The sequence below is a fragment of the Mastigoproctus giganteus genome, chromosome 4 (assembly GCF_048544385.1).
Source record: "Mastigoproctus giganteus isolate SK-2022 chromosome 4, ASM4854438v1, whole genome shotgun sequence".
Lineage (NCBI taxonomy): Eukaryota > Metazoa > Arthropoda > Arachnida > Uropygi > Thelyphonidae > Mastigoproctus > Mastigoproctus giganteus.
Window position 1 is genome coordinate 241,931,511 of NC_143578.1, and position 121,896 is coordinate 242,053,406.

The following is a 121,896-nucleotide window of genomic DNA, read 5'->3' on the forward strand; positions in this document are numbered from 1 at the left end:
CTTATCCATTCAATGCCTCCTGTGGTCTTCCATCAAAAGGATGTCAGGATTTTGACGAATCTTGATGCTAAGGAAGCTCCAGGTCCTGATGTCATTTCTCCACTTGTTCTCAACCTGTGCTCTTGAACTGACTGCTGTTCTTTGCTGCCTTTTTTGACTTTCTTATTCCAAAGGTGTTTTTCTTTCTGCTTGGAAATTTGCTCATATCCAGCCATTTTCTAAAAAGGGTGACAAATCCCTCCCATCCAATTACTTCTACTTTCTAAAGTAATGGAGAAATCAATTAACTGCCAACTCTTAAACTACCTAGAAACCTTCTGTCTGATCAACGATTGCCAATATGGATTCCGTCACTGTCGATCCACTGGTGATATTCTGGCTTACGTTACCCATTTATGTTTCACCAAATTCATTGGAAAAGTTTGGTGAAACACAAGCAGTTGTGGTTTTGATCGTGTTTGGCATAAAGGTCTTCTAAACAAACTTCCATCTTATGGTTTGCCAACTGTTTTTTGTAATTGGTTATCCAGTTTTCTCTCTGTCTTCTAAATTCTCCACTAATGCTGGTATACCCCAAGGTTCAGTTCTTTCCCCCACTTATTTCCTCTTGTCTATTAATGACCTTCTATTGACTGGAAATCCTATCCACAGTTTTGCCGATACTAGCACATTGCATTTCACTTTCCATTTTGAGAAACCTTGCCTTGCTCAATCAGCTTCAACTTCTTGAATATCTGCTACCAATTCCTTAAATGCCAATCTCCAGGTAATTGTCTCGTGGGGCAAAGAGAAAGTTGATTTCATCATCATCATGAACTTGGTCTGGCTTAGGTCTTTTAAGACCTGTTCCGTCGTAACTCTTGGAGGTGGTCTTGATCTCGCCATCGTTGTCTTGGTCGACCAACATCTCTCTTGTTTGTAGTTAAAGGCTAATTTTGGGATACGGTCTGGATTCATTCTTTCCATGTGGCTGATCCATTTTTCCTGATACAGTTTTATGTCATTTACTCTGTTATTTGCTTTTAATTTCTTGCAGATATCTAAATTTCTTTGGTGGTCTAGTGTTGTAAAGCCTAATAATGGTCTTAAAAATCTCATTTGTGCTGCTTCTAATTTGTGTGCATATTTCTTATTTATGACCCAAGTCTCGCAGCTGTAGAAGAGGGCTGGTTTTGAAGTGATGTTGTGATTTCAATCCTTCTAAAATTCAGTCTTGTATTATATCTCACAAAAAGGATTCTTCTGCTCCTGTGCTTATCTTTGGTGACACTCCGATTTCTAGGCAAGATGATATCTCTTTTGTTAATTACCCTGACTTAATATTGCTTCCTCTGCATCTAAAAAACTTGGTTTTCTCTTTCGCTCTCGGCATTACTTTTCTTCCAAACAGCTGTTCACTCTTTACAAATCACAAATCTGCCCTACCATGGAATATTGTTCCCACATCTGGGGTGCTGCCCCCAAAACCTCTCTCAGACTTCTAGATTCCATTGAGTAGAGGGCAATTAGGTTAATTAATGACTCCTCTAACAGGGTCTCTCCACTTGCTGTCTCATAGACATACTGTTTCTGCTGCATGCCTTTTCTACAGATACTTCCATGGGCACTGTTCTTCTGAATTGGCTTCTTATAATTCCCGCTGTCTCTTAAAACAGTCCTAACACGTGCCACTAACATCCATTTACTGTCCAACTTTAAACTCACAGAACCAACTTTTCATCTTCCTCATTTATTCATTCAACTGCAGTTTTCTGGAACCTTCATACATATTTCCTGAAAATTAGTCTACAGAAGTTCACGTCTAATGTCAACAAATATCTTTCGTCTTCTCAACCTCCAACCAATGCATGGTTCTATAGGTTCTAATACCTCTCGTGTTTGGGATTTTCGTAAAAAAAAAACCCTGGGTTTTCAGTTTTTCTGTCTGACCATTCACTGCGGGTGATGTTAGATGCCTTTGGTCTTTAGTGGGAGCAAAAATTTCCCCTGATCCAAAACACATGCAGTAAATCTTATGATTTTTTTTTTTTTGATTTTTCCAATGCCATTTACCTAGTGTATTGTATATTAATTTTCACTGGCTTTCCAATTCTTTGCATTTGTTTCTGGTAAAAAGCTCCATAGTAATATTGTTTGTCCATTTCCTATTTGTATTTGTCACCCTTCAAAAACAACTAAAAATAAAATTGTATGCAATTTTACGTAGTATATGTCCTTCATCTAGTTAGTGTGTGGTTAATGGAGAAGTCAGTTTGTGGCCCACAATTTGGAGAATGGTCTTCTTAGGTTGACATAAGATTTACTGAACAATTTTTAGATTATGCTATTTACAAACAACATTGGCAAAGCACCTTTTACCTGTTTATTTGATCAAAAAAACAAAAATATCAGTTTAAGCATTTTACTGCAAGACTAACATTCTTTCAAACAGTGGACCAAGCCTGAAGCAACTTATACCATCAGCCCACCTTGACACACTCGTGGCAACACTATACACTCTGATAGGAAAGTTGCTCCAGCCAATCTCTGCACTAAAAGATGTGCATGTTAACTTCACTTCAAAAGGTCAAGTTAACCACACACTGAAATGTGTTTTTTTGTATGCCAGAGAAACTAATGAAGGCAACAGGTAAAGTAAAGCAGAATCATCTGAAATAGATCTATAAGGCAATGGGCTGGGAAAGTGTAAGTCATTTCCTGACTAATTTCATTGGCTATTATTAAGTTACCGCAAAAGAATTGAATGCAAAGAATAACTATGAGTTCAGAAAATCTTTTGATAGTGTATCACTTCAACAGTTGTATACATTGGAGCACAGTCATTAGGGGAAGTTAATACTATAAATAAAGAGTGGAGGGTGACATTAATTATTGGTGGCCACTGCTCTTCATATATACACTGACATTGAGTGGTGTCCCTGGGTTCAGTAATAAAGAGACAGATTGTCTGTCTCTCTTTATTTCCATAAAGATGTATGTCAGTGTCTATTTCAATAAATGAAAAACACTGAGCTATATAATAGCTATAAGTTGGTATGTGAGTGAATTGTAGAAATGATGGGAGTGTGCAAGACTCACTATAAACTAGGCAAGGGCAAAGAAATGGGGACAAGGAGTTTTACATTTAAATACAAAAAAGATGAGCTGGGTGGTCTGCCATTGCATAATGGTTGCAGGAATCGGTGACATTCAACTGATGTATAAAACAGGTACTCTGCACTGATCTTTACTAATGAAATTCTCTTCCCCTGCAGAAAGGCTGTAAAAGCAACAACATGGAAATTAGCTGCACACAGACAGCCATTTATTGTAAAGCAAACTGTGAAGGAATACATTAAACCAGTAAGGTTAATTAAGAGGGCTTTATTAGACCCTGACTTAATGCCCTTGGAGAGTGGAAAGATGCCATTTTATCATCACAGATTCATAAAGGTGGTTCAGAGAGTGGGGCAGGTAAATACACTCTGGTCAGGTCTGACTTTGGTGGTAGGGAAGGTTATAGAAGCAGTGATTAAGAATGCAATATAGGTTAATGTGGAAGGATTTGTGGTTCTGTAAAGGGACAAACTTGTTTATTATAAGTGTTGCTCATGATATAGGTGCAGAAATCAAATAAATTAAAAGATGGGTAAAAGAAGCTGCATAAAGCTTGATTCATTTGCCAATACTCATGTCCCCATGCCATATATTTAAATTACAGCACAAACATGCAATTCTAAAACTGTTGTTCACTGCTTTCTATCCTTCACCTCTGCATTTATTTGGGGGGGGGGGATAATATTTAGAGCTGGCCCACTCAGATGCCAAATTACTGGAATCTTACTGTATATTTAGGGCACTGCAAGTGTACTGGAACATGGTTAAATTTAAAAAATTACATTTCTTTCTTGTTTCATAAGACATCAAAATATTCTACAATAACATGTAAGGGTAAAATTTAACTAAATGAGTTTTCCTATTGTCATTGCACCATAAACTACGGTTAGAAATTCTAACATGATTTGAAACGACGGTCTGAAAAGCTCAAAAGGGGATTGCAAAATTAATGAAAGTGAAATTTTCACTGTTATATATAATTCCAGAACTAGGGGCCATAAATTCAAATTATGAGGGGGTGGGGGTGGACTAGATAGCAGGTTATTAATTTTTGGAATAAGTTACTTCCATGGTATAGGAGCTTAGGGAAATTTAGAAGCTACAATTCAGATACCTACATAAGGAATAACATACAGTAGTATGCTGTTGTTGTTATTTGGTTTTTAGGAGCATTAGCAACTAAGGCCATATTGCTCCGGCGATATGCGGTGGTCATTCCCTGACCTTTCCGTATTTGGTGGTCACGGGCTCGAACCTCTGTCTAATCAAGAAGCGTGTGCTACAACTCAGCCACATTGTGAAACAGGCCTATAAAAATTCCTCGCATCATTGATGCAACTCAATTGGAAGTCGATAGTACCGTGTGATATTTTAGTGTTGCATATAATTTACAGCCCGGTTTTGCTACTATTTTCGTTTCTGTACCTCTAAGAAGGTTGTTAATTTGTCTATACCAGTGTTCAACATATGGAATTGAAATAAAATATTTTTTATTAATCCTGTCATTGTTTGTTATTGATCATATTGTTATTATTATTGGCCGTAAATCATATACAACACTAAAAATTACACGGTAGACGAGGTTGTCTACCACATTTCATATAAGGATTGTGATTCTTCTTCTTACATTGGATCTACCAGATGTATTTTAAACTCGAGGGCTAAGCAACATGAAGCATCATTTTGTGCATCACGTGCGAATACATCAGAACTAGCATTCCTTGTGAAAAATGAAAACCACACATTCCTGTTTAATGAAGCCAAAATTTTAAATATTCAACCTATTTTTATACTAAATTACTGATTGCCTAAACTGTAGAAATGAAATTACAAAAAAACTTAACATTCGACGTCCATTTCTCTTATCTCATTTGTGGTCATTCAAATGCATGCTTACCAAAGATTAATCTCCTATTTATAAGATTCCGAACACACATGGTTTGTTAGTTTCATTCCACCCTGTGAACATGACACTTGTCAAAAAGTTTTAGTCCGCTTAAGGGAGGAATTTTTAGTGCATTTTAAATTCATTGTTTTGTCATACTTTTTTTTATCTCATTTTAATAGTATTTCTTTCATATTTCAAATTTGCATTTATGACAAAATGTCTTCCTTCACTAAAGGTTGCATGGGGGTTTTGATATTTCTGGGGTCGGGTTGGGGTTCACCACTGTGATCCTGGAGTATTGGACTGCCCGTGTGTCGATAGTGAGGAACACTAGTTTAAAATTTGTAATCTGATTTTAACGTATCATTTCGTAATTTATTTGCATAAGGAGAATTTGGTAAAGAAGAAATCCTACTGACTGAATAAAAGGTAATTCCTTATTTCTAAAATAATAGAACATGGGAAAAATTGAGCTTATGTAACAGTATGTAAAGGAAAATTGAGAAAGATGGACTGCACAACAGAACCTAAAATTATTCAATCCTTAATTCAAATTGGTTTCATGATCCAGAACTGCCAAAAATTTGTCACAAAGTGGTGGAATGTAATCCAAATAGAGTGAAACAACTTATTATATATCAGATCATCTTATTTCACTTTACCAGATATGTTATTTATTCATTTTCTTGCAATTATGTGGAATTTTATGCTAATTTGAGTAGATGGTCATCCCTCTAATGCCAATTTTAACCTACTACCCCCCCAAGACATTAAAATACAAGCCAGAACACACAAATTTAAGTGAGGGAATAATGTAAATGAAGCCCAAAACACTAAAGCATTGTGGTGAATGTGGTGAAGAAGCTCTAAATAGAGGGAACACAAGCAGTATTCCAGACATTCAAATTGGTGGCTTGACCAATGAAGTGCAATAAAGATAGACACACTTATGATGATCATCCATCATTAACTACACTTCAAGGGCCCACCCTCACATTGCCAATACTAACATGATTTATGTGATGATCCCATGAGTCCTAGCATTAGTTGAAATTATTGTTCTTTGTACTTTTACTTTGTATCATATTTATCTGTTTATGTACGTTCCCAATGCAAACAGTTTTTAAATAACAAAAAATGTGCAAAATGTAAACAATCAATTAATGCAGAATTCAATGTCTCAGACATGGCACCCAAACTAAAATTGAAAACGTCCATTTTTCAAACTGGATCCTATTGTTTTAGTTATGGAAACACAAAATAAAGAAAACAAATAAAGCTGCATGCTTTTTTATTCCATTATATAAACTTAATATAATTATAAAGCAAAGTTTTCTCACAATTTTGCTTGTAAAATCTTGCTACAATGACTGGGTGCATTGACACAGAAGGCAGATTTTAATTCATCTTAGTGAAATGAATAAAAAATAACTTTAAGTAAAAATAATGATTACAGAAATTTTTGGCAGCCATTCACATACACACACATTTATATATACATAAATTTTGCTCTTCAGGACGGATTAATATGGCAAATTGTGTTCGAGCATTAGGACCATTCTGTTCTCATTCGTATTAGTTGCAGAGAACAGTTTGCCAAAGCACTAGAAATCTAAGTGTACATCAGACAGGAAAAAACCGGCATAACAACATGGCATTATAGCCATTTTTTTTTTTTTTTAGGTACTGTTTTGTAAAGTCAAGACAAACTCTTATTTTTTTTAGTAAAATACATACAAATCATACAGAAACTACAAAATGTACCACATAGAAATTCAGATATACTTTGTTCCTCCCAATATTTTTTAATCCTTTGAACTGGAATTGTATAAGTACATAGAGAGGGTATAAAAATGAGATTCTAAAGACAAGTGCTAAGTGTCTGGATGGTTCTGGTTGTGAGGCACGGTGTTCCACTGGATCAGCGGAAATAGGCACATGTTACCATGGCACAAATAAAGACTGTAAGTTATGCATTCGTACGTGCATGTACGTGCACCACACACAAACATACACTGTGACCTTGGGAAGCTTTACACCTGGCATAAAATTCAATCCTAGCATGTAAACATTATTCAAAACAGGCGACATCCTTTAAACACTGATCTCTTCCCACTTTTTGTACGTTTCTGTTTGTGCAATGAAATGGCCCCATTGGTATTATTAGAAGTGGAGAAGGATTTCTGAACTAGTCCATGCTGTGGAGGGTTATCAATGATATCTATGGGAGGATAAAGAATACAGTGTAATATCATTCTTACTATATTTAAATAAAAGTAAATATCTCACATAAAATTTACATTAACAAAACCACAAAAAAACTAAGGAAGCACTTGAATACCTGTTAAAAGTAATAAATTAAAAAATGCGTGAAAATCGGAAGAATATACGTAATAATCGGAATAATTAATACGTACTGTAATATGGACATACAAACTAGTTGACATTTCTGTTCACTGACAGTTGTGGGTAGGGGGTGTTAAAATTTAAAACAGTAAAAAGATAAGCAATCAATAACAAAGAACATGGCACACACAAATTGCAAGTAACAATACACGCAAGTGAGAACGGAGTAACGAGTTACAAAGCTTTAAAAATAGGAATGAAGAGAAGATCTGAAAATTAATTTTTTTATATGATTGAAGATTTCATGGAAGTGTAAACACATTTCATCATAATAACCCACTTTTTTTTTTTTTTGTGGTAGTTGTTGGCGCATCGGCTTCTGTGGCCATAATGCACCTCCCAAGGTTTTTGCAGTACTTTGATCCAAGCCCGAGGCGGGATTCGAACCAGCGACCTTTGGGTTGCCAAGCAGGCACTTTACCAACCTGGCTAGCCCGGTCGGCAAAAAATAACCCACAGAATTCTAGCTGTCGGTATTATCACAAATTCAATAAGATCAAGTTTATTGTCTGTTTATGATAGATTTCACTAACAGAAAAGCCCAATAAACAGGTGACTGCTAATTGTTTTTATTATTTTATGGTTGTGACTTCCAGAATTTCGACCGAACCACGTGGTACCGTCGGAGACAATCATAGGGTAATCTCCAGTGCTGCGGTCTCCTGCTCCGATTAAATGGCATGTTGTCCCAATTAAGCGAAGTAAACCCTGGCTATTTTCTCGATTGGTTTCTGTTTTTTAAGATTTTCCCCAAATAAACGGCTGCCCCGATTAACCGGCGGCCAAATAACCGGAATCCACTGTATTAGGATTTTTTTCTCTGTGGATTTTCGGACACATCAAGTGATTATAGCTGCTTTAAGAACAATACTGCTTCAGACTTCTTCCCCCTCTGCAGAAATGTTGAGTCAAAGTTCTGTTTAAAAACGATGGCTGTGCAGTTTAGACTTGGCTGCAAGCACATTTCCAAAACTTTATGAGGTCTGAACTCAGTTTCTTTTATCACCTGGCTGATTATGCTCTCACAGTCAGCAATTTCTATGAGGTTGTTGATGTATGGTTTCATCAGTGCCAATGTCTCTACCACTGTCTGTATAGTCATGGGCTGATTTGCATGTTTGCAGGCTGAAAAAAACCCAAAATGGGGTTTGTTTGTTTTTTTTGTAGCCTGCAAAATGTGTGTGGGGGGAATACTCCTCCCAGCTGAGATTGGCTAGTAACCCCAATTGGTTAGCTTTGTGCACTACTTCTCAGTTCTCCAACCAAATGCTACATAAATTCTTTCTACTTTCGTAATAGCTAATGGTAGGTTCTCCCACCAAAACTGACAGAAATGATACTGCAAAACATTATTTATCTTCAATGCTATTGAGAAGTAGTAGAAATAAATCTGTCTACAAAAAATTCCAAATTTGAAAATGATTCACTGCCAACTGATGAAATATTTGTACCTTGGAATTTATAAACACATCATTTTTCAATGGGGACTTGTAACCATGTAGTTTTATATAAAATACTTCTGCACTGAACAAAAGAACAGAATCTTCTCTTGTTTTAGGCTCTCCACAAACTTCACAGCAGAAATGCCCATGACTAAATCAATATCATCCTTATTCAGTCTACTCTGGTAATCTAATTCCAAAATGGAGGTGGAAGATTTAACACCTGTTAGTATAACAAATCTGCGCATAAAAATTCTTCAACATAAATGAGTAATGAACTAGAAGTAACAAATACACTGGTTATAAGGCACTTGGAATTGAAGAGCCATGTTCAGGTTTTCAAATGTTTACACATCATTTAATAGAAACAAGCAAATTGCAGGTTACAGTCTATATGTTACATTCTATATATATCTGACAACACTGCATATTATTTACTTATTTACATGCTATTTATACTCTACAGATAGAGCCCTGCATCAGGTCAGGTTCCTGTGGATCACCCACACTGCAGGTCAAGTTTTCAAAAATTTTGCAGTTCTGGTTGGATGTGGTTCCAGTTTTTGAATATCAAACATTAATATATTAAATTAATGTTTTATTATTATTTTTTTCTATATAAATCATTGTATTTTTATTGTATAAGCTGAATTAAACACAACACTACTCTACTACCAAAATCATTATAAATTGTGTACATCTGCCTAAAAGGTACAATTAGTTTTCTAGATTTAAGACTTATTTTAACTCTCCCCTCTGAATACGGCATTGCTAGACATGAAAAGAAGAGGGGGGGAGGACTTTTTTCAATTTCCAAATAGTCTCTTAGTATGATGCTATCATTATTATTCTACAGCACATTAGTACCACTGCCCAATTAGAAATTGAATTGACACTAAAAAATTGAATTGCAACTTAAAATAATGATAACTTCTTTTAGGCTTCATTTGTTGTGAGAAATTCGAAATTACTGTATAATTTAAGTAGCTTATGGTCATACATACAAAATCTTCTGCATTTTCATATTTTACTTGTTTATTAAAAGTATTTTTATACGAAGTATATATTCATATTCAGACCTCCTTTCAAGAAAACAAGGATATAAAGATTTCATTTGATTTGAATCTTTATGGTGCATAAGCTTAGGCCATGATGCACCAAGCTGAAAGATATAAAAAGTGAGGTCTATAAAATAATACAGTATATTATTAAGAGAGGGAAAAAAAAAGTACTGAGTTTGAAATAGGGGCTGAAAATTGAGGGTAGAGATAGAGTTAAAAATAAAATTATTTTTTTACAAAATTCATGTTTATATCCAAACCTCCTTCAAGGTAACAAGCATATAAAGATTTCATTTTAGTTGAATTTTTATGGTGCACAAGAAACAGGAAATTATCACTAAGTCGAAAGATATAAAAAAGTAGGAATATAAAATAATACACTATACAGTTATGAAAAAAAGTATTTAGAATCTGAAATAGGAGCTGGAAATTGAGGGTAGAGATATGGGTGGGCATCCCCCCCCCCTACTATGAACAGCAATTATAGTTTTGGCCAATTAAGTGATTTGCGCGAATTGCATTGGATCAACACACATGTAACATTTCAGGGTATACAGTTCCGTGTGGTCTTTGACAAGTACATTTCGCCTCTTTGCAGAATGAGAGGGGTTTAATTCTTGCCACTCCTGCCAACAGTGCAGCAAGTAAAAGTTTTCTGCATTGGGATTTCTAATCCAAGGGAGAAGAGTACAGCTGAACTCAAAAACGATGTCTTGTTTCTGAACAGCAACTTTCTAAACATTTGTAAATTGTATTTATATTTTTCAATTCTTTTTTTTTTTTTATATATATACTATATATAATAAGATATTAATATTCTGATTTAATTTAATTCAAAGCTACCTACTGTTTTACTATTGAAGTATAGAAAATACAAGTTTTCTTAATACATTTAAATTTTTTTTTTTTTTTTTTTGTGGGTAGTGGTTACACACTGTGTGGGTCAGGTTTGGGTGCAGGTCTAATAAGGTAGACCTGCACAGGACTATCTACAGTTCCATGTTGGTAATTGGATCATTTATGGATGAAAATTATCCAATGTAGAAGTACTAATAACGGAAACATGTGATGCAAGTATGTGATCACCACATGTAGCAACAGCAAAAAAAAAAACTCCAATATCACACACCCATTCACTCTGAATGTTTGTCCAGTACCTCCTCGAATACTTCCGCAACTACAGATGGAAGTTTGTTCCAGCAATTAACCACCCGATGGCTAAAGGCAAATTTCCGCAAATCTATTCTACAACTGTCTTCAGTTTGAATTTATCCCCCTCAGGTTTGTAATCTGAGCAAGCAAAAGAATCCCATCGGAATTCAGCATACTCAACCCATTCAAGGCCTTATACACTGCAATCAGATCACCTTGCAGGTGCCTACTCTCGAGGTGCTGCAGTTTTCAGAACTTAAGCCTTTCCTGGTAAGAGGACCCGTTTGTTCCCCTCACCAATCTTGTTGCCCTTCTCTGTACATGCAAAAGCAACTCTACATCGTTCCTAAAATGAGGCCTCCAGACCTATATGCAGTACTCAAGGCGTGGCCTCACCATTGCCTTATACAAAAGGTTAATCACCTCCTTTTCCCTACTAGCAAAATTCCTGTATATCATTGACAATACCCAATAACCTGCTCTGACAGCCTGTCCGCATTGCTCAGAAAACTTCTTATCTGACTACACAATTATTCCCAGATCTTTTTTCATTTTCTACCACACTAAGTGAAGTCCACACAGTTGGTACGTTCCTGTGGGGTTATTTCTACCCATATGCAGTACTTTGCATTTGTCAATGTTAAATTTCATTGCCACTTCTCAGCCCATATGCTCAAATTTTCTAGATCCTGTTGTAGTAGCTGTTGTTATTTGGTTTTTAGGAGCATTAGCAACTAAAGCCATATTGCTCCTGGGATATGCGGTGGTCATTCCCTGACCTTTCCGCATCCTCCGTATTTGGTGGTCACAGGCTCGAACCCCGGTCTAATAGTAGTAGTCGTAGTAGTGGCAAGAAAGCAAGTGTATGAGCTTATGCAGCATCAGCCAAAAAAAAAAAAAAAAAAAAATCACACCATTCCCTCCAAATGCCTGTCCAGTTCTTCCTTACATTTATTTAACCTGTCAACTTCCACAACGAAAGATGGAAGTTTGTTCCAGCAATTAACCACCCGCTGGCTAAAGGCAAATTTCCGCACATCTATTCTACAACTGTCTTTTCTTAATTTGAATTTGTGCCCCCTTAGGTTCGTAATCTGAACAAGTGGAAGGATCCCATCAGAATTCAGCGTAATCAATAAGCGTGTTATGCATTGCTGCTCCTGCCCACCTGGCTACAGAGATGCCCCTGTTGCAGTAGCACACTGCAATTACTACCATTAATAACCCAGCCAATCTTTGTATCATCTGCAAACTTCGACACTAAGCCTCATATACCCTCATCAATATCATTGATAAATACACAAAACAGTGAGCCCAACACCTAACCCTGTGGGACTCCACTAATATTAGTCCATGAAGAGCAGCGACCACTCTGTCTTCTCACACTCAACCATCCTTTTATCCATTGTAGCAACTTACCCTTTATACTATTCTGCTGCAATTTGTAAATAGCCTTACATGCACAGCAGTGTCAAAAGCTTTCCTGAAATCCAAGTATATGATATCAAAATTATTTTTTGCATTCAGTTCCCTTGTAACCACATCATAGTATCCAATCAAATTTGTCAGACAAAACTTTCCCTTAACAAACCCATGCCTGTGGTTGAACTATTGCTGCAGTCTTGTCTAGATGATCCTGCAATGCATCTTTAACCAGTGACTTCATAATTTTCCCGGAACGGAAGTTAAACAAACTGGTCTGCAATTACTTGCATCACTCCTAAATCCCTGTTTGTGAATACATTTGCACATCTGCAGTCTGTGGGAACTTCCCCTGAGTCCAAAGATGCTCTCTCATATTTATGGCTAAGGGTTTGCATACTTCCTTTGCTGCCTCCTTTAATATAACTGGGTAGATCCCATCCAACCCAAGTCCTTTCTTATGTTTAACTTCAGCAATTTCTCCTCCACTCTGTTCAGTTATTACAAAATCATTAAGCACCCTGTTAGTTTGATAAACTTCCGGCATTTTCCTCCCTTAACTCCTCGTGTGAATGTGGATGCAAAATACTCATTCAGATTATCAGCTATCTGAGCAGGATCATCAACAGTGGAACTATCAATATCCAGTGGACCAATCTGATCCATCTGCTTCCTTCTAGAATTTATATAAGTAAAGAAGTCTTTGGCTGTTTTTCTTAGCATTCTTTGCCAAAGATTTCTCATAATCTGCCTTCGCTTCCCTAATCTCTTTTGTGACTTGATTACAGACTAGCTTATATCTGCCATAGGCTTCTTTGTCATCTGATAATTTATATGCATCCTATGCATTTTTTTTCTCTGCCACAAGTCTCATTAGTTCATCTGACATCCATTTAGGCTTGTACCCTGAACAGTATTTCTTAATCAGTATGAAAAGCCTAGTAGCTTCCACGATTAGTTCCTTGAATGCTTCCCACTTAGAATTTGCTGTTGGTAGTATCATCAGTTGCTCCTGCTGTACAGAATTTAAAAACTGCCTGAGACCACCGTAGTCACCTTTACGGAAACAAAAACCCTTCCCTTTACCCCTGATGGTTGTTACGTCTCTAAGTAAATCCCACATCAGTACAATCTGATCACTGCCACTTAGTGGTTCTTTTATCTGCAAATTCTTAATGCATGAATAATCACTGCTGATAACCAGATCAAGAGTATTACAACTCTGGTTGCCTTTTGGACATGCTGCTGCAGAAAACAATTCATCCAATAAATCCACAAAACCTTGCTAGTGTGTGAGTGACCAACCACAAATTCCAGTCAATATCTGTGAAGTTCAAATCCCCCATTATAACAATCTGATTTACTGGCCCATTCTATTTCACTGTGCAGTTATTCATTATACTCGTTAGAGTCACTAGGCCTATAGCACACTCCTACCCTCATTTTTCCTTTTCCAGCGCTTATGTTGCATCAAACCGACTCAACATTGCACTCTCCATCCATGTTAACTGGATGCACTTCCTTAGAGTTTATGTTTTTCTTAATTAACAGCATATCCTCCTCCCTTCCTATTGTCTATCCTTTCTGTACACACTGTACTCCTCAAATTCCAATTCTGCACTGCTTATATATCTGTGTGACACCATGTCTCTGATATCCCAACAATATCTGCCTTTGATGTCTTGATCAGCACTTCAAATTCATTAAATTTATTTACTATATTTCTAGCATTGGTGTACATGTAAATATACATGCATCTATTCTTATTCTTAGTTACCCTAACACAGTCCATATAATTTATTTGTTTCATGATTACGCCCACCAGTCCCTAAAACTCCCAACACCCTGCCCTCCAGGCCATGCAGTTACTATTAATCTTTTAGGCTGTGAATCCCCCAAAGCTAGCAGTTTTCCCACCTAACACTGCCTCAACAACATCAGCAAACACTTTGTACCCCTTCTAATTAAGGGTATCCCATCCCTGTAGCAGTCTCTCCTGTTGTAGAAATTTTGTTGTTTCAGAGTCTTTTGATGTGTGAGAGAGCAGTGTTTTTCTTTTGTAGCCTGCATCTAAGTATTCATCAGAGTAAACTGATTTCTTATTTAAGTTTCTCCATATATTAAACTTGCTTCTGGGAGTCTTGACTTTCTTGATACTATACATTTTAGATGGGGAAACTTGTCACTTTCTGACTTCAGACAGTGAAACTTGAAGCTGGTTGTTATTTTAATAACTTCTCCTTTGTATGTGTATATAAACCATCCTCCTATAACATGCCATCTTACAATTTATGTTTCAAGTTATGCACATTGTTATTTTACACATATGGGTACAAAAATTCAGTTCTTTCACAAAACTCACATACTGCTAAATTACACTTTTATTCACTAGCATCATTTCAGTTCATGGCTTTCCACTTGCTGGAGTTGCATATTTTGATTTGTTATATATTTTGCATGTAAAAATGTATATTCTTAATACCCATACTGTAAACAATATCAGCGGAAGAAAGATGACAGCATTTCAATAAAATGGAAATATTAAATATTGAAACGAAAATGAAGGTTTTAAAGTTTTTGTTAAAATGGTTTCCAGCATGGATTCAGACATTGAAATAACCTAACCTGCTCATTCAAAAGAAAATTGAATGAGAAGTCCCAGATTTATTTGAGAAAAGAAAAACTTATTCATTCTTCAAAAGGAAAAAAAAACAACACAACAACAACAAGACTCTCACCCTTTCTCCAACTGAAAAATTAGTCATCAAAAACGAAACAATATTGCTCATGTGCCTGGTGCATCAAATTATTTCAATAAATTTTAATTTAATAATCTTTAAGTTTTAAATATTATTTACCAATAATAGCATAAAACACAAAAACATATCACTGACTCTTACATGAGAATATTCATACTATAGCTGACAAACTGAATGAGTATTTTGCATCTACATTCGCACATGAGAAAGTGTGTAGTGGAGGTCAGAAACTTTTCAAATTCTGACAGGAAGCTAAATGATTTTATAACAACTGAGAGCAAAGTGGAGGAGAAATTTTTAAGGTTTAGGTCTAAATGGATGTCAGATGAACTAATGAGACATGTGACAGAGAAGAAAAATGCATGGGATACATATAAATTAACAGGCGACACGGAAGCCTATGATAGATATAAGCTGGTCTGTAACCAGTGGTGTATTCGGACCAATATGCACTGGAATGACGTTCCGGTACTTTTTGTAAATGTCATAATAGAAAGTCATTAAATTTATACACCTAATATTATGAAACAATGGCACAATCAAAGAGGAGGGAGAAATATCTATTTTACCCATTGCTACAAAAAATATATATTAATAGTAAGTAATCTTTAAAATTAATAGATTTCTTTAAAAATTTATTTAAAAACAAGAATATAATTTTCACAATGAAACTTGAACATTTCTTACTGAAGTACAATGTGTTAGATAAAGAGATCCAACGAATGAGATACACTGTCATGCGTGCAAATGCTGCATTTTGATTTTCCAGGAGCTGAACACTAGAACTGGTTGTTCTATGTACCGTGAGTCTGAAGTCTGATTCAGTTACTGTACAGTCGACGTGGCGTTATCATATAGTCTTCTGGAGAAGAAGTGTTCCGGTACTATTTTTTTTACAAAGAGCGTTCCGGTACTGTTTTTTTTAGCAATACACTTTTGTCTGTAACCAAGTCAAAAAGGAGGTTAGGCAGGCAAAAGCAGATTATGGGAAATCTTTAACAAAGGATGCAAAGAAAAACAGCAAAGAGTTCTTTACTTATGTAAACTCAAAAAGAAAGGAAGGGGATGAATCAGATTTGTCCAATTGATATTGATGGTCAACTGTTCATGACCTGCTGAGGTAGCTGACAAACAATGAGTATTTTGCATCTACATTCACACATGAGGAAGTTTGTAGAGAGGCAGAGGCCAGAAGCTTATCAAACTCTGGCAGGGAGCTAAATGATTTTGTAATAAATGAAGCAAGTGAAGTAGAAATTGTTGAAACTGAACATAAGAAAGGCACCTAGGGTGGATGGGATCTATTCATTTATATTAGAAGGAAGTAAACAAATCCTTAGCCATAATTATGAAAGCTTCCTTGGACTCAGGGGAGGTCCCCATGGATTGGAGATGTGCAAATGTGTCCCCAATTCACAAAGGGGATCAAAGGGTGATACAAGTAATTACAGACCAGTTAGTTTAACTTCTGTTCCAGGAAACTTAATGGAGTCACTGGTTAAAGAAGCAATGCAGGATCATCTAGACAAGACTGCAGTTATAGTTCAGACACAGAATGGGTTTGGAAAGGGAACGTCTTGTCTGGCAAATCTGATTGGATACTATGGTATGGTCACAACGGAATTGGATGCAAAATATAATTTTGTTATCATATACTTGGATTTTAGGAAAGCTTTTGATACTGTTGCACAATGGAAGACTATTGTACAAATTGTAGAAGTGGCATTAAGGGCAAGGCAGAGTGGTAATAAATGGAGACTGCTCGTCGTGGATTAATGTTATTAGTCTATCAGAGTTCGGTGTTGGGCCTATTGTTGTTTTCTGTATTTATCAATAATGGTATATCAGGCTTAATGTCCAAGTTTGCGGATGATACGAAGTTTGATAGGGTTGTTAATGACAATAAGGATGGTACACTTCTGAAATAGGATCTGCAAAAGTTGAACAGATGGGCTGAGAGGTGGCAACTGAAGTTTAACATTGACAAATGCAAAGAACTGCATATGGGTTGCAGTAACCCCAGAATAGTGTACCAACTGGGTGGTACTACCTCTGGGTAGTGGAGAATGAAAAGAACCTTGGGCAACTGTGTAGTCAGATATGAAGTTTTCTGAGCAGTGCAGACAGGCTGCAAGAGTAGCTCATGGTATATCGTCAATGATATACAGGAATTTTCCTAGCAGAGATAAGGAGGTAATTGTCTTCTTGTATAAGGCAATGATCAGGCCATGCCTTCGGTACTGCATACAGGTCTGAAGGCCTCATTATAGGAAGGATGTAGAGCTGCTGGAACGAGTACAAATAAGGGCAACGAGACAAGAGAATGGAACAAAGGGTTGCTCTTTTGAAGAAGAGCGTAAGTTTTGCAGACTGCAGTGTTTGGAGACTAGGCACCTGCGAAGTGATCTAATTGAGGTTTATAAGGCCTTGAATGGGTTGAGCAGATTCAATGGTGATGAGATTCTTCCTTTTTTTTTTTTTTTTTTTTTTTTTTTTTATGTAGACCCCAAACACGAGAGGTATTAGAACCTGTAGTATTTAGTACCGTGCTTGGGTTGGAGGTTGGGAAGACGAAAGAAGATATTTGTTGACATTGGACTTGAACTTCTGTAGACTGTAATTTTCAGGAAATACGTATGAAGGAAGGACTCTAATGCATTAAGGGCTTATGCCTCAAGCTGCAAAAGAGTTAGACTATGTATATTTTAGTGCACTTGCATCATTTTAGTTACATCTCATATTGTGAATACCTTCACGACGAGTTGCCATGACATTGCACTACTTTGAATAAGTAGACTGTTGTTACGTCCTCTCAGTGGATACCACCACCCAGACCTACTTACCCACCGAAGAAGGGCCAAATAGCCCTGAAACGGTGTCGTCTGGGTGGTGGTATCCACTGAGAATAAGTAACAACAGACTTCTCCTTCGGGTGAACCATTGCTTATTCGAAGTAGTGCAATTGATTTTTGCACTGCTTCTATTGAAATGAGCAGAAGCCTGAAAAACAAGATGCAGGATATTTCAGAGACTGCTGGGAGTCATTACGGTACAAGTAAACATATGGGTTATGTTAGGGTAGCTAAGAACAGAAGCAGATGCATGCATACTTGCATGTACACAAATGCTAGGAGTTTGGTAAATAAATTTGATGAATTTGAGGTATTGCTCAAAACATCAAAGGCAGATATTGTTGGGATATCAGAGACGTGGTGTCACACAGATATAAGGAATGCGGAACTGGAATTTGGGGAATACAATGTGTATAGAAAGGATAGACAGGACAGGAGGGGAGGAGGGGTTATGCTATTAGTTAAGAAACACATAAAATCCAAGGAAGTGAAGCCAGTCGACATCGTTGGACAGGGCAGTGTTGAGTCAGTTTGGTGTGACATAAGCATAGGGAAATCAAAATTGAGAGTAGGAGTGTGCTATAGGCCTAATGACTCTGATGAGTATAATAAGATATTGTACAGGGAAATGGAGTGGGCCAGTAAATCAGAGAGTCTTATAATGGGGGATTTTAATTTCCCAGATACTGACTGGTTGTTGTTGTTATTTGGTTTTTAGGAGCATTGGCAACCAAGGCTATATTGCTCCGGGGTTATGCGGTGGTCATTTGCTGGCCTTTCCGCATCCTCCGTATTTGGTCGTGACGGGCTCGAATCCCGGTCTAATCAAGAAGCGTGTGCTACGCACTGCTGCTCCTTCCCACCTGGCTACGGAGGCGCCATATTGACTGGAATTTGTGAGTTGGTCACTCACACACTAGCCAGCCTTTTGTGGATTTATTGGATGATTGTTTTCTACATCAGCATGTTCGTGAGGAAACAAGAGGGAGCAATACTCTTGATCTGATTATCAGTAGTGATTCTTCATGCATTAAGAATCTGCAGATAAATGAACCACTAGGTGGCAGTGATCAGTGTGTTGAAGTGGGATTTACTCAAGGAGGTAACTACCATCAGAGGTAAAGGGAAGGGTTTTTGTTTTCGTAAAGACGACTATGATGGTCTGAGACAGTATTTAAATTCTATACAGTGGGACCAACTGATGATGTTACCAACAGCAAACTCAAAATGGGAAGCATTCAAGGAACTAATCTTGGAAGCTACCAGGCTTTACATACCAACTAAGAAATATTGTTCAAGGTTTAGGCCTAAATGGTTGTCAGATGAACTAATGAGACATGTGGCAGAGAAGAAAAATGCATGGAATACATACAAATTAATGGGCGACATGGAAGCCTATGATAGATATAAGTTGGTCTGCAACCAAGTCACAAAGGAGATTAGGCAGGCAAAGTCAGACTATGAAAAATCTTTAGCAAAGGATGCAAAGAAAAACAGAAAAGAGTTCTTTACCTATTTAAACTCAAGAAGGAAAGGGATGAATCAGATTGGTCCACTGGATATTGATGGTTCAACAGTTGAGGATCCTGTTCAGGTGGCTAACAATCTAAACGAGTATTTTGCATCTACATTCACGCACGAGGAGTTATTCAGGAAGGAGAATGACGTAGGTAAAGTAGACATTGGCAGTGAGCTAGATGATTTTGTAATAACTGATAGGAAAGTGGAGGAGAGATTGTTGAGGATAAACATAAAAAAGGCACCTGGGGTGGATGGGATCTATCCAGTTATATTAAAGGAGGCAGCAAAGGAAGTAAGCAAACCCCTAGCCATAATTATGAGAGCTTCCTTGGACTCAGGGGAGGTACCCACAGACTGGAGATGTGCAAATGTGACCCCAATTCACAAAGGAGGATCAAAGGCTGACACAAGTAATTATAGACCTGTTAGTTTAACTTCTGTTCCAGGAAAATTAATGGAAGCACTGGTTAAAGAAGCACTGCAGGATCATCTAGACAAGAATTCAGTTATAGCTCAGACGCAGCATGGTTTTGTTAAGGGCAAGTCTTGCCTGACCAATTTGATTGGATACTATGATGTAGTCACAAAAGAACTGGATGCAGGGAATAACTTTGATATTATATATTTGGATCTTAGAAAGGCTTTTGATACTGTTGCACATGGAAGACTGCTGCACAAATTGGAGCAGTGTGGCATTGGAGGCAAATTGCTACTATGGATAAGGGGATGGTTGAGTGGCAGAAGAGAGAGAGAGTGGTAATCAATGGACACTGCTCAACGTGGACTAATGTTATTAGTGGAGCTCCTCAGGGTTCAGTGTTGGGTCCGTTGTTGTTTTCGGTGTTTATGAATGATATTGATGATGGTATATCAAGTTTAATGTCCAAGTTTGCAGATGATACAAAGGTTGGCAGGGTTGTTAAGGACACTACTGACGCTATGCTGCTGCAACAGGATCTGGAAAGGTTGAACAGATGGGCTGAGAGGTCGCCGCAAATGAAGTTTAACATTGGCAAATGTAAAGTACTACATATGGGAAACAGTAACCCCACAGCAACGTATCAACTCTGCGGTACTAAACTGGAGAATGAAAAGGACCTGGGGGTAATTGTGCAGGCAGATATGAAGTTCTCTGAGCAGTGCAGACGAGCTGCAAGAGTAGCTCATGGTGTCTTGTCAATGATATACAGGAATTTTTCTAGCAGGGATAAGGAGGTGATTATTCCCTTGTATAAGGCAATGGTTAGGCCACATCTTGAGTACTGTATACAGGTCTGGAAGCCTCATTTCAAGAAGGATGTAGAGCTGCTGGAACGGGTACAGAGAAGGGGAACAAGATTGGTGAATGGAACAAGAGTCCAAATGGATTAACTACTAATGAAATCGACTTCATCCTCACTAATAGGAGATATATTGTGAATGATGTCACCGTCCTGAATAAGGTAAATGTTGGAAGTGATCACAGAATGGTAAGATGTACACTTGATATAGATGTAGGAAAGGAAAGGAAAAAACTGACTCGAGTAAATAATACAAAGGTCTTTGAGATAACAGAAGAGGAGAAAAAGCAGTATGTACTGGAACTTAAGAACAGGTATGAGCTTCTGCAGACTGCTGAGGACCAAGATATCGACGAGGAATATTACAACTTTTTGAAAGTGATAAAGCCCAAGAAACCTATAGGGAAAAAGAAATCCAAAGAAGAAAAAATTAGTCAAGAAACACTTGTCATGATGAACCGAAGACGACAAATGAAAAGCAAGAAAAACACTGACAGGGAGAAAATTGAGTATACTGAGTTATGCAAAGCCATTAGAAAGAGACTCAGAGAGGACATAAGAAGATTTAACACAAGAAAAGTAGAACAAGCATTAAGGGAAAACAAAGGATTTAAATCAGCAGCCATGAGCAGTAATACAGAAAGACAAATGATACTGAAACTGAAGAATAGCGATGGTGTACTTATAAACAGCAGAGAAGGCATAATTCAAATAGCAGAAGACTACTATAGAGAATTATACAAGGAGCAGGGGAATGATGCCAGCAGTGGGGAAGATGGATTGCAAAGTAGCAACACATACGACATACCCGATATTCTTCCTGATGAGGTAGAACATGCATTGAAGAAAATGAAGAATCAGAAAGCCCCGGGGGAAGATGAAGTTACTGTAGAGTTGTTAAAATTGGGAGGAAGAGACATAACACAAAAACTGGCAAGGCTCTTCACAAAGTGCATTAGAAAAGGTGTGACGCCTAAGCAGTGGAATAATGCAATCATAGTTTTGCCGCATAAGAAAGGAGATAAATCAGAAATTGAAAATTATAGACCAATTAGCTTGTTATCCCACATCTACAAGTTGTTCACAAGGGTCATTACTAACAGATTAGAAAGAATACTGGATGAGAATCAACCGAAAGAGCAAGCTGGCTTTAGGACAGGATTCTCAACTATGGATCACCTTCATGTAATATCACAGCTAATGGAGAAAGCAAATGAATATAAAACACCATTATGCCTGGCATTTGTGGATTATGAAAAGGCATTTGACTCCATACAGCATAAGGCAATGTTTCGGGCACTGGAAAGACAAGGCATTGATACCCCATATATTATGATTTTGAAGAAAATATACGAGAGTGCTACCTCCTTTATTAGACTAGACAAAGACAGTAGGAAATTTAAAATTGAGAAAGGAGTTCGACAAGGAGACACAATATCTCCTAAGCTGTTTACTGCTGCCCTTGAGGAAGCTTTCAGAAGATTAGACTGGTCGCAGAAAGGAGTCAATGTGAACAGAGAGTACCTAAACCATTTGCGATTTGCAGATGACATTGTGGTCATAAGCCATGATCCCAAAGAATTAGAGGAAAATCTTAATCAGTTATGCACAGCTAGTAAGGATTTTGGACTAAAGATGAATATGTCTAAAACAAAAGTAATGATGAACAAGTATGCCACAGAAAGGGAAATAATGATTGAAGGAGCAGTAATTGAAAAGGTGGAATCATATACATATCTGGGACAAGTTATTAGCTGTAATAATGATAAATGGCTGGAAGTCAAGAGAAGAATAAATTTTGGATGGATAGCATTCAGGAAATATAGTCACATATTGAAGAGCAATATCCCAGTTTGTCTGAAACGTAAAATAATGGACCAATGTATACTCCCCACCATGACTTATGGAAGTGAAACTTGGGCACTCACCAAAAGAATGGAAGAGAAGCTGAGAACCACACAGCGAAGAATGGAACGAATCATATTGGGAATCAGACTGTTAGATAAGAAGAGAAACACATGGATTAGGCAGCAAACTCAAGTAAAGGACATTCTTATCAAAACTAAAGAACTAAAATGGTCCTGGGCAGGACACATAGCTCGAAGACATGATGACAGATGGACTAAGAAAATAACAGAATGGTACCCAAGAGGAGCTAGAAGAAAACCTGGAAGACAAAGGCGGAGATGGATAGATGAAATTCATGAGTTTTTGAGTAGTAAATGGATGGCCAGTGCTCAAAACAGAAGGAGCTGGAAAGTTGCTGGAGAGGCCTTCATCCTGCAGTGGATTGAAAATGGCTGATGATGATGATGATGATGATGATGAATGGAACAAAGGGTTGCTCTTACGAAGAAAGGCTTAAGTTTTGCAAATTACAGAGTCTGGAGACTAGGCACCGGCGAGGTGATCTGATAGAGGTGTATAAGGCTTTGAATGGTTTGAGCATGCTCAATGCCAATGGGATTCTTCCTCTTGCGCAGAATCACCTCAGAGGGCATAAATTCAAATTGAGGAAGGACGGATGTCGGATAGATGTGCGGAAATTTGCCTTTGGCCAGCGGGTGGTTGATTGGTGGCATCATATGCCTCTACTAATGCTAATGTCATGGCAACTCGTCGTGGAGGTATTGACAATATGAGATGTAACTAAAACGATGCCGCTATTGCAAATTTGCTAATCTATAATTGGCTGTGTATAAATGATGCAAGTGCACTAAAATATACATAGTATGAAAGGTTGTTCCAAAAAAAGCAGTTGAATGAATAAATGAAGAAGATGAAAAGTTGGTTGTATGAGTTTGAAGTTGGACAGTAAATGGATGTTGGCTGGTGGCAGCACATGTTCGGACTGTTTTGAAGGAGAGAACAGGAATTATAGAAGCCAATTCAGAAGAACAGTGCCTTTGGAAATATCTGCAGAAGAGGCATGCAGCAGAAACAGTATGTCTATGGGACAGCAAGTGCAGAGACTCTGTTAGAGATGAATAATTAACTAACGTAACTGCCCACTTCTGAATGGAATCAAGAAGTCTGAGAGACGTTTTCGAGGCACCACCCCAGATGTGGGAACAATATTCCATGATAGGGCGGATTTGCGATTTGTACAGAGTGAGCAGCTATTTGGAAGAAAAGTAACGCCGAGAGCGAAAGATAAAACCAAGTTTTTTAGATGCAGAGGAAGCAATACTGGTGCCAAGAGAGATTAGAAGTCAGGGCAATCCCCAAAAGAAATATATCATTTTGCCTAGAAATTGGAGTGATACCAAAGATAAGCATAGGAGCAGAAGAATCCTTTTGCGAGATATAAGACAAGACTGAGTTTTAGAAGGATTAAAAACAAATAAGTTGTCTTTGCCCCACTGGAGAATTACCTGAAGATCAGCATTTAAGAAATTGGTAGCAGCGTTTCAAGAAGTTGAAGGTGATTGAGAAGGGCTAGGTTGCTCAAAATGGAAAGTGGAATGCAAAGTGCTATCATCGGCAAAACTATGAATAGGATTTCCAGTCAATGGAAGAAGGTCATTAATATACAAGAGGAAAAGAGTGGGGGAAAGAACTGAACCTTGGGGTACACCGGCATTAGTGGAGAAGTTAGAAGACAGAGAGCCATCTACCATCACCCTCAGTGAGCGATCAGAGAGAAAACTGGATAACCAATTACAAAAAACAGTCGGCAAACCATAAGATGGAAGTTTGTTTAGAAGACCTTTATGCCAAACACAATCGAAAGCTTTGAGATGTCTAGAGCAACTACTTGTGTTTCACTGAACTTTTCCATTGAATTAGTCCATAAATGGGTAACATAAGTCAGAATATCACCAGTGGATCGACACTGACGGAATCCATACTGGTGATCGTTGATCAGACAGAATGTTTTTAGGTAGTTTTAGAGTTAGCAGTTAATTGATTTCTCCATTACTTTAGAAAGAGTAGAAGTAATTGCAATGGGACGTTAATTGGATGGGAGGGATTTGTCACCCTTTTAAGGAACTGGCTGGATATAAGCAAATTTCCAAGCAGAAGGAAAAACACCTTTGGAATAAGAAAGTCAAAAAAAGGCAGCAAAGAACAGGAGCACAGGTTTTGAGAACAAGTGGAGAAATACCATCGTGACCTGGAGCTTTCTTAGCATCAAGATTCGTAAAAATCCTTCTGATATCCTTTTGACGGAAGACCACAGGAGGCATTGAATGGAGCGTGTTGAGAATGTTGGGAGGTTTTTACCAAGATCATTAATACAGGAGTTGGAAGAGAAATGGGATGCTAGCAGGTCAGCTTTATCCTTGGCTAAAATGACAACAGAACCATCTGATATGGACAGAGGTAGGAGCAGAGATGGGCAAAAGTTGCGGCCAATAGCTTTGGCAAGAGACCAGAATGCTCGCTTACCATTAGGGCAAGAAGCAAGTTTTCTACTCTTAGCCTGTTCAAACTCTAGTTTGAACTGATTAATAACTGCTTTACAATTGTTGCGAGCTTTGGTGTAGGCAGAAAATGAAACTGAAGAATTAGAAACTAGCCAATTAAAATATGCAACGTTCTTCTCTTGAACAGCCTTAGCACATTTATTGTAAAACCAAGGTTTAGATGAGGGACGAGATTTTAAAGTGATAAAATCACTTTAAAATCTCGGGGGGGATAAAGGATTGCATTCCGGCAAGAATAATTTCACTGACATGATCTGAGCAAACGTTGACATCAGAAGTTTTGAAACAGTAATCCGACCAAGGAAAAGAAGAAAGGAAATCTCGCAGGTCATCCCATTTTGCATTCTTGTAATGCCAAACAATACGAGTTTGGAAATAGCCATGAGATAAAGGCTCCATTGAAGAAGAGACAATCACCAAGTTGCGATCTGAGGTGCCTAAAGGACCTCTCACTTTGATCGTGTACTTAGAAGGGTTGTTTGTGAGAAAAAGATCGAGCGTGTTGGCTATATGGTTAGGATTGTCTGGTATTCTTGTAGGTAAATGAACAATCTGTACAAGGTCATTAGTAATTGCAAACCATCAGCATCTTGACCAGCTGGGTCGGTGTGACTAGAAAACGGAAGCCAGCTGGAATTGTGAACATTAAAGTCACGAAGGAAAATTACCTCACTGTTAGGAAAGTTGGACTGGAGAAAGTCAAATTGCAAAGAGAGGAAGTCAAAGAGCTCCAAGTGATTAGTGAAGTTGGGAGAACGGTAGAGACAACAGATGAATTTGACAAAATGAGGTAGAGATTTTAAGCCAGAGAAGATCAAAAAGAGGAGATTCCAAATTACCAAGTCTCTGACAGGGAATATCAGAATGGACATATGCATAAGTACCACCTTTGAGGCGAAAGGAATCATACAGCGAATAATTTAGGCAACTGAGATGAGCAGTAGTTGAATCAATCGATAACTGAGATTCTGTCAGAAAGAGTACATGGGGTTTGGCAGACTGCAAGTGGAAATGGACATCATTGAGATTAGAACTGAGACCACGTATATTTGTGAAATGAATTAGGAAGTGCTTGGGAGGTTTAGATCTTTTCGCAGATAAGCTTGCTCTATTAGTTTGACAATTCATGGTGTATTCAATAGTAAGAAAAAAGTGGGTAGGACATGCTGTATGAAGTAATGAAATTTTTGGATATGGCGTACACATGGTAAGAATATACCCAGATCCTTGACATAACGTGGCCTCGACAATGCTCCCCGCAGACACACTACTCGGACTCCCTCCAGTCACTATCTGGCAGAGTAGAGGTAGCAATATTATACACTAGCTGATCCGGAAACCTCCTAGAGAGTTACCAATAGGTTCGGTCCAGTGTGCTAACTAGCGGCCAGCTTGTGAAACACCGTTTTAGAGTTGTACCCTTGAAATGTAAGGAATATATTGGATCTTGCCACGATGTTCATCATAACCTCAAAAGTCATCAATCATACTACATGATGGAAGAGATGGGCAAGGGTTGACCGGAAATTAGCTTTGCAGACTAAACATGGGTTCCACAACTTCAAGCCTCCAATAAGCAAAGTGGTGGTATTGCACCGCTTGATAAGAGTCATCTACCACCTAGTACTGCCTGGTAATACAGAGGGGTGGCATTCCACTATGGGGTGTTAGTGCCACACCTCGATCCCTGCTTACATTGGTTCACACCCGGGTGGTCACCCACCATGTACTTGTGCATGGAGGTTATACCCAGGATTTCTAACAGTCCCACCAAATCCTCTGCTTGCACCTGTTAGATTACTAACAGGTGCAAGCAGAGGATTTGGCTGTCACAGACCGTCCGGACTTCGTCAAAATTGGGTCCACTTGACTTGAATGTCACCCGAATATCAGTTCCATCAGCATTTTAGACTCCCAGGTAGCAAGTACAGCTTGTCTGGCATATCTGAGAGAATGTCTGTGACAAACTCAAGGACCAATTTCCCCCTCAGGTCAGTAATCTTGCTCAGATTACTCACCTGAGGGGGAAAAAATTCAAACTGAGGAAAGACAATTGTAGAATAGATGTGTGGAAGTTTGCCTGTAACCAGCCTGTAGTTGATAGTTGGAAAAAACTTCCATCTTTTGTAGTGTAGGTCAACAACTTAAGTAAGTTCAAGGCAGAACTAGACAAACATTTGGATGGATGAAATGGGAAGGGATTTTTTTATTATTTTTTGGCTGATGCTATATAAGCTTGCTTTCTTGCATCATATGCCTCTACTAAAGCTATAGGGTGCATTTCTAACACATTCCATTGTTTTTGAACGTATGTTGCATATTATAGCAAGATGAGCTGTATGTCCCATGCTGTACGTATCTAATTTACATGCTGATTGAGTATAGCAACTATTCAGACTATATCATAATTAAAATGCCTGCCATAATGAGGGAGTTAGAAAACATGTCCTTTTCCTCTATTTTATAAGAAAAATTAACTGCCAAAAGATATAGCCCCCCCCCAATCCCAATGCTCATACTCCGACGCCAGCAATATTATAATCATCTACATATATGAAATGGTTTTTTAATATTATAATTAACATTCCTTACTCATTGGAGTAGTTTCAGCATTAGGTGCACTCTCTTCAGGTGGTTCACTCAAGTGGTCCAAGTAGAGTTCAACCAGATGCCGGAAGACTGTAATAAATTACAAATGAAAATAAAAACCATTCATTTAAGCAAAGGAAAACAATGAAAATTATATATAAAATTTTATTTTTTTTTAACTGAATATTTTACAATTGATTTTGGAAATAACGTAAACATACCATCACCGACATTGAAATCTTCTTTCACGGAGGTCCTATAGAAGTTTAACTTCAACTTTTTTGCTAAAAGTTCAGCCTCTTCTCTATTAAAAAAAAAATAATAATAAATATATTGCAATGGTTTTAAGCACATTTGCATATAAATATATATATTCTGAGCATCTATTGTCTTCACTATGTCTGTTATCTGAACATAAAAGAGGAACTCCCAGTCGATGAATTTTAAGGAAGCTTCGTATTTCGGCTTGTTAAAAATATTAGTTATGTCAAATCAAATTTCATCAAAATCGAACAGATAGAACTCCAGTAATTATTATTGCTTTTTTTCTGTACAATTTGTATGGAGAAATGACAATGGATTAAATGTAGTTTTAGTGAAGTACTGTTGTTCTTAGGTTACTGTTGCACACTTTGTGTGTATTATTATATAAGACTTGCGAACAGAGTGCCACTTGTGAGGAGATTCATATACAGAGAGAAAGAGAGAGGACGAGAGTAATACATATTATACAGTTGTAATTAAACTAAATGGCTAATTTTAGAATGTAAACCTACAGAGTTTTATTAAGTGTTCTATAAAGTTATAATCTTAGTAATTAATTGATAAGGATATATTTACTTTTCATTTTCACAAAAAAAAAAAAAAAAAAAAAATTATTAATTTAGGAAAAAATAAAATTCACCTGAAATTAAATGCACTGTGTACATTAGCTAACTTGTTAAAAAATTAGTGCTAACCTTTAAAAACGTGCTATTTTGGGATAAAATGAAGTTCATCCTTCAAAATATCTTTTAATTCAATCTGTCGTATTTGTTTTTTCTCTTTATTTAAAAAAACAAGGCTTTCTCTCGAATCTTTTTTTTTTTTTTTTTTTTTTTTTTTTGTTTAGTCCAGTTTTCCTAAGACTGATGCTGCTGGTACTTAATTCTGAATTCCACTTTTTATCTACATATGGTACATGTTACCTTTTTCATATTTTACAATCCAGGGAAAATCATGCATTTATATTTTTGATGTTTTACATCGTATTTCTTTGGCATCTTACTGAAAGACTCTTAATTAGCTTCACAGTACAAATATTATTATCAGTTGCTGATCGAAGTGGGAACGAGAGTAGCTCCGTGCGGGTGAAGTTTTTACGGCTCCAGCTAATAGAAGTTTTTCATAAATTTCTGTTGTTTTATGGAGTTAAATTAGCATATTAATTTATTTTATAGAAGTAGCTTTATATTCCCAGTTACGATACTTAGTTTATTTTTAACTTAGATAGAGTTTTGCAGATTTACTACTTAGTATCGGTAGGGGTATCCAATCCATGGGATGGACAAGATTTTGCAGCTCTGGCGAATGCTAAGTTTTTAATTATATTTAGCCATTTTATTGACTTAATTGTTATATTAAATTATTTTCTACAAGTAGCTTATAGTCTTAGTCAAGCTCCTTGGTTTATTTTGAATTTAGATAGTGATTTTGAAAGTTAATACCTAGTGTCGGCAGATTTACCGTTCGTAACTTGCCATCATTGTTATACGTACAAAGTATATCCCGAACTAGATAGCTAAGGTTTAACACAAAACTAGATATTGAAACACGTAGTAGTGTACTAGAAATCTGTTAGCTTAGTATAGTATAATCAATTAATCAGTAAAATTTATTTCTCTTATTAAATTTCGTTGTCAATTAAATTGTACTTAAATGGAATCATGACTCAGACTAGAGCAGCAAAGCAATGCTCACAGATTATCCAGAGTGTTGTGACTCAGGGGAGAACTGAAGGGGGGCGATTCTCCAATGCATCACAGTCTAAAAAAATGTGCAAAATGTGAAATGTTTGTAGACCTGTCTAGAACAGGACATGATCTAGCCAAGGAGGATGTCTTTGTGTGTGAGGAAATTAGGCACCAACTCAGTGTTCTGATGGGTGTCTATAAAAGTTTGAGGTGTAGGGTGGATGCCCTCAAGGAAATTAATAAGAGAGGCTCATCAAGCTCTCAGCTACCTAACTCATTGCCAGAGCTCACTCCTGTGCATCAGGCAACACAGTGGAAATCTCCAAGGCAGAATGCACTGGTTCCACAGGAAGTAGTTATTGTTGGTGACTATTGTTTTGCAATATATTATGCAAAAAGGATAGGTGGAACAGGATCAGGGTATGTCTGCCAGGGGCAAAAGTTGATGATGTAGAGCAGATATCAACTTTTAAGGGCACAAAAGGTGATATTGTTGTGTACACTGGCACTAATGACCTTAAGAGTAAGAGATCTACAGATTTATTTAACAAGTACAGGTCAATGTTGAAAAAACGTCATGAGCTAGGGTTGAATTTGAAAGTGTCTGCAATTCTGCCCAGACACAATAGGAGGGAGTATATGATGAGAGCTTTGTCAATCAATTCGGCCCTGGAAAGATTGTGCAAGGTTCATGGGATAGAATTTTTTTCAGCGTGGTCTATGTTTGCTAACAGGAGAGACTGCTTCTACAGGGATGGGATACACTTAAATAGAAAGGGTGCAAGAATATCTGTTGATGCTATAGAGGCAGTGTTAGGTGGGTCAGAAAACTGCTAGCTTGGGTGGGATTCACAGACTAAAAGATTAACAGTAGCCACAGGCAGAGGCAAAAGCAATTCTTGCACTGCTTCTATTGTAACGAGCAGCAGCCCAGAAAGCCAGTTGCTGGGGGCTTCAAGAGCTGCTGGGAGTCACCATGGAACAAATAAATACATGGGTTGTGTTAAAGTAACTAAGAGTAAGAACAGATGCATGTATACTTGCATGTACACCAATGCTAGAAGTATAGTAAATAAATTTGATGAATTTGAAATGCTGATCAAGGCATCAAAGACAGATATTGTTGGGATATCAGAAACATGGTGTCACACAGATATAAGCAGTGCAGAATTGGAATTTGGGGAGTACAATGTGCACAGAAAGGATAGCGAGGGTAGGAAGGGAGGAGGGGTTATGCTGTTAGTTAACATAAAATCTAATGAAGGGCATCCAGTTGACATCGGCGGACAGTGCAATGTTGAGTGTTTGGTGTGACAAACACCGAGAAAGGGAAAATGAGAGTAGGAGTGCGTTATAGGCCTAATGACTTTAATGAGTACAATGAACAATTGTACAGAGAATATCAATGTTCAGCAAGACGACATTCACTGTCTTTGATCGCTCACTGCAACTTTTGGTTGCTTGCTGTTTCTGGAGAACAAGCAAGCAGTAAATTCACCACTGCTTACAAGCATTATTGAGCTCCATTACTGAAGAGGGAGCTCAGCAATGCTTGTAATGAGTGGAGCACAACACCACCAGCTTTTGGCAGAATCAGCAAGTGGTCCTCCATGATGCACCGAAACAGTCATTAAAGTCGAATGGGCTAACTTACTATTTTTTTTTTTTTTTTTTTAATAAGTACATGTTTCGCTTAATAACTGCAAGCATACCAGGACTTCTAGGAGAATATGTATGTCAGGAAAAAAAACTGTAATGCCAATAACGTACTGTAACATTGCTTCTGCATTAAGTGATACATATGGCCTGACTTTGAGACCAAAGAATGATAAGTTAAATATTTTCTGATGTTAAGGTTGAATTCTTTGCTGATGTAATATTCCTGGTGTTATAGACACTGATCAAGAGTTGCATATGCATACAGCCCATTTGAATTAATGTAATCAAAAAACTACTCTACTTGTGAAGGCACTATTGTTTGCTGTATAGCATAGCTCCATTATTTTTTAATCATACTTAATGTAACAAGCTTTTATCAGTCACATAAGAACACAGTAATTCATGAAACCAGTTCTATCTTGCTTTCTTAGCAAGACAAAAATCTTAGCTAATAACAAATAAATATTAAGTGTAACAACAGTTAATGACAAAGAATGATACCTCTGAAAAATAGCTAATAATGCTAATAGTGAAAGTCTTCAACTTTCACTAGAAGAGCTTTCTTCTTTTATCTATAATTTGTTAATGTGAAAGTTTGACAGACTAGTCACTGAATCAATGTCTTTCACTGTTACCTTCAACAGTAGTGGCTCACAGGTATTGTTCAGTGATTAATTACTGTTACTATATTTAATTGTTATTGGTTAGTTACTGTTCACTTTTCAATGAGAAAATGAGATAGGGCTGTATTTACGAAGTGTTAGTTCACTACCATTTTTATCTCAAACGAGTCTCAGCAATTAAAAAGAAACACACAAAAAAAAAGGAATTCAATAAACTGTCTGTAAAAATAGAACAAATATTATTCAATATTATTTCGACTTTATTATTAATAATATAATAAAAATACCTTGATACTGTGGCTTCATCTATGAGATCAATTTTGTTCTGTACAATGACCATTGGTATCTGCCCACATTCATTTTCTACCTGGGATTTAAAAAAAATCAATAGTGTTAACATATCACATTGGTTATCAAAAATAGAACTAGTTACTTCAGCTCCAAAATTAATTCTGATGTGGTATGTAATTCATGTACTTGTTGTTAGTGCCTTGAGCTTAACAATCGCAGTCACAAATAAGCAAGTTGTAGATTCAAACCCATACATTCCCACAAAAAACAGGCCACTGGGAACTGTGGTGGTACCAAATATGGCTGCCCTGAATCATTGTATATAGAGTTGCAAAAAAAAATACGTGACTATATACACTGAACAAAATTAATTCTTCTGGCTTTGGCCATCTTGAGAATAAATGGGTATTAAATTTATAATTCTCTCCCACTCCACATTACCATTAAACTACCAAAAACAATGGAAAAAAAAAACCATGTTATTTTTAATACAACAAACTAGGTCTGTATTTGATACACTCCTACAATTCTAAGTAAATGGTACTATGTGAGCATACTCTTTGGAATACTCCAGATTTATTCCACAGCAGTGGTAATTTTTAACTCCAATACTAATTTGAAAGTTAATTTTTTTTTTTTTACAGCGAAGCAAGCTGAAAGAGAAACTGTTGCTATGAAAAGTAAACAAGGCAACTGTAAATCATTAAATCGATTCACTTACATTAAGAGAGGTAGCAAAAGATGTAATTCAACCTTTAGGTATAATAATAACATCTTTGGATTCAGAGGAGGTCCTACATACTGGACATGTGCAAATATTTCTCCTATTCATAGAGGTAGTTCAAAGGCTGAAGTAACTAACTATGGACTGCAGTTTTAACTTGTATGAAATCAGAGGAAATCAATGGAGTTGAAGCAGAAATTGCAATGCAACGAAATGAATGCAAAGAATAAGTTTTCCAGTATATACTTACATTTTGTAGAGATGGTATACATTTAAACAAAGGTGGCACAAGGATTAAGGGTTCGGGGAAATTGCTAGTTGTGGGGGGGGGGTAATACAGACAATTATCAGATATAATATATAATGTATTTAGGATGACAGGGAAGAGAGGGGATGGAGGGGGTCATGCTTCTTACCAAAAGCAGCCTGGCTGTGAAAAGAGCTTTTGCTGAATCAGAAGTTATGCCTGTCAGTGCAGAATCTGTGTAGTGTGAGTTAACTAAAAGCAAAGATACGAGAATGGGAATAATCCACAGGGCAGAAGTGAAAAGTATGACAAGTGTCTACATGCAGATGGAATGGTCAAGCAAATGTGAATGTCTTATTTTGGTGAATTCAATCTGCCCCTAATTGACTGTAATAAGTGGGAGAGAAACTCAACCATGGGGAAAAATTTTTAAATAAAATAGATTATTATTATACGTACCAGCCTGTTAGAGAAATTAAGGGTAAGAATATTCTTGATCTCATCAATACTCATGAATCAAATGACATCACAGGACTTAAAGTACAGGAACTACTGGCAGGTACCAATCATGCAGTTGCTAATTAGAAAATGAAGAAAGATGTTGCAGTAGTTAAAGGTAAAGACACAGGTTTTGATTTCAGAAAAAGGAGACAATGGGAGTTTAAGGCATGACATCACATCTATTAATTGGGTGGATTGCAGAAGGAGCACAAATACATTAGAATTGCAGAATACCTTCAAAGCAAAAATCATGCAAGTCACAAATGCATATATACCATTAAGAAAATATAGTATGAGGAGGATGCCAGGATGGATGGATGCTGAGCAACCAGTCTAACAGACAGAAAAAGACAACATAGGATAGCTACTGGGTGAAGAAAAGTACTAAAGATCAGAACATCTACAAGTTTATCTGCAATAGTGGTACAAATGAGGTTGGGGAGGCCAGGGCTGAATATGAGAAAGCACTGGCTAAGACAGCAAAGAATGAGGACTAGGAGTTTTTCGTGTATGTGAACACGAAGAAGAAGAAAACCAATCAGATTGAACCCTTGTGTACTGTGTGGAAAGTGTTAGATAACTCACCTGATATTGTTGCTGAGTTGAGTATATATTTTGCATCGGTCTTTACTGATGAAATACGTTAGGAGAGGCTGTGCTATATGAAATTACTGATTTTGAAGTTACAGATAAATGTTTATCAGAAAAACCTTTGAGTTTAAAGGCAAGTAAGACTTCTGGAGTCGATGGCATATACCCAGTAATTTTGAAGGAAGCAACCAGAGAGTGTACTGAAGTTAATTACGAGGGCATCATTGGACTAAGGAGAGATTCCTTTGGATTGAAAAAGTGCCATATTGCCAATACATAAAGTCAGTTATAAGAGTGAAATCCGTAACTACAGATTGGTTAGTCTGATTTCAGTATTAGCGAAAATCTTAAAGGAAATGATTAAGAATGTAATCTAGGAACATTTAGATAGAAATGGCATTCTGAAGGTACACACAACATGGTTTTGTTAAGGAGAAAATCATGTTCAACTAATTTGGTAAGCTACTTTGACACAGATTGTGAGTTAGATAGGGAACAATTTTGACATAGTTAATTTGGATTTTTACGAGGTATATGACTCAGTTCATCATGAGAGGTTACTGTATAAGTTGGAACATGTAGGAATTACATGAAAGATTCTAAGAATGATCACAGAGTGGGTTCAGGGCAGAAGGTTGTGATTAATGGATATTCTCCATATTGATCGAGCAAAATTCCTTTATATAACTGACAAGATTCCATGACCTGCCTTGGCAGCCCGTCTGCACTGCTCAGTGAACTTCATATCTGACTGCACAATTACCCCAAAGGTCTTTTTCATTTTCCACTTCCCCTGAGTGTAGTACCACACAGTTGGTACATTTCTCTTGGGTTATTGCTACCCATATGCAGTTCTTTACATTTGTCAATGTTAAACTTTAGTTGCCACTTCTCAGCCCATCTGCCTAACTTTTCTAGATCCCATTGCAGTAGCATACTGTCTTTAGTGTCATTAACAACCCTGCCAACCTTTATATCATCTACAAACTTTGACATTAAGCTTGATTTACCTTCATCAATATCATTGATGAATACACAAAACAACAATGGGCCCAGCCCCGAACCCTGGAGAACTCCATTAATAACATTCGTCCAGGAAGAGTGATGTCCACTGATTACCACTCTCTATCGTCTCCCACTCAACCATTCTTTATCCATTGTAGCAACTTACCCTTAATGCCATGTAGCTCCAATCTATACAGCAGTCTTCCATGTGCAACAGTATCAAAGGCTTTCCTGAAATCCAAGTAAAAGAACTTCCCAACTTACATGTCAGAATCTTCCTATATAAGCATTCAGGGAAATTCCACACTCGCAACCATGTGCAGTGAATTTGACTGAAGCAAAAAAGAAATGTTCGACGAACATGTAAATAGAATTATTTATTCCCTTTTTTTTTTTATCTCATGCGCAGGAAAAATTACAAAAGTGTGCAAAATTACAAATATTTCAAAATTATAAAATTACAAAAAGAGAGAGGAGACAAGAATAACATAAGCAAGTTTTATCTTTAGAGCATCGTTCCAGAATTAACTCTACAGCTGATAAGCACGCTGCTGCGGCAGTGAGGGCTGTGGAGATTTAGAAGGGGTTTTTTCCAACACATCACAAAATTTCTTTGTAGCTGCAGAATCGGCACTGATGACTTCACTGCATACTTTTAATGTTTTGGAAACCAGTGCAATGCTTGAACCTATTAAACCATCTGTTGCTTGTCACAAACTTGGCTTGGGATTCATCGTACTTATTTTCATAAATACTTCTTGCTTTTGCTTGAATGGCCCTTTTACTCAGGGGCACTCGCTTCTGATCTGAATCTTCTGATCACAAAACAGCACCTGAATGCTGTTTTGTGATCATTGTTGGGGGCAGACTGGCCCCGGTATGAAATATGTTGATCCTTTAACATGTTCTTTTATACGTGCACTGTCCCTTAAAATAGTATTCACTTTTGAAATAGCAATACCTAACTCCGTGCAATAGATGACAAACTTTGTCCTGCTTCGTACTTCTTAATTAATCATCTTCACTTCTAAATCAATTTTATTTTGTTTTGTTTCCTAGCACTGCAGCACTTGCACTTTCCATTGGTTGCTTTCCCTTCACCATTGTAATAAGTAAATAGGAATGAAGAGAAGTTTCTGAAAATTCTGACTGAAATCTTCAATTCTGAACACATTTCACCATAATAACATAAAAACCACACAATTCCAGTTATTGGGATTATTGCAAATGCAATATGATAGAGTTTACTACCCGTTTATAATAGATTGCACTAAGAGAAAAGCTCAATAAACCAGAAAGTGCAAATTGTTTTTATTTTTTTATGGTAGTGACCCCCAGAAATGTGTTTTAGAAAAATATTACAAAGGCTTTCAAAATTGATTCTTATAACGGAACATATGATAACGATGAAAGTGTAGTGCAATTTCCATTATAAAAATGACCTTTTAGAGAAATAAAGAGCTTAGTTATATAGCAAAAATTTCAACTTCCAAGGTCTTGGAACGATCTTTTACCAAAAAAATACAATGTGTTAGTGGGTTCCCGTTACAATATTTTCACGATACCTTCATTTATTCCTACGGGATGCAAAATACGATTCCACGATTTTTTTAAGTTTGCACAGGCCGGCAAAAACTTACGTGAAGTCAAATTTGCGTAAGCTGAGTACTCTATAAGTCAGAGATTTCTTGTATATGATATGAAAATAATTTTTTTGTATCTAGTTCCTTTGTGACCACATCATAGTATCCAATCAAATTGGTCAAACAAGATCTCCCTTTAACAAACCCATGCTGTGTCTTAAGTATTACTGCAGTCTTGTCTAGATGATCCTGCAATGCTTCTTTAACCAATGACTCCATTATTTTCCCCGGAACATAAGTTAAACTAACAGGTCTATAGTTACTTGTCATCTTTTGAACCTTTCTGAATTGGTGATACATTTGCACACCAGTTCATGGGGACCTTCCCTGAGTCCAAGGAAGCTCTCATAATTATGGCTAAGAGTTTGCTTACTTCCTTTGCTGCCTCCTTTAATATAACTGGATAGATCCCGTCCACCCCAGGTGCCTTCCTTATGTTTAACTTCAACAATTTCTCCTCCACTTTGCTCTCAGTTATTACAAAATCACTTAGCTCCCTGTTAGAGTTTGATAAACTTCTGGCATTCCCCTCCTTGAATAACTCCTCATGTGTGAATGTAGATGCAAAATACTCATTCAGTTTATCAGTTACCTGAGCATGATCATCAATAGTCAACCCATCTATGTTAAGTGGTCCAATTTGATTCATACCTTTTCTTTTAGAGTTCACATAAGTAAACAGCTCTTTGCATCCTTTGCTAAAGATCTCGTAACATAATGAAATGGGATGTTGTACTTTGCTGAAACTTCACTTCTTGCATTCACATTTTGGACTTTTTTTTTTTACAGAAAACTTTGGGAACAATTTCATCAAGACATTAAGTCAAAGGAAAACTGCAGAAACTACTACCAAGGTTTCTGGAATTAGCATATGTTGCAATATTCTGGACAAAGTGTACACCGAAAAAAACCATCTACATTCATTCATTTTTCAATTATACCTATCTTTTTCAAAATAGCATACTGTATTATTTTAACTATGAGCATGAAGTATATTGGGTTTTAAACTGTAAAAGTGATAAAAAAAAAAAAAAGAAAAGAAGCTTTTACTGATAGTATAACACTTGTTTTACAAAAACTACACATGTGAGAAATAAAAACCAAGAACATATTTGATATGAGAAAACAAAACTGATTTAGTAGTGTTTACACATTTTGTTTTCCAGTGTTATCTGCCCTGCATCCCTTTTCTTCTAATACACCTGCAGTACATAGAAAAAGTTTGCATTAACAAAAAAAATTGTAGATTCTGTTTTTACAAAAAATGTGGCAAATTAGAATAATCAAATCAACACAGTTTGGTAAAATTTGGTAATGAAAACAAAGCCATCATTACCTTTTTCTTCCATGATTCTATGGCTTTAAAAGAATCTCTGTCAATGGTAGAAAACACCAACACACAAGCTTGGGCACCTTATAAAATTATAAAACCATATTCAAAACAGTTCCAAAGAAAGTAACATTATAGGACACAATTATTTAATTCTATTCTATGATAAATGACTAAATTGTAATAAATATTAAGCATGACAATGATGTCTAACTCTTTAGTGAATGCTAATGACAACATAATTCAGTTAATAACCTGTATATGGATAACTTATGAAAATGCCTGTGGTCCAGTTTTTGGTATTAAAACTTAGCTATGACAACCATTTTTTGCAGCTATCATCAATACATTACAAATGAAAAGATATATTTTTTGTTTATTTGGTTGGGGAGTTTCTGCCACAATTACTTTGGGCATGGTATGTTGTTGTTATTTGGTTTTTAGGAGCATTAGCAACTAAGGCCATATTGCTCCGGAGATATGCAGTGGTCATTTCCTGACCTTTCCGCATCCTCCGTATTTGGTGGTCACAGGCTCGAACCCCGGTCTGATCAAGAAGCGTGTGCTATGCACTGCTGCTCCTGCCCACCTGGCTATGGAGGCACCGGGCATGGTATGCCAGCTCGTATGATTTATCACATTATGTCTGCACATGGGTTTGCAATATTATGTAGTCTGAAAAGTCCAGAATAATTCATTGGAGGAAGAGGGAACCTACTCCTCCTCTGCATAAAAACAGCTAACTCTGCTTGATTTTTACAGCCTTCAAAAGTATATAAATCTAGAACTCTCCAATCGAGGGATAACGACAAACCCACTATATAGAAAATGTCATGATAAGAATCACCCAAAAAAAAAAAAAAAAAAAACTTTAAACGAATAGTATGAAAAAGTGAAATACAAGTTCTCGCAATTAAAAATCAAATTATGCCATTATAAGAAAACAAAAGAGTACACCTCACATTTCTTTGTTTGGGAACTTCTTAATGTCATCTAAGAGTACAGAGGAAACTGTCATTGTTTGCTGTTGATTTGAAGGTTGGGAATGTGGTTAACAGCCTAAAATCAAGCTATGTTACTCCAAAATTATCTGGGCTAGTTAAAATATGATATGAAGGATGATAACTAAAGTTGATTGCTACTAAATGCGAGGTCTTACCCTTGGGGAATATCACTTCTCCTGCCTACTACCCTGGTGCTTGTTGCTTCCTGATAGCAAAGCAGCCAGAAACAACTAAACAACATAATAAACACATACACAGCACAAACATAGCATTACACACATTTCTAGCCTTTCTGTAGAGTTTTTGTAACATCACAGTGTACCATGGCAGAGTTTATCTAGCGTCTGGGAGCTGCTTTACATAAGATACTATACATGTCTACCTACCTTTTCCCCTCATTCATGCTGATATATTATGAATAGTCAAACTAATGGAACAAACTGATCTGTGGCACAATTCATTTCACAAATAAAACCAAATGGTCTATGACTTTCATTTCTATCTACAATCTGACTGGCCTTTTTTACTTCTAACAGAATGTAATTGCAATTATTGGTTGCTTCAACCACCAATCCATCTCATTTATCCTAATTATTCACTCTATAATCCTTTAAATTCCATTCTGATATTCCTCAGACACTATCCAATCTGAAATTTTCTCCGGTTTAAAATCTCCGTACCCTATTTTGTCAAATTTGTTTGTTGCCCCTATCATTCTCCAAACTCTACTAATCACTCAGAACTTTCTCCAATGCAATCCAACTGCTCCAACTTTCCTAGTTGTGAAGTAATTTTTCTTCCAGATTTTAAGGTTCGCAAATCCAGTTTTCTAGTAGTATGGACAAGATATCAGAAATGCTCAAGCAGTTGCTACTACTAAATACTCTCGCACCTACTACTTTCGATCTTTTGCTCAAAACCCTTCGGCATACATGATTAATGTTAATTTTCCCTTCAGGTATCTTACACCTCAACCTGGTGATAGAACCATCACCATCTCATCTCTAATGGAGCACCCATTCCACAGTCATTCTTAGAATCATGCTGTTTGGTATTAAGTTTGGTTTGATTTTCATTACTCAGACTGTATCAATAAAATTATTCTTGTAGAGATTGCAATCTTTTATACCTGGTTACACTATAAAAACTTGTCCTTTATCTAAACCACAATTATTAATATTAATATGCTATGATAATAATATGCTATGAATATTCAAGATAATAATAGAGCGTATCACAACCAGCTCATATCTAAATCCCCAACTTCATTTTCTGTCTATACCACAATAAATGCTTACAGGTGTAAACAAGTTATTAACAAATCAATTTTTAAAAGGCGAAGAGCATAAAACTTTTTTCTTGTCCAAATGGATATACCATTTGGACAAGACAAGAATGCAGGCAAATTTAAAAAGCACAGGCAATTTATTTTTTTATTAAATATTCCAAATTTCGATACTTTTCCATGTAGTCCCCCTCCTTTTCCAAACTTCTCATATTGGTCCACAAGCTTCTTAATGCTACTTGCAATAATGCTTCCCTTCCCAACCACTGCCACCAGAAGACCAAAAAAGGTGATAGCCTGGAGGGACAAGGTCGGCTTCGTGGTGGATGAGGGAATTCAAAATGAAGTTTCAAACAACAGGGAAAGAGATTTAGACTGCATTGTAAGTTTTCTTTTAGCTAGAATGTTATTAATTACTGGATAAGTTACCTCTGGTGGTAGTTGAGGCTGAAGATGTAGGGAAAATTCAAAGACCAATTGGATGGTTATCTACATCAGGAGGGGAAACATTATTTTCTTTTATTTTTTAAAAATTTATTTATTTTTTATTAATTTTCATTATAGTATCTTCTGATGGTGTGATAAGGACAACATTACAAGAGTTCACTGAAGGAGTGATACAGGAAGTACCACGAAATATCTGAGAATAATATATAATTCTTTAGAAATTAAAATCAAATTATACTCCATATCTCTAAATAGGCCTACAAGGCTGGAACAATTCATGTTGATGATTAAGCTTCACACCAGCCAGAAGATAAATAAATTCAATACTGTAACTAAAAACACTTATATTTAAAATAAGTATAAAATAATCTTTTATTTTAAATTTTTAATTTATTTATCTATATAAATAAATTTTATATAGATAAATAAATTTTTTAAAAATAAAAATTTATTTATCTTCTGGCTGGTGTGAAGCTTAATCATCAACACAGATTATACTCCATGCAGGTTTAAGCTCATTATTTTCACCAATTTCCAGTTGTTGATATATCTGCACACCATGCTGCCAAAAGAATATTTAAGTTTTATTATTCTTATTTAGTAATTTTATTTATTATGTTTTTTTTTTTTACTAGTGCTGCAAAATAAGATGGCTTCCTTGCTAAAACAAATACTAAGTTCCTGAATCATTTCAATGGTTGCACTGTCATGCAGCAGCAGAAACACCTTTTGACAGCAAAGTCATTTTTATTGAGAATAGCAAGTTTATATTTCTCTTCCACCATGTTATTTGTACACCTTTCTTTGACTAATACACTGTTTTACATCTGCTAACATTCTTCTATGATCTATTAGAGTTTGACAACCCTTCTGGCAACACAAAAATCTGATACAGCATGTTATTCAATAATAGTGAAATTTGAAAGGAGTTTGTATCACCGTATTAAACTGTTCAAAATTAAGATGAACATAACGAATCCCCCCCCCCAATAACTGGATCTACGAAGTGGGTGATCAAGTGTATATATGGAGAAAGATTTTTACCCTTCTATTCTTGTTTATCCTTAATGAATTTTGATAATTGAGAAAGGCCAATGAATTCCTTCTCCTTAGTGTATCCCTTGCTAAGATAATGAGGCTTTTAAGAGTGATTTTCAGACCACGAAAAGAACACATCACCAGCAATGACATTTAAAAGCATGGTGTCTTTAGCAAGTATGGAGACGGTGCACCCTCAAGCCTAGAATTCATTATAGCAGTCAAAAGATAACTTGAATTATAGTTCCAAAGTTACCACCCCTCCCGATACAGCTGGACTGTAACAAAATCTGAATTTTTATGATATGCTTAAATTGTGCAACATGCTTGGTAGGTGGTGGGGAAGAGAAGTGAAACAATAAGGGTAAATTGACTACAAATAACAATTCATGCTTTATTAAAGTTAAATATTTAAAATACAATTTGAAACTAAAATTATGAAGAGAGAGAGTTACCTCTGTAATAAGCTTTTGTAATTGCATCAAATTCCTCTTGTCCAGCTGTATCCCAAAGCATTAGCCTTACATCTTCTGAATTTACTCTGAAATAATAAACATTTATTTTATTGCATGTGGTGTTAACAATTTTCAATTATAGGAAGCTACATCAGATTAAGTACTTGAGCTTATGAGAAGCAGAAAGTGCAGAGTAAACTGGGGGGGGGGGGGGGCAGAGGAATAGATAGGTTTTTGGTGTCCTTGGCAAATTTGAGACTGTGCTTTTTTAAATAATTGTGACTATGTGCTTTTTTCAATAAAATCATAATAAATAATAATAAGTGCAGTCGGACCTCTGTTTAAAGAACTTCTTTATGTCGAATTTTTCTATTTAATGAATTTTTTTTGAATTCCCATTGGTTTGTTTGTTATTTGGTTTTTAGGAGCATTAGCAACGAAGGCATATTTCTCCGGGATATGCGGTGGTCATTCCCTGACCTTTCTGCATCCTCCGTATTTGGTGGTGATGAGCTCAAACCCTGGTCTAATAAAGAAGCGTGTGCTACGCACTGCTGCTCCTTCCCACCTGGCTATGGAGCGCCGAATTCCCATTGGTAATTACATTTCAAAAAGTTTCCATATAATGATTACGAGAGACTTAACTGGGTATGCAATTGTTCGCACTTCTGGCCAGCAAGAAATTTAGGCAATAGTTGCTGTTGCTAAGCACGAATTAAGAGCTAAAGAGATTACCATCTGCAACTTAGTGGTATCCACAAAACCTATCCAACTACCTATCCCACATACCAAGAAATCAAGCTAGTCAACTACTTTTTATGTATCCATAGTCAGTGGGTAGATCAAGGCACATTCCACATTCGGATAATAGGCTCTGGTCAACTTTCTATTAGAAGCTTGGTTTTTCTTTACTCGACAAGTAGTCATCTGTTGTTTCGCAGAAGTGAATCATCCACATTTTCCCGTAAATTTCTCCTATTTCTGTTTACATGGTCACAGTAGTTGAATATCAGAGTGACTCTGACATTCTGGATAGTTTCAAAAAACTGAAATTTAAAAAACTAGTAACAATATCAATGACAACAGGAAGAAAATGAGGGCAACAAAGACATTAAACCTTCTAAATATGAAATGTTGGTAGCTTTTGAAAATTCATCGAGGCCTTCGGCGTGAAGAAAATGTTCCTGAACAGATATGTATTTGAGTGTTAAAACAAATACGAACATCTTTTTTAATGATCGATGCACACTAAAATCTAGTGTACAACAAAAGGTAGTTGAACACAAAACTAGTGGAATTTTTTTTTAATTTCCTCTTTATTCAGTTTTACACAGTACTGATCTCTGCTTTTTTTTTTTTGGTGACATGTCTAAAATTAATTAGGCTTTTGTTGTTTTATTTAAATTAAAAATCACAATACAGCCACTCACCGACTTGCGTAAGGGTTGCATTCCACAGAACTCTACGTAAGTCGAATTTTACTTAAGTCAATTTCCCTAAATGCTTATGTGCAGCACTCAACTATGTGTGCTGAATTTTACTGAGGCAAAAAAAAAGATATGTTCGACGAACATATAAATAGAATTATTCGTTCAATTTTTTTATCTCATGCACAGGAAAAATTACAAAAGTGTACAAAATTACAAAAATTTGAAAATTACAAAAAGAGAGAGGAGACGGGCAAAATGTCAGCAAGTTTTACCTTTCGAGCATTGTTGCCAGAATTAACTCTCCAGCTGATAAGCATGCCGCTGGGAAGTTAGGGTGAAGATTCAGAAGGGGTTTTTTCAACACATCACAAAATTTCTCTGCAGCTACAGAATTGGCACTGGCGACTTCAACGCATACATTAATGTTTTGGAAACCAGTGCGATGCTCAAACCTATTAAACCACCCGTTGCTTCCCACCAACTTGGCTTGGGGTTCTCCGTACTTATGCTTAATATCTTCACAAATACTTCTTGCTTTTGCTTGAATGGCCATTGGACTTAAGGGCACTGAGTCCAATGGCATATTTTGGTCCAGTGGGGTGCATCCACACCCCAACTGGGTTCAGCAAGTTAATTCTATAATTTTTACTCTATCTAGAGAGCTGAAACTCGCTATAGCTGGAGCCAGAACTGTTTCCTTGAATTTTCCCATTTCAATTTTCAGAATTTCTATTCAATTTCACGCAAACGACAAAAATGTGACATCAAGTATGCATTTTTTTAGGCCTTTTTCATTTTAATTTTTCAAACCCCCGCCCTAACTAGCCTAGGGCATATAAGACACGACACTTGATTTGTTTGTTGATGTAGAGAGAGAGAGAGAGAGAGAGAGAGAGAGAGAGAGAGAGAGAGAGAGAGAGAGAGAGAGAGAGAGAGAGAGAGAGAGAGAATTTCTGTTTACAGAGAGGAGTAAATTTTCATAAACAACTTCGCTCTTCATGAGCAAAGTGTGGGAATCATATTACGGCAGTCCTCCGTACAGCTATATCGAGAAGGAAAAAAAAAAAAAGACAAATGCAAGCTAATGTTAGTTGCCATTAAAAGCAATAAAGCAAAACAGTAGCAACAACCAATTTTGAAAGGCGAAAAGATCGTATTTCCTTTCTTCAACATGTATTGCACCTACTTACAGAAAATCAAGGAAATTCATCTATTGGAAGCCACACTGGAAACAGGAAAAACTGGTGTAAAACTGATAACACTGCAAGGCACATTTGATATAAAAAAAGTTTGCTCTATTGTAATTGTTTTTAGGGAACAATATCGGAACAGCAGTTTTCTGGATTTGATCTTCTAATGAAACTCCAAGAAAATATTTCTATTTATACCCGAGTTATAAACTTCGAAAACCAGTGCAGCAAAGAAAAAAAATATATATATATCCGCTATGAATAACAGATTGTTTCTTGAAATCTGTATTCTTCACAAAACTGCAATATTTTCTAACAATACAAAGCTAACAGATTACGGCAACGGCTGCTCAAAAAGTATTGTTAGAAAATATTTGCTTGTTATGCTTTGATGTTATCACAAAGGGAGAAATTCTGTTTTAGTACAGAAGCCGAATAAATTCACTATCCACAGTTATATGCTGTTTTGAGCTGCAATAAAAAGATACACTCTGCTGGAAAATAGATTTATGGCAGATGTGCAATTTCACACAATCAAGTCGATGACTGCTAAATGTGGCACTGTTTCTTGTATTCTCTCTCTATCTTGGGATCTCTGACCGTGCGGTCATCCTGGAGTATAAACAGAAAATTTGTTCGTCGGAATGCTGCCCACAAATTATCAACTCTTTTACTGTCCTTCTAATATTCAATGTGTTCAGATAATCCACTTTGGAAAAATTTGAAAGTGGTACTTCAACCTTTTGCAGTACCCGAAAGTGGTACTGCAAACACCATAACGAATTACTTTAGGTACAATAAAGGACAACTACTAATGATTTTACTGGAAGAAGTATCCACAATAAAACATCTGTACAAGGCGAAAACATGTGGTTACTCAAAGAAAAATAACCGTAGTCATTTGCATTCAAGGACAAGCTATACAGTTATGTTTGAAATGTATATTCTAGTTCACTCGCTAATATTTCCAGAGGGATTATTGTGGATTTTTTCTCAATTGTGCACCAAACCGAAATCTGACTTATTAGTACTTATGCATCCTGGAATAAAGCTTACCTAGAGCTAAAATACAAAATATTGTTCCCTAAAACAATTACAGTAAAGCATAGTAAATTTTTTCTCGAATACACACCAGACCAAACTCGGCATCCTAGGAAGAAGCTGAATTGTTACAACTTCAGCATCTGTGTTGAAACGTTGTGCACACCTATATTGTTGGCTACAGCAATTACATATAGCAACAAAGGAAAACATTGTAACAGAGCTATAATGAAAAATACTGTTCTCTAAAACAATTGCAGTAAAGCAAAGTTTTAGACTAATTAGAACTTCGGCATCCGCGGATGAAGCTGAGGTCCTTGAGGATGTCACAGACATTCTCTCAGAAATGCCAGGCAAAGTCTGGACGGTCTGTGACAGCCAAATCCTCTGTTTGCACCTTCACGATGGTGGGACTGTTAGTAATCCTGGGTATAACTTCCATGCACAAGCACACTGTGGGTGACCATCCAGGTATGAACCAATGTAAGCAGGGGTTGAGGTGTGGCATCCACACCACATGAATGATTGCCACCCCTCTGTGTTACCAGGCAATACTAGGTGGTAGATGACTCTCATCAACCAGTGCAATACCGCCACACTTTGCTTATTGGAAGCTTGAAGTGGTGGAACCCATGTTTAGTCTCCAGAGCTAAGTTCCGGTTAACCCTCCCATCTCTTCCATCATGCAGTATGACTGATGGATGAGATGACTGATTGGATCTCGCCATGATGAACATCGTGGGGGCAAAATCCAATATTCCTTACATTTCGAGGGTACAACTCTAAAACGGTGTTCACAGGCCGGCCGCTAGTTAGTACACCGGACCAAACCTATTGGTAACTCTAGAGGAGGCTTCCGGATCAGCTAGTGTATAATCTTGCTACCTCTACTCTTGCCAGATAGTGACTGGAGGGAGTCCAAGTAGTGTGTATGCAGGGGGGCATTGTTCAGGCCACGTTATCTGAAGGATCTGGGTATATTCTTACTTTGTGTATGCCATATCCAAAAATTTCATTACTTCATACAGCATGACCCCCCCCTCCACTTTTCTTACTATTGAATACACTATGAATTGTCAAACTAATAGAGTAAGCTTAGCTGCGAAAAGATCTAAACCTCCCAAACACTTCCTAGTTTGTTTCAAATATACGTGGTCTCAGTTCTAATCTCAATGATGTCCATTTCCACTTGCAGTTTGCCAAACCCCGTGTACTTTTTTTGACAGAATCTCAGTTATCGGTTGATTCAACTACTGCTCATCTCAGTTGCCCAAATTATTCACTGTATGATTCCTTTTGCCTTAATGGTGGAATTTGGGCATATGTCTATTCCAATATTCCCTGTCAGCGACTTGGTAATTTAGAATCACCTCTCTTCGATCTTCTCACCATGTCAAATTCATCTGTTGTTTCTACCATTCTCCCAACTCCACTAATCACTTGTAGTTCTACTTCCTCTCTTTAAACGAACGGAGAGGTGAAATGGGAGTGTTTTATTTTTTTATTTATTTATTTTTTTTTGGCTGATGCTGCATAAGCTTGATTTCTTCCATCATATGCCTCTACTAATGCTTTGCAACTTGACGTTCTCCAGTTCAACTTTCCTAACAGTGAGGTAATTTTCCTGGGTGATTTTAATGTTCACAACTCTAGCTGGCTTCCGTTTTCTAGTCATACCGACCCACCTGGTCGAGATGCTGAGGCTTTTGCAATTTCTAATGACCTTGCACAGATTGTTCATTTACCTACAAGAATACCAGACAATCCTAACCATACAGCCAACACGCTTGATCTTTTTCTCACAAATAACCCTTCTAAGTACACAGTCGAAGTGAGTGGTCCTTTAGGTACCTCAGATCACAACCTGGTGATTGTCTCTTCTCCAATGGAGCCTTTACCTCGTGGATCTTCCCAACCTCATATTGTTTGGCATTACAAGAATGCAAAATGAGATGACCTGCAAGATTTCTTTTCTTCTTTTCCTTGGTCGGACTACTGTTTCAAAACATCTGATGTCAACGTTTGCTCAGATCGTGTCAGTGAAATTATTCTTGTAGGAATGGAATCCATTATTCCACACTCCACTCTAAAATCTCGTCCTTTACCTAAACTTTGGTTTTCCAATAAATGTGCTAAGGCTGTTCAAGAAAAGAATTTTGCATATCGTAATTGGCTTGTTTCCAAATCTTCAGTTTCCACTCTTTTCCTCTTGTATATTAATGACCTTCTTCCATTGACTGGAAATCCTATCCATAGTTTAGCCAATGATAGCACATTGCATTCCACTTTCCATTTTGAAAAACCTTGCCCTGCTCAATCAGCTTCAACTTCTCGAATATCCGCTACCAATTCCTTAAATACTGATCTCCAGGTAATTCTCCAGTGCAGCAAAGACAACTTAGTTGATTTCAATCCTTCTAAAACTTAGTCTTGTCTTATATCTCGCAAAAAGGATTCTTCTGCTCCTATGCTTATCTTTGGTGACGCTCCGATTTCTAGGCAAAATGATATATCTCTTTTGGGGATTACCGTGACTTCTAATTCTCTTGGCACAAGCATATTACAAATATTGGTTCCTCTGCACCTAAAAAACTTGGTTTTCTCTTTCGCTCTTGGCGTTACTTTTCTTCCAAACAGCTGTTCACTCTGCACAAATCTCAAATCTGCCATACCGCGGATTGTTGTTCCCACATCTGGGGCGGTGCCCCAAAAACCTCTCTCAGGCTTCTAGATTCCATTCAGAAGAGAGTAGTTAGGTTAATTAATGACTCCTCTCTAACAGAGTCTCTCCACTTGCTGACTCAATGACATTCGGTTTCTGCTGCATGCCTTTTCTACAGATACTTCCACGGACACTGTTCTTCTGAATTGGCTTCTATTATTCCCGCTCTTTCTTTCAAAACAGTCCAAGCATGTGCTGCCAGCAGCCAACATCCATTTACTGTCCAACTTCAAAACTCACAGAACCAATTTTTCATCTTCCTCGTTTATTCATTCAACTGCCATTTTCTGGAACAACCTTCCTTCATACGATTTTCCTGAAAATTTCAGTCTACAAAAGTTCAGGTCTAATGTCAACAAATATCTTCTTTTGTCTGAACCTCCAACCCAAGCACGGTACTAAGTACTATAGGTCTAATACCTCTCGTGCTTGGGGTTTTCATTAAAAAAAAAAAAAAAAAAAAGAAGCTGACTTACAGCTACAATGCTATTTTTTTATTTTTGTATGGGCGGTAATACCTAGAACAAAAGTTCATTTCCACCTTGTTGCTCTGTTCAGTTTTTACGGACTCTGTCAAGGTAAGGCCAGTGTACGTCGTGTAAAAACAAAAATTCATCCCACATAGGAATATCCCATGTTGGATGAAGATAGATGAAAAGGAAGACAAGAGAGAGAGAGAGAGAGAGAGAGAGAGAGAGAGAGAGAGAGAGAGAGAGAGAGAGAGAGGAAAAAAAGTTTTTCGTCCCACACTGGAGAAAGTGACAGGAAAGAAAAACTGTGTTTGGGAGTTTCTGTGTGTGTTCTGTAGTGTGATGTTGTGTTTTGGCCTTTTGGCTACCTGGAAGCAGTGATCACCTGGACAATTGCCTCCAGGTACTCGTCCCTAGCAGAAGGAGGGCAAAGCCTCCCCTATTATCTGCATGCCCTCCTCCCTGGGAAATTCGTTCCCCAGGGACGAAAGAAAAACTTGTATAAGATTAAGAGAGGGAAGGAGAAAAGTGGAGAACTATCCCAGCCCAGAGAAGCCCCAATCCAGGATGGATTGCTAGAATAACACAAGCAAAAAAAAATAAATAAATAAAATAAATGAAAAAATAAATAAAACATATAGGGTGAAAGGAGCTGGCCCAATTGCTAGGATGAAGCTGACTTATTAGAACTTTTAGCATCTGTTGTGAAACTGAATGCAATAAAGAAATAGACTTATTAGAACTTCTGCATCCGCGATGAAAATGACATAACTTCAGCATCTGTGATGAAAGTTAGAACTCTGGACCTTTGACAATCTCCCCACCAAAAGGGTATTTTTATTTCTCTCTCTCCCTAGGGTCGCACTAGAAAGGGTGAACTCCCTCCCCTACGGAGTTTTCCCCCTAAGTGAATGAAGGGAACTGGAAATTTCAGGAAAATGAACCCTGTTTTCCTTCATTCGGTAAACAGCTACTCTGTCAGCGCAAGAGAAGTGAAATTACGTTGGCAGCTCAGAATGGAATTCAAGCATCCAAACATATGGCACTTTATGGTGAATTTTTCCGATGTGTGTGTGTCTATGTGTTAGAGAATGAAAATTCAATTTTTCTCTTGAAATTTTTTGTTTGTATCAAATGCATATCAAGGAAATATTGAAGTATTCAGTAACAATTACAATTTCCCAATCCTTCACTACGAGTAACAGATTGTGAAAGCAATCCGTTACTCGTAGTGTATTTTTTTATTTATTTTTTTCGTTTGCACACCAGGTGAGATGCATGCGAGGTTTTTTTTTTTTTTTTTTTTTTTTTTTAATAGGAGCATTAGCAACTAAGGCCATATTGCTCCGGGATATGCGACCTTTCCGCATCCTCCGTATTTGGTGGTGATGGGCTTGAACCCCGGTCTAATCAAGAAGCGTGTGCTACACACTGCTGCTCCTTCCCACCTGGCTACAGAGGCACCCATGCGAGGTTCCTTCGACATCAGTGTTCGAAGTTTATAACACAGCTATTAATAGAAATATTTTCTTAAAATTTCGTAAGAAGATCAAATATAACACCCAGGAAACTGCTGTTCCGATATAGTCCTCTAAAAACAATTACAATAAATCGAACTTTTTTTTTTTTTTTTATGAAATGTGTATTGTAGTGATCAGTTTTACAAGTTTTTTTTTTTTTCTTGCATTTCCACTGTGGCTTCCTTGGTTTTTTGTTAGTAGATACAATACAATACATATTGAAGAAAGGAAATATGATAGTTTTGTTTTTCAAAAACAATTCATTGCAATTTTTCGTACAACAATTACGAAAAGCAGTAAAACAAAATGTTGTGACAGAGCGATGCAAAATATTGTTTGCAAGTCATCATCATCAGTCATTTTCAATCCACAGCAGGATGAAGGCCTCTCCAGCAACTTTCCAGTTCCTCCGTTTTGTGCAATAGCCATCCATTTACTACCCACAAACTCATGAATTTCATTTGTCCATCTCTGTCGCTGTCTTCCAGGTTTTCTTCTAGCATCTCTTGGGTACCATTCTGTTATTTTCTTAGTCCATCTGTCATGTCTTCGAGCTATGTGTCCTGCCCAAGACCATTTTAGTTCTTTAGTTTTGATAAGAATGTCCTTTACTTGAGTTTGCTGCCTATTCCATGTGTTTCTCTTCTCATCTGATTCCCAATATAATTTGTTCCATTCTTCGCTGTGTAGTTCTCAGCTTCTCTTCCATTCTTTTGGCGAGTACCCAAGTTTCACTTGCATAAGTCATGGTGGGGAGTATACATTGGTTCATTATTTTACGCTTCAGACAAATTGGGATATTGCTCCTTAGTATGTGACTATATTTCCTGAATGCTACCCATCCAAAATTTATTCTTCTCTTGACTTCCAGCCATTTATCATTATTACAGTTAATGACTTGTCTCAGATAAGTATATGACTCCACCTTTTCAATTACTACTCCTTCATTCATTATATCCCTTTCTGTGGCATACTTATTCATCATTACTTTTGTTTTAGCCATATTCATCTTAGTGCAAAATCCTTACTAACTCTGCATATCTGATTAAGATTTTCCTCTAATTCTTTGGGATCATGGCTTATGACCACAATGTCATCTGCAAATCATAAATGGTTTAGGTAATCTCCATTCACATTGACTCCTTTCTGCGACCAGTCTAATCTTCTGAAAGCTTCAAGGGCAGCAGTAAACAACTTTGGAGATATTGTGTCTCCTTGTCGAACTCTTTTCTCAATTTTAAATTTACTACTGTCTTTGTCTAGTCTAATAAAGAAGGAAGTATTCTCATATATTTTCTTCAAAATCATAATATATGGGGTATCTATGCCTTGTCTTTCCAGTGCCTATATGGAGTCAAATGTCTTTTCATAATCCACAAATGCCAGGCATAATGGTGTTTTATATTCATTTGCTTTCTCCATTAGCTGTGACATTACACTAAGGTGATCCATAGTTGAGAATCCTGTCCGAAAGCCAGCTTGCTCTTTCGGTTGATTCTCATAAAGTATTCTTTCTAATCTGTTAGTAATGATCCTTGTGAACAACTTGTAGATGTGGAATAACAAGCTAATTGGTCTATAATTTCCAATTTCTGATTTATCTTCTTTCCTATACAGCAAAACTATGATCGCATTATTCCACTCTTTAGGCACCACACCTTTTTTAATGCATTTTGTGAAGAGTTTTGCCAGTTTTTGTGTCATGTCTCTTCCTCCCAATTTTAACAACTCTACAGTAACTTCATCTTCCCCCGGGGCTTTCTGATTCTTCATTTTCTTCAATGCATGTTCTACCTCATCAGGAATGATTTCAGGTACGTTGTATGTGTTACTAATTTGCGATCCAACTTCCCCACTGCTGGCATCATTCCCTCGCTCCTTGTTAACTCTTTATAGTAGTCTTCTGCTATTTATTTGAATTATGCCTTCTTTGCTGTTTACAAGTACACCATCGCTATTCTTCAGTTTCAGTATCATTTGTCTTTCTCTATTACTGCTCATGGCTGCTGATTTAAATCCTTTGTTTTCCCTTAATGCTTGTTCTACTTTTCTTGTGTTAAATTTTCCTATGTCCTCTCTGTTCGCAAGTAATGATGCTCAATTGTTTGTTTTCTAAGAAAGCTGCTTACATTTTAATTTTCTCCTTGGATCACCTTGGTAACACTAATGACGTAAGCTTGTCCAGTGAATTATATATCCACGTGTGTTGATTCGTTTTAGCCAGCGATTCCGAGATGATGCCCAAAATTCAAACGAATGCTGTAACGCGTAATATAATCAAAAGGATCTGCTGCAGTTTTCGGAGGTCATAATTTCATAAATTGATATGTGATCGTACATTTTCGCTGTTTTCGAGTGAATTAATAGTTTTTTCTGCAATTTAAAGTCAAATACAAAATCAAAATTAAACATTACAAAATTACAAAATTAAAATACAAAATCAAAGAATACACTTCGTTTATGTATATTCAGAGTTTCAATTTTGTAAATTGAGTAGAAATTATGGAAATTATTAGTTTTATTCAGGGGGGGGGGAAACTTTCAAGTTAGAGTTAAAAATTGACGCTTAGTGGGGTGGATAATAACAGATTTTCCATCTTTGATATAGCACCTGAACGATGTTTTGTTATTACTGATAATCTTAAATGCATTGATCCTTTAACATGTTCTTTTATACGTGCACTGTCCCTTTAAATATTCGCTGTTGTATTCGCTGTTGAAGCAGCAAGACCTAATTCCGTGCAATAGATGACAAACTTTGTCCGGCTTAATACTTCTTAATTAATCTATGCTGCTATGCAGGCTTGAATCGCCCTCTGAAATTACGCCATTAATTTTCACTCTGCTCTCATCCTGATGCGACATCATCTAAGGTCACCATTTCGCCAGCTAGTCTTGGGTGTCAAAATAGAACACACTGGCACAGAACTGATGTGGCCTGTCACTGGCACACTTCTGATACCGCCACCCTTGGCACCTGCCCCAATGCCAAGACATTCCTATGCTACTATGTTAGGGGTGTTTAAATGTCCTTTAGGACAAAAGATATTTAGGATTATAATAGTCAAATGTGAAGTCCATGCAGTGTAAACAGGCAATCAGAAAGGCACAGAGTCCTACCTATGATTTATCATGATCTTTGCAAGTAGAGAACAGCATGTTATTATTCCTCTACACTCAGAACACATTCAGGTCTAAGAGCCATATGAGAGAGAAAAAAAAAAAAAGAGGAACAGCTTAGAAAGTGTAGACTGCAAATGTGGGAAAATAGACATCTTAGGGAGGATCTAAAGGGTATCAAAGAAAATAAATGAATGAGAGAGAGATTCTCAGTATGAATGACAAGGACCAGGGGACACCAATATAAAATCTTGGGACAAACAGAAGACTGGATCTCTTGAGTCTACTTTCAGGAACATACTCTGGGTGAATGGAATAGATTACCTTCCAAGGTGACAAGTTTAGTAAAGTTTAAAGAGGAAATGGATGGTCACTGTTTTGGCAATGGAAGTAGTATGAGTAGTGATTTGCAATTTTCTTTTATACTTTTTTTTTCTGAAAATTTCTTACAACTGTCATTAACTTTGTATCATACTTGACTTTCCAACAGCTCCAATTCCTACCACCACTACCTGCAATTCAAATTGACAGATACTGACTGGAATTTGTGGATTGGCCACTCAAGACTAGCAAGACTTGTGGATTTGTTGGATGACTGTTTTCTACAGCAGGCTGTTAGGTAACAAGTGGGAGCAGTACTCTTAATCTGATTATCAGCAGTGATTATTAATGCATTAAGAATCTGCAGATAAAAGAACCACCAGGTGGCAGTGATCATAGTATGCTGATTTGGAATTAATCAGTACACTATGATCACTTTGGAATCTGAAACCACTTTTTTTGCTTTCACAAAAAAGTGGTTTCAGACAATTTTTAAATTCTATACAGAGAGACCAACTGATGATATTACCATCAGCAAAATTCTAAATGGGAAGCATTCAAGGAATTAATCATAGAAACTACTAGGCTTTTCATACCAACTAAGAATTACTCTTCAAGGAATAGGCCTAAACAGATGTCAGATGAAACTGATGAAACTCACGACAGAGAAGAAAAATGCATGGGATGCATATAAATTATCAGGAGACACAGAAGTTGATGGTAGATATAAGCAAGTCTATAATCAAGTCACAAAGGAGGTTAGACAAGCAGAGGCATATTACAAGAGATCTCTGGCAAAGGATGCAAAGGAAAAACAACAAAATCTTCTTTACCTTATGGAAACACTAGAGGAAAGGGGATGAATCAATTTGGTTCACTTGATACCGATGGTTCAACTGATCATGATCCTGCTGAGGCCGCTGACAAACTCAATGAATATTCCGCATCTACATTCAAACATGAGGAATTCTTTAGGGAAGGAAAAGTTTCAAACTATCTAACAGAGAGCTAAATGATTTTGTAATAACAAAGAGGAATTGTTGAAGTCAAACATAAGAAAGGCACGTGGTGTGGATGGGATCTATCCAATTATATTAAGGAAGGCAGTAATGGAAGTAAGCAAACCCTAACCCTTAGCCATAATTATGAGAGCATCTTTGGAGTCAGGGGAGTTCCCTGTGGATTGACAAAAGAAAGAGAACTGTTAGTTTGACTTCTGTTCCAGAGAAAATATAGGAGTCACTGGTAAAAGAAGTAATGAAGGATCATCTAGACAAGGCTGCAATTATATTTCAGACACAGTATGGATTTGTAAAGGTGAAATCTTGTCAGACCAATTTGAGTGGATGCAATGATGTGGTCACAAAGGAACTGGATGCACAAAAATAATTTTGATATGATATACTTAGATTTTAGGAAAGTGTTTGATACTATTGCACATAAAAGACTGCTGTAGAAATCGAGCAGTGTGGCATTAGGCACAAGTTGCTGCTATGGATAAGGGGATGGTTGAGTGATAATCAACAGATACTGCTCTTTGTGGACTAATGTTATTAGTAGTCACCCAGAGTTTTTGGCGTTGGGTCCACTGTTGTTTTCTATTAGCATTAGCAGAGGCATACGATGCAAGAAAGCAAGCTTATGCAGCATCAGCCACAAAAAAATTTAAAAAAAACTCTCCCATTTCATCCCTCCATTTGTTCCCTCCAGCTCAGCCTTAAATTTATTTATGCTATTAGCTTCCACAACAAAAGATGGAAGCGTGTTCCACCAAACAACTACCCGCTGGCTAAAAGCAAGTTTCCGCACATCTATTCTACAACTATCTTTCCTCAATTTGAAACTGTGTCCCCTCAGGTTCTTAGTCTGAGCAAAACGAAGAATCCCATAAGCATTCAGCTTGCTCAACCCATTCAAGGCCTTATACACCTCAATCAGATAACTTTGCAGGTGTTTAGTCTCCAGACTCTGCAATTTGATAAACTGAAGCCTTTATTGGTAAGAGCACCCATTTGTTACCCTTGCCAATCTTGTTGCCCTTCTTTGTACTCGTTCTAGTAACTCTACATCCTTCCTAAAATGAGGCCTCCAGACCTGTACACAGTACTCTAGGTGTGGCTTGACCATTGCCTTGTATAACAGAATTATCACCTACCTGTCCCGGCTAACAAAATTCCTAAATATCATTGACAAGACTCCATACCCTGCCCTAGCAGCCCATCTGCATTGCTCAGCAAACTTCATATTTGACTGCACAATTACCCCCAAGCCTTTTTCATTTTCCACTTCCCTGAGTGTAGTACCACCCAGTTGGTACGTTTCTCTTCAGTTATTGCTACCCATATGCAGTACTTTGCATTTGTCAATGTTAAACTCCAGTTCCCGCTTCTCAGCCCATTTTCCCAACTTATCTAGATCCAGTTGGAGTAGCATACTATCATTACTGTCGTTAACAACCCTGCCAGCCTTTGTATCATCTGCAAAATCGGACATTAAACCTGATATACCTTCATCAATATCATTGATAAATATGCAAAACAACAATGGGCCCAACACTGAACCCTGGGAAACTCCATTAATAACATTTGCCCACGAAGAGCAGTGTCCATTGATTACCACTCTCTGTTGTCTTCCACTCAATCATCCCTTTATCCATTGTAGCAGCTTACATTTGATGCCATACCTCTCCAATTTGTACAGCAGTCTTCCATGTGCAACAATATCAAAAGCTTTCCTGAAATCCAAGTATATGATATACTTGGTGTGATCACATCATAGTAACCAATCAAACTGGTCAGACAAGACCTCCCTTTGACAAACCCATGCTGTGTCTTAACTATTACGGCAGTCTTATCTAGATGATCCTGCAATGCTTCTTGAACCAGTGATTCCATTATTTTCCACTTGTGTCACCTTTTGAATTGATGATACATTTGCACACCTCCAGTCCATGGGGACCTCCCCTGATTCCAAGGAAGCTCTCATAATTATGGCTAAGGGTTTGCTTACTTCCTTTGCTGCCTCCTTTAATATAACTGGATAGATCCCATCCACCCCAGGTGCCTTTCTTGTGTTTATCTTCAACAATTTCTCCTCCACTTTACTCTCAGTTATTACAAAATCACTTAGCTCCCTCTTAGAATTTGATAAACTTCTGGCACTCCTCTCATTGAATAACTCCTATATTTATCAATGATATTGATGAAGGCATAATATCCGAGTTTGCATATGATACAAAGTGAGGTTAATAACAAGAATGGCATTGGCAGCGAGGTTAATGACAGGAATGGCATTATGCTACAGTAACAGGATCTAGAAAAGTTAAGCAGATAGGCTGAGAAATGGCAATTGAAGTTTAACAAAAAAAACACAAGGTACTGGATATAAAGGTAAAAAAAGTAAACTGCAGCCATTATCAACCCACTGCAGGATCGAAGTCTCCTCAACAATTCATTCATTGGGAAGGAAATGGACCATAATCTGCCACACTGGTCTAGTGCAGGTTGGCGGATCGACCGTATTTAGCAGTCAGGGGCTTGAACCCCGGTCTACTCAAAGAGCGTGTGCTACTGCACTCCCGCTTCTGACCATTCGGCTACAAAGGCCTACGGATATAGGCAGCAGTAACCCAAGGGTAACATACCAAATGTGTGGTACTACATCAGGGATAATTTTTTGTGCACTTGGATGTGAAGTTCTCTGAGCAATGTATACTGGCTACTAGGAGAGCTCATTGGGTATCAGTGATATACAGGAAGTTTGAAAATTGAAAATGGATAAGGAGATGACTACCACATTGTATAAGACAATGGTCAGGCCACATCTTGAGTATTGCATACAGGTCTGAAGGCCTCATTTTAGAAAGAATGTAGAACTGCTGGAACAAGTACAGAGAAGGGCAACTAGATTGGTGAAGGGAACAAAGGAGTGTTCTTACCAAGAAAGGCTATAGTTCTGTAAACTACAACATCTGGAGACTAGTGACCTGTAAGGTGATCTGATTAAGGTGTTTAAGGCTATAAATGGGTTCAGTAAGTTTAATGCTGATGAGATTCTTTCTCCTGCTCAGACTACATACATGATGGGGGTACAAATTCAAATTGTGAAAGGACAGTCACAGAATAGATGTGTAGAAGTTTGCCTTTAGCCAGCTGGTGGTTGATTGCAGGAACAAACTTCCATCTGTTGTTGTGGAAGTTGATAAGTTGAATGAATTCAAGGAAGAACTATACGAAATACTGGAGGAAACAAATACGTGAAATGAGAAGTGTGTATTTTTTTTTTTTTTTTTTTGGGGTTGATGCTGTATAATGTTGCTTTCTTGCATCATTTGTCACTATTATTATTATATCAGCATTTCATTATTTATTTAGAACATTACATATTAATTACTTATTTTTAAATTAAAAATGCACACAATGCACAAAGTACATCATGTGATTAATTCCATGCATTTAATACAATGACAGCTTGAGGGACTGATAATACAAAATTGATCATCTTTCATATAAGCATGATATGCATTGCATGGCCATCCTCATTTTTAAGTTTCATTAAATTAAATAAGCACTTACTCGATTTGCCTCTCCAAGAAATCAACTCCAATTGTTTTTTTATACTCATGTGTAAAGATTCCCTTGCAGTACCTTTGTATCATACTTGACTTTCCAACAGCTCCATTTCCTACTACCACTACCTGTAAGTCAAATATGAACAATTTCCATGAGGTTCAGATGTACTGATTTATTTCTCAATATGTTGTACTCTAGGCATACAAAAAAGAGAATTATAGAATAAAAATAATTACAAATACAACTTGATTAATAAAAATACAAAGAAGAACATTTTGTATGAGCAATTAAAACAATGGAGTCTATTAACACATACTCGTGTTAACAGAATCGTGCTATGTGACTCATACTTCATACCATAGATGCTTCTGGGAAGTGATAAACCTTCTTAATGAAATCTGTTTATTTCATTTACTTGTAACAGAATAAGCTGTTGCTTTTTTGTACTGTTAATATTATAAGCTGTAAAATTATAGTACAGGCTAAGGACAAAAGCTACAAGTTTGTATGTAGGATAGAGTAAATGCTACAAGTCTGTATGTAGGCTAGAGCAAATGCTACAAGTTTGTATGTAGCTATCAGCAAATAGACTTCATATCAATGATTGGTACAGATATCTCATATTGTGGAGGCACCTTCCCCTTAGCATGAATTTCCCTGCTGCTGCACTATACAAGTTAAATAAAAATCAGTTTTAGTAGAGTAATTTTCACTCAAAGTTCCATATAAATTCAAGAACATTTCTATTTCAATTCAAGATCCTGAAGTGGATCTTGAATTGATTGAATTTCGGATATCATCTTTTAAGGGCACAAAAGGTGATATAGTTGTACACGTTGGCACTAATGATATTAAGAGTAGGAGACCGGCGGAATTACTTAGCAAGTACAGGTCACTGTTGAAAAAAAGCCGTGAATTAGGGTTGAATTTGAAAGTGTCTGCAATTCTGCCCAGACACGATAGGAGGGAGTATATGATGAGAGCCTTATCGATCAATTCGGCCCTGGAGGGATTGTGCAAGGCTCAAGGGGTAGAATTTTTTTCAGCCTGGACTGTACTTGTTAACAGGAGAGATTGCTTCTACAGGGATGGGATACACTTAAATAGAAAGGGTGCAAGAATTTTTGCTGATGCTGTCGAGGCAGTGTTAGGTGGGTCGGAAAACTGCTAGTTGGGGGGGGGATACAAGGACTAATAGATTAACAGTAGCCACTGGCAGAGGTGGAAGTGATTCTTGCACTGCTTCTATTGAAATGAGCAGAAGCCTGAAAAACAAGATGCAGGATATTTCAGAGACTGCTGGGAGTCATTGCGGTACAAGTAAACACATGGGTTGTGTTAGGGTAGCTAAGAATAGAAACAGGTGCAGTTATACCTGCGTGTACACCAATGCTAGGAGTTTGGTAAATAAATTTGATGAATTTGAGGTATTGCTCAAAACATCAAAGGCAGATATTGTTGGGATATCAGAGACGTGGTGTCACACAGATATAAGTAATGCGGAACTGGAATTTGGGGAATACAATGTGTATAGAAAGGATAGACAGGACAGGAGGGGAGGAGGGGTTATGCTATTAATTAAGAAACACATAAAGTCAAAGGAAGTGAAGGCAGTCGACATCGATGGACAGGGCAGTGTCGAGTCAGTTTGGTGTGACATAACATAGGGAAATCAAAATTGAGAGTAGGAGTGTACTATAGGCCTAATGACTCTGATGAGTATAATAAGATATTGTACAGGGAAATAGAGTGGGCCAGTAAATCAGAGTCTTATAATGGGGGATTTTAATTTCCCAGATATTGACTGGAATTTGTGGGTTGGTCACTCGCACACTAGCAAGGCTTTTGTGGATTTATTGGATGATTGTTTTCTACATCAGCATGTTCGTGAGGCAACAAGAGGGAGCAATACTCTTGATCTGATTATCAGTAGTGATTCTTCATGCATTAAGAGTCTGCAGATAAATGAACCACTAGGTGGCAGTGATCACAGTGTGTTGAAGTGGGATTTACTCAAGGAGGTAACTACCATCAGAGGTAAAGGGAAGGGTTTTTGTTTTCGTAAAGACGACTATGATGGTCTGAGACAGTATTTAAATTCTATACAGTGGGACCAACTGATGATGTTACCAACAGCAAACTCAAAATGGGAAGCATTCAAGGAACTAATCTTGGAGGCTACCAGGCTTTACATACCAACTAAGAAATATTGTTCAAGGTTTAGGCCTAAATGGTTGTCAGATGAACTAATGAGACATGTGGCAGAGAAGAAAAATGCATGGGATACATACAAATTAATGGGTGACATGGAAGCCTATGATAGATATAAGTTGGTCTGTAACCAAGTCACAAAGGAGATTAGGCAGGCAAAGGCAGACTACGAAAAATCCTTGGCAAAGGATGCAAAGAAAAACAGAAAAGAGTTCTTTACATATTTAAACTGAAGAAGGAAAGGGATGAATCAGATTGGTCCACTGGATATTGATGGTTCAACAGTTGAGGATCCTGCTCAGGTGGCTAACAATCTAAACGAGTATTTTGCATCTACATTCACGCATGAGGAGTTATTCAGGAAGGAGAATGATGTAAGTAAAGTAAACATTGGCAATGAGCTGGATGATTTTGTAATAACTGAGAGGAAAGTGGAGGAGAGATTGTTGAGGATAAACATAAAAAAGGTACCTAGGGTGGATGGGATCTATCCAGTTATATTAAAGGAGGCAGCAAAGGAAGTAAGCAAACTCCTAGCCATAATTATGAGAGCTTCTTTGGACTCAGGGGAGGTACCCATAGACTGGAGATGTGCAAATGTAACCCCAATTCACAAAGAAGGATCAAAGGCTGACACAAGTAATTATAGACCTGTTAGTTTAACTTCTGTTCCAGGTAAATTAATGGAGGCACTGGTTAAAGAAGCACTGCAGGATCATCTAGACAAGAATTCAGTTATAGCTCAGACGCAGCATGGTTTTGTTAAGGGCAGGTCTTGCCTGACCAATTTGATTGGATACTATGATGTAGTCACAAAAGAACTGGATGCAGGGAATAACTTTGATATTATATATTTGGATCTTAGAAAGGCTTTTGATACTGTTGCACATGGAAGACTGCTGCACAAATTGGAGCAGTGTGGCATTGGAGGCAAATTGCTGCTATGGATAAGGGGATGGGGTTGAGTGGCAGAAGACAGAGAGTGGTAATCAATGGACACTGCTCAACGTGGACTAATGTTATTAGTGGAGTTCCTCAGGGTTCAGTGTTGGGTCCGTTGTTGTTTTCGGTGTTTATGAATGATATTGATGATGGGATATCAAGTTTAATGTCCAAGTTTGCAGATGATACAAAGGTTGGCAGGGTTGTTAAGGACACTACTGACACTATGCTGCTGCAACAGGATCTGGAAAGGTTGAACAGATGGGCTGAGAGGTGGTAAATGAAGTTTAACATTGACAAATGTAAAGGACTACATATGGGAAACAGTAACCTCAGAGCAACGTATCAACTCTGCGGTACTACACTGACAGTGGTGGAGAATGAAAAGGACCTGGGGGTAATTGTGCAGGCAGATATGAAGTTCTCTGAGCAGTGCAGACGAGCTGCAAGAGTAGCTCATGGTGTCTTGTCAATGATATACAGGAATGTTTCTAGCAGGGATAAGGAGGTGATTATTCCCTTGTATAAGGCAATGGTTAGGCCACATCTTGAGTACTGTATACAGGTCTGGAGGCCTCATTTCAAGAAGGATGTAGAGCTGTTGGAACGAGTACAGAGAAGGGCAACAAGATTAGTGAATGGAACAAAGGGTTGCTCTTACGAAGAAAGGCTTAAGTTTTGCAAATTACAGAGTCTGGAGACTAGGCACCGGCGAGGTGATCTGATAGAGGTGTATAAGGCTTTGAATGGTTTGAGCATGCTCAATGCCAATGGGATTCTTCATCTTGCTCAGAATAATCACCTCAGAGGGCATAAATTCAAATTGAAGAAGGACGGATGTCAGATAGATGTGCGGAAATTTGCCTTTGGCCAGCGGGTGGTTGGTTGTTGGTTGGTGGAACCGACTTCCATCACTTGTTGTTGAAGTTGAGAGCCTAAACAAATTTAAAGCTCAACTGGACAGGTATTTCGAACGAACGGAGGGGTGAAATGGGAGTGGTGTGTGTTTTTTTTTTTTTTTTTTTTTTTGGCTGATGCTGAATAAGCTTGCTTTCTTGCATCATATGCCTCTACTAATGCTAATGCTAAGTGCTTTCAAAACCTTAGATTCATCCATGCTAGTGGATGAATATAAGAAAAACTTCAAAATAAAAGTCAACTTGAAATGATTAATTCCAATTCAAATGGTGATCTGCAATTGCACAGAAGTGTAAACTCTACTATCCCTTTTACCAGTTTATCTGTCTTATTCTCTCCATCAAACAAATTGCAAACTGAAAATTTATGAAAATCTTTAAGCAAACAAAATCTGTTCTATACAGGAGTCAGCAATAGGAAAGCACTCAAACCTATGGTTTAATTATGTTTATTTCCAAATTGGAAATACATACATAATAGAGTCAAACATTGTGTATAATTTCTTACCACTTTTTCATTGAGAGCTATCTTTGCAATATCACCATCAGAAACGGTCACCTAGGTTTCGATTTGGAAATAAATGCAATTAAACCAACACAGGTTTCAGCGGTTTTTTTTATCTTCAAATAACACAGTTTACCTATGCGCTATGCTGCTCAAGGAATATCTAAGGTTAGTCAATAAGTTCCGCACAAGTGTTCAGAAATAACACTCACTGCTTGGTCGCTTTTATTAGGGCCATAGTTGTTTGGGCTATATGCAAAAATATGTAAACGAAGTCACATGGTGTGTGACAGATGAAGGAAAGCATTATAAAGCCATGTGACAACTAATATTCAAATCAGTTCACTGGCAATGAAGAATGCACATAATCTCATGAACTTCCAATGAGCTTATTTTTGGTGAACATTTAGCATATGCTACAAGAGAAAGGATGGATCCAACTGTCAAGCATTCCACAACTAGCGTCATTCAAGTCTTTCATAAGTGAAAAATCGTGCAGAAAACTATGCTTAAAGTAACAGGAGCAAAGAAATCTACTGCTGGTTTTTAGGTGCACATCATTAAATTTAGTAAGCCCATAACTGAATTAACACATCTACATATCTGAAAAAGAACACACTCTTGAACCTGGAAGACAAATTTGTTTATTATAAAATTTCCAACTAGATTGGAAGAGTTGTCAGGTATGCTTTTGGCCATAGGAGTGGGTTTTACAACCCAGGTTACCAATCCACTATGTGAAAGCAGGAACAGTACCACTCAGTAACTAAGTGGAGAACACTTAGTTACAGTAAGCAGCATGCAAAAAAGAGAGGTGGTTTCCATTCTGGGCTTTTACTTATTGATTTTTAAGCAAAGAGTTACTTAAACAAAAAAAAAAAAAAAAAACTTTGTCACGTAACCCATAACAAATGCTTGGTATCCAGGACCAAAATGCACAGCCTTCCTTCCTCCCTCTCCCTCTCTCTCATGCAAATAATTCTATTCAGTATAGCAGAATATTCCGCTTACTGATAAGATAGAAATCAGATAACACTATAAAACAATAAAGTCTGTTTATATTTAACTGTTTATTTTTTGCAGTCTTACATAAATGCATACCAATACCATGATATATACAGCCTGTAGTATTTGTATTAAATATATTTTTTTTACAAAGATAAAGTATTTGGTGGAGAAGACAGAGATTTAGACCTCTTAAGTTGGCAAAGTCAAGTCAGCAGATCATTTCAGATACTTGGGATCTATTATTCATAAGTCAGGAACAAGACAGCGTAAAAAAACATTATGGACAGAACTTGTGTAGTCGACACCCGCTAATTTTCATAAAATCTGACAAATGCTAACTTATTGTGATTTTCTCTTGTAGAGGATCTTGTGTTCTCGGTTTGAATTTAAAACCAATCTTGCGAATTTTAACCAAATAGGATAGTATAGGCTATTAAGAAGTATTTTTTGGAATATTAAATTTTAAATTTTAGAAATATTATATTTTAAGGCAGAAATTCTCTTACCTAAGATATTTTTCTTCAGGAATAGCTGCATCCGGGTGAGATGTAATTAGAATAATATTTAAATAAAATAAACCAAGTAAGAGGATGAAGAAATAAAAGCAAGCTTTGATCCTAAATCTATGCATGGGGAAATATGTGTTTAACACGTGTTTGCTCACCTTTGAAGATGGTATAAACGAAATGCCCCCATCAAGCTTCAGGAAATCATCTCCCTTTATACTTCTATTATTTCCCCATGCATGGATTTAGGATCAAAGCTTAATTTTATTCCTTTGTCCTCTTACTAGGTTAATTTTATTTCAATACTATTCTAATTACATCTCACATGGATGCAGCCATTACTGAAGAAAAAAAAATCTCACATAAGAGAATTTCTGCCTTAAAATATATTTCTAAAATTTAAAATTCCAAAAAATACTTCTTAACAGCCAATACTATTCTACTTGGTTAAAATTCACAAGACTGATTTTAAATTCAAAATAAGAACACAGATCCTCTACAAGAGAAAATCACAATAAGTTAGCATTTGTCCGATTTTACGAAAATTAACGGGACTCGACTACACAAGTTGTCTGTCCAACAAGTCAGTAACAAGTGGGAAAGATGTAGATGATCTTATTACCCAGGCCCACACTGCTATTAAGCAACTGAATGGTGTGTTGTGGAGTGGAGACATTTGACAAGAAACCAAGAAGATGATACACCAAATTACAGTAGAGTGTTGTTTTGACATAGATGGGGAAGGATAGGCACTGAGTGCAAGGCAGAAGAGGTGTATAAGAACTGTGGTGATGGATGGTTTATGGTGGAGTTTGTGTGCATCTTGCCTTCAAAGAGTTTGGAACGAGACAATCATGGAGAGATGGAATTTTTGAGAAAATGTGGTGGATCACTTACAGTATTGATCTCTGCAGTGGTATGGGCATGTCCAATGGATACCCCAGGAGAGATGGACTGAAGAGAGTGATGAATTGGTTGCCACTGGGAAGAAAGAAGAGGGTACAGCCTCAACTTATGTGGAGAGGAGGATATGCAAACCAGAGGATTGCACAAAAATTCCTGGGACAACCATTCACAATGAAGAAGGGGATTACAAGACAACTGCTAAGCAGTGAAGATGCCATCAAAAGTAAAAAGTAAGTAATATACATATATTTTTCTGCAGATTGCTTTAGCTACCAAAAAAGTGTAAGCTATCTCCAGACTTGTGTACCATAAAGTTACTGGGGCACCTAGTTTTGCATATGAAGCCTATTTTGGAATGCATATGGGCACTTACTGTTGTGGTAGTGGCAGATCAACATTAGAAGGATCATGGAAGTAGTAATTGTATGCCTTTTGCTATATCTCAGATATGGAGAGAGCACACAAACCATGATGAAATCTATTAACTAAAAAACATATTGTTTAGTATCTTTGAGCTGTACAACATAATATTTAAGGCTTGAGAACCGCAAACTCTTGAAGTGCATATGTGAATTTTATTTTAAAAAATTCATGTGTACAATAAAAATTTACATCTTCAGATTAAGTCATTTTAAAATTTGGAATAGAAGCTTCATTTTTAAATACATTTAACATGGCTAATAAGTAAAACAGTATATTATGAAAATTAAAATACTATCATACAACCCATCATAAAATGACAGAAAAATAATGTTAATTAAAGAAGGGGAGGAGGAAACTGGAGATAGACTTTTATGGTCATTTTCACACACTTTCATGGTCATTTTCACACACAACTCTCATTGTTTAAACTACAAGATATATTTAAAAAGTAAGGTAACAGATGGATGTTAGGCGGGGGAGAAACCAACCTTCCCTTTTTAGAATGTTATGTAGCTGAAGGCCATACTAATTAGTATTTTCTTAAGGCATCTTGTTATACAAATATATATATATATATATATATTTGAAAAAAATTTAGAAAAAGTGCATAAATTGCTAGAAAAATACCAAACTGGTATTAAAACCATTGCACATTTGGTTGATACACAATGTTGATTTTTTTTTTCCTTTTCTTTTTCAATTTTTTATTAAAGTATTATTTTTAAGCACTTTTTCCATTTTCCAGTCTATATTTGTTGGCAATTTGCAGTTCAAGCATCAGATCTGCATATGATCACAAACCACAGTTTTACTCATCTGGTGTACTTTACATCCATCTGAGACTAGCTATCAACTGGTGAGTATTCTAAAAAATTCTCTAAGGATAGGATATGAATTCATTCTCTCCAAAAAAAAAAAAAAAAAAAAAAAGGAGGAATATTACTGTATATTTGGGTTAATCTTTTGTGACTTAAAAACTCAAGATTCCCAAACATATGGGGTCTACTTTTCACCAGGGGCTAACATTTCATTACAATCAATTTAAAACAATTTTTGGGAAATACAGTCAAGAATTAAGGGCAGTACCTTAACAGCAACTTCAAAGTCTTCTTCTCTCATTTTGAGTTCACCTACTATTATTCTGCATGCCACATAAATTCAACTATAGTTCCTTTATTAGAGAAAGCTTGTCCACTTTATCATGTATATTCTTCTTTGCCATCTTCTATAAAGAATAATATTCAAAAAAGATGTTAACATGTAACAAATAAAACATCTATTATTGAATTATTTGTAATTTAGCCTATTTCTTAGGTTAAAAAAAAAATGACACTTTCTCTCATTGACTTGTAGAGTATACACAGAATTTACAATTATATAGTATACAATACTTCAAAATTATGTCAGCTATTCAAAAGGGAAAAAAAATGGCATTTAATTGCATCAACAGAATCACACTGTAATCTAAAATTTTCAAACGATTAATAATAAAAAATAAAACAAACATGTATCTCAAAACTTGCTTTTCTTTCATGCAAATTTTGATGCCTTTTATGTAACAAAGAGAGTGATCTGAAATTTTTGGCCTATTACAGAAAAAGAGCAACTTGGAAACACTTTTCTTGACATGGTCATCTCTAAGGAACATACACCTGGGCTTGGCCTTACAGTATGTAAGGCCAAAACGTGTTCAAAGCCACTAAGTTGATTTTATTATTTATTGATTTGAAATTATTGTTTTTCTAAAAGATTTTGATTTAAATTTAGTAGTATAGCATTATTTTGTGATTTTCTGATTAATCTGGTGTATTTATTCTTTACTCGGCCATGTAATTGCATAAAAGTATCGGTAAGGTATCAAATCCACAGTTACAAGTTGCAGCTCCTCTGAACGAGACGTTTTTTAGCCATATTTAGCCGCTTTATTGACCAATTGTTATATCAAATTATTTTCTATAAGTAGCTTATAGACCTAGTCAGGATCCTTAATTTATTCTGAATTGAGACAGTGAGATTTGGAAGATAATTAATACTCAAGTGTCCGTAGATTTACCGTTCGTAACTTGCCACCATTGTTATACAGCACAACGAACTAGACAGCGTAAGCTTAGTATAGTACAGTATATAATATAATATTGTCAATTGTAAAATCTATTAATTTTGTTAAACTTCGCTGTCAATTAAATTGTACTTTTAACTAAATACATATAACGACTTAGATTACAAACGTAACATAATTAATTAATACATAACTTGACATGGAAGCTCTCGTAGATAAACAGAACTCGTAGATAATATTTGATACTGAAAAATATATATAGCATTATAACTGTGTTGGGATACAAGTTTAGGGTTATAATTTTGTACTGAAATTGAAATTTTATTGAAATTAAATCGAAATCATGACTCAGACCAGAGCAGCAAAGCAAAAGGCTCAAGCTAATGGGAGTGCTGTGGCTCATAGGAGAACTAAAGGGGACAGTTGCCCTCTGAATCACAGCCTTTTAAAATGCACTGCTTGCATGATGTTTGTGGAGCAATCGGGTACGGGACATGATATTGCCATGGGAGATGTCTTTGTGTGTGTGCACGCGATGCAAGGAGTGTAAGGAAATCAGGTGACAACTCAGCATTGTTATCGGCCTATATCAGAGCTTGAAGGACAGGGTGGATGCCCTCGAAGGATCTAAATTGAGGGACCCATCAAGATCTCAGCTGCCCACATCAACGCCAGAGCTTGCACTTAGTCATCACGCAACACAGCAGTAACCCCCCAAGGCAAAATGCGCTGGTCCAACAGTTGTAGCTGTTGGTGACTATATTGTCAGGAAAATGGGAACATGCTTTGTAAAAAGGATAGGTAGAACAGGACAACGGTATGTCTGCCAGGGGCAAAGGTTGATGACGTTGTACAGCAGATATCATCTTTTAAGGGCACAAAAGGTGATATAGTTGTACACGTTGGCACTAATAATATTAAGAGTAGGAGATCGGCAGAATTACTTAACAAGTACTGGTCACTGTTGAAAAATAGCCGAGAATTAGGGTTCAATTTGAAAGTGTCTGCAATTCTGCCCATACACAATAGGAGGGAGTATATGATGAGAGCCTTGTCAATCAATTCGGCCCTGGAAAGATTGTGCAAGGCTCAAGGGGTAGCATTTTTTTTCAGCCTGGTCTGTACTTGTTAACAGGAGACACTGCTTCTACAGAGATGGGATACACTTAAATAGAAAGTGTGCAAGAATATTTGCTGATGCTATCGAGGCAGTGTTAGATGGGACGGAAAACAAGGACAAATAGATTAACAGTAGGCACTGGCAGAGGTGAAAGTGATTCTTGCACTGCTTCTATTGGAATGAGCAGAAGCCTGGAAAACAAGATGCAGGATATTACAGAGACTGCTGGAAGTCATTGCGGTACAAGTAAACACATGGGTTGTGTTAGGGTAGCTAAGAATAGGAACAGTTGCATTTATACTTGCGTGTACGCTAGGAGTTTGGTAAATAAATTTGATGAATTTGAGGTATTGCTCAAAGCATCAAAGGCAGATATTGTTGGGATATCAGAGACTTGGTGTCACACGGATATAAAGAATGCAGAACTGGAATTTGGGGAGTACAACGTCTACAGAAAGGATAGACAGGATAGGAAGGGAGGAGGGGTTATATTATTAGTTAAGAAACACAAAATCCAAGGAAGTGAAGCCAGTCGACATCACTGGACAGTGCAGTGTCGAGTCAGTTTGGCGTGACATAAGCATTGGGAGATCAAAATTGAGTAGGAGTGTGCTATAGGCATAATGACTCTGATGAGTATAATAAGAAACTGTACAAAGAAACAGAGTGGGCCAGTAAATCAGAGAGTCTTATAATGGGGGATTTTAATCTCCTAGATATTGACTGGAATTTGTGGGTTGGTCACTCACACACTAGCAAGGCTTTTGTGGATTTATTGGATGATTGTTTTCTACATCAGCATGTTCGGGAGGCAACTAGAGGGAGTAATACTCTTGATATGATTATCAGTAGTGATTCTTCATGCATTAAGAATCTGCAGATAAAGAAACCACTAGGTGGCAGTGATCACAGTGTGCTGAAGTGGGATTTACTCAAAGAGGTAACTACCATCAGGGGTAAAGGGAAGAGTTATTGCTTTCGTAAAGGCAACTACGATAGTCTGAGACAGTATTTAAATTCTATACAGTGGGACCAACTGATGATGTTACCAACGGCAAATTCAAAATGGGAAGCATTGAAAGAACTTATCTTGGAAGTTACTAGGCTTTACATACCAACTAAGAAATATTGTTCAAGGTTTAGGCCTAAATGGATGTCAGATGATGTAATGAGACATAGAGCAGAGAAGAAAAATGCATGGCATACATATAAATTAACATGTGACACAGAAGCCAATGATAGATATAAGTTGATCTGTAACCAAGTTACAAAGGAGGTTAGGCATGCGAAGGCAGATTACGAGAAATCTTTGGCAAGGGATGCAAAGAAAAACAGCAAAGAGTTCTTTACTTATGTAAACTCTAGAAGAAAGGGGATGAATCAGACTGGTCCACTTGATACCGATGGGTCAACTGTTGATGATCCTGCTCAGGTAGCTAACAAACTAAATGAATATTTTTCATCGACATTCACACATGAGGAGTTATTCAGCGAGGGGAATGCCAGAGGTGTATTCAACTCTGGCAGTAAAATAGATAATCTTGTAATAACTGAGAGTAAAGTGGAGGAGAAATTGTTGAGGGTAAACACAAGAAAGGCACCTGGGGGTGTTTGGGATCTATCCAGTTATATTAAAGGAGGGAGCAAAGGAAGTAAGCAAACCCTTAGCCATAATTATGAGAGCTTCTTTGGATTCAGAGAGGTACGCATAGACTGGAGATGTGCAAATGTGACCCCAATTCATAAAGAAGGATCAAAGGCTGACAAGTAATTATAGACAAGAAGTTAAACTCACAAATATATGTGAGTTTAACTTCTGTTCCAGGAAAATTAATGGAGGCACTGGTTAAAGAAGCACTGCAGGATCATCTAGACAAGACTTTAGTTATAGCTCGGACACAGCATGGTTTTGTTAAGGGAAAGTCTTGCCTGACCAATTTGATTGGATAATATGATGCAGTCACAAAAGAACTGGATGCAAGGAATAACTCTGATATTATATATTTGGATCTCAGAGAGGTTTTTGATACTGTTGCACATGGACGACTGCTGCACAAATTGGAGCAGTGTGGCATTGGAGGCAAATTGCTGCTATGGATAAAGGGATGGTTGATGGGGAGAAGACAGAGTGGTAATCAATGGACACTGCTCATCGTGGACTAATGTTATTAGTGGAGTCCTTCAGGTTCAGTGTTGGGTCCATTGTTGTTTTCTGTATTTATAAATGATATTGATGATGGTATATACAACTTAATGTCCAAGTTTGCAGACAATACAAAGGTTGGGAGGGATATTAAGGACACTACTGGTGCTATGCTGCTGCAACAGGATCTGGGAAGGTTGAGCAGATGGGCTGAGAGGTGGCAAATGAAGTTTAACATGGACAAATGTCAAGTACTACATATGGGAAACAGTAACCCCAGAGTAACATATCAACTCTGTGGTACTACACTGACAGTGGTAGAGAATGAAAAGGATCTGTGGGTAATTGTGCAGGCAGATAGGAAGTTTTCTGAGCAGTGCAGAAGATCTGCAAGAGTACCTCATAGTGTCTTGTCAATGATATACAGGAATTTTTCTAGCAGGGATAAGGAGGTGATTATTCCCTTGTATAAGGCAATGGTCAGGCCACACCTTGAGTACTGTATACAGGTCTGGAGGCCTCATTTTAAGAAGGATGTAGAGCTGTTGGAATGAGTACAGAGAAGTGCAACAAGATTAGTGAATGGAATAAAAGGTTGCTCTTACGAAGAAAGGCTAAACTTTTGTAAATTACAGTGTCTGTAGACTAAGCACCTGCGAGGTGATCTAACTGAGGTGTATAAAGTCTTGAATTGTTTAAGCATATTCAGTGTGGATGGAATTCTTCCTCTTGCTCAGTATAATCGCCTGAGAGGGCATAAATTCAAATTGAGGAAAGACAGTTGTAGGATAGATGTGCAAAAATTTGTCTTTAGCCAGCGGGTAGTTGACTTCCATCCCTTGTTGTGGAAGTTCATAGCCTAAATAAATTTAAGGCTCAGCTGGACAGCTATTTCAAACGAACGGAGGGGTGAAGCGGAAGTTTTTTTTTTTTTTTTTTTGGCTGATGCTGCATAAGCTTGCTTTCTTGCATCATATGCCTCTACTAATGCTAATGCAGGGCTGCTCTGTTGGATACTATGTTTATGTCAGCCCCAGCTGAATGTGCTCCCCCACAACAGTCATCACTTGCAATGGAGGACTATTTGGTTCACACTTTTTTTTTTATTTGGTTTAAAATAATACAAAAAACACTGAATGTTTAGGTAATTAATTGAGTAATTTGATTATAGACTAGTCTATACTTCGTATATTTGTAATCATCCAATGCATTTTTTTCTTTGCCACTAATCTCATTTGATATCCATATGGACACATGGATGTCAGACGAACCTTAAACAATACCTCTTGGTGGTATAAGACACTTAGTAGCCTTAATTATTACCTCTCTGAACACTTCCCATTTTGGCTTCAGGATAAATTGATCAAACACTTCTTGTAACGAATTTGTATCTGATAGCGTATAATCATTCCAGAGAAGTATTTCTCAACTTGTAGTTTTTATAACTTAGGAAAATGGTCTGCAGAACTTGATGATAAAACAGAGTTTTCATTACAGTAGGCAACAATTTCATTAACAGTGATGGGAAATACAGGCATATCTATAACCACCTAATGTATATTAAACATGTTAAACATGTTAAGTACAAGTGTCCCAAAGGTCGCGGGTTCGATTCCCGCCTCGGGCTTGGATCAAAGTACTGCAAAAACCTTGGGAGGTGCAATATGGCCACAGAAGCCGATGCGCCAACAACTACCAAATCAAAAAAAAAAAAAGTACAAGTGTATATCACTGTACTTAAAAAAAAAAACAGTTAATAATATATTTTCATGTACAGTTGAATGGTTTTTGTGGTCCATGACTTCTGCCTCAAATATAAAGTGGTGCAAACCCAAGAAAGGTTGGGAAACGCTAGAAGATAAACTACAAATTGTTTCTCCTTTACCCCTATCCCATAGGAGAAAATCTATCAGTATGGTAGCTTCACCACTGCAGTCTTCTCTCCAGTTAATCTACCTCAATCCACACTATAGTCCCCTCTCTTGAAACTGCAGACTCTCACCTTTCCCTTTGGCCACAGCAATTTCTGCATAGACTACCTATTTTATGACACTGTGGTCATTACTTGTAATTGGTTCCAGTACTGTAAAGTTTTTGATGCAATTTGGGTTCTTGGTGAGAAGCAGATGCAGATGGCTTAGGGTGGGGGGGGGGAACACTTTGTACATTATAGCAACTACTTTTAGAAACTGAAAAACAGAAGGCTTTGTATGTTGTTAAGAAATATAATAAATTGTAATTTAATGGTCTTTTCTTCTTTTATTTATATCATTCTGTTCAATTATAAAGTAATTGAACAGAAAAGAAAAACTTAAAGAAAATTAAATTAAATTAATTAAATAAAAACCTTTACATTTCATGAACTGGTTGAAGCTGACTATTTTGCACCATTCAACTTAACACAAATCAACTACAATAGCACATTCATATCACTGAACAAATTCAAAATAATCCAATCTTCTTTCACAAACTGGTTCTCTTAAAAATCTAAACATATTTAAACTAACATAACCTTTTCGCAAAACACAATTCAATACCTATCGCACAAAAAACTACCCAATAACTAATAATGATAACAGTGCACAAATTAACATAAGTTAAATCTTTTTTTCAAAGATGAAATATGTAAACATACTACTCAAAAAACATGATACATAAGGTCGAGCATATTTTTTTTTATCTAATGTTATAAGTATGTACCACTGTGTGGTTGCTATATTTAGGCTAAACATAAGCAGAGTACCCTAATGTCAGATTTTAAGTGTATACTGTTAAATTTCATAAATTTATATATATTCACATATCTGCATTCACACATGGAGTTATTCAAGAAGGAGAAGGTCAGATGTTTATCAAACTAACAGGGAGTTAAATGATTTTGTAATAACTGAGAGCAAAGTGGAGAAATTGTTGAGTTAAACATAAGAAAGGCACCTGGGACAGATGGGATCTATCCAGTTATATTACAGGAGGTGGCAAAGGAAGTAAGCAAACTCTTAGCCATAATTATGAGAGCATCCTTGGACTTGGAAAGGCCCCATTGGCTGGAGATGTGCAAATCTATCTCCAATTCACAAATTGGGATCAAAGAGTGACAGGAGTAATTACAGAACTATTAGTTTGACTTCTGTTCCAGGGAAAATAATGGAGTCGCTGGTTAAAGAAGCATTGCAGGATCATCTAGACAAGACTGTAGCAATAATTCAGACACAGCATGGGTTTGTTAAGGGGAAGTCTTGTCTGACCAATTTGATTGAAGGTCATATGGTCTATGACATGGTCACAAAGGAACTGGATGCAAAAAAATAATTTTGATATATATACTTGGATTTCAGGAAAGCTTTTGATACTGTTGCACATAGAAGACTGCTATACAAATTGGAGCAGTGTGGCATTAAGGGCAAGTTGCTGCTATGGATGAAGGGATGGTTGAGTGGGAGAAGACTGAGAATGGTAATCAATGGATGCTGCTCTTCGTGGACTAATGTTATTAATAGAGTGCCACAGGGTTCGGTGTTGGGTCCATTGTTGTTTTGTATAATTATCAATGATATTGATTAAGTTATATCAAGCTTGATGTCAAAGTTTGTAGATGATATAAAGGTTGGCATGGTTGTTAATAACAGTAATGACAGTATGCTGCTGCAACAGGATCTCAAAAAGTTGGGCAGATGGACTGAGAAGTGGCAATTGAGGTTTAACCTTGACAAATGTAAGGTACTGCATGGGTAGCAGCACCCCAGAGAGAAATGTACCAACTGGGTGGAGTTACACTCAGGGTAGTGGAAAATGAAAGAGACCTGGGTATAATAGTGCAGTCAGACATGAAGTTTTCTGAGCAGTGCAGATAGGCTGTCAGAGTAGGTCATGGGGTCTTGTCATCATTGACAAGAGCCCATTAGAGCAGGGATAAGGAGGTGATTATCCCCTTGTATAAGGCAATGGTCAGGCCACACCTTGAATACTGCATGCAGGTCTAGAAGCCTCATTTTAGAAAGGATGTAGAGTAGCTACAACGAGACTGGTGAGGGGGAACAAAGGGGTGCTCTTATGAAGAAAGGCTTAAGTTCTGCAAATTGCAGTGTCTCCACACTAGGCACCTGCAAGGTGATCTGATTGAGGCATATAAGGCGCTGAATGGATTGAGCAGGCTCAATGCTGATAGGATTCTTCCTCTTGCTTCAATTACAAACCTGAAGGGGCATAGACTGAAATTGAAGAAAGACAGTTGTACAGAAATTTGCCTTTAGCCAGTGGGTAGTTGATAGCTTAAATAAAGTCAAGGAAGACGAGGACAAACCTTTAGAGCGAATTGGTGGGTGAAATGGGAAGTTTTTTTTGGCTGATATAAGCCAAAAATGTAAGCTTGCTTTCTTGCATCATATGCCCCTACTAATGCTAATATAAAACACACATACCTGCACATTCGAAAAGTAACAGGTGACTAAAAACCAGAAGAAAGCTAAACTTTTCAGAAAACTGGAAAGCATATCCGATTGTTGGACAAGTTCATCAATTGGAAGAGTTAGCAGTTACGCATACTGCTGGTCGATTTCCCACAATGAGGTTCTCACGCTTGTTTGACCATACTAAAAGGATTTTGTTATACTCCTCAGCTCATCTGGCCTGTAACAAAGCATTTGACTCAGTCCCACATGAGCAGTTAATTCATAAGCTGAAACAGGTTGGAATCACAGGGAAAATCCTGATGGATAGCAGGATGGCTTCAGGGCAGGAGGCAGAGGGTTGTGATAAATGGTTATTCCTTAGATTGGGTTAATGTAAGAAGTGGGATTCCCCAGAGATCAGTATTGGGACCACTGTTTTTGATTTTCTTAAATGACATCGATGAAGGGATAGAGGGCATGATGTCTAAATCTGCAGATGATGTAAAGATTAGTAGAATAGTTAATGTTCACCACCAAACAGAGTTTCTTCAGAGTGACCTAGACAGACTTCAGGGATGGCCAGAATAGTGGCACCTTTGCTTTAATCCAGCAAAATGCAAGGTCTTAACACCCAGGGAACAGTAACCCCAAAATAACTTATACACTTGGCGGAGTTGAACTAAGGTCAGTAGTGGAAGAACGGGACTTGGGAGTTACGATATGGTCAGACATGTTCTCCGAGCACTGTAGACAGGTTGCAAGGAAGGCCCATGGCGTCCTATTGATGATTAATCAAACTTTGCTTGTAGAGATAAGGACATCATAATTCCATTACATAAGGCTATTATTAGACTGCACTTGGAATATTGTGTTCAAGTATGGAGACAGCACCTAAAAAGAGACATTGAGCTTCTTGAAAGGGTCCAAAGATGGGTAACTCACCTGGTGAGATCAGCAAAAGGGTGATCATATGAGGAGACTTCAAATATGTGGGTTGTATAGGTTAAACTAGGCACCTTTGAGGAGACTTGATCGTGGTGTGTAAGGCTCTGAGAGGCAAAAGTAAAATGAATGAGTATGAAATTTTCAAGGTTATAAATGATTCTAGAACTAGAGGCCATAAATTCAAGTTATGGGGGGAGAGATGCTTAGACTGGATTGCAGGAAGTTTTATTTTAGTCAGCGAGTTATAAATTACTGGAATAAGTTACTTACATGGGTGGTAGAGGCTGAGAGTTTGGGGAAATTCAAAGATCAGATGGATAGTTACCTATGGGAGGAGGGAAACAAAGTCGCATAGGTTATATATTTCTTTTTCTTTTATTAATTTATTTATTTTATTATTTTACTTTTTTCTTTTTTGGCTAGTACAGCATAAGCCTTAGGCTTCCTTGCACCATATGCCCATTACTAATAATAAAATTCTTAGTTTTCTGCATTCAATTTATTTCAATCATGGGAAACTTTTGATCCCACTGAAGACTGAGGGCCAAGTGACCTTAAGGCTCGGGCTTACGTTCTACTTAGAGACAAATACCATCACTCACAATTCTATGTTTCTGATATCTTCTCATCTAGAATAAACAGAAAAGGCAAATTTGAATTTAAAATGTGAGATGAAAAAAACAAGCAAATCAACTTTTTCTAAACCACTAAGCTTTGAAACAGCCCTTTTAATTTGATCTCAACTACTTTGTCAAAATATACTCCTGCAATTTGAGTGTGCCAATAAATTTTGACCAGTGCCACTAACCTGTATCATTTATATGGCTGCCTTGACCATAAAAATTAGGAATTTCCCCCAAACCCTCTTCTATGATATCAGTGAAAACCACAGTACTTCCTCCTTTGTTCTAATGACTTCTATCTTTAGAAAAACAATTTCAGTTTTGAGCTTTGTAATCGGATGTAATTATTTTTTTATAAGGGTTTTACAGGTTTCAGTTGGCTTTTATTACAATATCGAAAACATCCAAGACCTTACCTATTATCTATACAGAAACATTGCTTCCTTTTCATCAAGCTACAGAAAACTTTCATCTGGTCATATTAAACAAGATCTGCTCCCTGTTAAACAGGAAAATCATCTGTAAAAATAAAAATTAACAATATTAAAAGCAAGGGAATAAAGGAATTTTGTATAAATTTAATCACAAAAAAGGCTAAAATTTTCATTTTATTAAATCATGGATGTAAAAAAATGCTTTTCTAAAATGATGTATGTGGTGATGTCACATATATCATTTTAGTAAACTTTTACTACATCAACAGTTTAGTAAATTATCCAAGTTATATAACATTTTAGTAATAAAATTACAGAACAATGTAAAGAAGCAAAACTTATGTAGCATCTGCTATTGAAAATAAATAATTTAAATTAAATGTCTCCCCTAGTTTTATATCTAGCTACTTCTACCAAATATTTATCTAATCCTTCTTTAAATTATCAAACTCTGAATCTATAATGGCTATGAGATAAGTTATTTCATACAATTACACTAGCCAACAAAAATATTTTTTGTTGGCTAGTGTAATTGTACGAATGTGATTCTGGAGGAAACAAACGTGCTGATTTCAAAAATCACCATAAAGTCTCTATCACGTGTACATCAAAAGATGTACCAACATTTAATATCAAAATAAAGGAATATATACATATAATTCAAGTTCGTAATGTTAGCCTGAGAGTTTTTAACTTTCCCTGTAATTCCAACAAATCCAAACTATTAGTTATCAATACTGTAACAGAACAACATCAAGCCTGAGTCGTATAACTATTGGGTATCTATTGCCAGTTGAAAGAATACAGAAAATTATTCCCCTTGTAACTAGGCAAAGTTCGGATCCCAGGGAACGTGAAAACCTCTCACTCTTAACTAGGAATAGTTAGATGAATCTCTCTCCATATCTAATAAGGAGTAAGGCAAAGTCTCCCTAGTCCCTACCAGATCTAGAATTGAATTAATTAATGTGTAAAGGGAAAGGAATGCAGGATCCTGGCTTCTCACAATACATAAGGGATTTTTTGGCCGGGTAACAGAATGGAAGGCATGGGAGGTTGGCTGGAAGGGAAGGCAGTCATGGGAGAGTCGGTGGGCATTTTTATTAATGTCTCCGACACTAGGATGCCAAATAAAACACCCAGAGACAAGGGGACCCATTTGGGGGCATGAGTCATCCCTGGACCATCTTGGACAGGAAACTCGTGACTTCCAGTGGCCAATGAGAGAGTTTTGCTCTAGAAGACAAAGGAAAGCACAGAATATAAAAAATGCCCAAAATGAGACCAAAAGGTTGTCACCGCTGGAGGCTCCGCTAGTTTTGGTCGCTATCGTTCCTATGAATGCTGAAAGATCATTGCCTTAGTTGCTGTACGTTCGCTGTTGTATAGTGGATCCCTGCAGTCATCGATGCTGGTCGCCGTCACTGCCTGTCACCATCAGCGTCTCGACCAAGACTATTCAATAGCTGTCCACACCATCCATTCTGGCTGAAGAGATAGAATTGTGATGGCCAAAGAAGACTCCAGTCTACTCCACTATAAAAGGAAGCCTTGTGACAAGCTCCAGGACAAACCAACCTAACCTGGTAAGCAGACCATTCTTATGTGTGAATGAACATGTGCGATACAGCCAAATTTACTTTAAACTCAATGCTTCCTTTCTTATTCTCTTTTATATGTAGTAGTTAGTATTAAAACTCTATGTCCTGTTGTTAGTATATGGTTGTATTTGGAAGCAATGCATACTTTACTCATTGTATTATTATTGTGTGAAAGTATATTGTATACATAACCTTTTTTGTTTATAATAAATGTTGTTAGGTGTTATTTGTATGTCACATTCTCTCTGTCAGCACCTTAAAACACGCCAAGTAAATAAATAAAAAAATGGATTTTTGCAGGTGGAGAGACACTAAGTGATCTTTCCATTAAAAAACACAGCGCGATCTGAAGCCGCAGAGATCAGGGGTCATTAAAACCTTTGATTTCCAAGGGCTCGGATTTTTGTCCTAACCAACTGAACAGCCAAAGCAGAAGGTAGGAACAGTAATACAAGTGTAAAAAAATATTATAATTCTATTATATGTTTGGAGGATAGATTTACAACCCTGAGAACATGTCACTATCAGTTAATACTTGGAAAACCCTGGCACAGCCTACAAAAATCCTCACCAAAAATGCTAAGTGTGCTCTCTTCAAATTGTAAATCATTGCATCAGAATTTGAACCTAAGAACCATAGGTAGAAGTCTGATTATGTTTAATCACAAGAAAACTGAGGCCAGAATCGATTGCTAAAATTAAGAGATTAGCTTATATCTGTTAAAATAAATCAGTATGTCATACATTACTGGCTAGATTCTGTGAAATTGGCATATTTTGGTAAAACGTAACCGCTCTATATTTAATAACTGTGATGTCATGTGAAATTATAATGGACAAAATAATGGAAACGCCCATGATAACAGTGAGTTACAATATGCATTAATATGACATTGGACCACCCTTTGCTTTTAAAACAGCTTGTATGGGATAAATTCAAATAAATCTTGTCTGTCCTAAGAGAAATAATGGACCATTCTTTATGGAGGAATGCTTCAACCTCCATGAATGACAAAGGTGGAGGAAATCTGCTTCTCACACTATATCTTCCTTGCTGTTCCAACCTAGGGTTGGGTCAGGTGGATCATCTTTTTCCATCCTTCCATCTTTTTCTACCTTCCCAGATCTCATCTTCTGTCATTCTTTCCCAATCAAGTCCCTTTGTTTCTACATCTTTACCTAATCTGATCTCTCCATCTTTTTTGGGGTCTCTCCATCTCTTCCTCTTGGCCTCTTCTTGTCCATTTTCATCTCAAACATTCTTCTTGGTATTCTCTTCTGCTTCTAACTCTCCAAACATGTCCACAGTAGCTCGATAATGTTTAAGTCTGACAACTGTGCAGGCCACGGGACACTAACATGAAGCTACCTGCCTCAGGTAAGTAGCCTTTGTTTCATGCTGCTCAAACAAAGACTTGACACATCTGGCTGCGTGTATTGGAGCATTATCATCTTGAAGCATGGCATCATTTGTGCGAAATAATGTTTATTAAAATACACAATTTATTAAAAAAAATAAATAAATATCAAGGTAATCAGTGGCATATAATTTATCCTGAATGGGCAAATTATTTGCCCATTCAGGATAACGATGACAGGACTTCCTTTGGCATTTGACAGATGTAAACTCTCCCCGATAATGGAAAAAGTGAGAATGATCATGTCCAGTTTTAGTGCTCCTTACTCCACGCATCCTCTTTCTAGCATTACCATCAGTAATTAGTGGCTCAGCAATAGTAGTTCTGCCATAAATGAAGCTCTTGCTGAATCTTTCTAGAAACTAGATTGCTGAGACTCACATTAAGTACTGCAGCTATTTTTGAAACAATAGTTTATGCTTTCAAGCTACAATCCTTTTCAGTGTCTGGTGGTTTCTTTCAGTTAGCTTTGATTTTTTGCCACTATTTGTGTTATCAGATTTTGGTTTTCCATATTTGGTGAATGCAGGCATTAACTTTTGATACTGTTGCTCTGGACACATTAAACAAATTAGCAGTTTTAGTCATCAGTGTCTCTGCTAAACATGCACCAACAATTTGACCTCTTTGGAGTCGGTCATTTTCTTCATGTACCTTTTTATATTACCTCCTCTAAATAAACAATCTTTTATCATCTTTTCTTCACAGCACTACCTGCAAAGCACAAAGATATCATCACTGCATGTTCATAAATATGTCATACAGCATTACAAAATATCAGGTGTTTCCATAAGTGGACATGAAAAGAGCCATTATACAGTTGTTCTAGCTTGTTGTGCCGACGGAATCAAGCTGCCTCCTATGCTGATTTTCAAACGCAAAACAATGCCAAAAGAAGACATTCCTCGAGGAGTGATTGTCCACGTTCATGACAAGGGTTGGATGGATCAGGATGGGATGAAGATCTGGTTTGAGAAAGTTTGGAGCAGGAGACCAGGTGGGCTCTTATGCAAACCTGCCCTATTGGTGCTTGATCAGTTCAGGGCACACATAACAAAAAACACAAAGATTGCTGCAGAGCAAAAAACAAAACTTGCCATCATACCTGGAGGCTTGACATCCCAGCTCCAACCACTTGATGTCAGCATTAACAAACCCTTCAAAGCTGCCATGAGAGACAAATGGAACCAATGGATGAAGTCTTCTGGGTACAATTTGACACCAGCAGGAAGAGTGAAGAAACCAACTATAGGAGAAGTTTGTACCTGGGTGAAAAGATCCTGGGATAATATCAAGATTGAGATCGTTGTCAAGTCATTTAAAAAGTGTGGCATTTCAAATGCCATAGATGGAACTGAGGAAGAGACAATATATGAAGACAGTGATTCGTCATCAGACACAGATGAGGACAAGTTAATGGATGGGAGTTTTGACAGTGATGAGCAGTTGTATGAATTTTATGATGAATAAAACTTGAGTTCAGTAACTTTATGTAATACATTTTTTTTTTCAAATTTTGGGCCCCAAAATTAAGGTGCGTCTTATACATGGGGAAATACGGTACCTTTATATATATCTATTGGCAAATTTTCTGTATATCAATGACAGCACCCAACGATTGCTAGGATAGCATGAGTGCTGTCCTAGCAACCAAATTACACTCTCAAGAGAAAGTTATGTTGAACTGTATTCAAACCCAAAAATTCATCATCATTTAGCTTGGGACTGTTCACAGCAAATGATGATATTATTTGCTGTGAACCAGATGCAGGACTTTGCAATTAAATAAAAGTTCAGTTTGTACTTTGGTTAATGCATAGGTCAGAGGATTTTGCAACTAACCATTTTGACCAGAAAATTATCATTAACTGTATTTACGTCACTTCAAATGTGTGCACTCCTCTGCTGACCATTCAGTTACATTTACAAGACGGCAATTCAAAAAGTCACACAACCCAAAATGAAAGCTAATTTCTCTTATTCTGATAACTATTTGAAATTCACAAACAGTTTCAACTTCTCAAATATCCACTACCAATTCCTTAAATGCTGATCACCAGGAGTAATTCTCCAATTAGCCAAAGATAACTTAAGTTGATTGCAATCCTTCTAAAACTCAGACCTGTCTTATATCTCGCAAAAACAATTCTTCTGCTTATCTTTAATGACACTCTTATTTCTAGACAAGATCATGTATCCATATTGGGGGTTACCTTGACTTCTAATCTCTCTTGGCACAAGCACATTACAAATATTGCTTCTTCTGAAATCTAGGTTCTCTTTCACTTTCAGTGTTACTTTTCTTCCAAACAGCTGTTCACTCTACAAATTGCAAAACTACCCTACCATGGAATATTGTTCCCACATCTGTGGCAGTGCCCCTAAAACCTCTCAGGCTTCTAGATGATATTCAAAAGAGTGCAGTTAGGTTAATTAAGACTCATCTCTAAAGAGTCTTCCCCACTGTCTGTCTCATAGGTATTCATTATTGCTGTGTGCCTTTTCTATAGATAATTCCATGGGCATTGTTCTGAATTGGCTTCTATAATTCCTGCTCTCTTTTCCAAAGCAGTCAAATACCTCTATAGGTTCTAATACTTCTCATGTTTGTAGTTTCATAAAGAAAAAAAAATGTATTGCAAAACAACATTGGTGATAACACTGTATATCTCTACAGGTAGAACAGTGGCCATAAGATTGCACTTAAACTCATCAATACTAGTTTTTATTTTTTTATATATATAAACCCCACACGTGAAAGGTATTAGAACCTATAGTATTAGTAACATGTGTGAGCTGAAGGTTGAGAAGATGATACTTGTCAACACTAGACTTGAATTTTTGTAGATTGTAATTTCTAGGAAATAGTATGAAGGGAGGTTGTTCCAGAAAACAGACATTCAAGGATAAATTAAGAAGAAGAAAACTTGGTTCTAAGTTTTAAGTTGGACAGCAAATGGATGTTAACTGGTTTCTGCACATGATCAGAGTAATTTGAAACAAAGAGGAGGAGGGGATTATAGATGTCAATTCAGAAGAACAGTTACCATGGAAGTATCTAGAGAAAAGGCATATATCAGAAACTCTGTCAATGAGACAGAGTGGAGAGATTTTGTATGAGATGAATCATTAATTAATCTACTGTACTCTTCTGAATGAAGTCTATCAGGGCGAGAGAAAGAAAGAGAGAGAGAGAGAGAGAGAGAGAGAGAGAGAGAGAGAGAGAGAGAGAGAGAGAGAGAGAGAGAGAGAGAGAGAGAGGGGGGGGGGGTTGAGTGCACCACTCCAGATGTGGGAATAATATTCTATGGGAGGGCAGATTTGAGATTTGTACAGAGTAAGTAGCTGTTTAGAAAAGAGTAAATACTGAGAGCAAAAGAGAAAACCCAGTTTTTTAGATTCAGAGGAAGCAATATTCAAGGTGTGCTTATGCTAAGTGAGATTAGAAGTCAGGGCAATCCCTAATAGAGATATGTAATTTTGTCCAGAAATCTGATGGTCATCGAAGATAAGCACAGAGGTAGAAGAATCCTCTTTTAGTATTAGCAGCGGCAAATGATGCAAGAAAGCAACCTAATACAGCATTAACCAAAAAAAAAAAAAAAAAAAAACCATACCATTTCACATATTCATTCCTCCAACAGTTCATATAGTTCTTCCTTGAATTCATTCAACCTATAAACTTTCACAAAAACAGAAAAGTTTGTTCCAGCAATCAACCACCTGCTGACTAAAGACAAACTTCTACACGTCCATTCTGTGACTGTCCTTTCTCAACTTGAATTTGAGTCCTCTCATGTGTGTAATCTGAGTAAAAGAAAGAATTCCATCAGCATTGAGCATGCCCAATCCATTCAAAGCCTTAAACACCTCAATAAGATCACCTTTCAGGTACCTATTCTCACTCAAGGTGCTGCAATTTGCAGCACTAAAGCCTTCCTTGGTAAGAGCACCCCTTGTTCCTTTCACCAATCTAGTTGCCCTTCTCTGTACTCATTCTAGCAGCTCTACATTCTTCCTAAAATGAAGATTCCATACCTGTATGCAATACTCAAGATGTGGCCTGACCATTGCCTTATACAATAGGATAATCACCTCCTTATTCCTACTAGCAAAACTTCCTGTATATCATTGATAAAATGCCATGAGCTCTCCTGGTAGCCTGTCTTCACTACTCAGAAAACTTCACATTCAACTGTACAATTACCCCCAGGTCTTTTTCATTTTCCACTACCCCGAGTGTAGTACACAGTTGGTATGTTAATCTGGGATTACTGCTACTGGGATATGCAGTACTTTGCATTTGTGAATATTAAACTCAATTGCCATTTTTCAGCCAAATGCCCAATTTTTTAAAATCTTGTTGCAGTAGTATACTCTTATCACCGTCATTAAACACCCTGCCACTTCTCATATAACCTGGAAACTGAGTCATTAAATTTAAATATTATGCCTGATAAACCTTTATCAATATTATTAATAAATAATAATAAAAAAAAAAACAATGGGCACCCAGCACCAAACTGTGGGGGACTCCCCTGATAACATTAATCCAGAATGAGTAGTGTCCATTAATAACAACTCTGTCTTCTCCCGCTCAAAACCATCCCTTTATCCATAGCATTAACTTGCCCTTACTGCTACATTGCTCCAATTTGTACATCAGTCTATTATGTGCAACAGTATAAAAAGCCTTCCTGAAATCCAAATATATGATATCAAAATTATTTTCTGCATGTAGTTACTGTGTTACTGCACCATAATACCCAATCAAACTGGTCAGCAAGATCACCACTTGACAAACCCATTTTTGTGAGTTATAAGAAAGGACTGAGTTTTAGGAGTGAAATTAAATAGGTTATCTTTGTCCTACTGGAGAGTCATCTGGAATTTAGCATTTAAGGAATTGGTGGTGGACATTTGAGAAGATGAAGCTATTTGTGCAGAGCAAGGTTTGCTCAAGGTTTCTCAAATTGGAAGGTGGAATGCAATGTGCCATCATCTGCAAAATTATAGATAGGTTAGTCAGTTTATAACAAAACCATCGTGACATTTTTCCTGTCTGAACTTATGTTTATAGTCAAACAATGTTTTTGTTCGTAGCTGTATTTGAATTTTAAAGTAAAATTTCAAGAAAAATAATCCAATTTTTATCAGCACTAAAATAAATCAATGATTTCATTATTAGCAGCCCATTTCATTTCATTGTTTTTGTGAAAACTTATAGCATTCATGAGAAAAAAAAAAAAAAAAAAAAACTGATGCCTTTCATTGCCTAAGGAAAAACTTTGAGCAATATTTATTCTGTATCAAAAAAAAAAAAAAGCTGAGTAGACTTTCATCAAAATATGGATGCCTTATTTAAATACACTAAGGTGTTAAAAAGGTCTCCATCCCTATTATATTCATGAACTTAAAGAACCTGCATTGAGTAAATCTGGTAAAGGAAAAAAAGATTACATTATATTTGGAATTCTGGACTACTTTCTTCAGTGAAATTTACTATTCACAAAACCACTTGAGTGGTTTTGTGAATAGTAAAAACAGCAATGAACATGGAGTAATGAAAATCTTCCATGTTTTTCATAAATTTCTCTTATATCCACAAAAAACAAAAAAAAAAAAATGGGTTGTGGTATGCTGTGGCATGTTGCCAAGTGATTGAATCTCTCTTCTTCAAAAACACTGTTGACAGAAATACACTGATATTTAATACATCAGTTTACACTACTCAACAATAACAATCATTGTTGGTAGCAACAGGATGGGGTGATCTGTCACACATGCAACAGAAGAGTGGCAGTGCTGAGAGACTTTTCAGTGATAGTCTTATTTCTAAAAATTTGTGGTCCCCAAAGTACCCAGATTTAATGTTATTTGGATTGTTATTTTTGAGGCTTATTGAATGGCAATGTGTAAAAAATAACCCCCACACCTTGCAAGAACTGAAAGCCAAAATACAAAATAAAATTGCAAACACACACATTCAAACACTACAAAGATGTCACTGAATATACTGAAAAAAATTCTAAGCATGCATTCAGGAAGGTGGGCATTTTCAATATTTATTATAATTTCTTTTAATAATTACTTTATGATCATTATAATTTTTTATAATCACCATAGTTATTATCAATTCTTGATTACATGATCTGATAATATGGAATTTAAAATGCATCCCTTTAATTGTGGTGTTAAGAAATGAATGTCTATGCTAGGCAACTCCCAGGCATTTACAGTAACTGCTTTAAATAGGAATCCAAAAGCTCTTTCAAAGTGTTTAAATTGGACTGTAATGGAATGACACTCTGTCAAGTACCCTTTGTGGGGGGAAGGGGAATAATTTCTAATTCTTAAATTTTAAATTCTTTACTAGTTTAAAAATGGCAAATAAGTTTAATATTTTTATTATTTTTTTTTTTATGAAAACCCCAAACACGAAAGGTATCAAAACCTATAGTACTTAGTACCGTGCATGGGTTGAAGAAGTATGGGGGGGGGATGCCGGAAACTTTGCTCTAGAGACTAAACATGGATTTCACCACTTCAAGCCTCCAATAAGCAAAGTGGTGGTATTTCACCGGTTGAATTTGTGCAACCCAAATATCATTAATAAAATTATTAACTCTTTCACTATCCACATACACTTTCTGTTTTCAGCTATATGCTTCCAAGTTTTGTAAAAAATATTAATCTAACCTTACTACAGCAATTCTTTGGTTTGATGCAAGGAAGTAAAGAATTATGTTCTTGCATTAAATCAAACATAACTGGAGGTGAGTTTTGCAAAGTATGCAAAGAATTCAGCTCTAGTAAGGTCAGATTAAAAATTTTCAAAACTAAGCTTACAGCAAAGATATCTACAAATAAGACAATAAAAGAATTAATAAATTTAATTACTGATATTTGGGTTGTACAAATTTCAAATCACCCTATAGCACAACTTAATTACCATTTTCAGTTGGATAATTTTTCTAAGTCATATTGTAATAACATTCCTTAGTTTTTACCGTTAACAACCCTGCCCATCTAAATATAATCAGCAAATTCTGACATTAAATTTGTAGAACCAACATCATATCATTAACTACTGATAGGTTGCTAACTCTCCCCTTCAACTTTAAATAATAAATTTCTACTATTAAAATTATGTCAGTGTTAATGTTTTTAGTGTTTAACATGCACCAGTGATTATATTTGAATTGTATCTCCCTCCTCCAATATCACACCACATTATCCTACTTATGAATAAAACATTATGTCAAAAGCCTTTCTAAAATCAAAGTAAACTATATCAAAATTACTCCTTGCATCCCATTCCTTTGTAACTGAAGGCTGGTTAAAAAAGAAAAAAACCATGAAAAACAAAAAAGAAAAAACTACCCTTAAAAAAACCATGCTCTAACTCATATTATTGCTATCAAGGTAATCTTGCACTGCATCCTTAATCGGATTGCATTATTTTTCCTGACATATAAAATCCGACTTAGATAGCAGTGTCCAGATCACTTTTGGAACCCCCCCCCCCTCTGTGTATGAGAAATATTTGCTCATTTCTAATCTTCAATACATTGCTTGAATCTAAAGAAAGCCTCTATTATTATGGATAAGAATTAACAATTGATAATTTCTTCTCAAAAGCAATTTCATTTATCACTGAACAGTTGTTAGCTGAACTAACAAACATATTCTTATAAGTTTATGTTAGTTCTGAACACAGATGTAAAGAACCCGTTCAATTCAGTCATCTGATCTCAGTTGGTCACCTATACTGATATTGCTGCTCATCTATTATGGGTCAATATGGTTCATGCCTTTCGTTTCCTTTCCTTTCCTTTTAGTGTACATATCATCAAAGAAAGTATTATCTTCTAGGAGCTCTTTACTCTTCATCAGATTTCATGAGCAGTTTTATTTGGCTGGTACCAATTTCATCAATTCTTTGGTTATTGATTTCAGTTTTCATCTTGAGCCCTATATTTTCTAAAGATAGGGTGCAGCATGTAATGTCCAAAATTATTTTCTGGACATTACATTTCCCACCTTATACGTCTATGACTAAGAAATTCTAACTGATCCCACTGCCTTGGACTCGAATAATGTCCAAGGCTGTTCAGAAAATGAAGCTTCTCTTTTCTTCTCCAATTCAGAATAACAATGAAGTGTTATTCTCTTATCTTTATAATTTCAATGGAAACTGGATATCTAAAATACAATTTATGTTCAGGTACAAATATATTCTCTTGCATGCTACTGTATAATGAAATGTTAATGAAGTACCAGACAATAACAGCATTTAAGATTTTTTTTGTTTCCAGCCTTCGGTTTAATTCGCTGATTAACGTTAATGTTCACAAAAAGCTAACATTTTTAATAACGGTATGGCCCGTTAGTGGCATGCTGAAGGCTAAAACGCAGCAGACACGCACACGAATTTGAAATAATCGCTAGACATCACGACACATGTACCAACCTGATAAGGGCTCGGTAGTCAACAAGCCAATCACGTTAAGGGGTCAGTGCTCTTTGAATGGGAGACAAATCTTCCGTATACAGGTTTGGGTTACTTTTTGCGGCAGTGTTAATTCACCGACAACCTGCACCGTCCGTCTCTTCACGACTGAAACGGGGAAAGGGAAGCAGCAGCAGGCCAACGCCGACCCATTTCGCTTCATACTTGAATATACCTGTTAACGCCGACATGTTATACTTGGAAATAAATCAATACAGCGACCTTTATGAGTGTTTCTAGGAACACTGCATCTTAAGTGAAGCGTGTGCACGTTGCAATTTCTACACTGATAAACGCAAGTAGTAGAGCCTATTGATTTCCGTTACAGAGTAAGATAATGTCTGGGGCTTCTCTCCCTCCCCAGCTTTGAATACTTAAAATTTCATTTCCCGATCACTAAAACTACAGGGCTATTCGCTATTTTGGTTTTGAAACTTCGGAAAAGTTCTGGATGAGCGGTTAACTCAAATGTTTCCAGCAATGAAATATTAATTACACCAAAAGTAGAAAATCCATTTCTTTCTCCAGTGTAATAGCCAAATTATACAAGATTTTTTTTTTTTTTTTTTGTATCTGCGAAAGAATAGAGAGAGAGAGAGAGGGAGAGAGGAAATGCCACTCATACCTTCTTATTTTGTTGTATTTTTGAAGCATGGTGAATCTTCTCATTTGCTATATTTGCATTCGAATTTCCAATGGACAGTTTTACCCAAACACCAGTAATTTAAAAGTTATACAGATAGAATAAGGTTCGCAATGCTTTACAATACTGCAACAAAATTCACATAAATAGTCTGTTTATAGTCCTGGACGGCCACATAGGGTCAGAGTTTACAAAAGAGGAAAGAATATTAGAAGATTTGAATGCATGGATTTGTTAACTGTACTTCAAACTGACCACTTGGCTACGTTGGATGACAAGAAGCGCATACAGTTAAGCAGCACCAAACCCGGTTAGTTATTGTTTATTGAGTTGCAAATTACCTAATTCCATCCATCATTCAAGTGCCTCACAATGATAGCGCAATATGAAAACAGAGGCTACACTGTGCTCTGAGACAGCAAGCAAGGTCAATTAAACAGATACCCATTGGGGTGGGAACTAGTGGATATTTATTTATGAAGTTCTAGGAAGACAGACCCAGTTCCCAGTAACATCAGTATAGGCGGTCATAACGGCTCTGGAGCTTGGGAGGTATCATATCTGGTTCCAAATGACATTTTAATATTACAGAGGAAAAACTTTGCAGTAAAAAAAAAATATATAATAATTCAATTAAAGATATTCAAAACTGCTTTAATTTATTAACATTTTAGCGTGGTAATTTTCTTATCCACACAATGCACTCATTACAGAATTGTAGATTTCAAAAATAATGGCGTAAGGAATGTTTGGCTATTTTCAATAAGAAACGTCATGGTATTCAAAAATTAAAAGGGACAAAATTTTTAGGCAGGATAGAGGAAGTAAACAGCATTAAAAACAGAGTTAATGTCTTATGCAGATTGTTATTTTTTGTCTATTTTTTTAAATAGATTAATTAATTAAACAGATGTGAAAGTTGGCACCCAAGGTTACAAACTGTTGATCACTCAGGTAAAGGAAAATTCTGTTAGCATACGATGGAAGCAAACATTTCTGAATAGCTTAATGGAAAGACAAGGAAACAGAATCAGACATTAATCTGTGACAGTTTTGGGGCATTTGCTGTTTGGGTACTTTTATCAAGATGCATTAGGCAGCAGAACAGGGAAAAAGTTAGAGGACATAACAGTACGTATTACAAAGTGGGTCATGAAATTCACGATATAGACATTAGCAATTTAACTGTGAAAAGTCATCAAAACCAGAAGTTTTTCTTCAAGGGCAATGATTTAATGACCTCAATAATTTGGGTCCTAAATAAATAACATACTAAATAAAAAGGAAAAAATTGGGAGTAATAGAATTATTATTCTATGAGAATGAGGGCTAAAATCATTGAAACAACCAAAGTGGCTAAACCAATCCACCAAATCAAAAGCTGCACTGATAAGGACTGCAGATTTCTGATAAGATTTTTTATATTATATATATATATAATATTAATTTTGCATTAATAAACTATCTGATCTGAAGTCATGGAAGATACAAGTCTATAAATAGAAACCAGTCATATATAAATAAAGAGTATGATAGTTCTAATGGATTGATTACTAAAGTTGATGATTCAGATATTTTATGTGACAAATATAAATCACGCAACAATTGTAACCAGGTGAAATAAAAAACAGAATTTTCAAAAAAAGTGATCTGAGTCAAAGTTGATGAGAGAGGAGACTCATTTCAAACCAGAAATTTGTAAAAATTTGGTCTAAAATACATTCCTTGTTGGGAAGGGAGAGAGGAAGATTAATTGACACTACTTAATTGGTATTAGTGCTAGTTAAATGAATCAAGGAAGCAAAGGTTAAACAGCATAAGCAAAAAACTTTAGTCATTTTATCTGCCCATTCCTTCTAGTGTGCATGTGTGTGTGTTTTTATGAAAACTCTAAAAACAAAAAAGGTATTAGAACCAATAGTACAGTACTTAGTACCATACATGGGCTGAAGGTTTGAGAAGATGAAAAAAGATACTTGTTGACACTGAATTTCTGTAGATTGTAATTTTCAGCAAATAAGTGTGAAGAAAGGCATGTTCCAGAAAACAGATATTGAACAAATAAATGAGGAAGAAGAAAAATTGGTTCAGTGAATTTGAAGTTTGAAATAAAAGAATGCTCACTGGTTGCAGCATTTTTTATAACTAGTTTAGAAGAATGAAGGGGGGGAAATTAGAGAAGCCAATTCAGGACAGTGCCCATGAAAATATCTATAGAAAAGGCATACATCAGAAACAGAATTAACCTAAATGATCTCTTTTTAAGAGTTTAGAAGCCCGAGACAGGTTATGGGGCACCACCCAAGATGTGGGAACAATATTCCATGGTAGGACAGATTTGACATTTGCTACAGAATAAGCAGTGGTTTAGAAGAAAAGTAATGCCGAGAGCAAAAGAGAAAATACAGTTTTTTAAATAGAGGAAGCAATATCTGTGATATTTGTGATGTGCCTATGCCAAGAGAGACTAGAAGTCAGAGTAATCCCTAATAGAGATATGCGACCTTGTCTAGAAATCTGAATGGCATCAAAATTAAACATAGGAGCAGAAAAATCCTTTTTCAGAAATAAGAGACAACTGAGTTTTAGAAGGAATGATATTAACTAAGTTACTTTGGCACCACAGGAGAATTACTTTGAGATCAGCATTTAAGGAAATGGTAGTGAATATCTGAGAAGTTTAAGCTGTTTGTGCAGGGCAAGATTACTCAAACTGAAAGGTGGAATACAATGTGCTATCATCAGCAAAATTAAGGGTAGGATTTCCAGTAAATGGAAGAAGGTCATTAATATAGAAGAGGAAAAGAGTAGGAGAAAGAACTAAATCTTGGGGAAGACTAGCATTAGTGAAGTTATAATACAGAGAGCCATCCACCATAACTTGAAATGAGTGGTCAGAGAGAAAACTGGATACCCAATTACAAAATACAGTTGGCAATCCATAAGATGTAAGCAAATTTAGAAGACCTTTATGTCAAACAAGGTCAGAAATCTTTGTAATGTCAAGGGCAACTGCTTGAGAATCACCAGACTTTTCCAATGAATTTGTTTACAGATGGGTAACATAAGCCAGTGCATTGACATTGATGGAACTCAATGGCAATTGTTGATCAGATAGAAGGTTTCTAGATAGTTTAGGAGTTGGCAGTTAATGGATTTCTCCATTACTTCAGAAAGAGTAGAAGTGCAATGAGATAACTGGATGGGAGGGATTTTTGTAAAATCCATTAAATTTATTCAACCTACTCACTTGCACAATGAGAGGTGAACATTCATTTTGGAAAATTATTGGAAAAAAATTTTGGAAATTTATTCCAAAAATCAATTGTGCTCGGGCTGAAGAAAAATATCTGTACATTTATTCTACAACCATCCTTCATCAGTATTTACTTTATTTAATCATTTTAAAGCCTTATGCACTTCAGTTAGGTCACCACATGGATGCTTAGTTTCTAGAGACTGCAGTTTACAGAACCACAGTCTCTCTTGGTTAGAATAATCACATTTTGTACCCTACCTAATCTTGTTGCTCTTCTCTACATCCATTTAACAGATCTGTCCTTACTAAAATGTGGTTTCCAAATCAATATGTAGTATTTCACATGTGGCCAAACCACTGCTTTATATACTGAGATAATCAAGGGTGTGATGATGGTGGGAAATGCATGAGCCCTCTTGTTAAATTTTTGAGGATTATCCAAGTCCCTTTTTAAAAAAAACAGTTTAATAAAATTTAAAGATATTATATCAAGGGATTACCATTAGCCGAAACTCTTCTAGAGAAAGCCCCTTGTTAACAAATTAGCAGTACAACCCTGGGGTTAATCACCTTTGTCTCTGCATATCACTGAAAGAACCTATGGGCTGTTCTAGCAGCCTATTTGTGCTGAGAATTTCAAGTGATGCCGTACAATTACCTTTAGATCTCTTTCATTCTCCATGACCTCGAATTTACCACTCAAACGGTACTGGATGTTATGCTGGGATTCTGCTACCCAAATGCTGCACCTTGCATTTATCACTATTAAACTTTAACTGTCATTTTCCATCCTATCTACTGGGTTTTATCTCATCCTCTTGAAATAGCAGAACCCATTTATTCTCATTAACCACTGTTCACACTTTTGTATCATGTAATATTTCAAGTTTCAGCAAACTGAAACTTGAAATATCGTATTTCCCCATGTATAAGACGCACCTTAATTTTGGGACCCGCAATTTGAAAAAAAAAATGTATTACATAAAGTTATTGAACAAGTTTTATTCATCATAAAATTCATACAGCTCCTCATCACTGTCACAAAACTCCCATCCATTAGCTTGTCCTCATCTGTGTCTGATGATGAATCACTGTCTTCATATATTGCCTCATCCTCAGGTCCATCATTTGAAATGCCACACTTCTTAAATGACTTGACAACGATCTCAATCTTGATATTATCCCAGGATCTTTTCACCCAGGTACAAACTTCTCCTCTAGTTGGTTTCTTCACTCTTCCTGCTGGTGTCAAATTGTCCCCAGAAGACTTCATCTATTGGTTCCATTCGTCTCTCATGGCAGCTTTGAAGAGTTTGTTAATGCTGACATCAAGTGGTTGGAGCTGGGATGTCAAGTCTCCAAGTATGATGGCAAGTTTTGTTTTTTGCTCTACAGCAATCTTCTTTGTATTTTTTATGTGTGCCCTGAACTGATCAAGCACCAATAGAGCAGGTTTGCGTAAGAGCCCACCTGGTCTCCTGCTCCAAACTTTCTCAAACCAGATCTTCATCCCATCCTGATCCATCCAACCCTTGTCATGAACGTGGACAATCACTCCTCGAGGAATGTCTTCTTTTGGCATTGTTTTGCGTTTGAAAATCAGCATAGGAGGCAGCTTGGTTCCGTCGGCACAACAAGCTAGAACAACTGTATAATGACTCTTTTCATGTCCACTTGTCTTCACAGTTACAGTTTTCACTCCTTCTTATCAAAAGTTCTGTTACTTGGGACATCAAATTGAATGGGGGACTTCGTCAATATTTGCAATCTGTCTCAACTCAAACTGGTGTGTCTTCCGACATCGAATGACAAAACGATGAAATTCAAGGACCTTCTGCAATAGCTTTCAGGCATCTTTTGGGCAAGTCTGGTGCGTGTACGCATGCTTAGTCCATTCCGTTTCATGAACCTGAAGCACCAATTGTGTCCTCCTTTGAAATCAGTAACTTCTTTTTCATCAGCAATTCTTCTTGCCTCATGCTGAACCATCTTTGGACACAGGAATTCCAATTGCCCTTTGCTCCTCAATCCATATCTTCAATTCCCTCTGTAAATCAAGCCATTTTGCCAACTTGCCTCTAATGGCCTTCTTCCTGTAGCCAGTCTCGGATTGTTTTCTCAGTTGGAGGAGGACCAAACTTAGTTCAGCAGCACGATTTCCATTCACTTTTGCAAACTGGATCACTTTTAACTTGAATTCAGCACTGTACGAAAATCTTTTCTCAGCCATTTCTGGGCAGAACGTGGCAAAACGTAACCGAATATACCGGTAACAAGTGCAAAGCAATGAGCGCAAAGACAACAAGCGCAAAAAAGCAGGAAATGCAAATTTAAAAAAAAAAAATCTACAACCACTGTATAAGACGCACCCAGTTTTTATACCCCAAATATTTCAAAAAAAAATGTCTTATACATGGGGAAATACGGTACCTATTTGAATACCTTGAAATATCAATTTCATTTAAAAATATCAAAAACAGTAAGGGACCGAAAACTGATCCCTGTGGAAGTCCACTTATCACACTGGTCCATGAAGAGCAGCTGCCTTCTACCACCTAATGGCATATTGCCCCAATTTAAACAACAATCATACATGTGACACAGCATCAATGGCTTTACGAAAATCTATGTATATCAAAATTATTCTTTGCATTCCAATTTCTTTCTAATAACTTCAGTCACTAATCAGACTGGTAAGGTATGAGCTCCCTTTAAAAGCTATTCTGCAAATCTATAGATGTTACATCTTTAGGTGAAACTACAGATATAATGCCTATAGATTTGCATAGATCTCATAGATATGTCTTATATTTGTCAGAGACTTTTTGAACCATCCCAAATTTTATTACATCAGGACAATAGAAGGCTGTTAGTTTATTTCTTTTTTTCCTATCTTACATAGGCAATCTATGTACCATATAAGTATTTTAGCTGAAGTACTGAATATTATTTGTTTCTGCATGCCTATTGAAGGAATGAATGGGCAATATGGCAGATGCACAGAAACACAAAATGCCTTCAGTTTGTACATAAAAGTTGATCTTTTGCCTTTTTTCCCCCACTAGTAATAATACATGATTTATTAAAATAAATTATTTATTATTACTATTTTCTAACACTCCTGAAATGTATTATTACTCCATTAACTAACTTGTGTTTCCTGCCACTAAGCCCATCTGACATCCATTTAGGCCTAAATTCCAAACAATCTCTTATTTTGTAGATAACAAATGAAGTTTAACATTGACAAATGTAAAGTACTAAATATGGGAAGCAGTAATCCCAGAGTAATGTATCAACTCTGTGGTACCACACTGACAGTGGTAGAGAATGAAAAGGACATGGAGGGTAATTGTGCAGGCAGATATGAAGTTTTCTAAGCAGTGCAGACAGTCTGCAAGAGTAGCTCATGGCATCTTGTCAATGATATACAAGAAGTTTTCTAGCAGGGAAAAGGAGGTAATTATCCCCTTGTATAAGGCAATGATCAGGCCACACCTTGAGTACTGTATACGGGTCTGGAGACGTCATTTTAAGAAGGATGTAGAGCTGATGGAACGAGTACAGAGAAGGGCAACAAGATTAGTGAATGGAACAAAGGGTTGCTCTTACGAAGAAAGAGCTTTTAAGTTTTGCAAATTACAGTGTCTGGAGACTAGGCGCCTGCGAGGTGATCTGATTGAGGTGTATAAAGCCTTGAATGGTTTGAGCATGCTCAATGCTGATGGGATTCTTCCTCTTGCTCAGAATTGCCTGAGAGGGCATAAATTCAAATTGAGGAAAGACGGTTATAGGATAGATGTGCAGAAGTTTGCCTTTAGCCAGCTGGTGGTTGATTGCTGGAACAAACTTCCATCTGTCGTTGTAGAAGTTGATAGCTTAAATGGATTCAAGGCAGAACTCGACAAACATTTGGAGGGAGTGGATGAGTGAAATAAAGGTTTTTTTTTTTTTTTTTTTTTTTTTGGCTGATGCTATATAAGCTTGCTTTCTTGCATCATGTGCCTTTGCTAATGCTAACACTTAAGTGATCTCTCTCTCCCTGAGTACTTTTCTGAACACTTCCCAACTTGCCATTTACATTTTAAAACAATGACATAATTTTAAATAATGTCCGAATCCATTATAATCACTTTTGCAAAAACAAAAATCTTTCACTCTATAATTAACAGTAGTTATTTCATTGAATAAATTACATGCTAACACACTATGATTACTGCCACCCAAAGGTTCCTTTACTTGAAGATCCCTCTCTAACATGTTGCTGTATAAAGCTGTCATGCAGCAAATCATCTTTTAAGGACAAAAAAAGATGATACTGTTGTACATGTTGGCACTAATAACATTAAGAATAAGAGATCTGCAAAATTATTAACAAATTTGCGAGTTAGGGTTAAATTTGAAAGTGTCTGCAATTCTGGCCAGAGTCGCTGGAGAGATTATGCAAGGCTCATGAGTTAAAATTTATCTCAGCATACTTTGTGCTTGCTAACAGAAGAGTGCTTCTATAGGGATGGGATACACTTAAATTGAAAGGGCGCAAGAATATTTGCCAATGCTATCAAGGCAGTGTTCAGTGGGTCAGAAACTGCTAACTCAGGGGGGGTGATACAGAAACTAGCAGATTAACAATAGGTAACAGAAGATTAAGCCATAGGCAGAGGTGAAAGATTCTTGCACTGCTTCTGCTGGAAATAAGCAGCAGCCTTGAAAGCAAAATGCTTGGGATTTCAAGGACTGCTGGGAGTTATCATGAAACAAGTAAATACATGGGCTGTGTTAGGGTAATTATGATTAAAAACAGGTGCATGTACACCAATGCTACGGGCATAGTAAATAAATTTGATGAATTTGAAGTGCCGGTCAAGACATCAAATGTAGACATTGTTGGGAGATCAGAGACATGATGTCACTCAGATATAAGGATGTAGAATTTAAATGAGAATTACAATGTGTACAGAAAGGAAAGGAAAGGTAGGGAGTTATGCCCTTAGCTAAGAAGCACATAAAATAAAAGGCAGTGTTCAGGCACTGGTCAGGTTGAGATATATTAAATGCTACTCAAATGGAAAATAAGTATATAACAAAAGGTGTTTGGGTGTTTTCATGGAGATGCTGATATTAGGCATGGGATACAGTGCCTTGCAACAAAATGGACTTCAAATTTATAATTCTATTACTGTTTGTAAAATAATAAGAGGAGTTTACCTCAATATAGTACGTAGAACAGTTCCTTATGATACCCTCCAGAAATTAAAACGAAAAAAAAACCGACAACTTACTAGTACATTAGAGTAAAATATAAATAATTAAAAAAACAATTAAAAATCAAATTAACGCAATTTAAAAAACAGACGTTAATAAGTTGCAAACATTATCGGATAGGTCAAGACACGTTCATGCGAATTCTAACATACTGTCGTGGGCTTGCAACCAAGTTCATACGAGTTGGGTGACAACCTCCCCACAGACACACAACGTACTACCACAGAATATGTCAGCTAGTTCACGAACACCCCCTCAACCCAGTATTCAACGAACCGACATATCAACAGGTTACAAATCTTTCCTCATGTACACTATCGCAGGACCAGATTTCACTTTTATCCAAAGGACTAAATTATAATTTACCACCTCAAAAACTACCAAAAAAACAATGCGTAATTGATACTGAATTTGGACTTCATAATGTTCCACAAAAAGATGTATTTATTCAACAAGTTAACCAAGTAGTGAATAACATAAAAGAAACACGACTTCCTAAATTGAATACACATGACAGTTTAGCTTTACAAGAACTTCGGTGAAATAAGGACATCATTATACAGAGGGCAGATAAAGGAGATACAGTGGTAATACTAGATAAACCCGATTATATTAATAAGTTAGATTCAGTTGTTTCAGATACCTCCACTTATCTTGAAGTAGACCCGGCACTGTTTACCAATTTAGTCAATCAATACAATAAAACGTTAACCACGTATCGAAAAAATGACTACATTACTATGGCCCAGTTAAAGGAATTGAAGGCCAGAACATACAATATTCCTGCACTTTTCGGTCAGGTAAAATTACACAAGACTGGATTTCCTATTCGACCTATTGTTTCCTACAGGAACTCGGCATTTTCATCCTTAGCCACACATGTACAAATATAACATTATAAAACCCTTTAGACAGGTAATACAATTTGGGATTAAGAACTACAATACATTATTTAATAATCTTAAAGACTGTAGACTCGGCGACAATGATAATTTATTCTCACTAGATGTTACCTCGTTATATACGAATGTAAACGTTGAATACACATTAGATATTATTTGGGATATGTTAAATAAAAACTCGACACCGATTAATTATATGAAACTACCTATTAAGGAAATTTTTCACTTAATTAAACTGTTAGTTGAGGCCAACTACATCACCTTTCAAGACAAGGTGTACAAACAAATTTTTGGATTACCAATGGGTTTGAGCCTGAGCGGCTTAATGTCAGAGATCTATCTCTCAACGATTGAGCATATACATTTGATACCTTTTCGACCCCCGTATCACATACTACGGGAGGTATTTAGACGATGTTCTAGTTATTACTGATAGTAGTACTATCCAAAACATTTTACATTCGTTTAATAATATTCATTCTAGACTCAAATTTACATTGGAAAGGGAGGATACGGATACAAAGTCATTAAAGTCATCTTGGCACTAATGACATTAAGAGTAGAAGACCGGCGGAATTACTTGACAAGTACAGGTCACTGATGAAAAAAAGCCGTGAATTAGGGTTGAAATTGAAAGTGTCTGCAATTCTGCCCAGACACGATAGGAGGGAGTATATGATGAGAGCCCTGTCAATCAATTCGGCCCTGGAAAGATTGTGCAGGGCTCAAGGGGTAGAATTTTTTTCAGCCTGGTCTGTACTTGTTAACAGGAGAGACTGCTTCTACAGGGATGGGATACACTTAAACAGAAAGGGTGCAAGAATGTTTGCTGATGCTATCGAGGCAATGTTAGGTGGGTCGGAAAACTGCTAGATTGGGGGGATACAAGGACTAATAGATTAACAGTAGCCACTGGCAGAGGTGAAAGTGATTCTTGCACTGCTTCTATTGGAATGAGCCGCAGCCTGGAAAATAAGATGCAGGATATTTCAGAGACTGCTGGGAATCATTGGGGTACAAGTAAACACATTGGTTGTGTTAGGGTAGCTAAGAAAAAGAACAGGTGCATGTATACTTGTGTGTACACCAATGCTAGGAGTTTAGTAAATAAATTTGATGAATTTGAGGTATTGCTCAAAACATCAAAGGCAGATATTGTGGGGATTTCAGAGACGTGGTGTCACACAGATATAAGAAATGCAGAACTGGAATTTGGGGAGTACAATGTCTACAGAAAGGATAGACAGGATAGGAAGGGAGGAGGGGTTATGCTATTAGTTAAAAAACACATAAAATCCAAGGAAGTGAAGCCAGTCGACATCGCTGGACAGTGCAGTGTCGAGTCAGTTTGGTGTGACATAAGCATTGGGAGATCAAAATTGAGAGTAGGAGTGTGCTATAGGCCTAATGACTCTGATGAGTATAATAAGAAACTGTTCGGAGAAATAGAGTGGGCCAGTAAATCAGAGAGTCTTATAATGGGGGATTTTAATTTCCCAGATATTGACTGGAATTTGGGGGCTGGTCACTCACACAGTAGCAAGGCTTTTGTGGATTTATTGGATGATTGTTTTCTACATCAGCATGTTCGGGAGGCAACTAGAGGGAGTAATACTCTTGATTTGATTATCAGTAGTGATTCTTCATGCATTAAGAATCTGCAGATAAATGAACCACTTGGTGGCAGTGATCACAGTGTGCTGAAGTGGGAGTTACTCAAAGAGGTAACTACCATTAGGGGTAAAGGGAAGGGGTATTGCTTTCGTAAAGGTGACTACAATGGACTGAGACAGTATTTAAATTCTATACAGTGGCATCAACTGATGATATTGCCAACAGCAAATTCAAAATGGGAAGCATTCAAAGAACTTATCGTGGAAGCTACTAGGCTTTACATACCAACTAAGAAATATTGTTCAAGGTTTAGGCCTAAATGGTTGTCAGATGAACTAATGAGGCATATGGCAGAGAAGAAAAATGCATGGGATACATACAAATTAACACGTGACACGGACGCCTATGATAGATACAAGTTGATCTGTAACCAAGTTACAAAGGAGGTTAGGCAGGCGAAGGCAGATTACGAGAGATCCTAATGACTCTGATGAGTATAATAAGAAACTGTTCGGAGAAATAGAGTGGGCCAGTAAATCAGAGAGTCTTATAATGGGGGATTTTAATTTCCCAGATATTGACTGGAATTTGGGGGCTGGTCACTCACACAGTAGCAAGGCTTTTGTGGATTTATTGGATGATTGTTTTCTACATCAGCATGTTCGGGAGGCAACTAGAGGGAGTAATACTCTTGATTTGATTATCAGTAGTGATTCTTCATGCATTAAGAATCTGCAGATAAATGAACCACTTGGTGGCAGTGATCACAGTGTGCTGAAGTGGGAGTTACTCAAAGAGGTAACTACCATTAGGGGTAAAGGGAAGGGGTATTGCTTTCGTAAAGGTGACTACAATGGACTGAGACAGTATTTAAATTCTATACAGTGGCATCAACTGATGATATTGCCAACAGCAAATTCAAAATGGGAAGCATTCAAAGAACTTATCGTGGAAGCTACTAGGCTTTACATACCAACTAAGAAATATTGTTCAAGGTTTAGGCCTAAATGGTTGTCAGATGAACTAATGAGGCATATGGCAGAGAAGAAAAATGCATGGGATACATACAAATTAACACGTGACACGGACGCATATGATAGATACAAGTTGATCTGTAACCAAGTTACAAAGGAGGTTAGGCAGGCGAAGGCAGATTACGAGAGATCCTTGGCAAGGGATGCGAAGAAAAACAGCAAAGAGTTCTTTACTTATGTAAACTCTAGAAGGAAGGGGATGAATCAGATTGGTCCACTTGAGATCGATGGGTCAACTGTTGATGACCCTGCTCGGGTAGCTAACAAACTAAATGAATATTTTGCATCGACATTCACACATGAGGAGTTATTCAGCGAGGGGAATGCCAGAGGTGTATTCAAATCTAGCAGTAAGCTAGAGAATCTTGTAATAACTGAGAGCAAAGTGGAGGAGAAATTGTTGAAGATAAACACAAGAAAGGCACCTGGGGTGGATGGGATCTATCCAGTTATATTAAAGGAGGCAGCAAAGGAGGTAAGCAAACCCTTAGCCATAATTATGAGAGCTTCCTTGGACTCAGGGGAGGTACCCATTGACTGGAGATGTGCAAATGTGACCCCAATTCACAAAGGGGGATCAAAGGCTGACACAAGTAATTATAGACCTGTGAGTTTAACTTCTGTTCCCGGAAAATTAATGGAGGCACTGGTGAAAGAAGCACTGCAGGATCATCTAGACAAGACTTCAGTTATAGCTAGGACACAGCATGGTTTTGTTAAGGGGAAGTCTTGCCTGACCAATTTGATTGGATACTATGATGCAGTCACAAAAGAACTGGATGCAGGGAATAACTTTGATATTATATACTTGGATCTTAGAAAGGCTTTTGATACTGTTGCACATGGAAGACTGCTGCACAAATTGGAGCAGTGTGGCATTGGAGGCAAGTTGCTGCTATGGATAAAGGGGTGGTTGAGGGGGAGAAGACAGAGAGTGGTAATCAATGGACACTGCTCATTGTGGACTAATGTTATTAGTGGAGTCCCTCAGGGTTCAGTATTGGGGCCTTTATTGTTTTCTGTATTTATAAATGATATTGATGATGGTATATCAGGCTTAATGTCCAAGTTTGCAGACGATACGAAGGTTGGCAGGGTTGTCAAGGACACTACTGACACTATGCTGCTGCAACAGGATTTGGAAAGGTTGAGCAGATGGGCTTCGAGGTGGCAAATGAAGTTTAACATTGACAAATGTAAAGTACTACATATGGGAAACAGCAACCCCAGAGCAACGTATCAACTCTGTGGTACTACACTGACAGTGGTAGAGAATGAAAGGGACCTGGGGGTGGTGGTGCAGGCAGATATGAAGTTCTCTGAGCAGTGCAGACGAGCTGCAAGAGTAGCTCATGGTGTATTGTCAATGATATATAGGAATTTTTCTAGCAGGGATAAGGAGGTGATTATTCCCTTGTATAAGGCAATGGTCAGGCCACACCTAGAGTACTGTATACAGGCCTGGAGGCCTCATTTCAGGAAGGATGTAGAGCTGCTGGAACGAGTACAGAGAAGGGCAACTAGATTGGTGAATGGGACAAAGGGGTTCTCTTACGAAGAAAGGCTTAAGTTTTGCAAATTACAGTGTCTGGAAACTAGGCACCAGCGGGGTGATCTGATAGAGGTGTACAAAGCCTTGAATGGTTTGAGCATGCTCAATGCTGATGGGATTCTTCCTCTAGCTCAGAAAAATCACCTGAGAGGGCATAAATTCAAATTGAGGAAAGACAGATGTAGGATAGATGTGCGGAAATTTGCCTTTAGCCAGCGGGTGGTTGGTGGGTGGAACAGACTTCCATCCCTTGTCGTGGAAGTTGATAGCCTAAATAAGTTTAAGGCTCAGCTGGACAGGTATTTCGAACGAACAGAGGGGTGAAGTGGAAGTGGTTATTTTTATTTATTTATGTTACTTTTTTTTTTTTTTTTTTTGGCTGATGCTGCATAAGCTTGCTTTCTTGCATCAAATGCCTCTACTAATGCTAATGCTAATGCTAATGCTAAACTTTCTAAATTTCATTTTTACCCAGGACTCGAATAAAATACAATTTAGCATCTATCAAAAGCCTACAATATAGGCTTTCCAGTATGCTTCTACATTATAATAGCTATCACCCGTTCACCTACAAAAGATCGATTATCTTTAATCTATTTCTAAATGCCCATAAATATTCATCAACGGAATCTGCTTTGGACTCAGAAATACAAATATTAACTAGCAGGTTCTTAAACAGGGGTTATTCCATTGCCACAATAAACCGAATTAGGGTACAGGCTAAGGATAGGATACAAAATACTACACCAACCAACAATAGTAATATCAAAAAATACTTTATTTCTGTCCCATATGTTGAACAGTGGCACAAACAGCTTAATAGATTCTTTAAAGATACCGAATTTAAAATTGTAGCCAGGCCAATACGGAAGTTACACACTATACTGAACAATCACTCGGTTCTTTCCGCGTTCGCAACACAAATTAATGATCTGGTATACAACGTTTCTTGCGGCGATTGCGACTCGATTTTCTCTTAATATTCGTGTAAATCAACATGAAGCCTCAGTTCGTGCTTCTCATTCAGCAGCGTCAGAGTTAGCCTTTCATGCCATTAATGAAAAACACTTTTTTATTTAAAGAGGCCAAAATACTTAATGTTCAACGTAATTATACGTGACTATTAATTGCAGAAACCGTAGAAATTAAATTACGCGAGAATTCTGTTAATGTTCGGCGGCCATATTTGATCTCCGATGCGTGGACCTTTACGCGCATGCGCGAAGACAAATAATCACTATTTAAGTCTCAGGTTTAACCCGATTCGGTAATTTTCATTCCTGTGATCACGACATACGGTCGAAAAGCGTTGTCAGCTTCAGGAAGGAAAATCATTTTGAATATTTTCGTTAGATTCTTTTAATTGCATTAATTTGATTTTTAATTGTTTTAAATTGATCTGAATTGTGTTAAATTGGTTTTTTAATTATTTATATTTTACTCTAATGTACAGGTAAGTTGTCGATTTTTTCGTTTTAATTTCTGGAGGGTATCATACGGAAGTGTTCTAAGTATTATATCGAGGTAAACTCATTATTTTACAAATATTATTATCAACGTAGAACTTATTGAGTATTACAGCTCTGATTCATACCATCTAATTCTATTACTGTATATACAGGGTGTCTCAAAAATACACAGCATAACTTCAGGAATGAGTTCCTCATATGTAGACGATAAAAATATTTTATATCAACATAGTTCCGGAAATGCTTGGTTCCCGAGTTATTAACCGGAATGTCTTATTTCCCGCAGGTGACTTCCTTCATCACAAGGTACTGACAGAATCTGGTGGTTTTCCATTCCGAACATGTACTCAAATCAGGAACAAGCGGATATGCACTTTGTGTACGGTTTGGCGGATGGCAAGGCTCTGGAGGCTCGTCATTTGTACGACGAAAGGTCCCGAGAACGAAGATGCCCAGACAAGAAAACATTTGAACGTATACATCGCCACCTTTGTGAACATGGGACCTTTACATCTCATGCTGCCGACAGAGGACGACCAAGATCTATGACTCCTGAAGCAGAGAAGGAGATTTTGGATGTTGTGCATGCCACTCCTGGAATCAGCACACGCAGAATAGAAATACAACTGGCTGTTCAACATTCGACTATTTGGAGTGTTGCAAGACCACCAACTGTATCCTTACCATCTGGAACGGGTACAGGCCTTGCCACCAGCAGATTACCCTGCACGAGTAATGTTCTGCCAGTGGTTGTTGCAGCAGTGTGGTACAACTCTTCACTTTCCTGCCTTGGTGATATTCACAGATGACGCACAGTTCACAAGAGACGGAATCCAAAACTTTCATAATCAGCATGTATGGGCTGAGGAAAACTCACATGCAATTCTTCCATCACATCACCAACAGCGGTTCAGCCTCAACATCTGGGTGGGTGTTTTTGGTGATAAGTTATTTGGGCCCCATGTACTTCCAAACAAACTCACAGGGCAGGTGTACAGAAACTTTCTGAAAAACAACACGCCAGATTTCTTGGATGACACGCCACTGATCATTCGTCAACAAGCACACTTCATGCACGATGGCGCTCCCGCACATTTCAGCCACCTTTAATATAACTGGGATCTATCCAGTTATATTAAAGGAGGCAGCAAAGGAAGTAAGCAAACCCCTAGCCATAATTATGAGAGCTTCTTTGGACTCAGGGGAGGTACCCATAGACTGGAGATGTGCAAATGTGACCCCAATTCACAAAGAAGGATCAAAGGCTGACACAAGTAATTATAGACCTGTGAGTTTTTTTTTTTTTTTTTTTTATGAAAACCCCAAACATGAAAGGTATCAAAACCTATAGTACTTAGTACCGTGCATGGGTTGAAGGAGAAGTATGGGGAGAGGAGGATGCCGGAACCTTTGCTCTAGAGACTAAACATGGGTTTCACCACTTCAAGCCTCCAATAAGCAAAGTGGTGGTATTTCACCGGTTGATGAAAGTCATTTACCACCTGATTAACTTCTGTTCCAGGAAAATGAATGGAGGCACTGCTTAAAGAAGCACTGCAGGATCATCTAGACGAGACTTCAGTTATAGCTCGGACACAGCATGGTTTTGTTAAGGGAAAGTCTTGTATGACCAATTTGATTGGATACTATGATGCAGTCGCAAAAGAACTGGATGCAAGGAATAACTCTGATATTATACAGGGCGTTTCACTACCAGTGCGAAAAACTTGCAGGAGGTGTAGGGAGCACAAAGACGAATCGGAATCACAAAGCACTGCAGGGTCCGAAATGCCTTCGTCATGCGGTAGAGGACGTTGAACGGGAGGTCGCGTGAACAGCAATCCTGCTGGAAGTCAGCATTTGCGAACCGGTTCCCGAGGCAGTAGGATGGACGAGTATTCAAACGTTGAACTGGCCGACGTGCACCTCGCATATGGAGCTGTGGACTGTAATGGGTGCGCCGCTCTGCACTTGTTCCAGGAATGTTTCCTGCACAGGCGTGCTCCTCATCATACAATTTTCACACGTGTGCACAGAAGGTTACGTGAGATTGGTTGTTTCACGAGAGATACCATGAATCGAGAGCGAACAACGAGGATGCCAGACAATGAGAATGTCCTACGTCTTGCAGAAGGCAATCAGAGTACTCGAGCGATAGGCCAACGATTGGGTATTTCCCAATCCATTGTATGGAGGATACTGTCAACAAACCAAATGAGTTCATACCATCATTGAAGCCTGTGGATTATCCACTCCGGAGGACTTTTGCTACTTGGTTTCTTCAACAGAAACGGTTCACAAATGCTGACTTCCAGCGGGATTGCTGTTCATGCAACCTCCCGTTCAACGTCCTCTACCGCATGACGAAGGCATTTCGGACCCTGCAGTGCTTTGTGATTCCGATTCGTCTTTGTGCTCCCTACACCTCCTGCAAGTTTTTCGCACTGGTAGTGAAACGCCCTGTATATTTGGATCTCGGAAAGGTTTTTGATACTGTTGCACATGGAAGACTGAAGCACAAATTGGAGCAGTGTGGCATTGGAGGCAAATTGCTGCTATGGATAAAGGGATGGTTGATGGGGAGAAGATAGAGTGGTAATCAATAGACACTGCTCTTCGTGGACTAATGTTATTAGTGGAGTCCCTCAGGGTTCAGTGTTGTGACCATTGTTGTTTTCTTTATTTATAAATGATATTGATGATGGTACATCAAGCTTAATTTCGAAGTTTGCACATGATACAAAGGTTGTTTTTTTTTTTTTTTTTTTTTTTGATTTGGATTTGGTAGTTGTTGGCGCAGTGGCTTCTGTGGCCATATTGCACCTCCCAAGGTTTTTGCAGTACTTTGATCCAAGCCCGAGGCGGGAATCGAACCCGCGACCTTTGGGTTGCCGGGCAGGTACTTTACCCACTCGGCTAGCCCAGTCGGCGACAAAGGTTGTTAAGGACACCACTGACGCTATGCTGCTGCAACAGGATCTGGAAAGGTTGAGCAGAAAAGCTGAGAGGTGGTAAATGAAGTTCAACATTGACAAATGAAAAGTACTACATATGGGAAACAGCAACCCAAGAGCAATGTATCAACTCTGTGGTACTACACTGACAGTGGTAGAGAATGAAAATGACCTGTGCAGGCAGATATGAAGTTCTCTGAGCAGTGCAGACGGGCTGCAAGAGTAGCTCATGGTGTCTTGTCAATGACATACAGGAATTTTTCTAGCAGGGATAAGGAGGTGATTACTCCCTTGTATAAGGCAATGGCAAGGCCACACCTTGAGTACTGTATACAAGTCTGGAGGCCTCATTTCAAGAAGGATATAGAGCTGCTGGAACGAGTACAGAGAAGGGCAACAAGATTAGTGAATGGAACAAAGGGTTGCTCTTACGAAGAAAGGCTTAAGTTTTGCAAATTACAGTGTCTGGAGACTAGGCACCGGCGAGGTGATCTGATAGAGATGTATAAAGCCTTGAATGGTTTGAGTATGCTCAATGCCGATGGGATTCTTACTCTTGCTCAGAATAATCACCCGAGAGGGCATAAATTCAAATTGGGGAAAGACAGATGTAGGATAGATGTGTGGAAATTTGCCTTTAGCCAGCAGGTAGTTGGTTGGTGGAACAGACTTCCATCCCTTGTTGTGGAAGTTGATAGCCTAAATAAATTTAAGGCTCAGCTGGACATGTATTTCGAACGAACAGAGGAATGAAGTGGAAGGTTTTTTTTTTTTTTTTTTTTTTTTGGCTGATGCCGCATAAGCTTGCTTTCTTGCATCATATGCCTCTACTAATGCTAACATCAGTGCTTTCCTTTTTCATAATGGAGTCTGGTAGGTTCTCAACACCTGAAACTGATGAAAATGATCTGAAAATATCTATTTCTTTACCTTCAATGATGCTGATATATATTGAAAACTTTGTGGTGTTCATGTTTTTTCATGAAATCTATTAGTTACAAGTTGGTTCAAGAAATTTGTTCTCCAAATAGTGCTACTGGATGATGAATCAGTTCTCCAAATATTATATTTAAGTTAAAGTTAAATAATATTTAACATTTCCAATAACCCAGTTGGGCAACTTGCTATCTATGAATTCTGTTTGGAGCTAGCAGATTTTTGACTGCTATAAGGAAACATACATTGATCTTAGGAATTCATGATAGAAAGTCACTGGCTGCCAAATAAGTTCACAATTTACCAAATTTATTCATAAAGTCATAACTTCTGCTATGAGCGTATTAAATATTTGAAGTTGTAACAGTTCATTGGATCATATCAGCATGCAAATCATCTCAATGGTACAACATATAAACTTGTTTTTTTTTTTTTTTTTTTTTACCTTATGTATAAAACACTTTTTGGTAGATTTACTGCATCAACCTGTTTTTATGTTCAACATTTCTCTGCACTTGTCTTTCATTGGTCTTTTGTAACTGACATGGAAGGCAATAACATTTACTAATTTGACAGTGAATGGCAGCATTGGGCTTGTATTTCTAGACCACCAGAAATGCAAGTAGGAGTTGTAAATGTTTATTTTTTTTGAAAATAAACATTTGATTATATTTGTTTATAGTTGACTTTAAGTTCTTTTATTAATCTTTATTGCTTTCTAAACTGAGAGACAGTATCATCCCTTGGCCATATCATATACATTGAAGTTGCTTTTCTTTTTATGCCTAACTGAACAATTACAGCAAACTATTTTCAGGTAGTTCATTCACAGGAACATTTTGTGAATTAAATTATGAAAAATAAATAAATAATAAATAAATAGAAGTTTTTAAAAATTGATTTTAATGCAGTTTTCATTATTTTTTGTGAAAAGAAAAAGACAGAGAAAAATGGTGTTTTATCAAAAAAAACAGAAAAACTATGGTACGAATTCTAATACGATTGAGACAGAGAAGGGGTAAAATCTAGTCAAAAAATGGATTCTTCACTTTAAATTCAGAGTTTGCAGCTATGCATAGTAAACAAGTATCCCTGAAATTATTTCAAACCATTCATGCCTCAGCAACAGCATATCACATTGACATTTTTTACATTCTCTCTCATTCTCTCTCTCTCTCTCTCTCTCTCTCTCTCTCTCTCTCTCTCTCTCGAATATATTATTTTGTTGTTATTTAGGAGCATTAGCAACTAAGGCCATATTGCTCCGGGAATATGCAGTGGTCATTCCCTGACCTTTCCACTTTCTCCGTATTTGGTGGTGACGGGCTCGAACCCCGGTCTAATCAAGAAGCGTGTGCTTCGCACTGTTGCTCCTTCCCACCTGGCTACGGAGGCACCCTCGAATATATTAAAAGGAGGAAGTGAGTTCTAAATATTTGTTATTTCCAACTAGAAATTATACACAGATGGATATCAGACATTTTGCTACTTCATCAAAAAAAATAGAATGGCCAATGGTTTGACATATGGAAACTTCTGACTTCTATTTGTATGTAATTTCTAACTGGAAATCAACAGATATTTAGATTTCACACAGATTTAAAGTGCTTAATTTCTTCTTTTAATATATTCACATTATCTATGCACTATGCTGCTCATGGTGCACGCATCTAAGATCTGTGGAAATCATTCAAGGTGTACATGTCTAGAAGCATCTGCTACCATTCAACCTTCCATATATAGGATGTTTTGGAATTATGTTAAAAAAAAAAACTGGAAAATATTCTATGTTCCAAAATAAATAATTAAATAAAAAATCAAATGTGTCTGGTTCCGAACAGTTAATAAAATGTTATTTTGTACTGGATACATTTGCTTATTTTTACTTATTTTTTTACCATTCAAAACTTCACAGCTGTTTAATATTTTAATAATACATCTCTAACCATCATAGAATAAATCCCTTTTGGATCCTAGTACATTACAGTATGTGCAGAATTTTTGCACATACTTCTGAAACACCCTATATAGTGATATCAAGAAAACAATCCACCGAACAGACTTGATAGCAAACTTGATATCAACCGATTTGATATAATAGTCAGAGTGAATGACAACATTAATAACTGTGTAGCAGCTCTTAACTTTCAAGTGAGTAAAAGTATTGTCATTTACTCCACCATTTTAGTTCTATTTTCTTATATATTTTTTAAATTTATTTTATTTGTTTTATTTCCCCTCTACTCCTGTAAGTACTGTTTTTTTTAATAATATAATGGCACAACTACTCTATTGCCATTATATTATTTATTACATGTATTTCTCTTGTTGTGACTATAGGAGCCATCTGTGTAAATTTGAGAGAGAGAGAGAGAGAGAGAGAGAGTGTGTGTGTGTGTGTGTGTGTGTTTAATGGTGCATAAGCTTGTTGTTGTGACTATAGAGAGAGGTATTTACTGATGTTATACATGCAATTGGTGTGCTTTGTTTTACATGTTGCGATTCAATAAAAAATAAAAATATTAAAAATATATCACTGACTCACTCTTAACAATGTGTATATACATATATATCTAATGAACTTTTTTTTAGTTTGGTGTTTCCACCTAAATCAGGACTCTTGGCACATAGATAAAAAAAAATATCTGTTTCAAAGCATTATTTTTTTTTTACAGCTGGAAATAGATCTTCAATTTGTAATGGGCAAAGAAATTGCAATAAAATAAATTGCAGAAAAAGATTAAATATGCATATTTTTAGGAGGAGAGGGAGTAAATTTCTAAAGATTTATTATATAACTACCATCCATCATGCACACTTCAGAAAATATGGTAAGTGAACATTTCTGTTATGATATGACTCCTTTACGCTTGGTCAAGTGAAACTAATATATCAGACATGCTTAGGTAGTGATATGAATATTAAAGGTAATCAGACAGCTAGAATACTAATCCTTCTCTCCCTTTTTTGATTTTACTAATGGATTCCTGCATATACCAAAAGGATGTGATGCAGAATTTCTTGGTTTTTTAAGTCAACGAAAAATAAATTTGTTCAGATTCATTTTTTTTAACCTACTAGACAGCACTTTAGAAACATTTAAAACATTTAATAACCTACAAGTTACATGAAGCATAAAATTCTATTCTGCAAAATTAACTTTCTTAGTGAATTTTATTAGGGCAGTGTGATTTTTTTAATTTTCTACTACTATTATTTTATTATTTTCTACTATTATTTTTGTTGTTCATTTCTCCTCCCAACATTGAAATTAGCTATAGCCTTGTACTGCAATCAGAACTCCATAAAGGGGGAGAGAGAGAAGGAAGGAAGGGAGGAGAAAATTCCTAATTAAGCTAACAAGAAACAAATTTATGTAAAAACAACTAATTTAATCACTAAATACATATTAAAATAATTTAATCTGTATATTTTAACTGAACAGTGGACAGACTGGAATAATCACCTTCTTATTCCTGCTAGAAAAATTCCTGTATATCATTGACAAGACACCATGAGCTACTCGTGAAGCCTCTCTGCACTGCTCAGAGAACTTCATATCTGCCTGCACAATTACCCCTAGGTCCTTTTCATTCTCTACCACTGTCAGTGTAGTACTACAGAGTTGATACGCTGCTCTGGGGTTGCTGTTTCCCATATGTAGTACTTTACACTTGTCAATGTTAAACTTCATTTGCCACCTCTCAGCCCATCTGCTCAACCTTTCCAGATCCTGTTGCAGCAGCATAGCATCAGTAGTGTCCTTAACAACCCTGTCCTTAACAACCTTTATATCGTCTGCAAACTTGGACATTAAGCTTGATATACCATCATCAATATTATTTATAAATACAGAAAACAATAATGGACCCAACACTGAACCCTGAGGGACTCCACTAATAACATTAGTCCACAATGAGCAGTGTCCATTGATTACCACTCTCTGTCTTCTCCCCTCAACCACCCCTTTATCCATAGCAGCAATTTGCCACCAATGCCACATTGCTCCAATTTGTGTAGCAGTCTTCCATGTGCAACAGTATCAAAAGCCTTTCTAAGATCCAAGTATATGCAGCTAAGGCCATAATACATCCTCTTCAGTTGGTTTAACAGTACAAGTGGGGGTTCCTCAAAAGTAGTTTTGGGTCCACTGTTGTTTCAGATTTTCATAAACAATACCAATGAAAGGATAGAAGGCATGATGTCAAAATGTGCATATATATGTAAATTAAAATTTTTAATTTAGAGCTTGGGGCTCTAAATTAAAAACTCTAAATTAAATCTCAATGTTTACATCATTTACAATGATGTAAACAACATTGGTCTGCAAAGACTTCATGAGGAAAGACTTCAAATATATCAGCCACAGAACTAGGCAGCTGACCTGATTTTAGGTCTATAAGGCTGAGAGAGGGATAGTAAAAATAAATTAGGGCAAAATTTCACTGTTGTGATTCCAGAAAAGGGTCATAAATTCAAATTATGGAGAAACAGGTTTGGACTGATTGTAGAAAGTTTTCTTTTAGCAAGTGAGTTGTTAATTATGGGAATAATTTATCTCCATCATGGGAGCTGAGACTGACTACATGGGTAAATTCAGAAGCCTGGCTTCTAAATTTACCCATGTAGTCGGTCTCAGCTCCCATGATGGAGATACTGAATTTACCCATGCAGTCAGTCTTTACCCATGTAGTCATTCATGAATTTACACAAGTAATACATGGTGTGTAAACTATGTATGGAGGGAAACACATAGGTACAGCAGTTTATTTAAACTACTTATGTGTCCTTGAGATCATTGTGGTCATTGAGGCTGTCACAGGCATTCTCTCAGGTATGCCAAGCTGTGCTTGCTACTCCGGAGTTCAAATGCTGATGGAACTGATATTCAGGTGACACTCAAGTCAAGTGGACTTAATTTTGGCAAAGTCCGGTCGGTTTGCAAAAGCCAAATCCCTGCTTGCACCTTCACGATGGTGGGAATGTTAGTAACTCTGGGTATAACTCCCATGTGCAAGTCCTGAAATACAGCACCTAGCATACTTGAGGTGACCCCACAGGTGTGAACCAATGTAAGCAGGGGTTGAGGTGTGGTGCCCACACCACACGGAGGAATGCCACCTATCTGTGTTACCAAGCAGTACTAGGTCGTAGATGATGCTCATCAACTGGTGCAATACCACCACTCTGTTTATTGGAGGCTTGAAGTGGTGGAACCCATGTTTAGTCTACAGTGCAAAGCTCCAGTAAACCCTCACCCACCTCTTCCATCATACAATATGATTGATGTCTTTTGAGGTTATGATGGACATCATGGAGAGATCTAATCTTCCTTACATTTCGAGGGTTCAGCTCTAAACCAGTATTCCCAGGCTGGCCGCTAAATAGTTCAGACTGAACCTATTGGCAACTCTCTAGGAGGCTTCCAGATCAGCTAGTGTATAATCTCGCTATCTCTCGCTGACTGGAGGGAGTCTGAGTAGTGTGTATGTAGGGGGCACAGTCAAGGCCATGTTATATCAAGGAACTGGTATTCTTACCATGTGTATGCCATATGCAAAAATTTTATTACTTCATACAGCATGTCCTTGCCAACTTTTCTTACTTCTGAATTGTCATGAATGAATTGTCAAAATAATAGAAAAAACATATCTGCAAAAAGATGCAAACCTCCCAAACACTTCCCTGAACAATTCACAAATATACATGTTCAAAGTTCTAATCAGAGTGATGTTCATTTCCACTAACAGTCTGCCAAACCCAATGTACTTTTCCTGACAGAATCCCAGTTATCGGTTATTCAACCACTGCTCATCTCAGTTTTCAGAATTATTCACTGTATGATTCTTTCACTTCAAAGGTGGTACTTGCATGTATGTCCATTCTGATATTCCCTGTAAGAGATTTAGTAATTTGAAATCTCCTCTTTTCAGTCTTCTCTAGCTTAAAATCTCTCTACCACATTCTGTCAAATTCATCTGTTGCCTCTATCATTCTCCCAACTCCACCAATCACTTTGACTTCATTCCTCTTTGAAACTTGACTTTCTCCAGTCCAACTTTCCTAACAGTGAGGTAATTTTCCATGGTGATTTTAATGTTCACAACTCCAGCTGGTCAAGATCCTTTTGCAATTACTAATAACCTTACACAGATAGTTTGTTTACCTACAGAACATCAGACAATCCTAGCCACACAGCCAACATGCTTGATCTTTTTCTTACTAACAACCCTTCTAAGTACACTGTTCACTCTGTACATGGTTGAGATAACTGGTCCTCCAAGCACCTAAGATCACAAGTTGGTGATGGTCTCTCCTCCGATGGAGTTCTCTCATGGCCAATCTCAACCTCGTGTTGTTTGATATTACAAGAATGTAAAATGGGATGATCTGCAAGATTTCTTTTCTTCTTTTCCTTGATCAGGTTACTGTTTCAAATTTTCAGACGTCAACATTTGCTCAAATCATATCAGCAAAATTATTCTTGTAATGATGGAATCCTTTATTCCACACTCCACATCAAAATCTCAAGCTTTATCTAAACCTTGGTTTTCCAATAAATATGGTAAGGCTGTTCAAGAGAAAAATGTTGCATATCACAATTGGCTTGTATCCAAATCTCCGTTCATTTTCTGCCTACACCAAAGTTAGCAACAACTGTAAAGTAATTATTAATCAGTCCAAACTAGATTTCAAATAGGGTAAGAGTAGAAAACTGCTTCTTGTCCAAATGGTAGTTGAGCATTCTGGTCTCTTGCCAAAGCTATTGGCCACTACTTTTCTCCATCTCTGGTCTCACCTTTGTTAAAACCAAATGGTTCTATTGCCACTTCAGCCAGAGATAAAGATTACTTACTAGCACCCTATTTTTTCTTCCAACTCGTGTATTGATGATCTTGGTAAACCAACTCCCATCATTCCCAGTACATTCCTTTCAATGCCTCCTGTAGTCTTCCATCAAAAGGATGTTTGAAGGATTTTTAAAAATCTTGATGCTAAGAAAGCTTCAGGTCCTGATGGTATTTCTCCACTTGTTCTCAAAACTTGTACTTCTGAACTTACTCCTGTTGTGTCGCCTTTTCTTCACTTTCTTATTCAAAAGGTGTTTTTCCTTCTGTATAGTCAAATTTCTCTTGGAAATTTAATCATACTTCATTGCACTTCTACTCTTTCTAGAGTAATGGAGAAATTGATTAACCACCAACTCTTAAACTATCTAGAAACCTTCCATCTAATCAACGATCACCAGTATAGATTTTTTAAGTGTCGATCCACTGGTGATATTCTGGCTTGTTACTCACCTATGGACAAGTTTAATGGAAAAGTTTGTGAAACTCAAGCAGTTGCTCTTGACATTTCAAAGATCTTTGATCATGTCTGGCATAAAGCTCTTCTAAATAAGCTTTCGTGTATGGTTTGCCAACTATTTTTTGTAATTGGGTATCCAGTTTTCTCTGACCACTCACTGCAGGTGATGGTAGATGGCTCTCTGTCTTCTAACTTTTTCACTAATGCTGGTGTTTCCTAAGGTTCAGTTCTTTCTCCCACTCTTTTCCTCATATATTAATGACCTTCTTCCATTGACCCATAATCCTATCCATAGTTTTGCTGATCATTATATTCCACCTTCCAGTTTGAGAAACTTGCCCTGCACAAACAGCTTCAATTTCTCAAATATCCACTACCAGTTCCTTAAATGCTGATCTCAAAGTAATTCTCTAGTGGGGGAAAGATAACTTAGTTAATTTCAATCCTTCTAAAACTCAGTCTGTCTTATATTTCCCCAAAAAGGATCCTTCTGCTCCTATGCTTATTGTCAATGACACTCCAATTTGGCAGATGAAGAAAGACTTCAAATATGTGGGCTGCAGAACTTGGAAACTAGACACCTCGGAAGAGAATTGATTGAAGCATATAGGCTCTGAGAGGTGAAAGTAAAATGAATGAGGATAGAATTTTTACTGTTATAAATGATTCCAGAACCAGCGGCTATAAATTTAAATTATGTAGGAAGAGATTTAGGATGGATTGCAGGAAGTGTTCCTTTAGCCAGCAAACATTTCATTTAATGGTAAAGTATAGTTTATTTTATTATTTATTGGATGGTGCAACAGAAGCTTTGGGCTTCTTTGCATAATGTGATTAAAACTATTACAAACAAAATTACACAAAAGTTGGGCTAATACAGAAAGGAAAACAATGATATTTTCATAACTATCCCATGCAAAACGGTTTATTCACTTTCCCAATTTTTAAATTAGGGCATATGGGTGGGGGATCTCCTCCCCAGAGTTAAAAAAACCAAAAGTGATTTGAGTTTCAAAAATGTTCCACTTAAATCCAAATCCATAAAAGGAAATTAATATTCTTTTCGAAAATGTTCCACATCAACTCATTCACTTTTCTGTTTTTTTTTTTAACAAGGGCATATGAGTAAGGTGGCCAGCCAACCAGCTTTCTGACTATTTGTCCTGTTCTTCACTCCAATTCACAAAATATTCCTGCTTTTTAAATTATCCCCACTTTAATACTTAACAGATTCATGTATCACAAAAGTGGAATTAATCCAAATTTGGTGCTTGTACAAAGTACATATTCCTCTTTGGAACTACTGCTTCCCATATGATAAAACTGTTTCCTCTGTTTGTGAGTTTTATTTATCTATGATTCTTGGTGCATTATGGCCTTTAGGTGCCTTGGACCATATTGCATTAAACAACAGCAACCAATACTGAATAGGGCCCTGGCTCATCCAGTATTGTTGCTGCATTTTTGGAGGCTCTTTTCCAAATGGGCCTTTGAAGTACATTTGGAAAAGGGGCTTAATTATGGCCATTAGGTGCCCTCAGACCATATTGCATCAAACAGCAACCAATATTGGATAGGGCCCTGGCTACAACCGGTATTGTTGATGCATTTTTGGAGGCCTTTTGAAGCCAAGCCAGATTTTTCCTGAGGCATGGTTGGTCTAGGGACGTGGTGGGGTCCCAGATCAGTACAATAACTGTTGGTCCAAATCCTCCAACTCTGCAATCTTAATTTTAAGATAAAATTAAGATTACATGGTGAAAATAAAAATTAAAAAAATATGTACATACCAGAGCCCCAGACTACCTAAATCGAACCCTGTCCTTTTCTAACGTTTGCCATAATGTCATATGAAAACAGGCAGGATAAAAACAAATAATTTAACTACAATAAAGAAAAGGAGCAATCATTACAGTAAATAAATGCTATTAAAAGCTAAAAAAAAAAAAAAAAAAAAAATTTATTTCTTACCATAATTGTGCATGAATATTCTCTAATTGGTTATAAAATATTTTCTGTTTTCATTTCATTATATATACTATGAAATTCAAAACATTAAATTTCTGTTTGGCTTTTAAAAGGAGATAGTAAGCAAAAGCATCTATCTTTCTTCTAGGCATTTCCCATTCCCATGTGGTGCCTGCAAAACATCAATGACAGGTGTCTAATCTTGCTGTAATGCTTTGATTCAGCCAGCTAAATGCTAACAGCTGACAAACATACAGACATTCATATTGTCTGCCAGATGCCATACGAACACCCGAGTTTCAATCTGGGGGGGGGGAGGGGTTAAGTGATATTAAATTTTAAAAAAATACAATAAAACTTTATTATTATTATTGGTCTCCATTTATTTGCTTCGAAATTTTTTAAATCATGTTTAGCAAATCATAATTAGCAGATCATTTTCAATTCAGTAAAAAAAAAAAAGCTATAAACTAACTTTTTTATAATTAAACTAAAACAACAGGGATGCCATCATGTAAGTGTCCCCATAACAATTGAGGGTGTGAGTGACAGAAAGTTAAGATTTTATTGTGTGCCTCAAAAATCAAAATTTCTCTTTCTACAAGAAACTCAATACAGTACACTGAAAAGACAGTACATGGGATACCCAGTTCCTGGGCAATGCGACACTGTCACCCCTCTCGCTAGTGAATGAACCCACCGCTTGGCAGGTATAGAGGTACACTGCATTCACGTAGATGGTAATTGGTAATTCGATGTCAGTAAGGATAAACGTCGTGATTTAACTGACTTTGAAAGAGGGATGATAGTGGGTGCCCAATGCATGGGTCACTCATTGCGGAGGTGGTACAGAAACTGCACTACCCCCATTTAACAGTATCATCAGGAATACACCATTTTCAGAATAACATCTCAATGCGGATAGCACTGTGGGCAGAGAAAGGTGGTAGATGAATGTGGCCATCAACGCCTGTATCACATTGTTTCAGCCAGCCAGAGAGCGACAGTGGCACAAATCACCACTGACTTCAACGAGGGAGGTGCCACAAATGTCTCCACCAAGACCATCAGGTGACCATTAGCCACAATATGTTATAGGAGCTGCCGACCCACCAGAGTCCCATTGCTAACCCCATGACAATACTCTATGCCTCAACTAGGAGAAAGAACATCGGATGATTGGAGACGGGTCTCCTGGTCTAATGAGTCCCATTTCCAGTTATTTCGAGCAGATAGAAGGGTGCATATCTGGCAGAAATCACACAAAGCTATGCACCCGTTATGATAAGGAACTGTTCAGGCAGGTGGATGATCGGTAATGGTCTAGGATGTGTTCAGCTGGCACATGTTAGGACCTGTAGTACGTCTAGATGCATCTCTGAATGGTCCAGGTTGTGTTCATCCTTGCAGACTATCTGCATCCCTTCATGGTCATCGTGCACCCACAAAGCAATGGACTCTTCCAGCAGGACAATGTAACCCCCCCCCCTCCACAGAGGCAACTAGAACACAGTTTGAAGAGCATTCCGCAGATTTTACCAGCATGGAATGGCCTCCCCGTTCACCAGATACGAACCCTGTGGAGCATCTTTGGGATGCTATGGAAAGGTCCATTTGAGCTTTGGATCCTTCACCAGGAATGTGATGGAATTATGGACAGCGGTGCAGAAAGCATGGATGGAAATACTGTGGAATGCTTTGGTGAACTATTGGACTCAATGCCTTGCCATGTGACTGCCCTTATCCCGGTGAAAGGTCAGCCTACCCGTTACTAGTTAGGTATCCCATGATTTCTGTCCACTCAGTGTATTCTGCAAAATTAATTTTTCTACATTTTAGTTTTCAACACTTTTTTCTTCCACTCTCATTCGAGCCTCCCATTACATTAGGCCTGGGTTACAACATGTACTGCAGCCCCCTTAAGTGGCCCTAAGAATAGTGGGGGAAGGATGGATAGTTTGGTATATGATTATTACACATAACATGCAAGGGAGAAGGATAGATGTCAGATTTTACAGTTTTGTCTTTGTATGTTTAACTCTTTTCACTGAAGAGGTAGTAAAGAAACCTGAGATAAAAAGGATAATGGCAATTAAGTAAAACATTCTTGAAATGTTGTCTACAACAGGTAATGGTGAAACTATTAATACCACAAATGCAATGGAGCCCAGCAGCTGGCATGGGATGGTTGTTAAAGAGCATATGATTGTGATCTAGGATTTATAGTTCTGAATTTTTGTTATCATGCAAGACACTTAAAATACTGCAACCAAAAATGAATCATATTCAATTTCTATTGAATGGTACAACAGTAAAGGGTTTCTCGAAAGGGGAAAAAAAAAAAAAAAATTTTTGCTTTTCCCCCAAACACAAACAAACATTTTATATTAAATTTAAGAGGTAAACACGATATATTTTTATGAACCAATTTCACATTCATAAGCGTGATTTATCAATTCTCACATTGCTGATTTTCATTACATTCGGTAAAGTTCTGCTATTGCCCAAACCCCATTTTAACTAACTCATTCCAAACAAAATAGTGCTTTTAGGAATACTAAATGCAGTACCACCAATAACAAATATCTATTACCTTTTTTGGCAGATATTTATATCAGAATGATGAAAAGCTTTATAATAAATTTAAAATCATTACTGTTAAAAATTTATAAATAACAATTTCCAATTATTTCATAATATATATTTTTGAAAATGTGGAATGGGCGTGATAACAAATACATGCAACAGTACCTCTTGCAGACCACTTGAGCTGTCACAGGATGTGAATGGCAAGTCAGATGTCAAATATTACGTACTAGTTAAAAACACGTAAACAACTAAAAAAGCTGTTATATATTTATACTATACCACATGAATGTAGTTTAAACTGAAAGTTAGGAAAAAAATAATATTATTAGCAAAAATCACGTTACATTAGAAATAAACTTCGCTGGAACGCGAATTACGAAATATTCAGAGCTCCCTCGCGTCGCGTAAAGATGTGTTAGTTCAATAACCTAAATGCAGAAACCAAACTACACAAGGGAAAATGAAAAAAAAAACCAAAGTACTTCTGTCTAATAATTTTAATAAGTTATCATATTTTGATTTTTTTTAAAGAGTAGCTAACTTTATTTTCAGCAAAAGTAATTCAAATTTAATAAAAAGAGCGACAATAAGAAATCAGTACTGACAAAGACAAGTGTGGAGGTAAGGCATGAATTCCCCAAAGTAATATTGAAAATGGCATTTA

At 37.1% G+C, this 121,896-nt stretch overlaps 1 protein-coding gene across 4 annotated transcripts; it reads right to left on the reverse strand.

Moving 5' to 3' along the window:
• Positions 1 to 6,383: 6,383 nt before the first annotated feature.
• LOC150087569 (ras-related protein Rab-23-like) lies at positions 6,384 to 121,622 on the reverse strand. 4 transcript variants are annotated; one of them, XM_090372136.1, is made up of 11 exons: positions 121,395 to 121,542; positions 78,191 to 78,293; positions 77,422 to 77,476; positions 67,583 to 67,721; positions 59,082 to 59,203; positions 42,694 to 42,779; positions 38,471 to 38,547; positions 32,420 to 32,499; positions 28,120 to 28,202; positions 27,902 to 27,988; positions 6,384 to 7,205 (listed from the first exon to the last, which is right to left on the reverse strand). In XM_090372136.1, the coding sequence occupies exons 4-11, from the start codon at positions 67,613 to 67,615 to the stop codon at positions 7,060 to 7,062; spliced, it is 714 nt and encodes a 237-aa protein (XP_090228262.1). In that variant the 5' UTR covers positions 67,616 to 67,721; positions 77,422 to 77,476; positions 78,191 to 78,293; positions 121,395 to 121,542; the 3' UTR covers positions 6,384 to 7,059. The 4 variants fall into 4 exon arrangements, with proteins under 4 accessions (XP_090228262.1, XP_090228261.1, XP_090228259.1 ...); XM_090372135.1 differs by lacking the exons at positions 77,422 to 77,476; positions 121,395 to 121,542 and adding an exon at positions 121,577 to 121,622 and having other exon boundaries at positions 6,399 to 7,205; XM_090372133.1 differs by lacking the exon at positions 77,422 to 77,476 and having other exon boundaries at positions 6,399 to 7,205.
• Between the last annotated feature and the right edge of the window lie 274 nt (positions 121,623 to 121,896).

What these genes read in the sequence shown, in the direction of transcription:
- LOC150087569 (XM_090372136.1), bottom strand. Translation starts at nt 67,615, where the DNA reads ATGAGAGAAGAAGACTTTGAAGTTGCTGTTAAG. An exon ending in TACAAAAGCTTATTACAGAG is followed by an intron (nt 38,548 to 42,693) that starts GTAACTCTCTCT and finishes TAATTTTATAAG; the next exon opens with GTGCCCAAGCTTGTGTGTTG. An exon ending in TAGAATCATGGAAGAAAAAG is followed by an intron (nt 32,500 to 38,470) that starts GTAATGATGGCT and finishes TTTAAATCCCAG; the next exon opens with GTAGAAAATGAATGTGGGCA.